This window comes from Ovis canadensis, chromosome 16 (assembly GCF_042477335.2).
Source record: "Ovis canadensis isolate MfBH-ARS-UI-01 breed Bighorn chromosome 16, ARS-UI_OviCan_v2, whole genome shotgun sequence".
NCBI lineage: Eukaryota > Metazoa > Chordata > Mammalia > Artiodactyla > Bovidae > Ovis > Ovis canadensis.
Genome location: NC_091260.1, coordinates 84,510,842 through 84,646,440, shown reverse-complemented (window position 1 = coordinate 84,646,440; position 135,599 = coordinate 84,510,842). Strand labels below are relative to the sequence as shown.

Here is a 135,599-nt window from a genome sequence, read left to right as displayed (position 1 = left end):
TCTGCATATCTGAGGTGATTGATATTTCTCCCGGCAATCTTGATTCCAGCTTGTGCTTCTTCCAGTCCAGCGTTTCTCATGATGTACTCTGCATATAAGTTAAATAAGCAGGGGGACAATATACAGCCTTGACGCACTCCTTTTCCTATTTGGAACCAGTCTGTTGTTCCATGTCCAGTTCTAACTGTTGCTTCCTGACCTGCATACAGATTTCTCAAGAGGCAGGTCAGGTGGTCTGGTATTCCCATCTCTTTCAGAATTTTCCACAGTTTATTGTGATCCACACAGTTAAAGGCTTTGGCATAGTCAATAAAGCAGAAATAGATGTGTTTCTGGAACTCTCTTGCTTTTTCCATGATCCAGCAGATGTTGGCAATTTGATCCCTGGTTCCTCTGCCTTTTCTAAAACCAGCTTGAACATCAGGGAGTTCACGGTTCATGTATTGCTGAAGCCTGGCTTGGAGAATTTTGAGCATTACTTGACTAGCGTGTGAGATGAGTGCAATTATGCAGTAGTTTCAGCATTCTTTGGCAGTGCCTTTCTTTGGGATTGGAATGAAAACTGACCTTTTCTAGTCCTGTGGCCGCTGCTGAGTTTTCCAAATTTGCTGGCATATTGAGTGCAGCACTTTCACAGCATCATCTTTCAGGATTTGAAATAGCTCAACTGGAATTCCATCACCTCCACTAGCTTTGTTCGTAGTGATGCTTTCTAAGGCCCACTTGACTTCACATTCCAGGATGTCTGGCTCTAGGTGAGTGATCACACCATCGTGATTATCTGGGTTGTGAATATCTTTTTTGTACAGTTCTTCTGTGTATTCTTGCCACCTCTTCTTAATATCTTCTGCTTCTGTTAGGTCCATACCATTTCTTTCCTTTATTGAGCCCATCTTTGCATGAAATGTTCCCTTGGTATCTAATTTTTCTGAAGAGATCTCTAGTCTTTCCCATTCTGTTGTTTTCCTCGATTTCTTTCCATTGATCGCTGAAGAAGGCTTTCTTATCTCTTCTTGCTGTTCTTTGGAACTCTGCATTCAGATGCTTATACCTTTCCTTTTCTCCTTTGCTTTTCGCCTCTCTCCTTTTCACAGCTATTTGTAAGGCCTCCTCAGACAGCCATTTTGCTTTTTTGCATTTCTTTTTCATGGGGATGGTCTTGATCCCTGTCTCCTGTACAATGTCATGAACCTCATTCCATAGTTCATCAGGCACTCTATCTATCAGATCTAGGCCCTTAAATCTATTTCTCACTTCCACTGTATAAGGGATTTGGTTTAGGTCATACCTGAATGGTCTAGCGGTTTTCCCTGCTTTCTTCAATTTGAGTCTGAATTCGGTAACAAGGAGTTCATGATCTGAGCCACAGTGAGCTCCTGGTCTTGTTTTTGTTGACTGTATAGAGCTTCTCCATCTTTGGCTGCAAAGACATAACCACTCTGATTTCGGTGTTGACCATCTGGTGATGTCCATGTGTGGAGTCTTCTCTTGTGTTGTTGGAAGAGGGTGTTTGCTATGACCAGTGCATTTTCTTGGCAAAATGCTGTTAGTCTTTCCCCTGCTTCATTCTGCATTCCAAGGCCAAATTTGCCTGTTACTCCAGGTGTTTCTTGACTTCCTACTTTTGCATTCCAGTCCCCTATAATGAAAAGGATATCTTTTTTGGGTGTTAGTTCTAAAAGGTCTTATAGGTCTTCATAAAACCGTTCAACTTCAGCTTCTTCAGCGCTACTGGTTGGGGCGTAGACTTGGATAACTGTGATATTGAATGGTTTGCCTTGGAGACAAACAGAGATCATTCTGTCGTTTTTGAGATTGCATCCAAGTACTGCATTTCAGACTCTTTTGTTGACCATGATGGCTACTCCGTGTCTTCTGAGGGATTCCTGCCCTCAGTAGTAGATATAATGGTCATCTGAGTTAAATTCACCCATTCCAGTCCATTTTAGCTCGCTGATTCCTAGAATGTCAACATTCACTCTTGCCATCTCCTGTTTGACCACTTCCAATTTGCCTTGATTCATGGACCTGACATTCCAGGTTCCTATGCAATATTGCTCTTTACAGCATCGGATCTTGCTTCTATCACCAGTCACATCTACAGCTGGGTGTTGTTTTTGCTTTGGCTCCATCCCTTCATTCTTTCTGGAGTTATTTTTCCACTGATCTCCAGTAGCATATTGGGCACCTACTGACCTGGGAAGTTCTTCTTTCAGCATCCTATCATTTTGCCTTTTCATGCTGTTCATGGGGTTCTCAAGGCAAGGATACTGAAGTGGCTTGCCGTTCCCTTCTCTAGTGGACCACGCTCTGTCAGGCCTCTCCACCATGACCCGCCCGTCTTGGGTGGTCCCGGGGCATGGCTTGGTTTCATTTGTGGTTAGGAAACGTATTTTTCATGACCTGGATTATCATTTGCAAGTGGACACTTTTCTTTGCCCAAGGTCTGCATCATAATTTATAGCAGGAAACCTTTTCCATCACGAGATTTTTCGTTCATCATTGAGTAGCCTTTCCATCCGTCCCCTGCCTTCGCATTTATGACGGAAACCTACTTTCTCTAGCGCTTGGGTTATCACTGTGAGTGGACTCGTATCCGCCACCGGAGCTGTTGTTACTGAAAAACTTTTGGTCTCAATTACATTACCATTTACACTCGGAGGCCTTCGGTCTCTATCACCTGAGGTAACACTTTTGACAGGAAATCTTTGTCATCTGAGTTCATCTGTTCACAACCGGCAAACTTTCCCTCCACCAGCCATGCTGCCCTTTTGACTGGACATTGGTTTTCTCCATTACCGGGGTATGTTTTGGCAGGAGACCACTATCACCTTACTTCTGATCGGCGACTAGAACCCTTTTCCTAACACCTGGTTTACCGTTTATGGCTGGAAACCTTTCTGAATTATTTATGACTGGAACTTTAGCCTCAAGCACATGGACGATCATTTTTGAAGTTGTTTTTTCTTTCTCTGTCACCTCGGTTATAATTTATGACTTTAAACCTTACTCCTCTGTTCACTGAGTGCTCATTTTTGTAGGCACTGGGCAAAGAAGGGTGTTCAGTTGCACGAGAATTTCAGAAAAACGTCTACTTCTGCTTCATTTACGACACTCAAACCTTTGACTGTGTGGATCACAACAAACTAAAATTATTAGAGAGATGGGAATACCAGACCATCACACCAGCCCCCTGAGAAATCCTTATGCAGGTCAGGAAGCAACAGTTAGAACTGGACATGGAACAACAGACTGGTTTCAAACTGGGAAAGGAGTAATTCAAGGCTGTATACTGTCACCCTGCTTATTTAACTTATATGCAGAGGACATCATGAGAAACGCTGGGCTGGATGAAACACAAGCTGGAATCGAGATTGCTGGGAGAATTTCAATAACTTCAGATATGCAGATGACACCACCCTTATGGCAGAAAGTGAAGAAGAACTAAAGAGCCTCTTGATGAAAGTGAAAGAGGAGAGTGGAAAAGCTGGCTTAAAACTCAATATTCAGAAAGCAAAGATCAGGGCATCCAGTCCAATCACTTCATGGCAAATAGATGGGGAAACTGTGTCAGACTTTATTTTTTGGGGCTCCAAAATCACTGCAGATGGTGACTGCAGCCATGAAATTAAAAGACTCTTACTCCTTGGAAGGAAAGTTATGACCAAGCTAGACAGCATATTCAAAAGCAGAGACATTACTTTGCCAACAAAGGTCCGTCTAGTCAAGGCTATGGTTTTTCCTGTCCTCCATCTCTGCCCGGTTCTGGGTCCACTTCTGGGTCTCCTCTGAGAGTCCTCCTGCTCTGCCCGGTTCTGAGTCCATACTTGGATACTTGGTTTATCTCAGGGTCCTCCCAGGTGTGTGCCTGTCTCTCAGCCAAGATGGGCTCCAGTGAAGGGGCTCGTGGGTGGGTCACCTCGTACTCTGAGGTGACGCCCTCCGTTTGACCTCCAGAGGGCGGCTCTGTGCCTCTGCGGTCAGGAAAGTCTCCTTGGCTTCAGAACCAGGGCCATGTGGGCCTTGACTCTTCTCTGGGCAGAGTCCAGCCTACTCTGTCGACTGTCCTGCTATTGAAATTTGGAGCGTCTGTCCACAGGGGCTGAGCTGCTCCGCCTGGGGCCCACCTGCCCCCACCTCAGTGCTGGCTTCCAGGCCCACAGGGAGGCGGGGGCAGGACCCCCAGAACCCCCAGGCCAGGGTGGCCCCTGTGTCTATCCTTTCCCCGACTCCAGGCAAACCTATTGTGGTGGGCATGAGGGAGCTGGGGGTGGAGGTCTGGGTAACGTATTGAACACACACACAGAGGAAGACATGGCTTTTGAGATGGAATAACCACCTGAGGCTGCCAGACAGGAAGAGCCAGAGCTGGATTTGGGCCCCAGGGAGGTGTGTCCCAGGGGGTGGGGGTGGGGGGGCAGAGCTTGGACCCCAGGGAGGTGTGCCCCAGGGGGCGGAGGGCAGAGCTTGGACCCCAGGGAGGTGTGCCCTCAGGGGGAGGGGGCCACACCGGTTGACAGGCTCGGCTCCTCTGGGCCCCCCCGTGTTTGTCTTGAGAAAGCGGCTCCTTCCCTTCCTCTTGTGGCTGCTGACCCCTCCGGCCGGCGTCCTGGGCCGGACGTGTGCCCGTCATGCGGCTGCTCGCTTCTGTGCAGCCACCACAGTGCGGCCACACTCACTGCAGGCTCCCTGTGCACGCAGGCCCTGGTTGGGGGGGGGGTGTCCCGCAGTGCCGGTCGGGGGGGTGGCCCATGTCCAGGATGACAGGAAGGCGTCCGGGCTAAACGGGGTCCTGAGCAGGTGGCCAGTGCCCCCACCCCCATCTCCACAATCTTACAGAGCCCGGCCAGGGCCCCCGGTGGTGACCTGGGGGCCAGATCAGAGCGGATGTGTGACCTATTGCCCGACAGAGGCTCACTACAGCCCCGGGGGTGGCTGTTCCACTCAGAGAGCCTGGGGAGAGGGGCTGCGCCCGCCACTCCAGCGAACCCACACAGCGACCCCCACAGGGGACCCCACTCCAGCAGACCCTCAACAGTGAGGACCTTAGGGTCAGGAGCCAGATTTCCTCTGGGCCCAGAACACGGCCACTCGTATTCATCCAGCACGTCTCAGACTTTAGAAACTCCAGGAAGTTTCCCTCAAGAGCTGTCTCTGCTGAAAGCCCCGTCTGTGGAAGCAGTGAGAACAAGCTTCCCTGGCTGAGGGTGGGACGCCAGGCCCCGCACTGGTTCTGCGCCACCCCCACTCCCTGCAGCCTTCCCGGGGCTCCCTGCCGCTGTGTCTGCGGGAGCGCAGGCCCATTGTGAGGTCCCCTCAGGAAGGACGAATTCCTTCTCTGGCTCGGGGTGAGTCCAGAAAGCAGGGACCACGGGAGGCAGGGCTGAGAGGGGAACTGCTTCCAGGAAAACAATTTGGTCGGCTTCCCGGAGAGGGGGGCGGAGGGTTCTCAGGAGCTTGCCATCCTCCCACATTGAGGGGCAACAGAAGGCCGTTTGGGGTCCCCTGAGCAGGCAGGAGAGTTTTTAGGGCTCAGCCTGGAGACCCCAGGCCTCGCGTTCCCCTGGCAGAGGCTCTCCCAGAGTTGAAGCCTCTCGGAGGCCACCTGAGCATCACAGGGACCCAGGGGCCTCCAACCCAGCCAGGCAAGGGTGGGGCAAAGGGGCAAAGGGGCAAAGTCAGAGGGCAGCAGCGCCCAACACGGAGGCCTCTACGCCAGCGCTGACAACCAGGTGGGCCCACGGGGACCCGGAGTGATCGTGACCTGCCCCCGGGGGGCGGGAGTCACGGCCCACAGCCGTGCTGGGCTCAAGGGGGCAGCTCCAGTCAGCACACAGGTGTCAAAGCTTCCAGGGGTGGACACGCCAGGCGTGACCTGTGTTTTGTTTGACCCAGGGTTTTCTTTTCATAACAACGCTGATCCATGTTGGGACTCCCGGCCATCCCACGATGGCTGGCCTGTGTCCAGGATGACAGGAAGGTGTCTGGGCTAAACGGGGCCCCTGACAGATGGCCGGTGCCCCCGCCCCACCTCCACGGTCTTAGCCCGGCCAGGGCCCCCGGCGGTGACCTGGAGGCCAGCATAGAGAGGAAGGAGGCTGCGGTCTTGACCAAAATTTAGAGCGTCTTTCTTTCGAAAGTTTCGCAAAGTGACTGTGTGAACACAGGTCAAAGGGTTGCGTGCCAGGACCAGAATGTGAGCTCGGGTTGTCGGGAAAGTGCGAGCTCTAAGCCAGGAATCGGGGCACAGACCTGGGGGTCCGGGGGGCAGGTCTCTGCTGAAGCTGAGACGGAGGCATCCAGGGACACTCCCACTGACCCCCAGCCACTAGTCCCTCGTCAGCCTCCACAAGCGGGGAGTCCACCCTCTCCTCAATTCGCCACACAGAGCACTGCTGGCGTGGCCGGTCAGCCTGTTATCAGGACGCTCCTCGGAGACTGGAGGCCAGGGAGGGGTGTGAGTGGACATGGCGGCTGGCGGCCGAGCCCAGCATGACCAGGGCGCGTGGGCCTCGGGCGGCATGGAGGCGCTGGCCTCGTGGGCTCTGCTCTGGCCCTGGGCGGGGGCACGGCGGCCCCACCCTCCGAGCCTGTCTCCCCTTCTTTTCTACACAGGCGGGAGGGTGGGCCTGGCCTCACTTGCCCACATTGTCCATCTCCTGCCAGACATCAGATGAAAAATGCTGCATGGGAATCCTGCCCCCAGCACTGGCGCCCTGCCCACCCTGCACCACAGCTGGCACGGGGCGTGGTTTGCACACCACGTCGCCCCCCCCCCCCCACTGTCAGTGGGGCATGTGGTTGTGTCCAGCATCTGGCCCGCTCACAGCTGGCCTGCGTGAAGCAGGATGTGTGGATGGGCCTCAGATCGCCCGGGCCTCAGGGCCGCCTCAGTCAGCCCAGGCCCTGCATCCACACAGGCCAATCCAGGGGATTGGGCCACCCTGCTCCTCCTGGGGAGACGGCCGCTCAGAGACGCGAACGTGGGCACACACGACCAGACGGGGGCTGGGCTGTGCGAGGGCCCCTACTCTGCGCCCCGCGCCCCGCGCCCTTGCCCCGCGCCCCGCCAGCCCTCCAGCCACCTGGCACCCCAAGCGGCCGCGGCTCAGGGAAACGCACCAGGAAAGCAGCCTCCCGTTTCTAATTGCACGGTTCGCAGCCTCTTCCCCCGAACACATCCAGGAGGGCCCCTTGTTGTTGTTGTTGTTGTTGTGGCTGCGCCAGGTCTCTGCGAGCTCCAGCTGTGAGGAGCCGGGGCTCCCCTCTAGAGGCAGTGCCCGGCTTTCGGTGTGGAGCCCAGGCTCCACGGCCCCGGCGTCAGCGGTTGCCAGGCTCCGGAGCACCGGCTCAGGGGCCGTGGTGTGTGCACTTCAGTGCTTCGAGGCACATGGGGTCTTCCCAGTCCAGGATCGAATTCTTGTGCCCTGCACTGGCAGGGGGCGCTCAACCGCTGGACCACCTTGGAAGCCCCCTCAAGGCCGTTTCTAACTGAATGGGCCCCTCCATCTGGGAAGGCTCAGCCTCTGAGCTCGGTCTGTGTCGACCCGGCGGGGTCCCCCTTCCTCCTGAGTCCCGGGGAGGCTGGCGTCTGGGTTGTGCCTCTCTCTGCTGGCTTTGCCGGCTGCCCTGAAGCCGTCAGCTCCTCAGGCTCTGCATGCCAGCCTCCGTTCACGTGTCCTTTCTGCCTCGTTCAGACTCAGATTCGCCAGGGCCTCTGTCCTCAGGGTGCCCTCACCGTGGGCAGGTGCGGAGGCCAGCAGGGGAGGTGAAGGGCAGGGCCTGGGCCGGGGTGCGGCCCCCACAGTGACCAGCCTTTCGAGCTTTGGCCACCCCGAGCCGTCCCAGGGTCCAGCTGCCTGCTCCTGAAGGCAGGTGTCGGGCTCACAGAGTCCAGACCAGCACGGGGGCACTGACCCCCGCCTGAGCTTTCGAGGGCAGGCCTCCCACAACCAAGGCACGACCAGCGGGGACCCGGCCCGAAGCCCTGGGCTCCGAGTTCCGTGACCTCGAAGGTGCTGTCTGTAGCAGTGCTGCCTCGTGGGGACCCAGGCCCTCTCCAGCCCTCCTCTTCATGACCCTGAGGTCACCACAGGCCTTTTCAGTTCAAACACTCCGGTTTGCTGGTAACAGTGGGGTCCAGAGACGCTGAGTGACTTTTCTGGGGTCACACAGTCAAGAGCCTGGCCTGGGCAGGGCTGGTCTTGAAGCATCTGTGCCACCCAAGGGCGATGACTTACCACAAGCTGCAGGGTGGGGAATGCGGGTGGGAGGTTTCTGCCCCCTGACTGAGGCTCTCCTGCACCCGGAACCAGGGGTCTCTGCTTGCCCCTGACGCTCGGGAGGTGGGGACGGCACGGTCACCAGGGGCTCGCATCTGGGCTGTGGAAGCCGCCCCCACGAGCTCACACCCCACCCTAGCTGGCCAGTCCAGGAGCCGTGCCATCTGGGCACCCCGCCTCAGTCCTGTCTGGAACAGGCACCTCGGGCTCTGGGCGGCTGAGGACGGGAGGCTGGGGCTGGGGAAGCCTGCGAGGTCATCAGGGCATGGGCCTCTGCCCAAGACGTGGCCGGGCCAGCTGGCCCTGCGGAACCTCCACGAGGGATGCCCGTGTCCTGGGCTGAGGGGCGAAGCAGCTGCTTCCCCAGAGTTGACCTGGGAACCACGGGAACCCTGACTGAAGGGGGCAGGTGACGTCTGGGGCAGGGAGCTCTCTGGTCCCTGTGGGCCAGCGGGTCTGGGGGCCGCCCAGAAAATGTGGGGCCTGCCCAGAAAATGTGGGGCCCAGCTGGATGCCAGCCGAGGGAGAGCTAACCTGATTATTTCCAGATGGGGGCGCCTCACACGGCTGGACCAGGGCCCTAGCACCTGCCCCCCAACCCAGTGCCCCCTCCAGCCCCCTCACACTCTCAGATTGCCTTCAGGGGGGAGCGTCTCCTTAAACACGCTTTCACCTCTTGCTTGTTCACTGTGCTTTCCACCTGTAGAATTTCCGTGTGTGTCTTTTTGCGCACACTCATCTCTCTGTCAATATCTTCCACCGTTTTCTCACTCACTCTCTATTTCTTTAAAAGAAACTTAATTTCAGAATAGTTCTGAAGTTACAGGGAAGCTGCTGAGGTGGCACCGAGAATCCCTGGGCCAGGCACCGTTTCCCTGAGCTAGTGCCTCACGTGGGCTAGTGCGGGTGTTTGCCTGCCGGCCACACTGGGTGTTATTATTCTCCAAAGTCCACGGTGTTTTCAGACTCCCTCAGTGTTTACCGAACGTCCCAGGACCTTGTCCGGGATGACCCAGCACTGGGTCTCTCCGCCGTGACAGCTTCTCAGACGTGGCCTGCTTCGAGGGAGATGGGCCAGGTGTTTCGTAGCCGTCCCTACAGTATGACTGGTCTGAGTGTTTTGGCATCAGATTTGGGCTCCCTGTTTTGGAGGAAGACCACCAGGTACGGCTCCCTTCCCCTCCTGTTTCACTGTCTTGGAGAGAAGGCTGCGCCCCTGCAGAGGCAAGCACCCCCCGCCTCCGTTCACCACGAGCCCCTGTCCCTTCTGTCTCCCCCCGTTCACGTGGGATGTGTCTGCGTGTGGATGTGGGGGATTTACTCTCTCTGCTGCGCCCTCAGGAGCTTCCTGCCCCTGTGGTTTGGTGCCTGTCATTACTTCTGGAAAGTTTCCAGCGGTTGTTGCATCAAATTCTCCTCCCTGCCCGCTCTCCCGTGTCTTCCCGGGGCCCCAGGGGCACACTTGCTGCGCTGCTGGACTGTCCTGTGGGTGACCTGTGGGTGGACTGTCCTGTGGCCCCCTGGGTGTCCTGTCCTCCTTTCTCTGTGATGTCAGCCGCCTTAGCTCAGGCGACTTAGCAACTTTAGCTTAGCGACTTTTCCTTCGCCGTGGTGACTACTGCTGAGCCTGTCTTTGTTCCTGTAGCGGCTGACTCCTAGCATTTCCTAGGGACCTTTCTGAGAGTTTTGTCTCTGCTGACCCTACCCGTGTGCTGTGATCTTGTCCGTTTTCTCACTGGCGCCTTCATGGGTCATCACGGGTGTTCTGAATCCTCTTCTCAAGGTCCTCAAGTCTCTGCTCTATCTTCTTGGGTCTGGCTCTGATGGCTCAGTTGCTCTCCTGACTGTGTTTCCCTCGGACCTTTCCCGCCTTGCACTGAGTTGCTGGCAGACAGACCAGCATGGGGCCATGGGAACGGCGGTGAATGGGCCTTTCCTGCGAGACTCACGGCCCTCTGGCTGCAGCCCCTCCCAGGCCCTGACGTCCATCTCCCCTGCTCACTGGGGTCCCCAGAGCCCTTCCTTGTGTGGAGTCTGCATCTTGCGGCTTCCTCAGCTATGACCCCTGGGTCACAGTGGGCCCCCGATGGTGTGGTGGCCAGTGGCAGGCACCCATAACCCTGTGATCACACTTCATCCTCCGTGGAGACTGGCTCTCTGGGCTGTCTCGCTACCGTTCTTCAGCACCCAGAGGGGATGGTTTTGGATCTTCAGCATGAGAACCTGGTGGGGTTCCTGAAGGTAAGGCCACGAAGGTTTGGGGAAGTCTGTCTGCCACTGGAGGAGCCCCCTGGTCTGCGACCCCCATCTCTCTAGATCCAGGGAGGTGGCCTATTGTGTGACTTCAGTCCTCTGGGGGTCACGCTGTGGCCGAGAGGACAGGGTGAGGACAATCCTCCCCAGTGATCAGGACGGGGCCCCTGCCCCCTGCCTGGGGCCCTGGTCACTCAGACCCACCGTCTCACCGCCCAACCTCCTGGGGAGAAGCTGGAGGGCAGCGTTTCCTGTTACCTGGGGGCCGAGTCCACCCCCCACCCCACCCTCCAGGCCTGCTCTGTCCTTGCCATCATCCCTCACCTCCTCCCCCTCACACTGCAGCAGGTCAAAGAGGGCAGTGCGGGTCGCTCAGCCCCCTCGAGACTTCCCAGGGAGCTCCTGGAGAGCAATCCTTCTTTTCAATGAACAAGCACGAGGCCAGAGGGAAAGTGTCCTGAGGGTGGACAAGGTGCGTGGGGGTCCCCGGGAGGCTGGCCTGTGGCCTGGGCATGACGGGTGTTCCCCAGGGGCAGGGAAAGTGGTCTCCCCAGGCCCAGGACAGCATCTGCCCTCAGAGCTGGGTATCTACCACCCACATGGGACTCTGGGTCCCAGGGCAGAAAGTCTGGGTCCTCGCCAGTCCTGACCACATGGCCCCTGTCCCGCGCTGGGCCCCGAATGTCCCCCCGACCCTGATCCCACAAGGGACTGCTCTGACACAGTCTCCCCACTGGCCATGTAGGCCAAGTGCAGCATCGAAGCTGACTCAGGGGACCCGGGGTGAGAGTGCAGCGGCTGACCTGGAGGCCTGCGGGCACCCGGAGCCAGCCCTGCGGAAACAGGCGCTGCAGGTGTGAAGGCGCCAGGCCCGGACGCAGGGCAGCTCAGCAACAACGTTCGCTGTTGTAGGCGGAGGGTGCCTGGGATTAAATAACACGTACTGTTAGCATTAGTATCATCCACTTCTTTCTGATTTCTTTAATACAGCTGCTTGAAGGTCTGTATTTATCCCGGTGGCCTGGCTGACGCTGATCTGGGTGGAGAGAGCCATCCGGGTGATGAGTCTGCAGCCTCTAGTGTGAGGAGAAAGGGCTTCAGAGGAGGGCAGCTGGACACCTGGTTAAGGCTCGTGGTCCGGCTGGGAAGGGTTCGCTGCAGCCTGACCCTTCGTGGTCTCTCGTGAGAAGGCGCACATGCTGGGGGAGGGGCCCCGAGTCCTCCGTGGTTTCATGGGTTATATTTTAATTTTGGCTCTGCTGGGTCTTGGGAGCAGCCTCTCGGGCCCCAGATCGTCGGGAGAGGCTCTGGGGTGGGAGGGAGGACCCAGGGAGGACGAGAGGCTCTGCAGGGTGCAGGCAGCGATGGCTGGGGGGGGTCCTCTTCCTTCTTCGGGGTGCCGCCCAGGAGCCCCCGCCCTTCTCTCTCTCCTGTTTACATCTTACTTCCCTCCTCTCTGGGCTTCCCTGGCTCAGCTGGTAAAGAATCCGCCTGCAATGCGGGAGACCTGGGTTCGATCCCCGGGTTGGAAAGATCCCCTGGAGAAGGGAAAGGCCACCCACTCCAGTATCCTGCCCTGGAGAATTCCATGGGCTCTATAGTCTGTGGGGTCGCAAAGAGTCAGACATGACTGAATGACTTCCATGTCACTTTCCCTCCCCTCTAGGCTTCCAGAACTTCACAACAGGAGCTGCCTCCCCAAGGCCCCCACAGCAGCCGAGTGCCCTGCACACAGCAGGGACCCGGCAGATACTTCAGGGGAGCAGTGAGCCGTCAGGGCTAGGCCTGCGGGAGGCCCCAGCCTCACCCAAGCTCCGGGCCCCGGTGGACTGATGGCAGGGAGCAGGCTCGGGTCTGCCAACCTCTCTGCAGGAGAACAGGGCACAGAGGGCTGGCCTGCCTCACCTGGGCAGGCGGCATCGCCCAGCACAGACCAGGCGAGGGAGCAGGTGACAGGCAGTGTGGCCATCTCCTCCTCGCCTAGGGGACACGGGGAGGCCGCCCTGCAGCTCTAGAGGTGGAGGAGACTCCTGCAGCCAACCCGTCGCCTCCTGAGCTGAGAACTGGCAGAAAAACATGGGCCCAAATGACCTCAAAGGTACACAGGTCGGAATGGACCGTCCAGGGCCACAGTCACGTCCTACAGCCCATCAGCTCAGTCCACAGAGAAGCCCCATGTGGGCTGGCGACTCTATTTTTCCCTTAATTGACTCAACATGGTGGTGTTGTGGAGACGTTGACAAAGAATGAGTTCCTGGCCGGAGCTTAAACTTAAGAACAGATTCCCAAGAAAGCCTTTGTTTTCCCCTGGCCCCTAGCCCCCAGGACTCTGCAGGGTGTTTGGGTCAGAGGCCCAGGACTCGGGGCGGAGGAAAATAGGGAAGCAGCTGAGAGCTTTAACAAGGATTGCTTCCAGCCTTCTGGACCCCAGAGAGCTGAAGTGAGAGCCAGCATCGGCGGGTACATTTTGAAGGATCGTGCATGCTTTCAGGAGTAGTGGGGGCCTTATGAAGCCGAGGACTAGCTCGCACACAGTAAGGCTTGTGATGGACACTCACAGTCAGCCTCTGTGCATCTTATTTTATTTGCTTTTAGAGGCTGTACCAATTGTTAAAGCTTTTCAAGAGACGTGCTCATGTATTTACGTTTCAGCTTTGGCTCTGCTGGGCCTTGGGTGCTGCTGTGAGCTGTCTCCGGCTGCGGTGAGCAGGGTGCTCTTTGCTGCAGTCTGAGGGCTCCTCACCACACTGGCGTCTCTTGTTGGGCACAGGCTCTATAGCTGTGGAGCACGGGGTTAGTGCTCCACGCATGCGGCATCTCCTTGGACCAGGAGTCAAACCCGTGTTCCCTGTTTTGGCAGGCAGATTCTTTAATCACTAGACCATCAGGGAAGCCACCTCTGCACATTTTAACACGGAGCTCATCTTTTTGACAGACTAACTTTTAGTGAGTACAGTAAGTCCCCTACATATGAGCCTTCAGGTTGTGAGATTTAGAAGATGCAAATGTGTGTCGGCGCGTGCAATCACGCAAGTCAGCTCACTTGTCTGGATTCACGGTCACGTGCCCGTGTCACCCACAAGTGGCTGCATTTTGTGTCTTTACAGTCCTGTGTACAGAAGCTGCGCAGTTAGGGTGGACTATAGAAAAGGCTGAACTCCAAAGAACTGATGCTTTCGAACAATGGTGCCGGAGAAGATTCTGGAGGGTCCTTTGGACCGCAAGATCAAACCAGTCAAACCTAAAGGAATTCAATCCTGAATATTCACTGGAAGGACTGATGCTGAAGCTGAAACTCCAATACTTTGGCCACCTGATGCGAAGAACTGACTCACTGGAAAAAACCCTGATGCTGGGAAAGATTGAAGGCAGGAGGAGAAGGGGATGACAGAGGATGAGATGGTTGGATGGCAGCACCGACTCGATGGAAGTGAGTTTGATCAAAGTCCAGGAGATGGTGGAGGACCGAGGAAGCTGGCGTGCTGCGGTCCATGGGGCCGCAGAGTCGGACACGACTGGGCGAGCAAACAACGGCAGTGGCGTGGGGTGGTTCAGGACCCTTATTTCAAGCGCAGGATGTCCAGAAGCAGCTGGTTCAGTTCTTCAGAAGTAACTGAAGAACCAAAGAGGTTCAGGACACAGGAAATGGCAAGGAATCTGAGGAGGCACTGCTGGTTTTTAAGGCATAGAACCTGAATAGGAGAATGGTACAGAAGACTGTAGCAGCCGTTCAGAACACAGCCCAGCGCTAGGTAGGGTGTCATTTATGGCGAGAAAAAAAGCGCTGCTACCCAGACATCACTGGATTACTTTTTCAAGACAGTAGATAGGGTTGAACACAGCAAGGGACTGAAACCTATGCCTTCGACTTCGGCGTGAGTGCCGCTGCGGCTGGCCCTCCGTGCCCACTGCTGACGACCCTTCAGATCTGCTGCTCTGTCCCCCGCCCCCTCCTCTAGTCCGTGACCCTTCTTGCCTGTTCACGGGTGCCAGCCCCTGGGTGCCCGCTGTTGTCCTGGACTACTCTACTTCTCAAAGCGCTGTGCTGTAAGATTAAAAATGTTTTTGTTATTTCTTCGTGCTTTTTTTTTTCATGTATTATTTGTGTGGAAAGTCTTCCAAATCCACTACAGTATAGTACCACATAGCCAATTGTGTCCGTTGGGCCCCTGGGCTAACTTTGCTGGACTTACGAACACATTGGACGTACTAATGTGCTCTTGGAAGGGAACTCACTCGTTTGTAGCAGATTTACTATACTCATCTGCTTTTCATTTCCAAGGCATCACAGGGAGGCCCGAGGTCAGCAGGGACGCCCTGAGGTCACGCTGCTGGAAAGGGCTGGACCTGGAGAAGGGAGTGACATTACCTAAAGTGGCCATTTGGGCAGCGTCTTGCTGGGTGCTGGGCAGCCTCCGCTCTGAGCAGTGGGAATTTCTCTTCTTGGAACATAGTAGACAGCCATCCTTCTCGTCCTTCTGGGCATGGAGCCGTGTCCTGACTGTGGAGGCGGGGAGGGCAGGGGTGGCTTCCTTCCAAAGTGTTTCGCAAGCCTCCCCTCAAGATTAGACCCTGGGCTGCTGGTCGGGTTTCAGATCCCAATTGGAAACAGATTTGTCTTCCCTGCTTTGATGAAGCTTTGCTGTTTTGCGGGGCTTTGAAGTTTATTTATTGTTTCAAGTCGCATTAATTATTGTTGAGGCTCACGCTTTTGTTCACGACTTGAAGGCTCTAAAGGGCACAATGTGCACAGAGACTCAAATAATTTGAAGGGATGCATCAATAGTTTCTTTTAATTGGCGGCAGAAGATGGCATCCAATTTATTACAAACTTACATGCTGTGATTTAGGACTAATTTAACTTCCTCTTGAAGCTGGAATTCAAAACCTCACTCATGGCCCGCCATGGTATTACCCAGAGAGAAGGCATTTCATAAGCTGAAGCAAGAACTAGGGTCTTGTACGGGGCCCAGCATTACTTCCATATGAGGGGGCTGGACGGAAGGCCAGAGCTGGACACCTGACCAGGGTGCACGGGCTTGGAGACCAGGGACCACTCCCCACGGTACCTGCCTTCTTGAGCTGAGATCCAGCCGGGGCGCGTCCTGGGGCCACAGGACGGCGGCGATGGAAGCACCCCCTCCAAGCTCTCCCCACCCCCGGGGCTGGGGGCCGGCCAGGCCCCTCCCCCACGCCCACCCCAGCAGGCACCTCCTCTGCTGGCACGGGGCAGCTGCCCTTGCTGGCTCAGTCCATAGTCTTTCTTTCTTTCTCTTTTCTCTTTCTCAACAATTTTTGGGGCACCTGCTTGGGAAGCCCTCTTCCCGGCTCTGGGTACCCAGCAGTGAGATAATGTCCCCACCCTCAAGAAGGTTAGCCCTCCAGGGGCTGCGGCAGGCACAGGTCGCCTCTCGTGTGCTGGCGGGGGCCCATGTGGGTCAGAGAAGGGGAGCAGGTGTGGTGCCCCCCACAGACCCCAAAGCAGAGCGTCAGACACAAGCGCGCGTCTGGGAGGGGCCCAAACCGAAACGGCCCGACCGCCCCAGTGGTGGACTGCAGGGAGTGCCCTCCATCACCACCGCCCTGGGGTGCTGGGCCCTGCGCGTGGGGTTGCCCAGCTCCGGGCCCGGGGTGCAGCCACCTGGGGAGGCTGGGGAGGCATGAGCACGTCTGTGCGGTGTCTACACGGCGGCTCTGACCAGGGCCCAGGGGACGTGGTGCCCACAGCGCAGGCTCCTAGCAGAAACCCAAGGCCTGTGGGATCTGGTCTCTGCGCTGCTCGGGCAGAGAAGCCCTGTCCTGGGGCAGCACCAGGGGGTTTGGCTGGAGGAAGCTGAGGTAGGCAGGCAGTGGCCTGTGCTGTGGGCGCTTCGGGGACTCTAGTCCTACTGGGAGGCTGAAGTGTGGGCACACGGGAGCTGCTTAGGGGTGGCTGGGCCTGGTTCTAGGGGTCGTTTGGCTCCCCATGATGGATACACTATGGGGAGCATAAGAGCAAGACCCACCAGGAGGGTGGTCAGTGCCCAGGGCAGCTTCTGGGGCTGGACAGGGCAGCCGTGGGAGTGCCTGGGTCCTGGGTGGGCTACAGGGGAGCTGAGGGCGTCTGCCGATGGGCGGAGCGTGAGGGTGTGTCCCCACCAGCTGCGGGCGTCTGCCGATGGGCGGAGCGTGAGGGTGTGTCCCCACCAGCTGAGGGCGTCTGCCGATGGGCGGAGCGTGAGGGGGGCGGCCAGGACCATCCTCGGGTCTCATCCAGAGGCCCAGAAGGAGGCGGGGGCTGGTTCCCGGGAGCGGGACGGGCTGTGGACGTGCGTGAGGGGCACCCACAGAGGATGCCAGAGAAATTCACGTCTGCGGCCCCAGGGAGAGGAGCCAAGGTCATCACATGGAGGACCTTGGAGAGGCTGAGCCCCGGGAGAAGCGGTCAGCAAGGTGATGGGAGCCGAGAGCCGGGGCAGCCAGCAAGCCTGGAGGCTGGGCACAGCCCTGTCAGCCCACCCAGGCCTTCCGAGGTCACTGGCTGTTTGGCATCTCCTGCCACCTCTTAAATTTCCATTCTTGCTTCTCACTCGTTTTCTTATTTCTGCCTTTATTCGGGCTCACCTGATCAGAGGAGGGTCTCGTGGCCTCTCAGAGCCCCTGGTCTCCGCGTCCTGGCCCCTCACCTGCCAACACTTTGGACACTTCTAGTTCTGGGCTCGAGCTTGTTTCTCTTCTTTGGCCTTAATTTTCCTAAGACAACAATAAGCTTCATATGAAGGTGTGGTTCTAGCCTTTCTCTTCTTCTTGTCTTACAGCTTTTCTGGGTTCGTTTCTTTTTATTTTGAGGTTCCCTCCAAAAATATTTTCACTGCGGGTTTCCTTGGCAAGTCTTTTGAAATCTTATGAGAATAGCTTTATTGTGCCCTCAAAACAGTTTGTCCTTTCAAGTACTGTGTGCCTACTATTTCTACTTCCTTCCTTTTTCCAGATATTTTTCTTTTTCCTATTGCTAATGTCTCCCCTTACTTTTTGAGGATATTTGTCATGCTAATTTCAAATAATTTGTCTGTCCTAACACTTCTGTTTCAGATGTTATAAGCTCGCTGGTTTGCGGCTTTCCCTTTGTGATTTTTAAACTTCTCAAGTGTTTAGATTCCTTGATTCAGGGCTATGTCCCCCGAGAAGTAAACCAAATGGTCTTTGGAGGAAAGTACATCATCCAAGACCTCTGTTTCCGTGCACTGCACCCAAAATACACCCAACGTTTCCAGCCATACCAAGGACCAAGTGGCCAAACACAGCAAGACAGGAAGACAGAGTAAGCAGAATCAGCCGTGGGCAGACGCTGGACTTACCAGTTGTGGATTTCAGTTAACTGTTTTCGCTCCTCCTGGACCAGTTTTTAGCAATTAACAGTTTACTAACATATACACAGAGATAAGACAAGATGGACAATTTAACAGGAGAACTGGAATCATATTTTTAATTAGTAGAAATTCTAGAACTAAAGTCTACATTGATTGAAATTAAATACTTGAAAGGCTGAGACCCTGATGCTGGGAAAGATGGAAGGCAAAAGGAGAAGGCGGCGACAGGGTGAGATGGTTAGATAGCAGCAGTGACTCAATAGATGTGAGTCTGAGCAAACCCAGGAAGGCAGTGGAGGACAGGGAGGCCTGGTGAGCTGCAGTCCATGGGGTTGAGAGTCAGACACGACTTAGAAAAACAGCGACACTTGAAATGTGGGTTCAGTGATGCCTCAGAGCACAGAACAGAGGCCAGCAAACGGGCAAACAGGTTGGCAGGAAAAAATCAGTAACAGCGCAAAAACGCCTGAGATTTAGTGAGAGCCATAACATGCAAAGGAGAGCCGAGAGAACAAGAGAAAGACTTGCTGGTGAAGAGATTCTCAAGCCACTGGAAGATATCAAGCCGCACATTTGTGAAAATGCACAAGAACAAAGCAAAGTGAACGCTAAGGAAAGCACGCGTGGGCGCTGCAGCCCAGCTTCCAAAGCGCGAGCGAGGGGGCCTTGCACACGGCGACAGGCGGCTGGCTTTCCACAAGACGGTGTAAAGGGGGCGTTGCACACGGCGACAGGCAGCTGGCTTTCCACGAGACGGTGTAAAGGGGCCTTGCACACGGCGACAGGCAGCTGGCTTTCCACGAGACGGTGTAAAGGGGGCCTTGCACACGGCGACAGGCAGCTGGCTTTCCACGAGACGGTGTAAAGGGGGCGTTGCACATGGAGACAGGCAGCTGGCTTTCCACGAGACGGTGTAAAGGGATATTGTACACAGGGCGACAGACAGCTGACTTTTCACAAGATGATGGAAGGTGGGAGACAATTGAAGGGTGTATTTACAATCCCGGGGAAATAACAGCTCACCCAGAACTCTCTATCCAGTTAAAATGTTTTTTTCTTTTTTAAAAATAAACATAAAATGAAGATGTATTAAAATAAATATTGAGAAAATTTGTCACTAGTGATTTTCATTAAAGATAATGTTAAAGGAAAACTTTTAGGTAGAAGGGAAATATTGATTTTTTTTAAGTGAGAAATTTATGGAAAACTATAGAAAGAATAAATGTGGAGGGAAACTAGATGGCTACTGACTGACTGTAACAATAACAATATCATGTAGAATTTAAATCTATGTAAAATTAGGATACGGAAAAAGAAAAAAGAAGCTAGGATCAGTGAATGGGATTCAAGAGTTGAGGTGTGTTTGCTTTGTCCAGGAAGCTGGGAGTACTAACTCTAACATATCAAGGGTACATGCGGGAAATCACTGAAAGAGAAATAGAAAACGTATCTGGGGAAAATAATAAACTAATTGATTAGCAAAAATCTGACAGAGGAAGATCCCTACAAAGCAAACTGTAACTCAGTAAGTTTGACACAAATGTATCATTTATTTCACCAAAATAACATGCCCATTCTTTTGTTAAATAATTAAAGTACACTAATATTCTAACTGAAGACAAAGATGGTCAGGCTGGATTACAAAAATGAAAGAAAATGAACAATTGTTTCTCCAATAACACATGTAAACGTGAGCACGTATATAAGGAAGAGTGGGGCAAGGGACCGCGCAGGCCGACAGAAACTGGTAGAAATAGTGAAGAGTTGAAGATCACGATAAATGACTCTGACCTGGTCAGCACGCACACAGCCCTGCGTCTAACGGACGGCCGCAGTACGCACTTTTCCAAGTGAACAAGGAACATTTGCCAAAGCTGATGACCTTTGGTGTCATTAAAATCCCTCAGCGAATTCTTAAGTGTTGAGAACAATGATCTATGATCACATTGAAATTAATCTAGAAATCAATAACTGAAAGATACTTGGGGAAAATCTGAGATGTTTGAAAATAACATGCCAAAGTTCTAAATGATCCATTAGCCTAAGAGAAGTCTCAATGAAAATTGGGAAACATTTTGAATTGGATGATACAAAAACTTGTGTGATTGTACTAAAGCTGTGCTGAAAAGAAAGTGTTTCAACTTTTACTTGTGCATATTAGACAAAATGCTGAATATCAAGGAACTAATTACTTTATTCAAGAACTTGAGAAAAGGACAGGAAAGTAAAAATCACACTCAATAAATCAGAAAGAATACAGCAATGATAAAATCAGTAATTAATGAAATATAGAACATATAAGAAAAAAATCAGTAGCCAAATGTTACTTGCTTGAAACAGAATGAGAAAAACAAAATTATAAGCTCCTGGGACCTTTAATCCAGGGAGGACACAGAGACACAATTAGCAGCGTCAACGATGAGAAAGGAGCCGCCAGCGAGGACCTCGCGGATGCTCAGTCAGGAGAGGGCCTGCTGAGTGATTCATGCCAGTAATCCTGACAGCTTAGACAAGTGGAGTGAATTCTGGAAGACGCAACATGCCAGAACTGATACAGGAAAAAGATTAAGTCCATACAGTCCTACTAAGTTGGAGCAGGAAGTGGCAGCCCGCTCCAGTGTCCTTGCCTGGAGAATCCCAGGGATGCAGGAGCCTGGTGGGCTGCCGTCTATGGGGTCGCACAGAGTCGGACACGACTGAAGCGGCGTAGCAGCAGCAGCAGCAGCAGTCCTACTAAAAATATTCCCACAAAAAGTCCAGATCCAGTTGGCTTTAGGAGTAAACTCTTCCAGATGCCGTGGAAGAAATCACAGCACTCTTATACACACTGTTCTAGGGAAGAGGGAAGAAAAATGTGATACTTCACAACTTGATTTACAAGGCCAGAATAACTTCATAAATATCTGACCACAAGATAGGAACATTGTGGCAATCTCCGACATGGGCATGAACATGATAGGGCTTTAAGATCAGCAAATCAAACGGAATACAGACGGCCGTGCGGCGTGTTCTATACGGAAATACACCACAGCCAGCTGAAATATAATCCAGAGACACAAGAATGGAAAAACAGTGAAAAGGAAATCAATTCGTCATCACATGCAACCGAGCAAGACTGCTGCAGCACAGGGGAGGCCTGAGGACGTAACACTGAGGGAAATGCCCCGTCACAGGAGGACAAACGTGAGCAGCGCCGCCCGCCCCAGGCGCTTAGAGCTGCCGGCGCCAGCAGATAGGAGCAGGTGGAGGGGCCAGGAACGGAGGGGGCAGAGGGGGCTACCGCGTAAGGGTAAAGGGTTCAGACGTGCAAGGTGAACAGCGGTGGGGACGGGTGGACGTGAAGGTCGCACAGCCTTCTGAGCAGACAACACTCAGGGTCAGTCGACGGGCTGTCTGGACTGACCCAGGAGAGTCAGCTCTGCCAGGAACGAGGGGCAGGAGCAGGCTCTCTGGGGCAGCGGGGCCAGAGAAGGAGGCGTTCTTGCTGATACCAACCGGGAGACGAGGCGTGGCATGAGGCCCGGGGCTGGCCTGCAGCAGGGGCAGCCAGGCCCAGCCCCTCATGGGGCCTGCTCTGTCCCAGCACATGGCAGACATCCACGGGGGAGGCTGCCCCGGCCAGGCAGCAGTGCGAACACCAGCTGTCCCCGTAGGACCCCCGCCTCACACCCTGTGTGGGATGGGGAGTGCAGAAGAGCCCCAAAGGGGAAGGCACAACCCCCGCAGCTAACAGGAGAAGACGTCAGCCTGTCTTCAGCGCCTGGAAGCCGCTGACAGCAACGTGGAAACCTACTACGTTTGCCTGCATTAAGGTTAGGTACGTGTGTTCCATGGAGGAATGAATGAGCTGTTTCCAGCCTCAGAACCCTGCGGGGCTCTGCCCCCCAGACCTCTCCGGAGCTCCTGACACTGCCGGGCAAGGAGGCGCTGGGACATGGGCAGAGGATGTGGGTGGGCAGGTCACAGGCAGGCTTTCAGGAGGGTGAGCAGCCTCACCGGTGAGTGGGGGGTGGTGGTCACTTCATGCCCACTGGCTAGGGTGGGGAGGGGAGGAGGTGGGGGCTGGGAAGCCCAGTGGGGACGGGCATCACAGCTGCTGGAAGGCAGCTGAGCAGACCTGGGCAGGGGGCTCACCCTGCCAGGGGCACTGTCCAGGGTGCAGGCGTGGGGTTGGCTGGTATCACTGCCGCCTTCTCTGTGAGGGGAGGAGGGTGGGGTCCCCAGCTGAAGGGACAGGTGAGGCGGTGCCTAACCCACCCGCATAGGCAATGAAGAGGGGGTGCCCCAGCCTGTGTGAGGGGCAGCCCCAGGCCCTGCCAGCCACCGTCTGCAGGCTCGGACCAGACGGGTTTGCTCTGAAAACCCCAGGCTGACCCAGACGCAGTGGTTTGAGAAATCAGTGAACCAGCTGAGTGGACGGCAGCACGATCCTGGACGCGGCTTTAAAATAGTGTCGACTTTAGAAAATTAGCCACTAAGAGTTAGATAAATCACAGACAGCAGTCATGGCACTAGAATCAAGTCAGGAAACATCCGGTGTATCTGCATGGTTCGTACACAAGCAAGGGCTTGCCCGGTCTCAGGGTCGGGGCTGAGTGGGACTCGCTCCAGGATGGATGTCGGGGGGCAAATCAGCGTCACTGAGCCAGAGGTGACCCTCGAGGGGGACGGCGCACAGGCCAGACCCGAGCCGTTCAGTGAACTCTGCGTCCAAGCTTGGGAAGTAAGCAGAAGGCAGAAGCGAAACCATTGGGATTAGAGCAAAATACAGATGTCATCGTCAACTTACTGGTTGTGGCAGAAGACTCGAAGAGGTCAGGGTTGCCTTCCCCCAAAACGGCACTAAAAAGCCCCGTCTCTTCACGCCCAACCTGAAATGCCGCCTTTACCAACAGTGACTCTGGAAACCCTGGGGTCCACTGCTGACTTCACAGTCCTGCCCCACAGAGTTTCTTGTGTTCTAACCCTTTTAGGGAGCCACTCTTCTGACTATTTAGGATTCCTTGGCTGTTATTGGATTCTTTCCTTTTTTCTTTTTTAACATAAACTTAAGAATTATTTTCTTACAAGTTTCCACAGTGCCCCTTGGGGTTCGCTTTACTGGTTCTCTGAAGGGTGTTCAGCTGGACTCCCCTCCTTCCCATGACATCAAGGCCTCTGAAGGGTGGGCTTGCCGTGGCCCAGCCTCTGTGGTGGACCCCGTGGCTGCACCTGTGGTCTCATCTCCGGCAAACAGCAGCTCTTCACAGTGGGGGGCCATCGGGGCCCCTTGTCAGCTCGCGACCCCGTCCTTGTCCACACAGCCCCGGTGGAAGGCAGAAGGGGACACCACGGTCTTGAGTTGGGCGTGCGGGTGCCTGGGGGTGGGTGAGAGAGCACTCGGCTCAGAAGGGAGGAGCCTGCTTCCTGCTGGCGGGAGGCTGGGTCTCCTCCCCAGTTGGGCCAGGAGCAGGAAATGGCAACCCACTCCAGTATTCTTGCCTAGAGAATTCTGTGGACAGAGGAGCCTGGTGGGCTGCCGTCTATGGGGTCGCACAGAGTCGGGCACGACTGAAGCGACTTAGCATGCGTGCACGCATTGGAGAAGGCAATGGCAGCCCACTCCAGTGTCCTTGCCTGGAGAGTCCCAGGGACGGGGGAGCCTGGTGGGCTGCCGTCCATAGGGTCACGCAGAGTCGGGCACGACTGCAGCGACTCAGCAGCAGCAGCAGCAGCAGCAGCAGGGCCAGGTGTGGCTGCTGGAGGGGAGGGACCAGCCGGGGGAGGACCCGCCCTGCCGGTCCACCGCAGGGACCCTGGGGGCCTTGGGGACCCGCGTTCTTGTGGCACAGCTGCTTTGGTTTCTGTTTTTTCATGCATTTGTCGACGCGTTGGGCATTCCTTCCCCTCAGCAGGGACGACAAGGGCAGTTCTCAGGCCACCGTCCACTCTCCCCTGAACGGCCGTCAGCGGGGAAGCCGCGAGCCCTGTGGCCGGCCGGGTCACCTGCTTGTTTTGTGGGCACGACCTGCTTGTGCTGCCTTTGAGAACAGGAATAAGTCAGGAGCGTCCTCCTCCTGACTCTGGTGGGAGTCGTTTCCTCTCACCATCAACCAGCTGTAACAGACGTGCCGTCGGGGAGAACCGCCGGCCACTCCCCGGGGAAGCCATGGCCACAGGTCTGTAAAAACTGCCGAGCGGGATGTTTTCAAACAAAGGGCCTGATTGTGCTCATCTACTTCCGCGCCGTCTTGGCTGGAGGGCCTCGTTACACACTTTTCCTGGAAAACAATGCGTTCTCTCTTCTCCCGGGAGCCCTACGGCCTCCCGGCGTGACTTACAAAGGGCCCTCTGTGGGGCCGGACCGGCAGGTGGTGGGAGGCAGGTTGGGGGGGCACACCCATCTCCACCCCCCGCCCCCAGCTTCCGCAGGCAGCCCCGGGCGCGCAGGGCCCTGACTCCCGCAGCAGACCCCGGGTGGGGGGTGCAGGGCAGTGGGCTGCCCAGGCCCCTCGGAGCAGGAGGAGCAGGAGTGGCAAAGGCCCCGAGGGATCTCAGCCCCAGGGGCCACGGTGTGGAGGCGGAGCCTAGTCTTTCCCGCCCAGCGGACTGGATGTGGGCCCCAGAGGGGACCGCGAACCTTGACCTGTACTTCACGTCAAAACAAAAATAAATTTAAAAGAGATCTGACTCGCGAAAAGGCCCTCCAGGCCCAGAGGCACATCTCTCAAACCAGAGAAAGCACGACTCAGGAAAGAAAAGAGGGATGAACTGGGCTTTATGGGAACTGAGAGCTCCTGTCTGTCTGAGACCTCAGGGAGGAAGCCCAGCCCAGGCTGGAGGGACGTGTGACACGCGGTCTGAGGAGCAGCCGGAGCCCGTGGGCACGCTCGTGGCTCACCCTGGGGTCTTTCCAGCCCACAGCGAGGGCCCCGTGTCCTAGTGACCCGAGGATGTGGCCTGGACCTCAGCGGTCCTCTCTGTAGAGGCTGCCGGCTGATGGAGCCCCAGGGGCAGGAATGGGGGGTTCCCGGATGGGACAGCTGGCATGCCTCCCCCGGGGGATGCACCCGAAGATAGGGGCTGCACCCCTACATGGGGGCTGCAGCGTGACCCCAGGTGGAAACCAGAGTGGAGGCCAGCCGGCCGGCCAGGGTGGAGGGAACGGACAGAGCAGTGCCAGGTCCGCGTCCCGGGGGCTGGCCCACAGTGACCCCCGACAGCGGGGCCCGGGAGCCCGCACCACTCGCGAGTCCAGTTACCGAGACACCCGGGGGGCCGCAGGCATGGACGTGCACGGTCTGCTGGTCCTCCCGGGGAGCGTCACTGCGTCCCAGCGGCACGGCCCCCTCCCACTCTGTGTGCGGGGCTGCTTCCGGCTCTGAGCTGCTCCTGCAGGTGAAATGACTGGGAAACAAAAACGCAAGGCATAGGTGTTCTCAAGGGCAGACCCCCACCTGCCGTGTTCAGATCGGGGCCCCCAGGGCCTCAGGGGCTGACCCACGCTGCCCGCTGCGCCAGGCTTCTGCACCCTGAGCCTTGGCCTCGGGGTCCCCTAAACAGAAGCTGGCAGCGTCTCTCCCCGGAAATGGCTCAGCCCCCGGGACGCTCACTACATGTGCCCCTCTGTCTCTTTGCTCATCTCTGTCTCTCTCTCTGTCTCTCTCTCTCTCTGTCTCTCTCTATCTCTGTCTGTCTCTGTGTCTCTGTCTATCTCTCTGTCTCTCTATCTCTTTCTTTCTCTGTCTGTCTCTCTCCGTGTCTCTCTCTGTCTCTGTCTCTCTCTGTCTCTATCTCTGTCTCTCTGTGTCTCTGTGTCTCTCTGTCTCTCTGTCTCTCTTCTCTCTCTGTCTCTATTTCTGTCTCTCTGTGTCTCTGTCTCTGTCTGTGTCTCTGTCTCTGTCTCTCTGTCTCTGTCTCTCTCTGTCTCTCTGTGTCTCTGTGTCTCTGTGTCTCTGTCTCTGTGTCTGTCTGTCTCTCTCTCTCTCTGTCTCTCTCTGTCTCTCTATCTGTCTGTCTCTCTATCTCTGCCTCTCTCTCTCTGCGGGGAGGTGACCCTGGGTCATCTCAGTGGTCTGGTGCAGTCACAGGGGTCCGTGCGGGCAGTAGGGGGACAGGAGGCAGAGTCTAGGAGGCACTGGGCCGTGAGCCCTGGGCTGGGAGGGTGTCCAGAAGCTGCGGGGGAAGCCTCGGGGTCCAGCCAGCACACCCGGAACGGAGCCTGTGAGCCCTGTTTCCTGCAGCCTCCAGAGCTGCGGGGTAGAAGACGTGGCGTCTCACAGCGGCCCCGGGTGCTCACCGCTGGTCGCCAGGAGCTGGCCCGACAGCCCATACGGATGGGGCCAGGCGGGCGGGGAGGCCCGGGACAGCCCTGCGTGCCCTCGCCCCTCGGGAGCCGCCCCAGTCCGGCCTCGGTGCCCCTCCTGCCAGGCCAGCCCGGGGCTCACTGGGCTCCAGGGGACCAGGGTCTCCATCTCCGGGGTCCGCCTGGCCCCACACCCGACTGACCCCTGGGGTCTGTCTGCCCACAGCAGTCCTCACACGGCCCTGACGTGTCGCACACGCATCCACTCTGGGTCTAAAGCGCTCTGCAGGCGCCACTGGTGGGCAGGGAGTTGCTCTGCGGGGCTGCCCTCCAGGGGCCAGAGGCCCACGCCACCTGGCCTGGCCAACCCCCGACCCCGGCTTGCCCCTTCTCGCGGGACTCGGAGGAGCCCACAGCTGCTGGGGGGCGTCCCACAGGGCTGTGGGGAGGGCAGAGCCACACGGCGACCCACTCCAGGCCCCCTGTCCACCCTGTGCCTCAGGCTCCAGCTGGCGCAGGGGTGGGGGTGGCCCCAGGAGGAGCAGAGAGCAACAGATTCACTCAGCCAACCCGGCCGACAGCCCAGCGTCCGCCAGCTGATGCTTGGATAAGCACGGAGCGTTTAGCTGCAGAGAGGAGCAGGCTCTGGAGCGACCCCGCCAGGGACGAGCCTGAAGCCATCATGACACAAGCTGGGCACACACTCCCCGCCTGTGAAGTGCCCGGAATAGCAGTCGCTGGGGGTGGGGCGGTGCAAGGGGCTGGGAGCCGCCCAGCTTCTCCCGGCTCAGACAGCACTCTAGACTTGCCCAGTCCGCTCTCCCAGCCTCTGGGCCGGGAGTCCCCATCCTCGGCATCTGCCTCTGGTCCTGGGGCCTCTGTCCACTGCCCAGGCCCCTGGTTCCCCCGCGCCCACTGTGTACGAGGTGCCGTCTCAGCACATCTGCAGCTGAGAAGGAAATGACAGCTTTTCTTTCCCTCCCGCTTCTCTAGACCACTCGTGTCTTTAGAGCCAGAGAGAGGCTCTGCTTCTTTCCCTCTACTGAGAGAGGAAAACCCACCCTTCCCAGGCTGGCCTGCGTGGCTGGTTTACGGAACCTCCGCTGAAGACAGAGGTCGGCCCTGGGCCGTCCCTGCGGACAGTCCCCAACCCAACTCCAGGGTTGTCCGGGGGCAGACCTCGGGCTGGGGGCCGAGTTCCAGCCCCCGAAGCTCAGGTGTGGTCGCCAGGCAGGGTGGGGGCTGGAGCCTGCTGCTGGGGAGAACGTCGGCCTGGCAGCCGGCGTCAGGACCTCTGTGTCAGCACTCACCTCGCGCATCAGCGGGGAATCTCGGTGCTTCTTCTCTTTGGGACTTGAAACCAGGTGAATGATAACGCTGTCCCACCACAGCCATCGCCTTCGGCCACGCGTTAGTCTGGAGAAAGCGAAGCCCGAAGCGCTTCCCTGGGGTGTCTCTTTCAGGAACACCCCTCCCCTCGGGCCCCTGCCCTGCCCGGAGCTGCAGAGCCAGTCGGTTCCCTTAGAACCAAAGTGGGCCGCTGAGTGTGAGTTAGCCAGCTCCCCTGCCCTCTGAGCAAGGCGCCCCCGCAGAGGGTCCTGCCCCCAGCCCCGTAGCCTCACGGCTTGCTCCCTGGAGAGAGGGGCCCCTACTCTGCACAGGCCTCTCCTCAAACTTGCGATTTTTAAAGTTTTTCTCCATCTATTAAAAAGACATGTGTTTATTGTAGAGGAATAGAAAGCCCAGAACTGAAACAAAAGTCTCCCCCCAACTCCACAATAGGAGTAACTTCTGCTAACAACTTGTGTGTCTTTCCAGACATTCCCCACGCAAACGCAGATAGAATTTTTTCCGCACAAGTGGGATCATGACCTCTCGGTGCCCAAGGGTGAATGTGACGCCTGGAGCCGAACTCCGCCAGCCTCCCTCCAAGCGACGTCCCCATCAGGACGGCCACCGTGACCCCGGGGCAGGCCCACCAGGTCTGAGGGACAAGCCCCGGCCACCCGGGGGTCAGGAGGCCCCTCAGTGGGACCCACGTGGCCGCGGCCTGGGAACTCCTCCGAGGGGCTGGCCCCAGGGCTTGGCCGTCGAGAGGCAGGTGGCCTGACGGTGACGGAGCTGGGCAGTGTGTCCCCGCCGGGGGTCACCCCGCTCCCTGTCCCGTGCAGGGAGGAGGGACGCTTCCCTGGGCCTCCTCGTCTCCGTGGTCATCCCCCTCTGCTTTCTGCCTCTTTCAGGAGATTCTTCTGGGCGGTGCTTGCTGAATAGTTCCCAGAAACCGGCCTCCAGGCGGTGAGAGCCCAGAGCAAGGCTTACCCCAGAGCCCCGGGGAGCGAGACTGCAGAGGAAGTCTGAGGGGCTCCCAGTGAGGCTGGCCTCCACCTGAGAAGGTCCTGCTTTCTCCAGGAGGACTCACCACAGAACACAGCCCCTCGGCCACGGGCGCCCAGAGGGAGCCTGAGGACCTTAGCGAGCAGAAGGCGGCACAAAGGAGCCTCCCCTCCCCGCTGACCTCAGGGCCAGGCCAGAGAAGACCAGCCTTTCCCTGGACGTACAGAGCCGTGGGCCTTCGCAACCCCTCCAGCCCTGGCGCCCTGGTGTGTGGGGAAGGAGACACGTAAGGAAGGCACTCCTCTTGAGAGCCCCATTCGTCACGCAAGGCGGGAACCGGTACAGTGGGGCAGAGCACCCTCTCGGCCCCTGAGAGGATGCTTCAGGTCCAGAGACCATCAGCTGTGGTCTCACGCTGCCTAGCCCCTTATGAAGGCTGATGTCCACTTGGAAACTGCCCAGGACAGCTCCCTGCCCCGACCAGGATCTGCCTAGTGAGTCCAGGTGTCTCCCATGGAATCACATGGGGACCCTCCTCCAGGCTGGACTTGAAATACCCTCGGTGTCTCCCCTAGACCCCCACCTCTGGTATTTAACTGCTTGAATTATAACATTTCCATGACCACGTGCCAGGGACTGGGTGCTGTGCCCGCCCCCCCGCCCGGTTTCATCCAGTCACTCATCCACCCATCCAGCAAGCAATTTCTGAGAACATGTCCTGTCCAGGCCGAGGTCCAGACATTCAGATTCCAGGCTCCATGGATCTCAGAGTGGCCGGAGTGAGTGGTCAGGCAGCGAAGAAACACGCAGGGACAAGGGGGCTTCCCGGGACCAGGGGTGCACCTCCTGAGGGGAAGAAGCTAGAGGGGCCGTGGAGCAAGGAGCTTCCAGGCGCGGCCTGTGCAGACGCCCCGAGGCAGGACCACGCTCGGCACACACCCTGCCAGTGACGCAGCTGCTGTTGCTGGAGTAAGGGACCAAGGACGTGGCACGGGAGGGCCTGGGGGTGGGGGTGCTGGGACAGAGGAGGCTCTGGGAGCCTCGGGGGGCCCAGAGCGGCCAGCCGGGCACTGGGGGGCCCTGAGCGGGACAGGGCTGCCAGCTGGGCGCTGGGGGGCCTGGGGGGGACGAGGCTGCCAGCCGGACACTGGGGAGCCCGGGGGGGGGGCACAGAGCAGCCAGCCAGGCACTGGGGGACCCTGAGGGGCACGGAGCTGCCAGCCAGGCACTGGGGGGCCCTGGGGGGTGTGGGGCTGCCAGCCGGGCACTGGGGGTCCTAGGGGGCAGCAGTGCTGGGAAGGTGGAGGCGCTGGGGGGCCCTGGGGTGACGGGGCTGCCATCTGGGCGCTAGGGGGCCTGAGGGGCAGCAGAGGTGCTGGGGGCCTTGGGGGGGTTTGGGGCTGCCAGCTGGGCGCTGAGGCTCCCCGGCCATACACTTCCATGGACACACCCCGCTGGAGTGAGGGAGACCCTCTGGGCCCCGCCTCCCCCACAGCGAGGGGCCCTGCCTGCTGACGGCTGCCCCTGTGTCCTCACGCCCGTCTCTGGCTGGAGGAGCCGTGGTGATGGCTGCCCCTGTACCCTCACGCCCGCCTCTGGCTGGAGGAGCCGTGGTGACGGCTGTCCCTGGGGGGCAAGGTCTGCCCAGCTGCCAGAGCCATGGGGCGTCCTGTCCGGGATGCCCCTCCTCACGCTTGGCCGCGCACAGCCCGGCACCCCAGGGCTGTGAGAAACGCAGTGTGTGGCCCCACACTGTGACCCACCGACTCCGAGTCCTGGGACTCTGGGGGCTCCCCTCCCCCTGGGGGACCCAGACACGGTGGCCTCGGGAGGGGGTCCCAGCAGCATGAGGGAGCCGCCACCTGGTGCCACCCTGGGGCGGCCTGCCCTTAACTCCACACGTCTGTGCGCTGTTCAGGCCGATGCTCTGGAAGACGCTGCAGCATGCTGCAGCAGGCTGACCGGCCTCAGGACCCCGTGCTCCTGACCTCGGGGCGAGGAGGCTTCGCCCCATGCAGCTCACGCCCAGGACCCGCCCTGTCCTGCAGGGCCCACCCCCCACGGCCATCCACCCCCACCCCCCCTCCCCAGGTCCCGGCCAGCGATCCCCTCTGCTGCAGAGGCTTCTCACACCCTCTGGGCCCTGGGTGCTCTCTAAGTCCCCAGGGCGGCCTCAGTGTCCACTCAGCCAGCTCGCCCCCCTTCTGCAGAGGCAGGGGAGGTGGGAGAGAGGGGGCCCCCGGCTGCAGCTCTTGCTGCATCAGCCCCTCTGATCACAAGCGGAAAGCTGCTCGCGCCCCTCCTGCACCCCTTCAGGGGCGGCCCCCGCCCCAGGCCGTGCCCCCAGACTTCCGGCCGCCTCCAGCCCGGGCCTGCCTGTCCTGCTGACCCCGGCACGCTGGCCTGAATGGCCCCCGCTCTGTCTCCAGCCCTGGTCTGACCTCGTACCTGAGACGTGCACCCAGCCTCCTGAGAGTAGGGGCCCCACGGGGGGCTCGGCCCGGGGCTGACCCGCAGACCAGGGGTGGGTCCAACTGCCCCCCGGTTTACAGCGGGCTGGGGGGACAGTGGTCCGAAGTGTGTCTTCCACCTTCCCGCCCCTGGCTGCTCTCGGCGGTGAGTGGGGCTCAGTCAGCATCCCATTTCCCGGGCCTGATGGGCAGGGAGGGCAGCACCCAGCCCCAGCAGTCAGGCTGTGGCAGGTAAGGGCTGAAACCCCCTTCCTGGGGGCGCAGAGGGAGAAGCCCACCCACCCGGGGGTCCTTGTGCGGAGCCCTCAATGGAGGTCCTGTCAGCAAGACCTGGGGGGCACAACGGCGACAGCTTGGCCAGGCCAGGACCTGGGAAGCCCGGGGGAGGCCAGGTCAGCCCCCAGGCCCCTGCTGTTGCCCTGAGTGACACCAGGCCCCGCCCTCGGGGGTGACAGTCACCAGGTGCCAGGGGTGGGCCCACAGAGGGGGCTGAGTGGCACCCCTGCCCAGGTCCCCACTGCCCCCTCCACCACCACCTGCCCCGCCACAGGCCACATGTCCCGTGGACTCCAGGCCTAGCGGCTGAGGACACTGCCCCCGCCCCTGCGAGAGATGCCTGGGTCTGCGGTCGAGGTCCGTGCTGCACCCGTGGAGGAACAGATTCTGGAGGCCCAGCCTGGCTGCACAGCTGTTAGCAGCGGGCTGAACACAGGGCCGCCTCCGCGCCCGAGTCCAGGCCATTCCGGCAGGAAATCATTGACATAGCTCTGAGGGGACAGAGGGAAGTCAGAGTTCACCACCGCCCGCCCCCAGAGGCGGGACGGCGGAATTTGTGGTCATTTCCTAACAACCTTGCGCAAGCGAAAAGCAGCTGGACAGCGGTGCTGATGGCTTCAACCCTGCTTCGGTTTCTCGGTCGATTCCACGTTTCAGAGCCCTCTGGGCACATCGGCAAGCCCCGTGGGCCCTGCGGGCAGGTGGCTGAAGATCCCGCCACGGACTGGAGACAGCGGCTGCAGAGCCCCGAACAAGCGGGGGCCAGGGCACCGGGGCACGTGCAGAGGGCAGGGGACCCTGGAGACGCCGGGGTGCCTGTCTCCACTTGTGCGCAAGCGTGTCTGTGAGCACCCGTGTGCGCCAGTGTACAGGCGTGTGAAAGCGTGTGTGCGTGTTTGGGTGTGTGCTCTCATATATGCATGTGTGCGTCTTGGGGGGGGTGGAAGGAGGAGGCCCTCCTCCAGCTCCCTTCTGCTCCTGGACCTTGAAGAGAACACGGTGAGCCCACCGTGTGGGCCCCCCCGGCAGTTGCCCGAGAGAAGGCGATGTGGGCCGCTGAGAGGCTTACTGAGGTTGCGCAGGCGCTGCCGTGGTTGGGGGGGACACCAGGGAACCTCTGGGGATCACGTGAGCAGGTGGCGTCCTGACCACCTGGCCATGAAGAGGCCCCGGAGCAGACACTCGAGAGGCCCGTGTGGGCCCTCTCGGCTGGGCAGCGGGCCTGGTCCCGTCCAGAGGGCCTGAGCCCAGGCCGCCCACCTCTTCCCAGCAGCTCCAAGGGCATGAGCTGACCGGACCTCCTTCCCGGAGCCAGGAAGGGCGACTCGGGCCAGTAGGGCTGTGACCGCTCCCCACTGCCCTGGGGGAGGGAGCACGGGTCCCCACCCGTCACCCAGCCCTGGGAGCTTCTCCCCTGGAGTCGGGGGGCCGGGCCCCTGGCAGCACAGGAGTTGGGAGGGGCTTCTAAGGGCATCTGGCATCTGGGTGGGTGGCAGGGTCTCCTTCCTTCAGGGACACCGTGGCTGGGCTGGCTCTCTGGATGGGAGAGGGTCCCTGCCAGGCAGTGCAGGGAAGGCCCCCGCTTCCCCGTCTCCTCTGTGGACACCGTGGCTGGGCTGGCTCTGCGGATGGGAGAGGGTCCCTGCCAGGCAGCGCAGGGAAGGCCCCCGCTTCCCCGGCTCCTCTGCCAGGGCCTTTGCGGGAGGTGGGATCTGGGGGCTCCACCCACAAAGGTCCCCCTCCGGCTGGACATCCTGAGCCCCGGCTGCGGGTCCACTCTGAGCCAGCTCTGCCTCTGGGACCTCGGGAGATGCCCTCAGGACTTCTGCTGGCCGGGGCTGGGCAAGCACATGCAGAAAGACGGGAGACCCCTCAACCAGGTGCCCCGCCCCAGGGACACGCTCCGGCCAGGCCCCTGGCCCTCCTGGCCAGATTTGAGCAGCAGGTGGCCACCCTCACCCGTCCTGCCGAGGCTGCCAGTCCAGGGAAGCAGAGGACCTGAGCGCCTGCTCAGTACTGCCGCACCTCCGGCCGCTCCAGGGGTGGACGGGGGCTTGGGGATCCGGGCAGCTGCCGTTTACAGCAGAGTAGAGCAGCTGCTCCAATGCGCGGAGACTCTCCAAGGATAGAACACCATCCAATCACATAAGAAGAGAAGGTGCAGGTATTCTTTTTCCTACATAGAAATATTAAACTTCCGTAAATCAGAGACAGAAAGCAAGTCTGAGAGCAGACTGAGTGACCGTTTGCAGCAGGATGACGGGGCGAACAGGCCCTTCACACACAAGGAGCTCGTTTAGTCGCTGAATCATGCCCGGTTCTTTGCAACCCAGGGACTGTAGCCCGCCAGGCTCCTCTGTCCTTGGGATTTCCCAGCAAGAACAGTGGAGTGGGTTTCCCTTTCCTCCTCCAGAGGATCTTCCTGACCCAGGGATCAAACCCACCTGCACTGTCTTCTGCCCTGACAGGCGGATTCTTTCCCACAGGGCCGCCAGGGAAGCCCAGCAGCAGCCCAGCAGCAAAGACTATTCCGTAACAGCTACAGAAATGCAATCAGCGTGAACAGCAATACCAGTCAATCTTGATCATAGCCAAAGAAATAAATACTAGACAAAATAAAACCATGCAAAAATGAGACTTTTCCAGTTTTCATTGGTTTTGGAATGCCAGGGGCTTGCCTGTAGGCTGCTAAGGGAAGTGTAAACTGGCGAGGGCTTTCTGAGAAGCAGTGTCGCTCTGGACATCACCAGCGTGAGAGTGATTCCACACCTCGGCCGGGCAGCTCAGGGGACAGTTGGAACAGGGTCAGTGGCTGTGACAAAGGCCGGCGTGACTCAGCACCTGCAGTCGCAGGGTGGGAACGCTGTGGCCGAGGCAGGAGGGAGCCAGAGGCTGTCCCGTGGTCCTGCCAAGCAGCCGCAGGCAGGAACACAGATCTTGCTGTTAAGGAACCTTTGGTTGTTCAGAGAGTGATCATGAGAAGTTTTCAGTAAAACGAGCAGACACAAAACTCTGGCTATGAAGTGGTTATTTTGGGAGGCGGCACTGGGGAAATTTTCATTTCCTTCTTCTTATTTAATTTCTACATTTTCTAAATTTTCCGTAGTGGTCAGAACTTTTATAAGGAGAAAAGGCAATGAACTTTTCTTTTCACAAAAATACAACCTGGAAAAATAATTCTGATGAATGTGTACAATGTGTTGTGAATATTAAGAAACTTATTGATCCATATGGGCAGATCTCAAACACCCCAGGCATTGCTGCCAACACACTGGCCCTTGGGCAGGGCTCGGGCCCTGGGTGGCTCTGGGTCCACTGCCCTTGCCCGGCCCCCGGTGACCAGGGCAGGAGGCGGGAACGTACCTGGGTGGGGGCAGCTGGCTGTTCTGTGCTGGAAAAACACGTACCCTCCACTCCTCACCATCCTGCTTGCGTGAAAACACCCAGCTCCGCTCAGCTCTGCTGATTCCAATGCACTCGGCACCTGTGGTGGGAATCCCGCCTCCAGGTCCCCAGTCCTCTCCCGTGTCGTCCTTTCTGGACGAAAACATCCATGAGGCTGCGTTTGCGATAACTTGAGTCAGCTCTGTGGTGGTGACCACAGAGAAAAAGGGGGTCAGCCCCACGCAGAGGCGACACGGGGGGAGGTCAGCCCCACACGGAGGCGACACGGGGGGGTGCCTGAGAACTTCAGCCTCGCCCCCTGCTCTCAAGGACACTGACCTCGACTCTGACCTCTGTGCTGACCTCTATACTGACCTCGGCTCTGACCTCCATGCTGACCTCCGATCTGACCTTCGTGCTGACCCCCGCTCTGACCTCGGCTCTGACCTCCACGCCGACCTCCGCTCTGACCTTCGTGCTGACCTCTGCTCTGACCTCTGCTGACCCCCACTTTGACCTCCACTCTGACCTCCACTCTGACCTCAGCTCTGACCTCCGTGCTGACCTCTGTGCTGACCTCTGCTCTGACCTCTATACTAAGCTCAGCTCTGACCTTGGCTCTGACCTCCGTGCTGACCTCCGTGCTGACCTCGGCTCTGGCCCAAGGTGCTTTCAGGGCCCAGGAGGTGACCGTGCTTCTCGGCGGAGGAACCTACTGATTCAAGCCCGGCCTCGTGGGCGTCTGGAAGCTGCACAGGAGAAGGAGGAGGGGAAAGAGGCAGCTCCCGGCCACGTCCTGGGAAGGTCCAGGTGGCTCCCCAGGCCGCAGCCCAACCAAGCACTTCGTCTAGGACACCACCCCTCCAGGCGGCGGTGCGGGCCTCTGTCCTCGGGTGCGGGTCCCGCGGGGGGTCAGTGGGGGATCCCGGGGTTGCACTCGCGCCCACCCTGTCGCCGGGCCCCCACGGCAGCCATGGGCGGGCAGCCTGGGAATGCTGCCCATCCCCGGGACTGTGACCGTTTCTGAGAGCAGGAGCACCCTGCCCTGGAAGGGTCCGGGTCTGGCCTCCTCCGTGCTTCCTCCAGGACACTCTCCCAGTTAGCTAGCCGCCCACAGACCTGCTGGGTGGGGGGCAGTGGGGAGGACGGGACAGGGACCAAGCGTCCCCCCTCAGGCTCAGCCCCCCTGCAGACGCGTCTCCTCACCTTGGAGACGAGCCTGGGACCTGATGCGATCTCAGGAGACGCTTTCAGAGGCTGCAGGGTGGCAGACTAATCACGGAGGACGCCGCTAAGCCCAGCCCTGCTCTTTGAAAGCTCTGAGAACCAATTTTATCAATGGTGCAACTGTCCCAAAGGCTCCAGGGCCTGGAAGGGAAGACACGGGCCGGGGCGAGGACCCCACCTGCCCACCTCCTCTTGCACGGCCGTCCTGGAGCCCGGACAGTCAGGGCGGTCAGTGGCGCTGTGCCAGGCTCAGGCCTCTGAGTGAGCCTGAGCTGATCTCAGCTGCTGGGCGGCCCTGCACTCTCCTCCTGCAGAGGACGAGCAGGGCACAGCAAGCGGCCCCGCCTGACCCACCGCCCCAGGGGCCAGGACACGTGGGGAGCTTGAGTCCAGCCGCGGAAGGCCTGCAGCAGGAGCGGGGAGCCCAGGGCAAAGTGTGAGCCCAGGGCAGAGTGTGCACCCAGGCAGGAGGCTAACAGGGTCCCACAGGCAGGCCATGGTAAGGACAGGCCCTGGGCAAACAGCCCCGGGCTGACCTCGTGGGAAGGCCTGACGCAGGCTGGTAGGGGTCATACCGTAGCAGCAGCACCATCACGGGCACACAGCATGCCCACCAAATGGTGGACGACAAGGAGGGGCCCCAGGGAGCATCCCCCGGGGATGGTGACGGACAGCCCCACGGCCAGAATGGCGGGGAGGGGCTGAGCTGAGGACATCACGGCGGACGTCGAGAGCAGGCACGGTGGCCAACACAGCCCCACAGAGGGTGGGGGCCGCGCTGCCGGCACCACAGCTGGCGCCACAGCGGCTCCAGCCTGAGCGCCAGGGAGATGGAAGCACCGGCTCGGTGGGCGCCAAGGGCTGGTGACATGGCCTTGGGGGTCCCTGCCAGGCCCAGGGGCTGGGGGCTGCTGCATCCCAGGGTCCCCTCTGAGCTGGGATTGCTGTGGGGGGTCGGGGTGGGGCCCCTCCAGGACCAGGGTGGGCTGGGGTGTGGGCAGCGGTCTGGGTTCAACCCAGGGTGTCCCCCGGGGATTGGGCCCCCTCTCTGGGTCAGCACCCGGCCCCTTGCTCACTGTCACAGCTTCTCGTCTAAGCCCTCCTGCCAGCGGGGGCCTCACTGGGCGGCGGTGCCTGCAGGTGGCAGCACTTAGTTGACAGGCCAGGGACACCGGCCAGACCCCTGGCATTGCCGCCCAGCTGCGGCTTCGGGCTTTGTGATGCTCACCTGCAGAGTCTTAACTCAAGGTGCCTCCTGCAGCCACACCCGCGCTGCTCAGCTGGGGGCGGGGGACGACTTGCTTACCCTGCCTCGTGCCCTCTGGTGGCAGGCAGGTGGCCTCTCCCAGGAGCCCAGGCTTGGCTGGGGGCCCACTCTCCGCCCCGGCGGCAGCCAGCAGGACTGGGAGCCCGGTGGGGTGGGGTGATGGCCTCAGGTGGGGGCTTCGGCCTGCAGCCCAAAGACAGGGGGACCCAGCCTGAACCACTTCCCCAGAAAGGCCCAGCAGCTGGAGTCCAGACAGGGGGGTGCAGCCTCACCTCCCGGGCTGGGCGGGCTCGGTCAGCGACTGGCCGGGACAGCCCCTCTGGGGGCTGAGGCTGCAGAAGCCGGAACGGAGGAGTCTGGTGGGCTGCCGTCCGCGGGGTTGCGAGGAGCTGGACTGAGGCAAGGGAGCACACGCGTGCTGAGGAGGCGGCACCCGGCCGGCAGGAGAGAAGGCAGCTCCAGTGCCTTCTCCAGAGGAAAAGGCCTGCGGTGGCCAGACTGACTTCTGGCTGGAGAGCCCAAGCACCAGGTGGATGCCCCTGTTTCCCGAGCCGGCCTTCCGGCCCCTCCTGGCTGGGCTCCAGCGGCGAGGGCACGCTGAAATCCGGGAGCGGATCTCTCCTCACCTCCCAGCCTCCTCGGGCCTGTTGCTCAGGCCCCTGGGGCTCGCTGGACCCTCGGGACACCCTCGACCCTGTGGGGACAAAGAGGGGCGCACGCTGGCTTCATGAGGGCTGCGTGTCACAGGGACCTGACTGCCCCGGGCGGGGGCTTGCCAGCGGTGCAGACAGCCAGGCCCGGAGGCTGAGCTGAGCAGGACGGGGTCCCTCCGGCTCCTTGAGGTGCCCTGAGCCGGGAGCCAGGCAGACGAGCGGGCGTCCCTGCTGGGGCTGGCGGACGGCGCTGTGGGCTGCAGGGTCCTGGGCTGGACGGCCTTCAGGCACCTCTGAGGTCACACCCCCCGGGTGAGGGAGTCTGCGCTCGTCCCACTCCAGACGCAGGAGGGGCCTCGTGGGGCCGGCAGAGCAGCTGTCACTGGGGGAACAGGAGCCCCAGGGGCCTTTCCGAGGAGCAGGCGGAGGTCCCCCAGCTGAGCTGACGACGGCAGCAGACAGCGGCCAGGAGGCAGGAGCAGTGAACCAAGGGCAGCCCGAGTCAGGCCTCAGGGAAAGGGTCCCCAGTCTGCCGCCCTCTCCTGTGAGCTGTCTGTCTGGCTGAGGGCAGCCAGGCAGCCAGGCAGGTGTAGCGGCCACTCTCTGGAGACTTCAGTTCAGCTCAGTTCAGTCGCTCAGTCGTGTCCGACTCTTTGTGACCCCATGGACTGTAGCACGCCAGGCCTCCCTGTCCATCACCAATTCCCAGAGCTTATTCAAACTCATGTCCATTGAGTCGGTGATGTCATCCAACCATCTCATCCTCTGTCATCCCCTTCTCCTCCTGCCCCCAATCCCTCCCAGCATCAGGGTCTTTTCCAATGAGTCAACTCTTCGCATGAGGTGGCCAAAGCACTGGAGCTTCAGCTTTAGCATCATTCCTTCCAAAGAAATCCCAGGGCTGATCTCCTTTAGGATGTTCTGGTTGGATCTCCTTGCAGTCCAAGGGACTCTCAAGAGTCTTCTCCAACACCACAGTTCAAAAGCATCGATTCTTCAGTGCTCAGCTTTCTTCACAGTCCAACTCTCACATCCATACATGACGACTGGGAAAACCACGGCCTTGACTAGACAGACCTTTGTTGGCAAAGTAATGCCTCTGCTTTTTAATATGCTGTCTAGGTTGGTCACAGCTTTCCTTCCAAGGAGGAAACTTCAATATACGCCCTGTTTATGCGCCCACTGTGGACCACCTGGAGGCCTTGCTCGGTGAGGCTGGGGAACGATGGCCACTTTCCACCCAGAACAGGGCCAAGTGGAGGACGCAGACACGGCAAAAAGAAGGCCCTTCCACTGGCCGACGCAGGGAGGGTGTGGGGATGCGGTCTGTTCTCCCGGGCCCCAGAGGCAGGCGGGGCGGGACCTCAGTCCTGGCGGGGCCCTCCCTTGACGGGACCCTGTGAGGTGACGGCCACTGTCCACATCAGCCCCGCCCTCTCCTGCCATCACCGACCCCCCTCCCCGAGCACGGGGGTGCAGGCGGGGCAGGCCTCGGCCACTGCACCGGCCCTTCCTCGGGACCCTGGCAGCCACAGCGGGTGGGACGTCCTGGCTCCTCCCGTCTCCGGGTGTGGGTGCTAATGCTGCCCCAGCCGCGTCCATGCCCACCGAGGAAGCCCAAGTGTCCCGGTGGGTGAGCCCCCGTCGAGTCGCCCCAGGGAGGCCCCACCTCCGCTCACCTGTGTCTCTGCCACGTGACCTTCCTGGGGTTCATCGAAGCCGAGTCGAGAGTTCCCAGCACCAGTGACCCCGAGGGGCTTCCCAGGATATCTGGCTGTGCCCGCGGACACGTGGGCAGAGGACCAAGCAGACAGACCGGGAGAGTGCAGAGGCGACCACCAAACCACGGGAAGCAAGAGACAAGACGGGCAAGCCGGAAATACCGGAGTCAAAAGAGCGCCATGAGAGCGGGGAAAAGACAGCCCAAAGATGGGAAAAGCAGATTTGCAAGTCGCATATCTGATAAGGAGCTTTAATCCATGATACATAAAGACCATGCACAACTCCATGGTCAGAAGGACGAAGGTTTAACAGACAGCTCTCCAAGGAAGATGTGCAAACAGAGAAGCACAGAAAAGGCTGCTGGGCATCGTCACCCACCGGGAAACGCAAACCAAGCCACAGAGACCCCAGCCACGTGTGCCAGGACGGCTGGAGCCAGACGCACAGGGACAGGCACCCGCAAGGGCGTGGGCCTCCCCCACTGCCGGCGGGCCGGGAGCGGGCAGCCTGTGGAGAATGCTGGACCTCAGTGCGTCCGCTCCCCGCAATGTGGAACAGAGGGCCCTAGGGACCCTGAGAGCCCACCCCAGGTGCCAACAGAGAGAACCGGAAACCCACCCACAGGCTGGTGCGTGAGCGTCCAGAGCCCCCTGAAAGCAGACCGACCCAAGCGTACGTGGTTCGACAGGACGGGGTCCACCGCAGCACAGCACCCACTCAGGCACCAAGGGCAACGGAGCCCCGACATGCTACCACACAGACGAAGCCTGGACGCGCTATGCCGCGTGGAGGAAGCCGGGCTCATAGGGCACACGCCACGGATTGCCCCTCACGTGAAATGTCCCGAATAGGGCGATCCAAGGAGGGTGGGCACGCCCCTGGCAGCTGGGCACAGAAAGATGGGCGTGTCAGGGTTTCTCTCTGAGGCGCAAAGATGTGCTGAAACTGTCAGGGATGGTCGTGCACATCCATGGAAACATGGATGGGATGTCGTGGGCCGTACAGAGCACAGGGGCACACTGGGGCGTGTGCACTGAGCTCGAGGAAGCCAAAGAGTGAGCACAAAGGATGACGTTTAAAGTCGCCAGCGAGTCCAGGTCCACGTGGACAGGGGTGAGGCTTCTGCTTTACGGTCCCGCTGCCCAGCGCTCTGCGACAAGGTGCCCGCGAGGCCGACGCCAGGCAGCCCCAGGAGGCCAGCCTCCCTCCCACCCTCCCAGGACTAGCTGGCCCTGCACGTGGCAAAGACCAGAGCCTCTGTCGGGAAGGACGAGGCTCGCCGGTTTCTGCCGGCACACCTGGCGGGCAGCCTCGCCAGCACCCCAGCACTGCGGGCACGCCAGGGTGGGTCCGCACTCTTGGCCACAGCCGACCCCCGAGCCGCTGCCCAGTGTGGACGTAAACACGGTGCATTTGGAGGGCTGCCGCCCCCACGCCAACTGCACAACACACCATGCTACTGTTACCGTCACAAAGACACGAACAGGGCGCGCAAAACCACAAGATGAGGAGCCGCCGCACTCTCCTCCCCACCTCTAGTCACTCAGCCGTGTCCGCCTCTCGTGACCCCAGGGACTGTGTCCCGCCAGGCTCCTCCGGCCGTGGGATTCTCCAGGCGAGAACACTGCAGTGGGTTGCCATTTCCTTCTCCAGCTGCACTCTTGGTTGCAGGTTAAAGGCCGTGGTGGAGACGGAGGAGGGCGGGGAGAGCCAGGGAGCATTGCTGGGAGAGAGGGGCCTGGGCCCCCACCTGCAGCTGGGAGCCACTTGGAAGGCGGCCACCGCTGAGGCAGGGCCCCGGAGACCCTGCCTCCCAGCGCCAGGATGGGAGGCAGGTCCTGCCTGCAGGTTGGGGCCCCCTCTGGGGCTGGCCTCCAGCTGGGGTCTTTCAGAAGGGATGGTGGGAATGGCTCATGGGCCAGGCTGCCCGCGTGACACGTGTTCACACCTCCACGGGCAACTTGCTTCCCAGCTGAGGGTCGGCCTGGGTCAGCAGCAGGACTCCAGGTCAGCCTCCCATCCAGTCTTGGACCAGCTGTGCGATCGTGGGAACTGTGGGGCACCTGTGGTGGAGGGTTGTCAGTCACTCAGTCACGTCCAAATCTTTAGGACCCCATGGACTGTAGCCCGCCAGGCTCCTCCGGCCGTGGGGTTCTCCAGGCGAGAACACTGAAGTGAGTAGCCGTTCCCTTCTCCAGGGGGTCTTCCCCACCCAGGGACTGAACCCAGGCCTCCTGCGTTGATGGCTCAGCTGGTAAAGAATCCACCTGCAAGGCGGGAGACGTGAGACTGACCCCTGTGTCGGGAAGATCCCCTGGAGGAGGGCGTGGCAACCCACCCCCGTATTCTGGTCTGGAGAATCCCGCGGGCTGAACAGTCCACGGGGTCGCAGAGAGCTGGACACCACTGAGCGACTCTCACTTTCTCACTTACTTTACCATCTGAGCCCCCAGGGGAGCCCCGGGGCACCTGGACCCTCTAAAACGAGGCAACAGCAGCACCCACAGCCAGACAGCCCGGAGCCTGGACCACAGGGTACGCGTGGAGTGTCCCTGCGCTCGGCGGGGTGGCGGCTGGTCAAGGCCTGTTGCCCCAGCAGTGAGAGGTGTGGGGGGGCCTGGCAGGTGTGGGGGCTGCAGCCGGGGAGGCCCAGCCCCTTGAGGGGGGTGGGCCAGGCTCGGGCAGAGGAGGGACCTCACCCACGTCCAGGGCACCAGCCAGCCTGGGGCCATGTGGGTCACCCCTGGAGATGGAGGTGTGGCCGAGCCTCCGGACGACGGTCGCCTGCCGGGTTGCAGCTGCTGCAGGAGACAGGAGCGATTGGCCGGTGAGGGGGCTCAGCCAGATCGGGGGGAGAAGCTGAGTGGCAGTGGCCCGCGGGGGCTCAAGGAGGTAAGAAGGGGCAGTTTCTGGGAAGGCAGACTGAGAAGCTTTCCTGTAGGGCGGGCAGCGGCGAGCGGGGCAGGGGGGAGGGGAAGAGCTGGAAGGGAGCTGGTGGTGGTGGTGGACCCCAGGTCGCCGACACCCCTCACTGCCCAGAAGGCCAGCCCTGGCCACCCGGGTCCTTGCCTTCCTTGAATACCACGAGGTAGAAAGAGTCCGGCGGGTCCCCAGCAGTTGGGCCGGGACCGCAGTTGGCTTTTCCCAGAGGCCCGGTCCCCACCTCCTGTCCTTCCAAAGGACGCCCCCACCCACGGGCCTCTTGACGTCCCCGCCCCCACCCTCTCCCCGAGACCAGCTCCACCGGCAGCCGGGCGCGTGCCCTCTAAGGTCCCCTCCCGCAAGGGGCAGGGGCGCTGGGGTGCCTCTCGGATTGGGGGTGCCAGGACACGCCGTGAGAGGGTGGGGCTGGGAGCTGTCCACACAGCGCCCGCCGCAGCCCCCGACTCCCGCGGAGACCTCCCGTGCGGGGTCCTGTCGCGGGGCCCCGCGCGCAGGGCTTGGCTCGCACCCCCGCAGGAGGCGGGCTGGAGGCCGGGCCCGTGCGCTGCGGGCGGCGGCCGCGGGGGGCGCTGCGGGGGCCGCGGTTAAAGCCGGGGGCGCGGGCGCGCGCGCTCAGAGGGAGCCGGGCCGCCGCCGCCGCCGCGCCCGCCCGCCCGCCCGCCCGCCCGCGCCCCGCGGCCGCCCCGGCCCCGCGCGTCGGGTCTCCGCGGCCCCCGCGGACGCCTGGCCCCGCAGCGGATCCCGGCCCGGCGCCCGGGCGCGGCGCGGGGAGCGCGGGCGGGCGGGCGGGGGGCGACATGGGGAAAACCCAGTCCAGGCACGGTGAGGCGCGGGCCGGCGGGCGGGCGGGCGGGCGCGGGCGGGCGCCGGCCACTCACTGCCCCTTCCCTCCCCGCGCGCCCTCCGGCCGCGCCGCAGCCGCCGCAGCCTTCAAGCGGAGAGAGAGCCCGGAAGGTGAGCGCGCGGGGCCGCGGCCGGGGCGCGGCGTGCGGGCTGCCCCCCGAGGCCTCGGGCGGCGGCAGGGGCCGCGGCGCGGCGCCCCCGGGAGCGCGCGGGCCCCCCGCCCGCGCCCCGGCCCCCGGTGCCGGCCCTGGGCCTGAGCCCCGCGCCCCTGGCCGCGCCGAGAGGGGCGGGCGCGCAGCGCGGCGGGCACCGCCAGGCGCAGCGCCCGCGGGCTCACGCGCGTCTCCTTCTCTCCTCGGTGCCGCGTTCCCCCGCGTCCGCCCGCGGGCCCGCAGGGGACAGTGTCGTGGTGTCTGCGTACACGGGCGGCCGCAGAGGCGCAGAGGAGGTGGGGCGGCGGGGCTGCGCGGAGCACGGCGCCAGGGACAAGCAGGTAGGCGTGGTGGGCCTGGCGGGCTCGGCGGGCTCCTTAGGCCGCGAGCACCGGAGCTGAGCCCCTGACCGGGACCCGGGGTCCGGGGACAAAGAAGGCGGCGGCGCAGATGGCCGGCACACGGACTGCGGCGGGGCCTAGGGAGCCCCTCCCGCTCCTGGGCGGGGACCTGTGGCCGCAGGGCCTGCGTATCCCAGGCGGGAGCTGGGTGCGGGGCTGGGGCTCGACTTTCTCTAGGATCCATGCGCTGCACAGCCATGGTGGCGAGTTAAAAACCACCACGCTGCCCCTCTGCTGTGTCGGGGGTCGCTGGGCTCACGGGAAAGCCAGGCTTCGGAGGCATAGCGGGGCCCCCCAGACTGAAGTTGCTGTCAGCATCAAGACCCCCACTTGGGACCGGCGCCCCTGTGAGTGGGCGTGGAGGGTGTCCATCCAGGCCTGGGGCGCCAGAGGGGCCTTGGGTGAACCAGACCCTGCCCGTCTGCCAGGGTGGGTGGCTCCGGGCACCAGTGTGCACTGGGTTTGGGTAGATGGCCGGGCCAGACGGCTGAGACCCCTCCTCGCCCACCGCTCGCTCCCCAGCGGCCCCAGGAGTCCACTGCGACAGAGCACGCCCGCTCAGAGGCACGGCAGCTCCCGTTTGGAAGGACACTCTCTGGCCAGCTGGCAAATGAAATGCTCGGAAGGTGTTTGTAAATGCTTGTGAGGGGCAAGACATGTCCTCAGATCAGGTCCACTTGAGTCAGGACTGCTTTTTGGGAGTCAGGTTTGAATCCCACACCTGTAAAGGCAGGAATCCCGTTAGAGGATCTGCTGGGCATGTCACAGTGCGGCTGGAGGCTGTGTGCTCCTCGGGGCCAGGGGCCAGGGCGGGGCCGCCCCTCCTGTGGGCCGATCGTGTCTGCCTGGGGAGGTGAGTGTTGGTGACGGGGTGCTGTCTCCTGCCTGCTTGGTCCTCCTGGGCGTGAGGAGTCAGATGCTGGCAGGGGACGCAGAGTGGTCCCGGGCTTACCCCTCCTCTTCCTGGTGGCCGTCCACCTGGGGGCTTTTTCCCAGGCATGGGCACCTCAGGCCTTGAAACAGGTGGACGAGCCTCCGTCAGCTCAGGGTGTTGACCACACAGCAGGTCCTGACACGTAGCCCGTGCGTGTTATTTACGGAGATCGGAAACGGTGCTCCTGCTGCGTGGCCGTGAGGTGGTAGAGCCCACTGTGCTGGCCTCTGAGGCCCACGGATCCCACGCTCCTGGGACGTGTTTGAAGGAGCGGCGTGGCGTGTGACTCGGGTAGTCCCCTTGTTGTTTTGTTCTTTGCTGTGGTCTGAATGTTGGCGTCACCCCGAAATTCAGCCTCGCCTCCCTCCATGTGATACCTTTGGGAGGTGGTTAGGGCCTAGGGGCTGAGCCCTCACGATGGATCAGTGCCCATGTGAGCCCCAGGGCGCTCGGTGCCCCGTCTACCACGCGGGGTCACAGGCAGCGGGCACCGTCTACGCACCAGGAAGGGGCCCTCACCAGATGCCGAGGTGGCTGGGGCTTTGGTCTCGGACGTCCAGGCGCCTCGGTCTCGGTCCGGCCTCCAGGACTGTGTGGTGAGTTCCTCCTGCTCACCGGGTCCTGGCTTGCGGTGCGCTGCGGCAGCCGGCCGGGCTGAATCTGCGGTGCAGGAGAGTGGAACCTCAGAGCAACGGACGCCCCTTGTGTCTAGCACAGGTCACTGTTCCCTGTCTCCTTCCGTCCTTTCCTTGTTTGGCCGTGGGCTGAGAGCCTCTGCCCTGGAGGGTGGACCCCGGCCCGGGAGCTCAGGCGTCTTGCTGCCATGCTGCTGCCCCCTCTGAGCACCCCGCCCTGGCTCTCCCCAGAGCCTGTCGGTCGGGGGACCCTGGGGTGTCGGCTCTCCCTCTGTCCCGTCTCCAGCCCCAGCTTCGTCCCTGCCTCCCAGGGGAGGCTCCGAGGATGGCCTGCCTGACCGTGCTGTGCCCCCAGGACCTCCGACTGGGGCCGGCGTGGGGACACGTCCCCGTTCTCAAGGCCAGTGTGTGCTTCCTTGTGGGTTAGTGCCGGTCGCCGTGTGGCCACAAGAACCGTGGCCAGTGACCTTGTGCAAATTGGGTGCACATCCCCCCACCTAACCCAGCCGCTCCCACCACACACGAGAAAAAGGGAGCGAGGCTGACTCTGCCCGCGAGTTAGTGAGCCCGGCTGGCTCCTGGTGCTCCCCTTGCGCACGCCCAGAATGTCTGGTGAACATTAGTTTCCCGGCAGGTGGACACTTGCTTCACGAGCTAGAAGGGTCCTCCCTGCGAGTCTGAGAAGCGCTCTGCGTTGCTTCAGGGCCGCGTGTCCCAGAGGGCCGGGGCGGCCGTGGGGTGCTGGCAGGGGTGGCACCGAGGGTCCCGGGAGGGGCGGCCGAGTCTGCAGGTGCCTCACGAGGTCACGATGCAGCATTTGGTGATGCTGTTACCACAGGCGGGGCGGCGGGGGCTGAGGTCACGGGGGGCTGGCGGGGTCGGAGGGCTCTGTGGGAACCTTGCTGCCCCCCCAGCACACACATGACCTGTGGGTTCCCAGCAGGCGTGTGTGGGCGTCTGGGCACCACACCAGCCCCAGCGGGCATGTTCGGTTTCCTCTTGGGCCCCCTGGGCACCCAGGGCCTGGTGTCTGCTTTCAGACGTGGCCTGGCCCTGTGCAAGGCCAGCACAGGTGCACGCAGCCCTGGGGACTCCTCAGGGTTTGAAGGCACCAATCCTAGCCCTGGGGGCCCAGACCCTGCAGATTAGGGAATCGGGAACCCCCCGAGGTCGGGCAGCGTCCGTGTTCCTCTCCCCACCTAGGCTTCCAGAGTTGCAGATGGCCCCCTGGGACCCCACTCAACCTAAGGATGAGCTGGTGGTCCCAACTAACCCTCATCTGACGAACCACCCCTCTGGGGCCCCGGAACCGTGAGGCCGCTTTGTCGGAAATGCCTGGAGGGGCTGGGGGCAGGGAGGTGGCCCGAGCACCCTGGGCGGGGGCTGCTGTGGATGGGCGTGTCCGGAGCGAGTGCCTAGTGTTTGCCTGGTTCTCACCTGGAAACCGTGAAGGGGCTGCCTGCAGGTGGGCGTCCTGGTGACACGCCCACCGGGATCCCCTCGGGACCGGAGGGGCGGTGCAGGACTGGGGGTCACCTACGGGCCTGTGGCCAATGGCGCTGGACACCCAGGAGGGCCTGAGGGCGCCCGGAAAGGCCAGATACCAACATGCAGTACCCGCCGCACCCAGGCTTCCGTAGATGGCGCCAGGGCAGCGTGTGTGCCCGTCTCTTTTGTGCTGAGGAACCCTCTTGTGGTGCGGCCAGGACTCTGGGGCGTGGACACAGCCAGGCTGTAGCCGGGGCCCCCGCCTTGGCTGCAGGGCCGCTCCAGGGGACCACGTTGGCTGTGGGGTGGCCAGAGGCTGACGGGGCCCTCCTGAGGGCGGGCAGGGGGTGTCACAGGGCGGCGGGCGTCACAGGGAAGGTGGGCGGTCACGGGGCAGGTGGGTGTCACGGGGTGGCAGGCGTCATGGGGAAGGTGGGTTGCCACGGGAAAGGCGGGCTGTCACGGGGAAGGTGGGCTGTCACTGGGCGGTGGGTGTCACGGGGTGGCGGGTGTCATAGAGGGAGACAGCTCCGCAGGGGGACCACAGTGCATGCAGCTGAGGCCTCCCAGCCTGTGTCTTCCCAGCTTTGGAGGACGGAGCTGGGGCCCTTCCTTTCCTTCCCTTGGTTTGTCTGAAGTGATTTACGCTGTTTTAAAACCGAGCGTGGCACCCACGGTTATCTCCTGGCATGTTCCCCAGCCCGAGGCCTAGTTCCGGTTCCTTCGGGAGCTCTGTGGGTGGTTGCAGCCTTGCGTCGGTGGCTTCTGGGACCCTGCGGCCCCCTTACCCCCGGGGTGGGCAGGTCGGTGCCCTCAGCCTCAGGCCCAGTGCCGCCCAGAGGGAGGCCCCGGCTGGGACCCGGTGCAGGGCCTGCAGTCAACTCCACCCTCCTGCCAGGGGTCCTCCCCCAGGAGGGCACCGAGGTGCTACGTTCCTGCTGGCTGCCATGAGGGGTCCCCAGGCCCTCTTCCTGCGGCTCGTCCCGGGGAAGGACCGTGCGCGCTGTCTGGGTGCTGGAACGGAGGGACCCCCGGAGCTGCGCTGAGGGTCCAAGGGGAAACCTGGAGGAGGGTGGGAGGCGAGAGCAGGCCTCCTGCACGGGGGGTTCGTCTGCTGCTCCCAGACCATGCGGCTGCCCCGGGCCAAGGGCCGCTTCTGAGATGAGGTCATCATGTAACAGACGTTTTCCGAAGAATAAACGCGCGAGGTCAGCAGGTCTGTGGAAAGGTGCTGGGCATCCTAGTCATCAGGACTGCAGCGAGGCGTCACCTCCCCCATCGGGACTGCTGCCACCAGAAGAACACGAGCGACAAACGCTGGGGAGGGTGTGGCGAGAAGGGAGCCCCCTCCACTGCTGGTGGGGATGCAAGACGGTGCAGCCGCCGTGCAGAACACTGTGCAGACGCCTCAGAAGTTGCAGCAGAAGTGCCAGGTGACCCAGCAGGCTCCCTCCTGGGCACGTATCTGGAGAAAGCAAAACCAGCTCCAGGAGGTGACGTGTGGCCCCGCACTCCCTGCAGCGCCGTTCACAGTGGCCTCGGCAGAGGCTGAGGCTGAAGCTCCAAGACTTTGGCCACCCGATGCGAAGAGCTGACTCCTTGGGAAAGACCCTGATGCTGGGAAAGAGTGCGGGCAGGAGGAGAAGGGGACGACAGAGGATGAGACGGTTGGATGGCTTCACTGACTCGATGGACATGAGTTTCAGCAAGCTCCGGGAGATGGTGAAGGACAGGGAAGCCTGGCGTGCTGCAGTCCTTGGGGTCGCAAAGAGTCAGACACGACTGAGCAACTGAGCAACAACGAGACACAGAAGCGACTCAAATGTCCTTTGATGGTGGATGAATGGATGAAGAAGATGCCGTGTGTACGTGCAATGGAATGTTTCTCAGCCACAAAGAAAAAATCTTGCCCCAAACACGGATGGACCTTGAGGTCATGGTGCTAAGTGAAGTAAGTCAGGCAGAGAAAAACAAATGCTATGTGACCTCTCACCTATGAGGACTAGAAATACGTAAATATGTTTATAAAACAAGCTCCCCGTTGCAGAGAATGAGTTGGTTGTGGGAGGTGGGGGCGAGTGGGAGGAGCGGGGAAAGGAGGCTGGAAGGTTTCAGCGAGGCAAGCGCAAGTCTGCTCAGGGCTCTCTTTATCTTCCACAGTGGCCTCGCAGATGAATTGCTCTTGAGTCAATTTTGGTTCCTGTTTGTGAAACCAGGGAGGGGGCGCCGGTCTCCGCTCTGGCCCTAGGGGTCTGGACGCAGCCACAGAGCCGGCGGGTGTTGCCTCCCTGCAGGTGTTTCCACCTGAGGGTGTGCTGGTGCGTCCAGAGGTAGGGAAGCCCACATCGCTTCTCAGAGCAGCTCAGCCCTCAAGGTCTTGGGCTGCGATCAAGTGTAAGCCTTTAGCATCTCCAGCATGCTTGCCTCTGCTGGGGACACTGGCGTCACGTGTGAACATGTGGGGCCTTCTCAGTTAAAAACACAAAGCTGAAAAGGTGCGGGGTTCTTCTCTACTTTGGAACTCACCTTCTTTTGAAATGGGAAACACGAGGCTTTAGTACGGATGGAAGGGAATGAAAGTCCAGTGGTTTTTCCAAAGGAGGAGCCCAGGTGGAGGAAGGTGAACCTGGGTCTGCATTTCAGACCCAGCAGCAGGAAACCTCTTCTGCCCAAGTGCGCTGGCGGGCATGATGGCTCCCACACGGGCACGGGCGTCTTGTCAACACTCTGTATGCGCTGTGACCTCAGTGGCCGGGGGGCTCAGAGGGGAAGGAGGGGGCAGGCACCGGGAGGCGGATCCCGGGGATCTTCCTTCCTCTGTGAAGCTCCTCCTTGTTGGTTCTGAAGACTGAGCCAGTAGTGGACACGACGGAGAGAAAACGAAGTCTGCAGATTTGTTGCAGAATGATTTTGTGTTAAATGAAAAACTGCCAGGAGCAGGGGGTTTCCTGAGGCTCGATCCCACCTTTGCGTATGCCAAAGCCTCCTTCCTCATGACCTCTGCCATGGGCGGAGTTCCTCACGCTGGCTCCCGGCATCTCCCCCTTTTTTTTTTTACAAAGTTCCAGGATGCTGAGAATTGAAACCACTGAAGGTTTTGGCGTATGTTACGGGCACGTCTTGATTCTCTGTGGTAGAGACCGTGTGCATCCATGTATATGTGGGTGTGCATGAGCTCACACACGTGTGTGCATGCATATGTGCGTGCATGCGTTTGATGGTGCATATAGGTATGTGTGCTCACGTGTGTGTGCATGTGTGTTCGTGCACGGGTGTGTGCACGTGTGCGGGTGTGCGCGCGTGTGTAAATGTATGTGCATCTGTTGTGTTCATGCATGTGTGTGCGTGTTCTGGCACACGTATGTGTGCATATGCGTGCATTTTTGTGCATATGCGTGTGAGTGTACACGAGTGTGTGTGTGTGTGCGCATCACTGTTCAGCTGCTCAGTCGCGCCTGACTCTTTGTGGCCCCATGGACTGTATCCTGCCAGGCTCCCCTGTCCTTCACGATCTCCTGGCGTCTGCTCAAGCTCGTGTTCCTGTGTGCACATGCAGAAGATTATAGGTCCACACGCGTGCATATGCATCTGTGCACACATGTGCGTGCATGCGTATGTTGCGAATACATTGTATGTTCACACACATGTATGTACCTGTGTGCATTCGTGCGCGCGCGTGTACATACATGCGTGAACATGCGTGTGTGTGTGCGCACATGTCTGTGTGCGTGTGTGTGCTTGTATATAGGGCATATAGGGCTTCCCCTGTGGCTCAGACGGTAAAGAATCCGCCTGCTGTGCAGGAGACCTGACTTTGGTCCCTGGGTCGGGAAGATCCCCTGGAGGAGGGCCTGGCTACCCCCTCCACTATTCCTGCCTGGAGAATCCCATGGACAGAGGAGCCTGGCGGGCTGCAGTCCACGGGGTTGCAATGAGTTGGACACGACTGAGCGACCGACTCTTCTGTTCACACTGCAGTTTCTCACTGGCTCTGCGCACATCTTAGGGTGCAGTTATTTCCCCGCGGGTGACCTTGGTAACCCCACCACATAACTTGTCAACAGCCACGGGCTGTGGGCTGAGCTCCCGTGGTGTGTGTTTTCAGGCCCCCCTGCCGCACATGTGGAGCCCTTCTCCAACAAGCTTCACGAGTGGGTCCTTGGGGACCTCTCTGGGGTCAGGGTCTTTTTTGTGTGTGGTTGCCAAGAAGGAAATCCCCATAGACCAGGGCAAATGGGCGTGTGATACTGCTGCTAAGTCGCTCAGTTGTGTCCAACTCTGAGAGCCTGTGGACCGCAGCCTGTCAGGCTCCTCTGTCCCTGGATTCTCCAGGCAGGAATTCTGGAGGGGGTTGCCGTGCCCTCCTCCAGGGAATCTTCCTGACCCAGGGACCAAATTCGCACCTCTTGCGTTTCCTGCATTGGCAGGTAGCTTCTTTACCGGATACATTCTGCCCCTCCTGTCCCCCAGCCCCCTCTGCCCGTCTTCCCTCTCTCCCCTCTGCCTGGACTGCCAGCCACACTGGGCCCCTCCTGCCCCCCTGTAGACAGCTCACCTCGGGACTCAGGAATCTGCCCCGCCCAGGCCTGGAAGCACCCTTGACCTTAGGTTCCTCGGGGCCAGTATCTCCAGGACCCAGAGCTCCTGAGCCATAAGGGGACTGCAGACTCTGGACCGCCTGTATTTGTGACGGAACGGGGCCCTTCTGAGGGCAGCGGAGGGGCTTGGGCAGTTCCTGGGGGTTGCGGGCAGCCGGGCTCTCCGCTAGGGACCCTCGGGGCTCTGGTCCTGGCTGCCCGTCCTCGGATCCGTCACAGGAGGCTGAGCCTGTCCTCCGGGGGCCCCGAGTCTGGAAGGCTTGCCCTGGGGGCAGGTTTGTCCTTGCGTCCCCGCCGTGACTGTGCCGCGGTCTCTCCTTGCTCAGGCCAGAGGAGGGGCCTGGCTTCCGCTGGGTTTCTGGCCGGTGTACTTCCTGTCTGTCCCCATCTGAGGGGGACGGCGCCCCGTGAGCGTGTGCACGGGTGGTGACCACACCCCGTCCTCGTGGGGGTTTGCAGCACCCCGTCCTCCGGGGTTCACCGCACCCCGTCTTGGGGGATCACTGCACCCTGTCCTCCTGGGGGGTGGCCGCACCATGTCCGCGTGCTGTTGGAAAAGGGTGGAGGCAGTGGTCAGCGGCCGGTCCAGACTCTCGACTGGCTGGTGGCTCCCGGACGTGTGGGGCGGCTCCCCGTCCCCGAGCCCGCAAGTGTGATCTTGCTGGGAAGGGGTCTCTGCAGATGCAGCTGAGTGAAGGGCCTCAAGGCAAGGGGTGGTCCTGAGGCCCTGACTGCCGCCTCCCGTCTTTGTAAGAAGGGCGGGCACGGGTCCGACCTCGGACAGGAGATGCATACGCAGAGGCCGAGCAGCCACACAGCGGAGGCTGGGGACGCAGACATGAGCCCAGGGCCCCCAGAGCTGGAGAGGCAGGAAGGGTCCCTGCCCCTGGAGCCTGGGGGCTCCCCTCCATGCCGTGAGTCCTGACTCTGGCCTCAGAACTGGGAGGCGGCACGTCTTCAGGTTGTGAGCTGCCTGGCTGGGGACCACTTGTTACGGCCCTGGGACTCAGACGCACTGTCCCTCAGGCCCTGGGGTCCTGGGGGAGCTCCTGTCTGTTGAAGCCCAGATCCCCATATCCACGCGCTGAGACCCCAGGGACGGAGCGGGAACCAGCCTGGGTCTGTGAACAGCGTTGGGAGGGGCCTTGAGTCCCGGCAGCATTGTGGGGGGGGTGGTCGAAATATGAGGGCTCCCCCCAGGCTTGCCACAGACGCGCTGCACACCGGGGCCCTGGGTGGTTTTTCTGGGCAGGCTCTTTATCGGGGCGACGGTGAAGCGGGTTTGTAAAGGCCGTCTTCCCACGTGCTCCGCCACCTCATGGATGCACTCTCCCTCGGGGATCTTTCAGGGGCTCTAGAGCCGGAGGGCCTCTACCCCAGCAAGAGTGGGGCTTCCTAGGGACCTGGCCGCCCTCGAAGCCCAGGAGCGTTTCCTGAGGTCGCAGAGGCACCGGGTCCTGAAGGAACCTGTGAGCCTGGGCACTAGAAAAGTGGATGAGCTCAGGGGGTGGTCGGCGGCGCCACTGGCGCGCCCTCCTTCCCACGCAGCTGGCCACCCCACGCCCCGTGGCCTCCGACGGGCGCGTGTCCTGCCCCTCGACCAGGCTGTGTGTACCCCCTGGCCCGCCTGCGGGGTGGACGGCCCAGCGTCCCCAGCTCCGGTGGGCGGAAGGGGACCCTGGCTGAGGGAAAGTGTGGCTGGGCCTCCTGGCTTCTCAGGGGAGGCGGGGGTCTGAGCTTTTCCGTGAACTCCCCTGACACCTCCGTGCCCATCGCCCCCACCTGGGCAGGTGGGCCGCCCCCGGCCTTGCAGCGGGACCTGGGAGGGACCGAGAGCTCGGGGCTGCACCTTGCCTCATGGGGCGGACGTCCTCTGGTGTCTGGGGTTCAGGGCATTCGTGCCCGGGGAGGCGATGCTGGGCTCCCCGAGAGTCCCCTCAGCCTAAGAGGCTGGGACGGGGCAGCAGGACCCTGCAGCGAAGGCAGAGGCCGCTTGACAGTGACGGAGAGGGACGACCTGGAGGAGAAAGCGTCCAGCACGAGGGCCTCGGCCCGTCTCTGGCAGCCCAGAGCACCAGGCTGAAGGCGGGCCCCTTGGACGCCGGAGGAGGGGGCGCACTATCTCCCCCCGCTGCGGGCCCCCAGGGTTGTCAGAAGGCCAGGCCCGGGTCTGAGCAGGCTGGGTGGCAGACTGGGTCACCCACAGCCCCTGCTGGTGGGCAGAGGAGCCCCGGGTGCCATGGGGACGGAGCCGTGTCCCTCAGCAGAGTCGGAGGTGGTTGGTGCCAAGGACCGTCCAGGATAGGGGGGCGGGAAGGCGGGGCTGAAGGGTTTGTAGGCGGAGATGCTCTCCCTTGAGCATCGGGGGAGGGCATGAGGTGGGAGTTTGCTGCTGGGGAGCGTCTGTAGCTGGGGGCTCGGCCTGGGGACAGAGGCCAGCACAGGTGGGCCTCCCAGGAGGGGTGGGGCCCGGGCAGTGCCCGTGCGTGCGTGGGGACGTCATCTGTTCGCCCCCAGTCTTTCTGGAAGGCCTGGGTCTTCCAGCCACGGAGGAGGTCGCCAGCGGGGCGGCCGCGCGTCTGGCCAGCAGCCTGGCGCTGCGTGTCCTGCGTTGCCGTCCGAGTTCTTGGCCCTGTTGCAGCAGCAGCAGCAGCAGCACAGGTGAAAGGGCATCTGTGCGACCAGGATGGGTGGGACGGAAGTCACCAGACACAGGGCCGAGCGTGGCAGCGCTTCCCGCAAGCCTCCTCGCCCCCTTGTCTGATGGCTCCGCGTCACAGAGACTGCTAGTGACCCCTTGGATCTTAAACCGGCCTGTCCTTCCGTCGGGGTGTGCGTGGAGGAACGTTCCGAGTGTCCTGAGCCCCCAGCCCCGTTAGGGAAGGCGGGCACCGTCTGGGGAGACAGGCATGTCCCTTGCTGATCAGAGGCTGCTTGGTTTTGTCCTTGGTGTATTTGCGATTGTAGCGTTGGGAGCATCTCAGGGTCCCACCAAGGCTCACGCAGACACTGTCCTGACCCCTCCCCAGCCCTAAGCACGTCTGTATCTCGTCTGTAACCAGCACTGCCTACCAAAAGTAAGTGCTCAGATTATTTTAAAGCAAAAAGATGGAATTATTGAACTTTCGACCTTTTTAAGCTCATGTGTAGAGGCCACGGGTGGGCTTTGCTCTTCCTTTGCATGCTCGGCCGAGCCAGGCGAACAGTGAGGAGATTCTCAGGTCCCCCACCCCGTGGCTCTGGGGGCCGAGTCCTCAGGGCCAGCCTCCCTGCCAGCCCTGGGGCTCCAGCAGGTCCCCAGAGGCGGGTTTCGGGGCCTCGGACGTTTCCCCACCGAGACTGGCTCTTTTAAAGAAAGGCTGTGCGCAGTCTGGTCTCAGATCCTTAGACCCCAGGGAGGTGCCTCCTGCAGCTCGTCTTGCCTCTGTAATTTAAGGAGGTGAATACAGGGGGCTGTGCTCCGGGTGGGGTCGTCAGGAACCACACAGGATCTGAGCCTCTGACCACCAGCCCAATGGGGAGGCTGGCCAGGCCCCTGGCGGGGGGATGTGGTGAAAGTGGGCCATCCAAGCTGTGCGGCAGAGTCCTCACCAGGCACGTCCTGCCGGTGCCTGAGCCCCTGGGCCCGTTCGTCCGTGTTCTGGCCCCGCAGCGCGTGGCAGGGACCGCAGGGCCCACAGCCCCACTGGACGCCGGCTGGCTCCGGCTGCCCCCTGTGACGCAGTCCCTGGGGCCAGCTGATCTGCCTCTGGCCAGGCACTGCGCCTGCTCCCTGCAGACACCCGGAACCTCTGCTTCGCAGCTCGCTTTGTTCTTATGGAAAAAATTCAACTGAAAGCCAGGGTCTTATGATTGGAATTTATCTCGGTGTCCACGGGGCAGAGTGCGCAGGCTGGACTCCGCTTGGCTGGAGGGCCCTTGTGCTGGAGTGCGGGGAGACCTCGGGGCCCTCCGAGCTGGGCCGGCAGGTGTGTCCCTTGGTGGCGGGCTGCATGGCAGAGGCAGTGGTGTCTCCGTAACCTGGTGTTTTGTTTCCTATTAAAGCGAGCTCGGACACACCACCCGCCTGGCCTCTCGAGGAAACTGTGAAAGTCATCTGCTTCGAAGTGGCGTGACGGGGCTGGGCGGTTAGGGCCAGGGCCTCTGAGAGGAGGATGCTGGGGATGCCTGGGGGCCCAGGAGACAGATGGGCAGGGCCCCCTCCACCCTGGGCCCAGCCCCGCTCGCCCCGCGTCTGTTCTGACCCTGGGGTTGGCTCTGCTGGCCCCAGGGACTCAGTTCTGTGGTTTCCCAGCTCTGCGGAAGGTTGGTCCTGTTTTCTCGTAACTGGCCTCGGGATCGGCCGTGGGGGCCAGGGCTGGGTGTAGGGGGCGTCTTCTGTCTGCGCCCTCGGCCCAGCACCCTGAAGAAGGCGGCCCCTGCAGCCCCGGCCCCCGGTTCCTGGGCCACGCGGGGGCGCTCCCTGGCTCTTGTCCAGCTGGGGCGGGAGGTGCCGTGTGCCGGCCAGTGAGCTCGCCCGTTCACGGCCCGGCTTCTGGTCTGTGCCAGCTTTGCTCAGCAGAAGCCGGGGTTCCTGCTGCCTCGTGCCCTCCGGTGAAGGCCGTGTCCTCGGTGGGGGATGCAAGCTCCACTGAGAAGCAATGGCCCGACCTGGGCCCTGCGTCTCGCCCTGGAGGCGGTTCTGATGGAGCCAGCCAGCCCAGGGTGGGCGCCTGTCATGTTCAGAACCTGAGGCTGAGTGCGCGTGGAGAGGCTGGTGCTCCTGCACCAGGAGCGTGGCGCCCAGGAGGCTGGTCCGGTGCCCGCCAACGAGCCCGGGTGGACGTCCACAGTCTGCGCTGTCCCTTCTCCCTGCAGGAGCTGCTGGGCGAGGACCCCAGGGAAGGGCCTTTCCACGACGACCAGTGTCCCCTCGAGGGTGAGTCCCACTCCCCAGCCCTCACTAGCGCCCCCTGCCCTGGACACCCGGAACCACTCTCACCCCGCACCCCTCCACTTACCCCGCAGACCCCGGCCAGCCCGGGCTTGAAGCTGCCGCACCAGGCAGGCAGGACAGGGGGCCGCCCCAGGCTGGGGTCATCCCGAGGGCCGCCCTGGCCTCCCTCCCAGGCCGCCTGATGCCCTGTGCCCGGACTCTGCTCAGACTCCCCTGGGGGGGGGTTCCCACCGGGGGGGGGGTCCTACCCACCCCCCCCCGCCCCTGGGGACACTGGGCCTGCCCCCACCACCTGCCCCTGGAGACGCTGGGCCCACCCACCCCTGCCCCGGGCCGGGACACTGGGCCCACCCACCCCTGCCCCGGGCCGGGACGCTGGGCCCACCCCCAACCCCCTGCAGTGGTACTGCCTCCTGAGAAGGCCGAGGCCCGCGAGGGGCCAGGACAGCTCTTCTGCTTGGACGATGGGGAGAGAGCGGCGAGCCGCGAGGGCGCCCGAGGGCTGGGCAAGCGGCGCCTGAACGTGGACGTAGGTCTTTGTCCCGAGCCCCCTCCTGTGGGTGCCCTAATGCGGGGTCCCTGTGGCTCCTGGGGCGGCAGGCCCTGCTGGGCGGAGGGATCCCCTGGTGCCTGGCCAGAGGTGCAGCTGTGACCCTACGAAACCCACGGGACTTTCCCGAGCTTCAGTGCCAGAGCCGCAGGAATGACCCAGAAGCTGGGCCATGCACGGACCGTCCCGTCTGCCTGCCCAGCCAGGAGGGGCAGGAACCGGTCCCCGGAGGACGGGGCAGGGCTGGGGGCCTGGCGCGTGGGCGGGGATGACCCTGTGCCCGTCCCCCGCACCCCACAGGCGGTCCAGTGCGACGTCTCGGTGGAGGAGGACAGCCACCAGGAGTGGACCTTCACGCTCTACGGCTTTGACAACAGCGGCAAGGCCACCAGAGAGGTGGCAGATAAGGAGGGCTGGGCCCCGCAGGCGGGAGGAGAGGCAGGGAGTTTTCCGGGCTCAGGCTGCGGGGAGGGAGCCACCACAAGGCAGGACCCAGGTCACCCGGCAGGGCCGGCTGGAGCCTCGTCTGCCCCCCTGTGCCCAGCCGCTGTCTGTGCCGTCCCTGGTGGAGCCCGGCACGCCCGTCTCTGCCCTGGCCAGCAGCCCCTCATCAGGGCACTGCGGGTCCCAGGGGTGCCCCGGCATGCTGCTCTGCTGCCTTCTGTGACCAGGAAGGCAAGGGGCCCGCAGAAGGGAGCAGACGTGGAGGATGACCGAGGCAGCGTGTCTGAGTTAAAAGCGACTCTGATCATTCGTCTGCTCACTAAGCCCTTTGAACTCAGACTCAGTTTAAACTTGAAAAGCTCAGAGAGGCATGGCGGCTCCGTCAGGGCTGCAGGCTCAGGCCTCTCGGTGCCTCCGAGGTGCAGAGGAAAGGGGTGGGGAGGCAGGCGGCAGGCGGTGTGGGTGGTGTGGGCGGTGTGGGCTGGCCCCCAGTCCTCCTGTGCCCTGACGTCCGCCCGCCATCCCCCCAGGACATGTCCAGCCTGATGCAGACCATCTGTGAGGCCGTTGACGCCTCGGTCCACCACTGCTCGCGCAGCAGCAAGACCCTCCGTGTGAAGCTGACCGTCAGCCCCGAGCCCTCCAGCAAGAGGAAGGACGGGCCCCCTGCCGCCCAGGGTGAGGGCCTGGGCTCCCGGGCTGGCAGCTCCCTGCGCAGGTGCCCCAGAGGCCTTGCCCTGCGTGTGGTCCCCACACCCCCGCCCCACGCTGCCACCCCCCCGAGGGCCCACTCACTGTGCGGGATCGGGGGGTGTTAACTATGACCTCCGCTCAGCGACCCCTCACGGCGGAGGGCTCCGTGGCATCCTGAACACGGAGAGCGAGCCGAGGGCTGGAGACGGTTCCACGAAGGAGAACAAACGCGTGCAAGAGGGGAGGGGCACGAGTGCGCGAGGCGTGGCCGCGAGTGCGCGAGGCGTGGCCGCGAGTGCGCGAGGCGTGGCCGCGAGTGCGCGAGGCGTGGCCGCGAGTGCGCGAGGCGTGGCCGCGAGTGCGCGAGGCGTGGCCGCGAGTGCGCGAGGCGTGGCCGCGAGTGCGCGAGGCGTGGCCGCGAGTGCGCGAGGCGTGGCCGCGAGTGCGCGAGGCGTGGCCGCGAGTGCGCGAGGCGTGGCCGCGAGTGCGCGAGGCGAGTGCGCAGTGGCGGACGAGTAAGGGAGTGACTGGACGTGCGGGTGGACGAGGAGCGAGCAGCTGGACTGAGGCTCGAGTGAGTGGAGGCGTGAGTGAGTGAGTGAGCACGCAGGGGCTGGTGAGCACCTGAGCAGAGAGTGAGGAACGGGGAGCACCTGAGCAGAGAGAGTGAGGAACGGGGAGCACCTGAGCAGAGAGAGTGAGGAACGGGGAGCACCTGAGCAGAGAGAGTGAGGAACGGGGAGCACCTGAGCAGAGAGAGTGGAACGGGGAGCACCTGAGCAGAGAGTGAGGAACGGGGAGCACCTGAACAGAGAGAGTGAGGAACGGGGAGCACCTGAGCAGAGAGAGTGAGGAACGGGGAGCACCTGAGCAGAGAGAGCGAGGAACGGGGAGCACCTGAGCAGAGAGAGTGGAACGGGGAGCACCTGAGCAGAGAGAGTGGAACGGGGAGCACCTGAGCAGAGAGAGTGGAACGGGGAGCACCTGAGCAGAGAGAGTGAGGAACGGGGAGCCGGGTGAGTCAAGGCTGCCTGCCCGCGTCCCCCCCTTTTAGACCGCGAGCCCAGTCGCTGCAGGGCGGAGGCGGAGCTCAGCGAGGACCCCAGGGTGGCCGACAGGAGGCTGTCTGCACGTGTCCGGTGAGGGCCTGGGCCCCGGCTCTGCTCCCCTCGGACGGGAGCACCCTGGCCACACCGCTGCTCCCCACAGGCCTCAAGGGCTGTCCCCTCGGGGTGGCCTCGGGCACTCCCTGCCATCGGGTGGGTGGCCGGCCCCCGGGCGGGAGCTGGGCAGGCCCAGTGGCGTCTGAGAGGCCGCAGGGCTTCACGGGCCCGCTCGCTTCCGGGCCCCGTGGTGCCACCCCTCGAGGGCAGCGGCCACAGAGCCCTCACCAGCTCCCGGGGACAACGGCGGCACCAGGTCCTGGGGCCCTGTGGGCCCTGCTTGTCCCTGACCTCGCAGGTCAGAGCACCGGAGATCAGAGCTATGTCCCTCTCCTGCTCCTTGCAGGAGGCCCAACGCCGACCCCCAGCCCTGCTTGGAGCGGGGGCCCTACTGCGTGGACGAAAACACGGAGCGGAGGAACCACTACCTGGACCTGGCCGGAGTCGAGAGCTACGCGTCCAGGTTCGGGCCAGGTGAGTCCCAGGGGCCCGGGCCCTGGGCGGCAGGCCTGGGCGTCGCGGGTCCTGGCAGCAGCGGGCCCAGCGGGACAGAGCCGGCCCCGTGGAGGTCCTCACAGCTGCCGTGTCTGCAGGGTCCCCCCCGACGCAGGCCCGGCCGGAGCCCCCCGCCAGGGCCTCGCACCCACAGGGCTGGTCCCGCTCACAGGAGTCAGACGTGCACGCCGCCCACCATCGCCGCTGCCCGGGGCTGGCCGAGTGCGCCCTGCCGGCCGCTGAGCCGCTGCCCCGGGCCCTGGACCTGCCGCCCCGGGCCCTGGACCTGCCGCCCCGGCCGAAGGGCCCCGAGCGGCCGTTCCTGAGGTCCCCCCAGGGCTCGGGCCGGCCCCCTGGCGTACCCAGCGGGCCCAGGCCTGGGCGGTCCTTCAGCTTCCACCCACCCGCCCCCCTGCCACAGGCACCCCTGGAGGCCCACCCCCTCCCGCAGCCGCCGCCCCCGCCCTACGGCCACCGGCGGTGCCGGCAGAGGGCGCGGGAGGGCCACTCGCCGCTGAAGGCCGTGCCGGGCCCGCCCGCGGCGCTGGAGCAGGAGCTGCCGCCCGCGCTGCTGGGCGAGGGCTTCGCGGGGCCGGCCGTCCAGCGGCATGAACACCATCACCACCACGAACACCATCACCACCACCATCACCACCACCACGCGGCCTAGCGCCCCCGGCCCGGCTGCCCTGCTCCGCCACGCGGCCCAGCGCCCCCGGCCCGGCTGCCCTGCTCCACCACGCGGCCCAGCGCCCCCGGCCCGGCTGCCCTCCTCGCCAGCAGCCCGAGGCCACGCTGTCCCCCAGCCGAGCTTTCTGTGTCGTCCCTAAACATGCGTTCGCTTCGAGATGCCTGCACCCGCTTCTGTCGTGATTCCAGCGTGAGGCTCAAGGGCAGGAGGGACCTGCCGGCCGCTCCCGGCCTGTTGTTTTCCCCACAGAGCAAGCGCTGGGGGGGGCTTCACTGGGAGGGGGCGCGCGGGGGTGCGAGCCTCCTGGTCGCCCGGGACTGGGTGGACGGGGCCCTTGCAGCTCCTACAGCTCGTCCGTCATGAAGCCGGGAGGGCGGTCAGGGAGCCCCCGCTGCCCGCAGCTCCAGGGTGTGCGTGGCCTGCAGACGGGGGAGGCGGCTCCCCTTCAGTCGTCCGGGACCGAGAGGAGGTAGGCTGTGGAGGTGCCCCCAGCACCCTGAGAGGACGCAGAGGCCGCGGCGGGGCTGGGGAGGTGTGGGTTCCCTGAGAATACATGTGGACAGCTGGGCGGAGGCGGCCTCCCATCCTCCATGGACCCGAACGTACCCCATCGAGCGCCGCGCGCAGCTTCAGCTTCAGCTTCGGGAAAGCGCCCTTCCCGCTGGCAGGCCCGGAGAGGGCTGCAGGGAGCAGGGCGCCCAGCACCCTGGAGCCTCGGCCTGTGACCCCCCCGAGGCCCGACGCAGCCGCCGCTCAGCCCCAGGCGAGCTGCTTGTGACTCCGTGCCGCTGGTTTTGTGTCTGCTGCCTTGGCACTGTCTTTACGGATGAAGCCGCTTGGTGGTCGACCTGTGATTGCGTTTTCCCGTCATAATAAAAATGCGTGCATTTGGTAACGTCACACCTCATTTTCACGTGAGTTTCAGTAGAGTCAATCGGTCCGCCTCTGCCAGCGCATGTGGCCACAGGTGCGGACAGCTGGCCGCTCGGCCGGGACAGGCGTGCTCTTCAGGGACACAGCGTGTCTGTGTCTGTGACCTGCAGGCAGGCCACAGTTCCATGTGTACGGCCCACTCTTGCCTTGCGTCACTGCTCCCCAGACGAGAAAAAAAACTAAGCCTGGAACTGGGTTTGTGCCACGCGCGCGCGCTTGCCCCGCTGCTTCATCGTGTCTGACTCTGCACCTCTGTTGACTGTAGCTACCAGTGGGTTGCTGTTTGCTCCTCAGGGGATCTTCCTGATCAAACCTTCATCTTGGGAAGACCCCCTAAGCCTGAGATTGCGTTCATGCTAAGGGGCCTCTTCGGCTGCCGTCTGGGGGGCTATGTGAACCGAGGTTAGGCAGCAGCTTTGGCTCTCAGTGGATGAGAGTGTCTGGAGAAGGCGGCGCCCTGCGCCTCTGGGCCTCCCCCTCCAGACCCTGTGTTTGCTGCTGCTTGAAAGACCCCTTGGGGTTCCCCAGGAGCTGGTCGTCCGTGAGCTGTGGCCTGCACACTCGGGGAGGAGCTGGGGTTTCATTTCAGGGTCTCGGGAGGAGCGGGCCGGGCCGGGTTGGCCCAGAGGCCCGCAGCTGAGCGGGCGGGGTGCGGCCTCCTCGTGACCGCATCTCGTGCAGTCGTCGTGAGCCCTGCTCCATGTGGCCTGCCCCTCAGCCTCGGGGACCCACAGGACTGTCCTCCCCAGCCCCAGCCTTCCTCCGTGCACAGACCCGCTCAGCCCTGCCGCTGCCTGCACCACCCTTGGGCACAAGCTCGCCAACCCGGCGGCAGCATGGGGAGGTCTGCGCTTGAGCTGGAGCCCAGACCCTGGCTTTAAGGACGAAAGGTAAGGGGAGGCCACCCTCAGATGGAGCCGAAGCAGAGCGTGTCTGCGGCTTGTGGCTCTCCGAGGACGGACGCCCACCCCCACCGACCCCAGCACGGGTCCAGGTGGCGGAAGGGACAGAAGCCACGGGACAGCCACCACGCATGGGGTCCTGTGTCACACGGATGCGGTGACCAAACGTCCACGTGCGGATGGCGCCTGTCTCCCGGACGCGGTGGCCTGCCCTGGGGCTGGGGGCTGGGGGCTGGGCCCTGGGACCACCCAGGTCGGGAAGTGGACGCCCTCCTGGAAGAGGCTGTGACGGCCAGAGAGAGGTGGGGAGTCAGGAGGCCACATACGGCCTGCTTCAGGGGCAGCCCCTGCCCGCTGACCGGAGGCCCCAGGGCCAAGTCACTCTCTTGCTCTGCACCAGGAAGGCCTCGTGGTGACCAGTCAAGGGAGGAGAGATGCCTTTTGTAACAGAAACAAAAAAATGAACTTACTTGTTTAGACCTGGCTCCTGGATGACCTCAGAGCTGGGCCAACCTGTCTCACGTTCTCGAAGCCCCTCTGGAGGGTGGCTGCCAGACGGGCCTAGTGCTGAGAGGGCGAAGGTCCCCGAGACTGCAGTGCGGCCTCAGTGCCGCCCGATCCCCAGGCTGGCAGTCGGCTCGGCCACTAAGCCCTGGTCCCGGGCAAGGAGCTCTGGTGCCCCCGCCCCCTCCCATCCCCCCTGCCCCTTTCTGGACGGCGAGGCTCAGGTGCACTCCGTCGGCAGCTCCAGGCGGGCCTGCCAGGCTGGCACCCCCCGTCTGGACCCTGCGGCCTGAGCTCGGGCCTGTGCTGCTGCCTTCCCAGCTGACACGGCCTGCTTCCCAGGTGTGGCCGTGCAGACCAGGGCCCGGCTGGCGCCCAGCCCGGGGGTCTCCTGCCTCCAACTGCCTCTGAGCACAGATGAGACGAGTCCTTCACGGCCACAGCCAAGGCCCCTGGTGTGGGACGTGGAAGGTGGGCCTGCCCAGGGACCCCCCCAAGCCAGGATCCCACAAGATCCCGGCCCACCCCACCCCAGGCCCCACACGACCCCCAGACCCCACACGACCCCACACGACCCTGTCCCACCCCACCCCAGACCCCGCATGACCCCCACATGCCCCACACGACCCCAGCCCAGCCCATCACCACCCTCCCTCACCACCCTCACCCCTCAGGCCTCTCTACACCTGAGATGACCCCGAGCCGCAGCCCACATGCCCCCGCCCCGTGCCAGCCTTGCCTGCTGCCTGGCCCCTGGCTTGTCCTGGACCAGGCCCCTCTCAGGAGCCAGTGTGGGGAGTGAGCGGGCAAGCATGTGGGGAGTGGAGGACACGGCCCCCCACAGCCTCCACACCCGAAAGTCGCCGGGTCTGGGCCTGAAGGGTGGGAAGGGCAGGCCCCCCCGCCGGCATCAGCCAAGCCCTCCCTTGGGCTCCAGAGCTTCCGCTCCCACCCAACACCCCCGGCGCCTCGGGTAGGGTTGGGGGTGGGGCTGGGGGGGGGTCACTGCCCTGGGAAGAACAAACACAGACAAGGCCGGGGCCCCAGCCGCCTCTCCGCCCCCTGAGGAGCCTGATGCTGCAGCGGGTGGGCCACGTCCCCCACGGGACAGGCGATGGGAGGACCGTGGTCCACACGCACCACGGGAGGGGGTGGGAACACGGTACCTCCCCAGAGACTCAGCAAACAGCCGGGCAGGGACACAGAAGGGATGGACAGTCTGCCAAGGTCTCAGCCGGTGCTGCATCCCCTGGGGGCGGTGGGGGGCTGTACTGGTGAGAGCCCGGGGCTGGGGGACGAGAGGGGGTCTGGGGGGAGAGTACTGGTGAGAGCGTGGAGCCCAGTGGGGTTGAGAGGGGGTCTGGGGGGAGAGTACTGATGAGAGCACAGGGGAGGGGGACAAGAAGGGGTCTGGAGTACGGGAGTCAGACGTCGCTGGGGAAACCGGGGAGGTACGGACCCCAGTGCAGAGGTGGGGAACTGGCCTGGAGGCCAAGGGCTCATGTCCTCCTCGGAGCATTTTTTGTGACCTGAACAGGCTGCACGCCCGCCCGGCCTCTCGCTCCGTTACCCCTTGTCTGCCCCTCGCCCATGCCTGTCTCTGGCTCCACTTCCGTGGCCCGAGGGGCAGCTGACCGTGGCACCCATCTCTCTCAGCGGGATGCTCTGGGCTCCCTGCGGGCAGTTCAGCCCGGCGCCGTCTCAGGGCTGACCAGCACCATCGGGAACGCGTGTGTCCTGCCCGCCTGTGCTCCCACATGGGGACAGCTGAGTCAGGAGGGACATGCTCAGCCACGCCTTCGTGGAGTCCGTGTCCACCGGCTATCGTGTCCACCAGCAAAACTGCTGGGTCACTCGGCTTAACCCCGAGAAGTGGCAAGAGCGGCTGCATTGGTCTCTCCGAGTTCGGGCGCACCTGCTGGTCTCCCTCCCCCCTCCCTCGGGTCCCTGTCTCAGGCGGGAGGGCCGTCGCAGCCCCAGCCTGCGTGTCCATACAGAGGGCCCCTCATCACGGTTCTCTCCCAATGATCACAGGCGGTCACCCCAGCTGACAGCAGGGCCTCACGGCCGGACTGCCCACCGGGGTCTGGGGACAGCACGGCCCCCCATCACCCGCTGTGTTTACTCTGGTCTGTTTTTACTTCTTTCAGCCAGTTCACACGGTCACTCTTTCAGCATCTGGGTTTGCCTTGCTGATCAGACCTGAGATCAGCTCCAAGAGCAGCAGCAGACAGCTCTGAGTGTTTCCTTTCTAGGCTGTAAGAGTCATATGAGATCCAACACATTCGGATTCTACACAGTTTTATTCTGCTAACAAAATGATTACAACCAACCTAAAAAAAGGAAACAAGAAATCAACTCTAAATGGCTTGCAGTTCCATGGCTGATGGTGGAAAGGCCGCCGGTGAAGACACAGACAGGGCAGGGGGCCGCGTGCCCCTGCCCCACGCCAGCCGGGGCCACGGGACTCGGGAGCGGGGCCCGCGGGCCCTCCCCAGATGCAAGAGGGGGCTGGAAGCCACTGGGCTGGGTTTCCCTGCTAACTCAGCCCTGAACCAGACCCCCGCCCACCCGTGGTGTTTGGCACTAGCTGTGGCCGCTGCCCGCTGCCCAAGCACCCCTCGGGCGCGTCCGGAAGCTCAGCCCCGCCTGACCTGAGGTCCGTGGACCAGGCCGATTCCTTGGGAGCCCACAGAAGCCAGTGGCAGCAAGGCTGGGCCATTTGGGGCCCCTTCCATCGAAGCGATCTCCGTACAGACAACTTTTACCAGTGGACCCCCGCCCCTCAGTGTTTAAATAAATAAATAAGCCGTAAGGAGAGGGAGGCACACAAGTTGCTCCAAGTTGCTCCAAGTTGCGTGTGACGGCGCGCGCAAAGTGCAGACACAGCCAGCCACTGGAAGGCGGCGCGTCAGCGGCCTGGAGCCGCCCGTCAGTACTCTGAACGGGGCTGGGTGCCTTGGCCGCAGCCGGACCCCTCCAGCGTGAGGAGTGGGAACCGGGGTCGCCGGGGCAAGTGTGCTTCAGACGCTCACGCTGCGGGGCTCTAGGTCCCAAAGGCGTCCCCGCCGTCTCCTGCCGTTTCCCAGAGCCTAAACCCAGGCGGGGCTGCAGCTGGGGAGACCCAGTGTCCAGGGCCACCCAGGGTCTGTGCGCCTCCTTGGGGGCGCCTGGGGCGGGGCTCAGAGTAACCCTAAGTGCGCATCAGCCCAAAGGCCCAGCTGCGGAATCAGCTCTGAGTCTCCAGGGGCTTCCCGCCTCGGGGAGTCAGCTCTGAGTGTCCATCCAGGTGCTTCCCGCCTCGGGGAGTCAGCTCTGAGTGTCCATCCGGCTGCTTCCTGCCTCGCTGGGCCACATGAGGTGGCTGCTGCGTTCCAGTCTCTGCCAGCCTCCTGGAGGGAGGGAGGGAGGGAGGAAGGGAGGGAGAGAGGGGCCCGGAGGATGGACACAGGGAAAGCTTGAGTGCGTGCCGACGCTCGTCCTGGACAGGAGCGCCTGGGGGCATTCTAGCGACTTCCACGGGATGCCAGCGCCAGCCAGCGCGCTCTGCGGCTCCATCAGCACGCCCGCCTGGCCAGCCAGCAGGATCAGGGCCCTAGGAATAGATGGTGACCACCTCCCGGCCACTGCCCCTGACCAGCAGCACCCTGTTCAGCCCCTCGGTCAGGACCTCAAGGAACTCCATGTCTGCGGCAGGGCTGAGTTAAGGACGCGCCGGCCCCAAGCAAATGCGAAGGGAGCCCCTGACTCCCCAAGAGCCGCGTCATCTGGACCCGGCCAGAGGTGGAGGAAGCTGGGACCCAGGTCCTTCAGGGTGGGAGACCGGGGGGGGGGAGGGGCCCTGTCTGCCCACCAGGACCCCCCGTCCTGGGCTGCCCGCAGCAAGCGCTCCTCCGCTCTGACCCCCGCCCTGGGTGCCTCCTCTGAGCAGGGGGGCAGTGTGGCATGGTGCACCCTGCGGGGACGGTGTCGGTGAAGGATACAGTTCTCGTCCCCCTGCCGGTTCTTGGGGGGCCCCGGCATGTTCAGCAGGACCAGCTGGGCGTCCTGGGACTTGTCGAGGACGACACCGTTGAGCCGCACGGCCGTGTGCATCCTCCTTACGTTGGACTGGTTCCTGGGGAGGGAGGCGCACACTCGGTACCTCCACCACGTCCTGGGCCCCGGCCCACTCAGCTCCCCTCAGGAAGGACAGGTGGGCACAGGTCCGACCCGCCGCTCAGAGCGCCCCAGGGGCAGCGAGTCCACAGGGGGCTGTGAGGACGCCCGGGGAGAGCTGGTTTCCATGCTCTGAGCACAGCATGAGGCCCGCGGAGGAATCGTGGACCACAGCCTTTGATCAGCACAGCCCTTTGGCCAAATGGAGCCAATTACAGCCACCAATTACCAGGAGGGAAACAGGGAAACGGAGCTCTTGGCTTCCTCTCTCCAATTTTGTCTGATAAAATTACAGGCTGGGCCTCTGTCCACGGCAGTCGGGGGTCTTTTGTTATAAGAACCATGATTTAGTTGCCGGGATGGACCACAATTACTAGTGTGTTTGGGGGCAGTGACCCCAGGAATGGGCATGTGATATTAGAGGGTCTCTCTGGGTTAATGGTCTGAAAATACATATAATCTAAAAATCAGGAGTCTGGGACCGGACAGACCCACACCTCCCAGACGACAGGCCCCGTGGAGGGCAGAGGCTGGGCAGCCCCTGAGTGTCCAGGGCACGAACAGAGACCAGCTGTGAGGCCACCGACAGGGACGGGCGGCCGGGAGCTGAGCCTGGCAGGGAGGGGCACTCAGGCCAGGGCTGCGGCGCGGGTGGGGGCGGCTGGACACACGGAGGAGGACTCGTGGCCAGCCTGGGCGCGGAGCTGGAAACCAGATCCCCGCTCCGGATGGTGGCCCGGAGGACACCGGTGACCACACCCCCGGTTCACGGGGCACAGGGAGGCCCCCTCGGGGCGGGCATGTGTCGTCAGCGGGCTGACCGCCACCTTCCGGGAGTCCCTCCTGCCGACTCCAAGGAGGCGCCTAGGGGAGGCCGTCCCCGAGCCCGCCTCCCACGCATCCTGCTGGCCCCCGGGGCACACGGGGCGCAGGCCCAGGGCTCATGGCGCCTTTTGCAGGGATGGCCGCTCCTGTGTCCACAGACGGGTGTTTGTTTTTCGGCCAGGAGGCTTTGCGTGGAGAGCGCGCTAAAGCCACGAGAGAACAGCAGGCAACGGTGTTCAGCCCTGCGTTCCCGGCTCGTCTGTGGGTCTTGTCCCCCTCTGTGCAGCCCACTTGGGTTTAGGGGCTGGAAGTGCAGTCCCGAACCCCACGGCTCTGCAGGGCGAGTAGCCAGGGCTTCCGAGGGAGGGAAGACAGCCCGGAAGTCACAGGGCACCAAGGCAGACAGGCACGGACAGACAACACCCCCGGCCTGGAGGCGCGGCTCCAGAGGTTCACCCACATCCCTGCCCCCGAGACTGAAGGCGCCACCTCCTGGGGGCAAGGCGTGCCCGGCGCCGGGCAGACGGAGGACACGCTGTCCAGCTGAGTCAGAATGTGGAGCCCGAGCCCCTGGCCCCGAGGGACGTGGGTGAACAATCACTGCAGTTTCGGGCACAGCCAGCCTCCGCTCCACTGCAGAGCCGCTCAGGGCCCCTGGCCTGGTCCTCACGCACTGCCCAGAGAAGGGATTCCGGGCATGCGCCCTGAGCGGCTCTGGACAGAGGGAGCAAACTAAACAGGATATTACTGAAAGCGGGGGGGGGGGGGTAGCAGCACACGTACACGGACACGCAAACACAGGTCAGGCGCATGTACGCGGACACACAGACACAGATCAGGCGCATGTACACGGACATGCACACATATTTCAGGCGCATGTACACGGACACGCACACACAAGTCAGGCGCATGTACACGGACACATAGACAGGTCAGGCACATGTACACGGACACGCACACACAGGTCAGGCGCGTGTACACAGACACATAGACACAGGTCAGGCACATGTACACGGACACAGACACAGGTCAGGCGCATGTACACGGACACGCACACACAAGTCAGGCGCATGTACACGGACACATAGACACAGGTCAGGCGCATGTACACAGACACATAGACACAGGTCAGGCGCATGTACACGGACACATAGACACAGGTCAGGCGCATGTACACGGACACATAGACACAGGTCAGGCGCATGTACACGGACACATAGACACAGGTCAGGCGCATGTACACGGACACGCACACACAAGTCAGGCGCATGTACACGGACACGCACACACAGGTCAGGCACATGTACTCGGACACGCACACACAGGTCAGGTGCGTGTACACAGACACAGGTCAGGTGCATGTACACGGACACGCACACACAGGTCAGGCGCATGTACACAGACACAGACACAGGTCAGGCGCGTGTACACGGACACGGACACATAGACACAGGTCAGGCGCATGTACACGGACACGCACATACAAGTCAGGCACATGTACACGGACACATAGACACAGGTCAGGCACATGTACACGGACATACACACACAGATCAGGCGCGTGTACGCAGACAGACACAGGTCAGGCGCATGTACACAGACACGCAGACACAGGTCAGGCGCATGTACACGGACACACAGACACAGGTCAGGCGCATGTACACAGACACGCAGACACAGGTCAGGCGCATGTACACGGATATGCACACACACAGATGTGCACACAGGCCAGGCACACGGACACGGACATGCACACACACACACACACACGAGCACGCACACAGGCCTGGCAAAAGTACACAATGGACACATGCATGCACGCACACAGGCCAGACACACGGACACGCAGGCACACAGGCCAGGTGTGTATGCATATCATGGACACGCAAGTACACACACACGGACATGCACACACACAGGCACACACACAGACACACACACAGATGCACACACAGGCCAGGCACGTGTACACAGACATGCACACACATAGGACCGAGCACACCCACACATGGGGTTGCATGTGTACGCACTGACCCACACGTGAGGCCAAGTAAATATGCATAGACACACGCATGCACAGACCAGGCACACACACATACTCACGGAAGCACCCACACACTGGGCCCTGCACACACACAGGGCTGTGTACACACTCGGACACGCACACGCAGTTCACGGGGGCTGTGCGTGCAGCGCATGCCAGGCAACCACGTCTACGAGGTCCGGGGTAAGGGGGCGACTTACAGGTTTCCCCATTCTCTACACGGGAGAGAAAACGGAGAGTGTGTTACTTCAGGAGCACACACAGCGCGCGTCGCACAGCTTCTAGCTCCGCCAGGCCACCCTTCTCAGCCGACAGCGTCCTTCTCGAGGGGCGGGCCCCTCGGATCCCCCAGACCCTGTGGCCAGCAGGGCTCCGTGGCTCAGCTCCACCGCCCGAGACTCTGCAGATGCTGTCCTGGCCTCCCACCCAGGACCCCTCCATCTCCCAGGCCCAGCCACACCGCACACTGGGACGGGGCCTGCCCCAGGGCTCAGCTCAACGCTGCAGCCGTGAGCCAAGCAGGGCTTGGGCCCCGGGCGGAAGGGCAGCCCAGAGGGTCCCCACTGGGGCTTGGCCCTGACCTCTGGATGCTGGGACCCCCACCAGGAACACCAACCGCAGCCTCACTGGCCTCCTCACCCACATCCCTGCTAACTGTGCCCTAGGCTGGCCCCCCCACCACCACCGTTCACAGGCCGTGTGGGCTGCGGCTCCTGACGGACAGCGGGGGACCCCTCAGCTGCGGTCGGGGCAGCCTGACACTCACGGCTTCAAGCTGAAGAGGTCCTTGAACCCGGACACAGTGGCGTCCTTGTTCCGATGCTTCTCAGCGACCAGCTTCTCCTTCGTCCAGGTCATCTGCACCCTGTCGGGCGTGGGCGGGGCCTGGGCCCTGGCAGCCATGGCCAAATGGGAGGCCGTGTTCCTGTCGTGGATCAGCTGAGCCTGGCGGGCGTGGGGAGCGCGGCCTCACTCACCGGCCCGCATGATCGCGGGCACACAGGGCTCCCGAGCGCGCAGAGCTGGCCCGGGGCTGCAACGCTCTCCAGGACGGGAACCAACCCCCATGGGGAGAGCAGCCAGCCGGCCCCACGGACCCAAGACGGACACAGCAACACGGCCCCCGAGCCAAGGCCCCCCTGAGGGCGTGACCTCGACCACAGCAGAGGGGAGGAGGAGGGCCAGGCGTGGAGGCGAGATGCCCGGAGACCAGGACCCCGCGCACCTCGCGCTCCCGCTCCGTCTTGGACAGCTGCATCTGCTTCAGCATTTGCGAGCGCTGCTCCATCATCAGCGTCCGCTCGTACGTGAAGGCCGAGATGTCGCTCTCCACCTGCAGGCCCGAAGCACGAGGCTGACCCCTGCCCCCCAACGGAGCGCCACGGCCCCTGTGGGCGCAGAGCCTGGCCCCGGCATGCCCGCCCCAGGACGTCATGACTGAACGCCCTTGCCCTTCCTGGAGCCCTGGTCACGGACGCACGAGCACGAGAGGCCCTCCGCCCCGGCTCTGGGCACAGGCCCGCCCGCCGGCACAGGACCGACGGGAGCCTCTCACTGGCCACGGGGCTCGGATCCCGACGAGCGGCTGGTCCCGCAGTCACGTTCAGTGCAGCTGAGCCTTCCTGCGGCGAACTCACAGCCCAGCCACCCACAGGGAAAGCCTCAGGCAAAGCTACACTGAGGGACTCGCTGCAAGACGCCCAGCCCTCCTCGAAGCCAAGCTCACACAGACAGACAGAGCCCGAGACGCAGCCGTCCGGGAGCCCAGGACGGGCTCCGGGGATGACTCGGCCCGGGCTGCGGGGATCGGGGGCCCCGCCCAGCGCGCGCCGGCCCTCACCATCTCCACCACCTCCACCTCGGCGCTGATCCGCAGGTGGTACAGGAAGGTCTGCAGGTCTTTCTTCATCTGGATGCTGTTGTCATCTACCTGGGCCACCGTGAAGATGCGCATCTGACACTTCCTCCACACCTGGGGGCGGGGCCGTCACTCCTGCCTGCTGCGGGGGACCGCGCGGGCGACCCCGCCCCCAGGAGCCCGCCACCCCCAGTGAGCCCAGCCTCAGGCGACCCCGCCCCCAGAGACCCCGCCCCCAGCGACCCCACCCCCACGAGCCCACCCCGGGCGACCTCCCCCCCCCCACCGCACCCTCAGGCAACCCCACCTCCGAAGAGCCCCGCCCCCGGCACCCCGCCCCCGGCGCCCCGCCCGCCCCGCCCCGCCCCGCGCCGCCCCCACCTTGTGCTGCCGCAGGAGGAAGGGCAGCAGCATGAGCAGGCCCCCGTCGTGGACGATCCACCAGACGTCGATGTGCCCGCCGCTCAGGCGCTGCTGGTTGTGCGGGAACAGGTCCACGTTCTTAGCCACCAGCAGGGCCTGCTGCGCGGCCGTGGCATCACGCACGGTGTCTGCAGGGAGGGGCGGTCACAGGTCACGCCCGGGGCCGCTGGGCGCAGCCGGGTGGGGTGGGCTGGGGTCCCCGGGCAGCCCCTCGGGGGCAGGGGCCTCAGGCCCACCACCCTGCGGCTGAGGCGGCCAGCCTGGATCCGCCCCCACCCCCCACCCCCACCTCCCCGAGAACCGCGAGCCCCTCTCCGAGCAGGGCGGGGGCGTGGACCCACCAACGAAGTTCCTCCAGGAGGAGGGGTTGTCCTCCTGCTTCCAGGCCCCGGGCCAGCCCACAAGCACCGCGTTGTGCTTCATGGCCCCCAGGCCGGCCGACTGGATGAGGTGCGACGTGCCGTCCCGCAGGCTGGACGACACCACCAGCTGGCAGAAACCCTTGGTCTTCTCGGCGCTCATCAGGGCCCGGATGTTCTGCAACGCGGGTGGGCGGGTGGCAGTCAGCAGGGGGCTGGGGGTACCCTGTCACCCCCACCCCGGGCGCCGGGCAGCTTCCACATAGACGCCACAGCCTCACAGGCGGAGGCTGGAGGCCGAGCAGCTACAGCCCAGGCCAGAGCTCAGCACGCTTGGGGCTGGCTGTGTACACGTGAGCACGTACCCATGGGAGCACGAGGGCAAAGGTCATCACTGGGACCGTGCGGTCACATCCCACCCACCCCGGCACAACACCCTGCCCCAGCTCCTGCTTCCTGGGGGCCAGGCCAGGATGCGTGGGGCCCAACGGCTCCTCCTGGAAGCCTGTGGAGCCGGCGCTTCAGGAGGGAGAGGCCAGCCCCCTGGACAACACACCAGTGCCCGACAGGCAGCTCGATGCCCAGGGAGGCCACACACGCAGGGACCAAGGGAGGTCCTCTGTCCAGACGGCCCAACCTGCGCTTGCCGGCCACCTCCTGGCCCTGCTGACTGGCCCTCGGGGGCCTGGCGTGGGCCCCGCCTGAGCAGGAGCACGGCCCCGCGAGGGAGGCCTGGACACTGGGCCTCTGGCCTCAGAGCCAAGATAGCCAACCTCACTTGTCCTGAGCCCCTGCTGTGGGCACTTGTGATGGACACCCAGGAAACTTCCACCAACACATCTCCCCTTGGCAGCACACCCCCCCTCAACTGCCGACATAAGCGACCACCTGCAAGGGTCCCAGCAGCTGGGACGTGGCCCAGGGCCGCCTCGGTGCAGCCGCACCGCTGCTTAGGACCCCTGGACACGCGCTCCCAGAGACCAGTCCAGGGGCTTGGCCTCCCTGCTCAAGCGGCTCAAAGGCCACACGTTCCAGCTCTGAGACCGATGGTTTTCCAGATCACGGGCGGGAGTGCAGACCTGTGCTGGGGCTTCGAGGAGCCCCCGTGGGGTTCCGAGCAGCAGCGCTCTGGGGCCTCAGACCGCAGCCCCACGCTGAACCCGAGTGTCCACAGTGAGCCCTCCTGCCCCAGGAGACCAGCCTCACCCACACTCCCCCTACACCCGGCCGGCCCTCTGCTCACCGGATCATCTGACGTGGGCCCCTCCGTCCCCCCAGAACCAGCAGGGGCCCCCACCCAACAAGGCCGCCACTTCCACGAATGAGCCGACACACAACGTGTCAAGTCAGGCCCACAAACACGGCCCAGGCTTCCGCCTGCAAAGCCGCGTGGGTGCACCCAGCAGACGCATCCAGCACAGCAAACCTGGGCACCCGACCATGGGCTGCCCGTGGGCCTCACCCTGAGGCCCCTGCGAGCGCCTCCACCAGCCCCTCCCCTGGGGAACCCACACAGGTCTGAGCTCCACCCTTGCTGGACACCCGGGGTGACCCCCAGCAGAGCCTCCCCTTACCCCCAGCAGCGCCAGAATCCAACCACCGGCTTGGGATGGGACGGGGCCCTCAAGATAGAGATGACGGAGCACCCGAGTGGGGCGTCCCGCCTCCCCATAAAGCATCACGGAGACCCGAACCGCACCCGAGACCCGCCTCCCCATAAACCATCAAGGAGACCAGAACCGAACCTGAGGCCTGCCTGCCCGTAAGCCACCACAGAGACCAGGACCCCGCAACACTGCCCGGCCTCGGGCGTCAGGAACCACCCCCACGCCAAGGACAGCGGGTCCCACAGAACAGGACTCAGCTCATCCGGGAAGGGAACCCCGCGCAGCCTCTGTTGAGACGCCACAAGCGCTTGACCAACTGGGAGAGCAGTGGCCAAAAGCAAAACGAGCGCGCGGAACAGTACTTCCAGAGTCGCTTGCTTAGAAACAGCAGCCGGGGAAGGGCCAGAGGGACACGCGGGCGACACCCCTCAGGGCTGGAAGGGGGGCCGTGACTCGAGCTGTGCTGGTGCCGTCTCAGGCGGCGCTGAGCTCCGACCCCTCGCCCTTCAGTGCTGGGCCAGACGCCCACCTCCCCACCCGCCCCCAGAGACGCCGGGGGCCGAAGGGGCCACGGTCACAGAGAGGGAAGATGCTCTCCGAGCTCAGGAGTGCAGCCGGAGGCCAGCCCGGCACTATGAGCACAGAGCCGGCCCCCGCCTGGGCGCGGGCATCGGGGCTGGGGCGTCTTCACACCAGATGCAGGGGCTCCAGAAGACAGCGCCGGCACACGGAGCCGCTCTGCGGGCGAGGACGCCACACGGCGTCCGTACCAGGATCGCGCCACGACCCGGAGTCAAGCCCACGGCCACAGACGACTGGGGTCCACGCCCAGGATCACAGCCACAAACCCACTATCTACACCCAGAGCCACAGATGACCCCGGGGTCCACACCCACGGCCTCGACCCCAGTGTCCGCACCCACGGCCCAGGCTCGAGGCCGTGATTTCGGTGTCCACACCCACAGCCCCTGGCCTCGACCCCGGTGTCCGCACCCACGGCCCAGGCTCGCCACCGTGATTTCTGTGTCGCGCCCAGAGTCATGGCCATGCCCACGGCATCTACACGCACAGCTCACACCAACAGCTGCCACGTCAAACCTCTGGGTCATGATGACCCCAAAGAGGACGGCTGGAGCCCTGCAGATGAGGAAGAGGCCGCGACCCATCCCCCACAGGCTGCGACAGAGGCACCAGCCCCCAGGTGGGTCCCCGGGGCTGCCTGTCCCACCGCTGAGGAAGGGGGCAGATGCCTCAGGATACACGGGCTTAGACCCTCCGAGAGGCCGGGGCCGCTCTAGGCACTCTGGGGGACCTCCGGGCGCAGCCTGGTTTATAAACAGATGGACGCCAGGCAGCCCACACGCGGGGACAGCAGGCGAGGGCGCCCACGGTGGCCCACACCCCGCAGCGGGGCAGGGGTGAGCAGGGAGGCCGGACGGGGCTTGGGGACTGCTGTCACAGACCCCTCCTGTCTCAGGGACAGAAGCGTAGCTGGGGAGGAAAGACAGCCGGTGGCGGACCGCCTGGAAATGCCGCTGGCGGGCGGAGGTGACGGGACAGGCCACGCGGGCGCAGTCACTGTCTGTGAGCCTGAACTGTCCCCAAGACGGGGTTTGAGGGTTAGGGAGACCAGGCCAGCAGGGCTGCCCCAGACCCAGGGCCGAGGCCACGGCCGCTTCAGTGGAGCGTCCCAGTCGGAGGACGGAGTGCTGGCTGGCCCCCGGGGCCCCCTCTGGACGGGCCCTGCAGCGGAGCAGAGGGAACTTGAGCCAGTCCCGCCCACTGGGAGTCCTGCCTCGGGGCAGCGCCCAGCCAAGCCCACTGCCTGCCCGAGGCCTCAGGGTGTGCACTCCAAGTCTCAGTTCCCCTCCCTGCTTGTTCAAACTCAGAAACCACACCCGCTCGGAAACCAGAACAGAACCAGCACAACCCGAGGGACGGTGGCGGGCGTGCAGCGGAACGCTAACAGGGCCGCCCGCTTCCTGGACGCTGGGCCGCCCACCTCCTCGGCCTGCTGGGCCTCCGCGTGCTTGTCCAGGAAGGTGCCCTCCAGCACGGAGCCCACGATCGTCAGGCCCTTGCCGGCCTTGAGCTGCGAGGTGAAGGAGAGCAGGCGGGGGTGCTTCACGCGCTGCTCCTCGTCCAGGTTCAGCAGGACCAGCACCTGGGGCCTGGGGGGCGGGGCGGGCGTTAGCGCGGCATCGCAGTGCCAGCCTGGGAGAGCCCAGGTTCCAGGGGGCAGCCCCTCCCAGGAGTGCGGAGGTGGGCAGGCCCCCCCCATCCATGGCGGGGCCCCACTAGCTCGGCTCACCCCTGCACCCGACGCCCCAACCAGAGAGCAGACCCGAGCTGGGCGGCCGGCTGGGTGGTCCCGGCTCCCAGTCCCACTGCCCTAAAGAGTGGGCACCGCTTCCCTCCGTGAGGCCTGACCTCAGGACAGGGCAGGGGGCCAGCTGAGCGGCGGGCGTGGGCCGGCTCACCTCCAGTTCTTGGTGTGCAGCGGGCCGTGCTCCACGTGGAGCAGGGCGTAGCGGGCGGCGTTCAGCGACAGCCCACGGATGCCGTCTCCCCACTCCTTCTCTGCCCTGCAGGGGAGGCGCACGGGGATGAGGCCCGGCCCCCAGCCCACCCGGGTGGACCTGCAGGCAGCCGGCCGGGGGCCGTGGGGGCCTCTCGGTGCCTCTGTGACAAACGGGGGGGCTTCCCGGGCTGGGCAGGACTGGGGCAGCAGGACGAGGGGCGACCTGTGCAGAATGGGGGTGGGGCGCAGGAGGGGCAAGGGCCCCAGACCCTCCCTCCACGCTTGGAAGAGCTGGGCGGGGCCTTCAGGCTGCGCCCCTGGGGGCCTCCCATTGCCTCAAGCCCAAGAAGCCCCCAGGTCCCACCTCCCCAAGGCCTCTGCTCCCGAACGGGGCCAGGGTACCCAGGGAAAATGCCCCCGTGATGGACCCAGGGCTCTGAGATGCAAGTGACCCGCCCATCGCTTAGAGTTCTATGGGGACCCCTTTAGAGACGCTGTAACCCGCCACCCGCCACTGCTGTCATCAGACGGATCTCACGGCTTAGAGACACGCTGCTGAAACAGCGTGGCTTCTACCCTAGGACACAGACAAGCCCAACGGCAGGGCGAGACAAGCACACGGCAGGCTTGGGAGGGCGCGCGGCCGCCGGCTCACCCGCGGTACTCGATGTACTTGTAAATGCAGCCGGCGACGAGCATGGCGCACAGCGCGTAGTACCAGGAGCAGATGAACATCAGGGCAAAGCACAGGCTCATGCCCAGGAAAGACAGCGTCCTGCGGGCGGCGGCAGCGCGGCACTCACCACCCGGCCCCTCGCCAGCGCCCGAGCGGCCACCCGGAGGCCTCCCCCGCCCCAGCAGGAGGACCCGAGCCTTGGTGCCGGCCGAGGCGCGCCCACCCGGCCGTCCCGAGGGCTGAAGCAGCCCCGGGGCTGGGGGACGCCCGGTCCAGGAAGGGCGGCCGGGGCCCGGGGGCTGCCCCCCACGCCCTCGGGAAGGCAGGAGCAGCCCCGCGCTCACCAGTGGTAGTACTTGAAGCGCGGGCGCCAGCTGGGCGTGCGGAGCAGGGTCTGCAGGGCGCAGGCCAGGTTCACGAACATGTAGCACATGAGAAAGAACCTGGGCGCGGGCGGCAGCGTGAGGCCCGGGCCCCGGGGGTCCTCCCAGCCGCGCCCGCACCCCTGCGGGCAGGCGCCCCCGGCGGCCACTCACATGGACAGGATGGGGGCCACGCTGTCCAGGGAGGCGATGAGGATGCCGGTCTCGCAGATGAGGGCTGTGAGCAGCAGGGCCCATGTGGGCTCCCCGTTGGCCTTCCCGTGGCCGAACACCTGCCGGGAGCAGGGGGTAGGCGCCGGAAGAACGCTCACGTGCGGGCCGGAGGCAGAGACACTGCGTTCAGCTCAAAGGAGGCCTCAGGGCTGCAACGCCAGGACGGACCCCACACAGCCACAGCCAGGAGAGGCCAGAGCGCGGAGCCCGGGGCTCCCGTCGAGTGCTGGCTGGGGGCACAGCCTGGGAGGGCCCCATGGGGACCGTGGCTCCTGGGAGGAAGCTTTACCCCCCACCTCCTTCCCGCACGCGGTCCGGGATGGGAAACCCAGAGCCTGGGGCAGACACAGAGCAAGACGAGAACACAGGCTCGGGGTAGGGCGGCCAGGCTGGAGGCGGGGACCTAGTCCCCCCGGCTTTGCGCTCAGGGGCAGACCCCAGGCCCTCAGAGGCAGGCTTCCTGGCGGGGGGGGGAGTCTCACACATGATGGGGGGCGCTCACCTGCAGGAAGGGGACGATGGAGTCCCGGGCGATGGCCTGCAGCAGCCGCGGGGCCCCGGTCAGGCTCTGCAGGCCGGCCCCACAGGTGGAGAAGAAGGAGCCGATGACGATGACCCAGGGCGACGGCCAGGCCAGCATGCCAATGACGAGGTTCCCCTGCAGGGCCTCCCCGAACCTGAGGGGGCAAGAGTTTCCAAAGTGCAGCTGAGGACAGAGACCGCCTCCCAGCCCCCGAGAGGGCGTGACAGCCCCCCGGAGCCCCTGCACCCAGCTCTCCTGGAGGCCAGGGTCGCGGTGTAGGCTCTAGGCTCCAGTACAGGAGGGATGCACAGGCCTGACCCCAGCACGCTGGCCGCTGGGACACCCTGACACGCGAGGCTGGACACCCTGCCCTCCCCAGTCTCAACGCTAGTCATCAAAGAAACCAGCTGGCCCAGGAGCTCCCGCAAGCCATGAGCGAAACGTACTTATCTCGCAAGATCACGCCTTCGATGCAGGCGCCGAAAAGCACGATGCAGGACAGGTCTGCAGCTGGGGTCAAGGACGCGGCAGGCAGCACACGCTGGCCACAGGCGGGCCCGCACCAGCCCCCGCCTGCCCACCCCACTCGGGTCGCGGCCCCCCTGGACAGAACACCTCGGGTCAGTCGGGACGGGCCTGGCCCTCGTCGCGACCACTGCTGGGACCAAGTGGGAAACCCTCCCCAGCTGGGGAGGCGAGAGCTCGGGAGAAACGGCCCCACCGGCACGGCGACACCAGGGACCCCCGCTCGGCAAAAGTGTGGCGCCGAGCGCACACGTAGCTGCACGTGGTCACGCACCACAGAGCCCTGTGCTCACGTGCGGCCCCCAGGCAGAGCCACGCTCTTCACCAACCCAGGCTGGAGTCCAGGGGTCAGGGCAAGGCCAGCCCAGCCCCTCCGAGGGCGGGGGTGCGGTCAGGGCAGCCCGACACTGCCTGGAGGCAGGGGTGGGGGCACCTGGAGGAGGCCCCAAGGGCGCGGCCACAAGCGGAGGGCGGTACAGGCGCCCGGCCCCCACGCCCGGCTCGGCCCCCACACTGGGTCCCCACGCCTGGCCCCACGCCCGGCCCCCACACTGACCCCCGAGGATACAAATGAACGACGTGGTCACGATGGCCAGGATGGTCCCCGTGGGGATGGACTTCTGTGCATCCCTGAGGTCCCCGGAGCGGTTTGAGCCCGCCATGATGCCTGTGGAAACAGAGAGTGGTGATGGTTCCCGGGCCCACCTGGGAGAGGCCACCCGCCCAGCCCCGTCGGGCAGAGTCCAAGCACGGTGGGGGGCAGGGGGGCTTCCTCACAAAGTATGGGAGAGACCCCAGGCTGCACGGGGCAGCTGTCGGCACGCTGGGCCTCACAGACCGGCCTGGACCTCACCGTACGCCGCGAGACTGCAGGACACGTGGGTGGGCACCCTAAGGTCCCCGACAGTGTCCGCAGGATCAGCCGCCCGGCCGTGAACCAAGTCACGGCACAGAGCAGAGCACGGCTCAGCCCCGGGCACCAATGCCAGAGCCAGCCTCTGTGAGCATCCAGCTCGGACCTCGTCCCCTGAACGCCGTTAATCCCCGCAGCTGGGAGTGAGAAAGTCCCTGGAGGCTGCTGCCAAACGCTGACTCACCCCCAGGCCAGGCCTAGGTCAGTGCATGGCCCAGCCTCAGCCTCACACCCCCTGCAGGGAGCAGCCTCCACCTCCACCCGCATCGCTCTGTCCAGCACATAAACTCTAGAGTCCACCTGAGCTCAGAGCACGTCCTCACGGAGGCACGTCTGTCAGCGCCTGTGATCCCGGGCGAGGCCTGAGCAGAGCCTGTGGGTCCGGTGCCACGGGGCGTGGAAACACCCGCACCCACGGGGGAGGCTCCTATGCCCTCATCACCGACAGGCGGGGAGAAGGACCCCCGAGGGGCTGGACCCCAGCCCAACTACCGCCTAAGTGAGGCGTGACCCACTTCCACGGGGAGGCTAGACACATGCCCGCCCACCCCCGGCTCTGAGCCGCGGGCAGGAGGGGAGCGGTCCCCAGCAGGCCAGCCTCCCCAGTGTGTGTGGGCCGGCTCTGGGGAGCCTGGAGCAGGAGGGACCAACACACCACCACAGGCTGCTCAGTTGGCTGGGGGGCCAGGGGACCACGGCCAGGCTGAGGGCTTCCCAGGAGCAGGTGTGTGTGCGTGTACTCACACGCGTGAACCTACGGACAAGTGTGTGTGTGCGTACGCGTGGGGGTGGGGGTGGGGGTGGCCTGCACCCCAGTCCCTGCAGGAAGACTCAGCGGACTCTCTCGCGAGCACGAGGACGGCGGCCTCCGACAGCGGTCGCGTCCGCTGCCAGCACCAAGGTCACGGGGCTTCTCTGCATAGCCTGGCCTCTCAGGAGAGCGTGGACGAACCTGCCTGATGCCACAAAGCTTCCCAGGCCCCCGACTCGGGACAGATGGGGAGTGGAGACCCTTCGGCTCATTTCTTGAGCCAAAAGGAACCGGGGGGGGGGGGCCCTGACCCGCGGGGGCAGACGGGGGTGGGGGGCAGGGGGGAACCTGACCCACGGGGGCAGGGACAGGGACGGGGGCAGGGGGGGCCCTGACCTGCGGGGGCAGGGATGGGGACGGGGGCAGGGGGGGCCCTGACCCGCGGGGGCAGGGATGGGGACGGGGGCAGGGGGGGCCCTGACCCGCGGGGGCAGAGAGGGGGGCGTGTGTGGGAGCCGGGGGGCCCTGACCGGCGGGAGGAGAAACAGCGGCAGAGGAGGGGAAGGGGGGGCGGCGTGTGCTGGACCCCCGGACTCGGGCCTCACCAGTCACGGATGGGAAGTAGATGCCGACCAGCATGGTGAAGTACGTCATGATGTCGGTTAGCACGTAGGGCAGCCCGTGGGCTCGGGCCTCCTCCGGCACGGCCACCGAGGGCACCCCCTTCTTCTCCACGAACGCCCCCTTGTCTGCATACGCGCTCCACAGGTTGTCTGCGGGGGCAAGGGCGGCTCACAAGACCCCAGTACTGGCCCAGGGCTCAGCTCCCCAACGCTGACCCTGCCTGGACAGGGACGCGGACTCAGAGCAACTGAGCCCAGAGAAAATAACGTCTCCTGACAGCCGAAGCAAAGGCTTCAGTGCCGGAGTCTGAAGAAGACACCCATCACGGACAGCAGCTGCGCACCAACACGCTGCCCGACCGCCGCCCTCCACCTCTTCATTAACCCCCGACTGCTGCTCCGCAAGCCAAAAGCTGGGGGCGTGACGCCGGGGCCTGACCTGCCCCCTCCACGGCGTCTAAGCTTGGGGAGCACTAGCCCGGGGGGCCCAGAGGGTCAGCAATGGGGGACGCAGTCACACGGCCACCAGGAGGACAGAAGGACAGGGCCCCAAGGAGCGGGCGTGGATGCCCACCAGCAGGGACCTGCTGGACACTCACCCAGAGGACAGACACTCACTGGGGGGGATGTTCACCTAGAAGGGGCCACTCACCAGCGGGGGACACTCAGCAGGGGAGACACTCAGCAGGGGGAACACTCACCCAGAAGGGGATACTCACCAGGGGGGACACTCAGTGGGGGGGACACTCAGCAGGGGGACACTTAACGGGGGCGACACTCACCCAGAAGGGGACACTCAGCAGGGGAGACACTCAGGGGGGGACACTCACCCAGGAAGAGACACTCACCAGGGAGGGACACTCAGCAGGGGGGACACTCACCCAGAGGGGGACATTCAGCAGGGGGGATACTCACCCAGAGGGGGACATTCAGCAGGGGGGACACTCACCGGGGGGGACACTCAGCAGGGGGGATACTCACCCAGAGGGGGACATTCAGCAGGGGGGACACTTACCCAGAGGGGGACACTCACCGGGGGGGGACACTCACTGGGGGGGACACTCAGCAGGGGGGATACTCACCCAGAGGGGGACACTCACCAGGGGGGACACTCACCGGGGGGGACACTCAGCAGGGGGGACACTCACCAGGGGGACACTCACCCAGAGGGGGACACTCACCGGGGGGGACACTCAGCGGGGGGGACACTCAGCGGGGGGGACACTCAGCGGGGGGGACACTCAGCGGGGGGACACTCAGCGGGGGGGACACTCACCGGGGGGACACTCACCGGGGGGACACTCACTCAGAGGGGGACATTCAGCAGGGGGGGACACTCACCGGGGGGGACACTCACCGGGGGGGACACTCAGCGGGGGGGACACTCACCGGGGGGACACTCACCCAGAGGGGGACACTCACCGGGGGGGGACACTCACCGGGGGGGGACACTCACCCAGAGGGGGACACTCACCGGGGGGACACTCACCGGGGGGACACTCAGCAGGGGGACACTCACCGGGGGGACACTCAGCAGGGGGACACTCACCGGGGGGGACACTCACCCAGGAGGACTCCGCTGGCCACACCCGGGATGCCCTGGATCTCGGTGACGTTGTTGTGGAGAAAGTACTGGTCACAGGAAGTGCTGTCCGCGGAGCCATTGCAGAAAACGCCCCAGAGTGCGGTGGTCGCCGAGATGTTGTTGGCGGTGTGGACTTTGGCACAGACGTCGAAGCCACGTCGGGACAGCGTGCGGTTCCCCAGCAGACAGACCCTGGTGGGGGCGGGCAGTGAAAAGCCTCTGCTCACTGTCCCCCTCTGTAACCAGCGCAGCTCAGGGGTCTCTGGGGAGGAGCTGCTGATACTCTCCACTCAGCCACAGAGGTGTCCACGAGCGGCATGCCCGGGTCTGTCCCACCACCGCCCTCTGCCCTGGGGTGTCTGACATGGTGCAAACAGCTCGCCCACAGGTGCACAGCGGCACACAGGAGCTGGGGGTGGGGGACTCAGGGCCAGCACCTCCCCCACCAGGCGCCCCCGGACCAGCCCCATGTGGGCAGCATCGGGGCTCGCTCGGTGACCGGGGCTGCCGCCGTCAATCCCGAAGGGGACAAGGAAGGAGCCTGCTCAGGGGCTACAGTGAGGACAGGCCTCGGCCGGGAGCAGTGCGGTGCTGCCAGACGGGCCCCAGGCCTGCCAGCCCGTCTTCAACCCAGCCGGAGCGCCGATGGCTGTGGACACGGCCCAGCCCCCGGCCTGGCCGACACGCTCAGCGGGTACAGCCCCAAGATCCGGCGGAGGACTCACGGGATGTCGGGAGGGTCGAAGGCGGTCTTGATGACGCCGGCGTAGATGGCAAGGATGGAGAGCACCACACAGGCCAGGAACACCAGAGCCAGCTTGTTGACGTACTTGACGCCCACGAAGACCACCGTGGCCATGAGGGCCAGCGTGCAGGTCCCGTACACGCGCATGTTGTGCAGCAGGGCTGTGGCCTCGCCCCCCGCGCCCTCGGGGTGCACGATGGCTGCACCGGGCGAGATGTAGGTCTGCAGGGCGCAGGGCGCAGGACCAGGTCAGGAAGGCCGCCCGCCCTGCCAGTGGGACCCCCGGGAGCAGGGAGAGGCACCCGCCCTGCCAGTGGGACCCCCGGGAGCAGGGAGGGGCACCCGCCCTGCCAGTGGGACCCCCGGGAGCAGGGAGGGGCACCCGCCCTGCCAGTGGGACCCCCGGGAGCAGGGAGGGGCACCCGCCCTGCCAGTGGGACCCCCGGGAGCAGGGAGGGGCACCCGCCCTGCCAGTGGGACCCCCGGGAGCAGGGAGGGGCACCCGCCCTGCCAGTGGGACCCCCGGGAGCAGGGAGGGGCACCTGCCCTGCCAGTGGGACCCCCAGGAGCAGGGAGGGGCCGGGGCGCTAGCGCCTCCCAGAGGGCCATCTCAGGGGCTCTGTGCTGGGTGTTCCCCCGAACCCATGAGCCCCCATACCCGCAGATGCCACTGGGACAGACCTTGAGTCACCCGACAGGGACGTCGGATGCCCACCAATGTGCTGGACAAAGGAACCTGGGCCCAAACAAAGCACTTACCAAGAAAATCTCAATGGTTCCCAGAATGTACATGGCCCCTGCAAACGTGGTGCCCAAGTAGAAGCAGAGGCCCACGGCCCCCCCGAACTCCGGCCCCAGAGACCTCGATATCATGTAGTAAGAGCCGCCCGCTGCAAGACATGCCAGACGGGACCCGGCAGGTTACACACGCGCCAACGGGCTCATTCCGGAACAGGGCGCGAGGTGGCGGGCAGGGGACCCGCGTGGCATCCACGGGTACCTCCTCCCAGCGGGTGGCCGACTTTGGCCGCCGTGACTGAGGAGGTGCAGCTCCAAGCGGGAGGCCAGGGCCCAGGGCCCAGGGCCGAGAGCACGGCGGCCGGCCCCTGCGTTCTCTTAACTTCACCCGAGAACACTTAGGAAGCTGAGTCACCTGCTCCATGTCTCACCTCTGGGCATGGTGGCACCCAGCTTGCCAGCCCACCCCTGTTCCTCCTGCTGGCGGGCTGAGATCCCACTCGGACACCGACCAGGGGCCGTGCGTGGCAAGGGGCACCTGGAGGACACCTGAGGGCGCACACCCTCCTGAAGAGCGGCGGGTCCCTCCGGAGGCTGACCACAAGGCCCTCCTGGGACCCCCTGGCCACCTCCCCCAGCCCCATGGCGCTTTGGCAATGACTTGCCTCGGGAAGAGAACCACAATCTGCAGGAAACCAGAATCCAGAACCAAAGAGACACCACAGCTTGTGGGGCGCCAGCGTGAACAGGACAGGAAACGCCACGGAGGCGTCTCGGAGGAGAAACCCAGTCTCACAGGGACCCTGGGTGTTCGGGCTCCAGGGGACGAGCCGCAAGTACACACCCCACCTGGCCTCACAGAAGCCCCGACGCGCCTGGGGCTAGGGACATGGTGGGCAGGGGGGTTCCCTGTTCAACCTCCCTGTTCAAGCCCTGTCTCCGCCCACGGGGCCCCTGGAGGGCGAGCCCCCCTGTCGTCTGCCCCTCGGGACGCAGGCTCCCTCCCGCCACGGGACTGCTCTCTGCTATCCTGAGGCCACCTGGTGGTGGGGGTGCTTCAGTCACTCGGTCGTGTCCGATGCTTTGCAACCCCGTGGACCGCGACTCCTCTGTCTATGGGATTCTCCAGGCAGGAACTCTGGAGGAGGCTGCCATTCCCTTCTCCAGGGATCTTCCCGACCCAGGGATCCAACCCGGGTCTCCCGCACTGCAGGCGGGTTCTTCTCCACTGAGCCGCCTCGGAAGCCCGAGGCCACCCAGGGTGCAAAGGTCATAGGAAGTGGCCACGCAGCCCCTCCCCGCCTGGCCCGGCTGCCCACAGCTCCCCTACCTGGGACCACGCCGTTGGTCGCGATGGCACTCATAGAGATGGCGGTCAGCATCGTCTGCGGATAAACAAGGAGCCCCTCAGAAGATGGACGGTTTCCAAGACACCTCAGCACGAAGATGGCGCCAGGCCTGGGCAGGGACACCTACAGGCCAGCTCCCAGCTTCTGACCACAGAGGGACCAGGCAGGCGCGTGGCTGGGGCACTCAGGACCTCGGCTACTTGACCCCCAACGTCGAGCTCCTGGGATCACCCAGGGGTTCCCCAGCTCAAGGCCCTCCTGCCCTGAAGGGCTGGCTTCTAGTGGGTGCCCACTCCCCGTGGGAAGCAAGGGGCCCCATTGAGATGCCTGTTTCCTGGGAGGATGCAGGGGAATTCCGTGGAGGCACACCTCCTGTGACGTGCCCAAGACCCCATCTGTGCACCCCCACCCTGGGGCGGAGGACCACGGGACCCTGTCCAGGGTGGGCCGCCTCCCCCCACCATCTGCACAGGGGGCCACACCTGCGGGCTGCGGGGCAATCGCTTCACAACCTGGAAACCGGATGGAGCAGCCCCGGGAAGCTCGAGGCCTCGGCAGCCCGCCGGCCGGGTCCTGCTGCGAGCGATTCCAGCTCACGAGGCCCTGCTCTGTCTCCCGCTTTCATAGGTTTTGGGGGAGATTCTTCCAAAAGTGCTCCCAGGGGCACTAGGTGCAGAACAGTGTGGCGCGACCCCACCGTGACCCCTCTTCTGCTCACTGGGTCCTCTCGGGCTGGTGGCACTCGCGATCAGGGCGGCTGACTGGCCCTCCTCGCCACAGGAATGGAGGCGGGGGCAGGGCAGGGGCCAGGGGCCACCTGAGGGGGCCTGGTGCACCCAGGTCTGAACGCGTCACCAGTAGGCGTCCCCTCCTGCCAATAGGAGCCCCGGGAATCACCCAGAGGCTCCCAGTGGGCAGGGGCGCTGCTGCAAGCGCAGGGCGGCCAGCTGGGAGTGGAGACCGTCCAGGGGCGCTCACTCACCCTGCTTCTGTGGAGACCTCAGCAGCCCCCAGCCCCACCCACCCGTCAGCAGCCAAGGGCCAACCTGCCCACGGGCCGGCCCCCCACACACAGCCGAAAGTGGGGGCACCCTCACAGGGGCCCAACGCCCCCCCCACTCACGCAGGTGCAGCACATGGATACGATCAGGAAGGACTCCAGCACGCCAGCCGCCCCCACGATCCACGTGAGGCGCAGGAAGAGGATCACTCCCAGGATGTTCTGCAGGCAGGGCAGGTAGACGCCGATGAAGGTGCCCATGCCAGGGCTCTGCAAGGGGGAGGGCGCCGTCAGGGCGGGCGGGGGCCACGTGCACGCCGGGGGATGGGGGACGGGGAGACACGCAGAGGCCGCCAGGGCCGGGCCGGGCCGGCCCCCTCTGCCCAGGAGCCACATGCACGCCCCGGGCTGGGCCAGCTCCCCTCAGCCCAGGAGCCGCGTGCACGCCGGGCCCCGGGAAGACACGGAGAGGCCGCCAGGGCCGGGCCGGCCCCCTCCGCCCAGGAGCCGCGTGCACGCCCCGGGCCCTGGGACTGTAAGCCCCAAGGATGCGGAGGATGCCTAGGGCTCGGACAGAACCCGGAGCAGGATCCCCCACCTGGGGCAGGGGCAGGCTCCACCCTCCTCTCCTGGTAGCGCACGAGAAAGTGGGGAGATAGAGCGACCTGCCCAGCACACCTGCACCCCATTTCTCAGGAGACCCCAACTTGGAGGAAGAGAGGCCAGAGGAAGGACCGGGCACTAGCTGCCAGGCCCCAAACCACAACAGGCACCCGCTGGGTCCTGACCACAAGGTGGATGTCCAGCGAGGGGAGACCCGTGAGGGTGCAAGGGGCACGTGCCGCCTGCAGGCCACCGCTTCCCAAGGGTCCCACCCGCACGGGGCCCAGACGCAGTCTGGTAGAGGGGTTGCCCCACTGCGGGGTAACTGTGGGAGGGCGTGTGATGAAAACGGCCGGGACCCTGCACAGACCATGGCCCAGGAAGCCCCCCAGGGGAGAACAGGGCCGGGGGCCAGCCCATCCTGCCGACGGCCGGCGAGACCCCAGCGTCAGGGCCGGGGGCCAGCCCATCCTGCCGACGGCCGGCGAGACCCCAGCATCAGGTGGCCCGCTCGGGATCTGGGGTCACCTGGCCAAGAAGAGAATGTTTAACTGGGGGAGCAGCTTAAATTCTGGTGAGCAAGAGGAAAAAAACCGGAGGACCAGGTTGCAAAAACACTTCCCTTAAAAGTGGCCAGGCTGCCTGAAACGCGGCATCCTGTGGAGGCTGGGGAGACACAGTCCAGCCCCCAGACACCCCCTCCAAGGAAGCCAGGGGGGCTTCTGAGGAAGACTGGGCGGGTGACACAGGAACGCCTGCAGAGCAGATGCCCCGGGAGCTGACTCTGGGGCGCGCCGATGCCGGGCAGGCTCAGCCTGAGGCCAGGACAGCCCCACAGCCTAGACCCCGAGTGTTGGCGACTGACGATCAAAGCAGTTACGGGGGGAATCTGGGGGGGACTGGGGGCTCAGGGCCTGGCGGCAAACAAGAGGGTGATGTGAGGCCAGCCCCCAGCCCAGCCAGGGCCAGCAGCTGAGATGAGCCCCGTCCTGAAAGGCCACTCAGGGCCCCCAACACTGCAGAAGAGGCCACTTTGAAGGGTCAACCCGAGTGGTCCCCAGGCCCAGGACATGAAGAGGCGCCTGGACCCTGGAAAAGGTACCTTCGGGGGATGGACACCCCACCTCGGTGCCCCTCATTTGGAGGGACCCACGCTCAGTCCTCGGTGGGGCGGTGGGGGCATCCGGCAAACCCGGCCACACAGACGGTTATACAGAGAGTCCTGGGTGGCCTGCGGCACCTGCTCCCAGCCCCCGGAGGACGGAGGCCGGGCCATCTGCCCGGGACACAAGTTCACAATCTCCCCTGTGCACACAGGGCCTCCGCGGGGATCCGCAGGCAGCTCAGCTCATCTTGGGAGAGTCCCAGAGACAACACTCAGAAATAAGGCCCCTGGGAAGGCAGGGGCAGGATAGGGTTCTTGACAACCCAGGGAGTCGGGGGCCCGGGGTGGGGGCCACCGTGGGCTGGGGGCCCAAGGGCTGGGGGCGGCTGCAGGGTGGGGGGCACCTTGGCCTGGGGTCCTGGGGGCTGGGGGGCGGCTGCAGGGTGGGGGGCACCGTGGCCTGGGAGCCAGGGCAGGGGGCAGTCACAGGCCTGAGACCCGGGGTGGGGGGCACCGTGGCCTGGGGGCTGGAGTCTGGGGAGGGGGGCACCGTGGCCTGGGGGCCGGGGCACGGGGGGGCAGTTGCAGGCCAGGGGCCGGGGCGGGGCTCACCTTGGCCTGGCGCCGCCGGCTGTCCTCTGCTTCCTCATGCTCCACCACACCCTGACTCAGGTTAGTGTAATTGGCCAGCTTGTTGAGCAGCGAGGACACCATGGGGTTACTGTCCATCTCCTCCTGTTTTGGGGCCAAGCCGTGGAGTCAGTTACCCATCCCCACCCCGGAGATATCGCCCAACTGACCAAATCAACCACCCGGGGGGTGCCCCCGCTCCGTTTGCCCTGAGGCCCACATATCCAAAGTGGGCAGGGGGCTCAGGACACAGCCCAGGGGTCAGGGGTTCGAGGTCAGAGCTCCAGGGCTCCCAAATGGCCCAGGTCCAGCCCCTCCGAGGGGCTCCCTGAGGCCTCGGCGGGGACCCTCCGTTCACCGTGAGCCCGGGGTTGGGCCTCTCGTGTGGAGAACGGCTTCTCCCGCCACCTCCCGCTCAGAGGGGGAAGTGAGGTTCACCTCGAACAGCGCCATGTTCTTCCCTTCGTAGACGCTCTCTGTGTCCGCCTCCCCATGGCTGATGAACGGGCTGCTCTCCCTGGGGTGTCCGTCTCCTGCGGGGCAGGGCGCGGTCAGACGGGGCGGGGCCCGGTCAGACGGGGCGGGGCTCAGTGAGACGGGGCGGGGCCCGGTCAGACGGGGCGGGGCCCGGTCAGACGGGGCGGGGCTCAGTGAGATGGGGCGGGGCCCGGTCAGATGGGGCGGGGCTCAGCGAGCCGTGGCAGGGGCGTGGTCAGACGGGGCGGGAGTCCCGGGGAGGGGTGAGGGGGGCGGTGACAAGGGAACCGGCCCCTCTCGACCTGGCTCTCACGCCCTCGGTGATCTGCCCAGTCGAGGGCGCCAGGCAGAGACGAGGCTGAGGGCAGAGCTGGGTCCAAGAGCTTGGGGTCCGGCTCCAGCATCACAAGTTCCCCCAGGACAAACATCTCCTGACCAGCGGCTCCCGCCAGCCTGGCCTCGAGTGTCCGCGGGGACCGGCCTTTGTAAGGAGGCTCTGCCCTGACAGCGCCTCCGTCCCCGGGGCCTAGGGACCCCGCCCGCTGGGAGCCCCGCCCCGTGAGGGGCCTGGAGCCCACACGCAGCACCCACAGGCAGGTGGCCCACCGCGGCCCTGCCGTCTCCGCAGCTGTTCCTGTCGGGAAGGCCTGGGCCGTGAACCCCACTGCGAGTGTATGGAGGCCACTGGCATCAGCCATCCACAGAGCAATGATGGGTCAGCCCAGACCCTCAGACACGGACCTAACGGTGTGCTCCAGCGCAACATAAGCAGAAAAACCAGGTGGGCACCGCTCTCAGCATCGCCCTGGCTCAGGACCAGCGCCACTCTGGGGGCCGCCCGGGACACAGGCGAGCTGGAGGAGTGGCGGGGGCCTCCTGCACGTCAGCACCACCCATGGGCCCTCCACGGCCGACCGGCCCTGCTGAAAGGACTGAGCGGGGACTCGGGGAAGAGGCACCCAAAGCCGGCTTCTCTCAGGCCCCCGGGCCAGCCCCAAGCCCGGCCACGGCAGAGAATCACCCACTCACTAGGCCCTGTCGGGGGTCGGGGTGGCGGGTGGGGGGTGACTCACGGGTGACCCCCAAGTCCCCAGAAAAAGCCCAGCCCAGACACACAGGGTGAGCATGTTCCGTCCGTCCACGTCCCCACGCCTCGCCACGAGACAAATAGGAGCTGCTGAGGCCCAGAGGTCGCCCCCTGCCGAGCCCCCCAAAATCCAGAGGCTCCACTCAGCTCCATGCCCCACCTCCCAGGCCTCCTAGCCCCTCCCTAGAAGCTGCCCAGGGCCCAGCCCGTGGAAGCACTCAGCAGGCAGAGCCCTGGCCCCTGCTGGATGGACCCGCACTGCCCGCTGCCAGCCCCGGGGACCACCGTGGGGGCACAGGTCCGTGGGGCCCAGAGATGGGGTCAGTGCTTGCGGGGGGTGGGGGCATTGCCAACAGACACTAGGAGCATGGGTGAGAGCTGGAGGCAGGGACAGGGCTGCCCATGGCCCCTCCAGCTGCCCACATGGCAGGGTGGTGCCCAGATGAGCCGACCACCCAGCAAACCAAGGTCAGGTGAACGTGAGGGTCATGGGCTGACGATACCCAGGAGAGGACGTGCCTGCTGGGGCTCCTGAGCCCCAACATGAGCTGAAAGCCAAGTGGGGACCACCCTCCTCAGGAGAGAGGCCACGGGGACAGAGGCCGGCTCCATAAGGCTCAGGAAGGTTCCAGAAGGGGGTGAAAGAAGACGGAGGTGGGGCGTCAGGGTGCAGAGCACGGCCCGGCACTTTTCACGAAAGATGTTGTTGGGCTGATGGCGAAACCCAGGACCTGCACTCACTCACTGCAGGTCCTGGTGCCTGTGACTGGACCGCAGGGCTCGCGAGAGGAAACGCGCCTGTTCTGGGAGCCGCAGACAGCACAGCGCCGGCGCCTGCTCTCGGCAGATGGGACGGAGCGAGAGGAGGGGCACCAGGGAGCGCGGGGCGGGAGGGCCAGCACCAGGGGGACGCGCAATCCTGCGCTCGAGTGTGTTCTCTGAAGCCGAGGTTCTGGTGTCAGGGTGAAACAAAGCCCACAGCACACACCTACGGACCCCGTTTCCTCCCCAGGACGTCTTCCCGACTCAGGGGTCGGGCCTGCGCCTCTGATGTTTCCTGCACTGGCACGCTCTCTGCCACTCGCGTCACCCGGGAAGCCCTTTAAGAAGCACAGCGGCCTTCAGCTGCCCTCAACCGGGCGAGCACTCGCGCCTGAGCGCCCCCTCCCTGCTCGGCGGGCGTCTCGGGCAGCGCGGCCCCTCCTCTCCTTCCCGCCGGTCGCTCAGCGTCCTGTCCCGTCCCCAGGACCACGCTTTTCTGGTAATCACGATCCTTTTTCTGGTAACGAGATGCCAGCGTTTCCGACTGAGTCTCTGGCGTAAACGGAAGCTGCAGAGAGCTGTCTGCGGACGGGACGCTGGAGGACATGCAGGCAGGCCCAGCCCCAGGCGCCGGCCGCCCCCGGAGGGGTGTCGGGTTCCCTGTCTGCCCGACCTTGCACAAAGTCACGGCCCCCGCCTGGGTCTTGTATTTCTCAGCCGGGAGAGGCGGCTGGTGCCGGCAGGGCCTCCGCTCTGCTCAGCACAAAAGCCCTGGGGCGCCCACCCCAGCCCCCACCTTGGAAGCACAGCCTGTGGTTGGGGGTTCTCTGGCAGGTTGGCCTGAAAGCCCTTGGGCACAGGGCGGCCAGGCACCTGCAGAGGGTCTAACTCCCAGGCACGGCTGGGAAAGCAAGCGGCGACCTCAATCGGGAGCTGGGACAGCCCGCCCGTCCCCCCCGACCGAGGGGGCTCTGAGACCAGAGGCTGGACGGGAACAGAAGGGGCCGGGGCACGGGACAGGCCACCACCAGGTGCGCGGACCCGGGCCAGGTGGATGTGGTAGCCACACAGGACGACGTGGAGACTGGGAGACGACGCCTCGAACACCCCCCAAGCCACGACGGGCCACACGCTGCAGGTGGGGCGAGTGCGGCAAGGGCGTGCACACAGGAAGCCCGGCGCCTGGGGGGCCTCTGCTGTCCCACCTGCGGCTTCTGACCACGGCGTAGACGCCACGTGCAACGCGCACAGAGGACGCGGGACACACACAAAACGCACCACAGGCACAGCAGCACACGCCTCGAGCATCTCCGAAACCCCCGGCCTGGAGGCCTCCCCCAGCACACCGCGAGCCTCGGTTCCCACGGGGGACCACCGTCTGCTCCGCTCAGCCTTCAACCAGGACTCGCCTGCCTCCCCTCCTGGAGACGGGGGCGGGGAGTCAGCCCTCGAGGCGTCCCCAGGGCTCGGGCCCAGCACCACGGAGACAAGCGTGTTCCAAGCAAGCAGCGGCCACGGGTGGGGGGCTTGGACCGGGCCAGGGGCAGCCTTCTCCTCAACCCGCTCCAGCCGAGACCCGACTAAAGGTCAAAGAGCAAGTGCCTCCTGGGCCCCCCGGCGGCCCCGGGGTGAGGAGCCGCCTGCCAAGCAGGAGACGTGTTCCAGCCCTGGGCTGGGAAGACCCCACGTGCCCTGGAGCCTGTGGTCCACAGCAAGAGGGGCCGCCACAATGAGAAGCCACTGCTCACTGCAGCAGAGAAGGCCTGGGCAGCAACAGAGACCCAGCAAGGCCAAGATAAAAAACGCAAAACACCCACGCACAGAGATCAGGGTTGTAATTAAAGGAAAAATCCAACGTTTCCACCTGAGGGGCTCACCTGTGCTTCCACAAGATGGAAACACCTGTCACCCTGAATCACTATCGCTTCTGGACAGCGCCCACTTTTACCTCAAGGGAGCAGCAGGCCACAACTCCTGCGTGCACAGAAGAGTCCCTGGCGCGGAGACCCCCAGGGCCTGAGCCCTCCGTTCACGTGGGGGCTCTGAAGGGCGGGGGTCCTCCTGGGGCCCAGACCCCGCTCCAGGCCTGCAGCCCGTGTTCACGCTCCTTGTTCGTGACGACGGGGCCCCAGGACCAGCCCAAGCAGAGGGAATCCCGGGGGCCCCGAAGCATCCATCCTCCGGGGGCAGGTCCCCCGGTGCCCCCAAGGGCCCAGCGGCCTTCAGGCCATGTGACGAGGGCGCCCCGGATGCAGACCAGGTGTCCGGGGCCAGGCCGGGCCGGAGGGCAGGCCCCACCCTGCTGTCCCCAGGCATGGCGCTCAGGACAGGCAGCCCCACAGGTTAAGGTGCGGCAGGTTAACCCCCACGGTTAACCCCACGGGCAGGCCAGGCTCGCGTCAGACGTCTAATCACAGAATGGCCTGGAAACCGTGGGGCGGACCCCCACTGCCCCCAGCAGAGCTGGCCCGTCTGTCTGTTCCCCCTCACATGCACAGCCCACCTCGGTTCACAGGCGGGGGCCCCTCAGAAGCCCCCAGCGTGCCGCAGCTGGGGCTCACCCCACACGCTGACCCACCCCGTGGCCTCCACGCTTGTCATCTGCCCTGCAGCTGGCTTCCCCTCACCAGTTTCGATGCCCGACTGATGGCTCCACGAGATGGAAACTGAACCCCGGATCAGTACGTGCAAGTGGGGACCAGGGATGGGCGGGACGCAGGGCCCCAGATTCGGCCGGGAGGTCTGCACGGCGCTCCGGCTCCTGCTCCCCAGAGGAGACTGGGCGTCCCTGTCATGATCACGGCAGGGCCTTCCGCAGAGCGTGGGGGGCGACCGGGACCAGGCGGGGGCAGAGCCTCGGTCAGAGCCCTGCCCGCCGAGGCCCCGAGGACAGCAGCTCCTCCGCCTCCGTGTTTGGGGTTCAGCACGAGTCTCGGGAAAGGCCCCCAGGCTCAGGGCCAGGGGCGCTCCCGAGGGTCAGCTGGCCCACGATGGCCCCCGCCCGCCACCAAGCATGGGCGGCCTGCACAGGGGTGCGGCCGACGGGGGCACCCAGCCCTCCCGGGGGTGCAGGGCACCGCCAGGACAGCGGCCTCGCCTGCCAACCTCGTGGTGAGCCCGGCTGGCCACTCCCTGAGCTCCCCATGTGGCCACAGCCCCCGCGGCGGGCTTTCCTCCGCGTCACCTGGGGCTCGGACTAGGAGTTTTAGGTCCCACGACACTCAGAGTTAACGAGCGGCCCCTGCCCTCCGTGCTCTGTGGCCAGGATTGACGCTGGATCTGAAATCCAGGGCCTGGACACCAGTGCACGCCCCGAGGGGCACGGGCCAAGAAGGAGCGCCCTGCGATCAGGCTGGAGAGTCAGGACCGCTCGAGCCCGGGGGCCACGCTGCTCCCACAGCAAGCCAGGGGCTGCGATCAGGCTGGAGAGTCAGGACCGCTCGAGCCCGGGGGCCACGCTGCTCCCACAGCAAGCCGGGGGCTGCGATCAGGCTGGAGAGTCAGAACCGCTCGAGCCCGGGGCCACGCTGCTCCCACAGCAAGCCCGGGGCTGCGATCAGGCTGGAGAGTCAGGACCGCTCGAGCCCGGGGGCCACGCTGCTCCCACAGCAAGCCCGGGGCTGCGATCAGGCTGGAGAGTCAAGACCGCTCAAGCCCAGGGGCCACGCTGCTCCCACAGCAAGCCGGGGGCTGCGATCAGGCTGGAGAGTCAGGACCGCTCGAGCCCGGGGCCACGCTGCTCCCACAGCAAGCCCGGGGCTGCGATCAGGCTGGAGAGTCAGGACCGCTCGAGCCCGGGGGCCACGCTCCTCCCACAGCAAGCCCGGGGCTGCGATCAGGCTGGAGAGTCAGGACCGCTCGAGCCCGGGGGCCACGCTGCTCCCACAGCAAGCCCGGGGCTGAAGCAGTGACTCGCTCTGCGGCAAAGACAGAGGCAACCCTGAGAGGGGAGCAGCAACCAGGCGCCCCCACGGCCCCTCCAGCCGACACCGCCCCCGGCACGGCATCTCCCCCAGCGTCTGTCCTGGAGGGCTGACCGGCCTTCCCACCCGGGGCTCCGGCGGGAGACGGACGCTCCAGCCCACAGCTGGGAGCCGCAAGGGGGGCGGCAGGTGGGTGGGCTCCAAGCGCCCCAGAGCCTCCGCAGTGGGGCCGAGACCCCTGGACCCTTCGCAGGGGGGACGAGCCCCCCAGAGCCTCCGCAGGGGGGACGAGACCCCTGGACCCTTCGCAGGGGGGACGAGCCCCCCAGAGCCTCAGCAGGTGGGGACGAGCTCCCCCGGAGCCTCCGCAGGGGGTTCGGGCCCTGAGTCCCCCAGAGCCTCCGCGGGGGGAACGAGCCCCCCAGAACCTCCACAGGTGGGGACGAGCCCCCCGGAGCCTCTGCGGGGCGGATAGGCCCCGAGCACCAGAGCCTCTGCGGGTCTCCCTGACGCTTGCTCTTGGCCTGCGAGGCCCCCTTGCCATCTCAGGGAGGACCAGACGCTGAGTCGCCATGTGCTAGGGGCCTGGCCGGGGGACCCCGGGTTGGCAAATTTAGCCTCTCTCCTGTGCACCAGCCCTTCTGCCCCGCCCCAAGCTGACCCCACCACCAACACAGCCCCCTGCCAAAGCTACAGGCAGCGTCCCACGCCCGGACCACGGTGCCAGGCAGGAGGCGGGCCCGGCACCCTGCCCCCACCTGGGAGTGCCCTCCACACGTGTGCGCCTGGCATCTGGCTGGCCGCCCGGAGCCAGCGCCTGGCGGGCGGGGGAGCTCAGTGTGGAGAGGCGGGCAGGGCCTGCTCACGGCACCTCCGAAGGGCCCTTGTGAAAGGACACTCACTCCCGGGGGGGCATCCCACCACCAGCACTCTGGCGTGACCAGGAATGAGCCGAAACCCGCAGCGGGCGGCAGGGCCACTGGCCCAGCTGTGTCCCGCTCACCGGCTACTAACCCGCCACCGCCGCCTCTCATGCTGTCCCACAGAGCCCAGGGACAAAGGTGCTCCTGCAAGACACCTAGGACGGGGGGGACTCAGAGAAGGACTCAGGAAGGCTCCGGGGCGGGAGGAACACGGCTGCCCTTCAACCAGGCCCAAGGCCACGGCCACCCCAACAGTTGGGCCGCAGACACAACCTGCTGAGACGCAGCTCCGGGCATCTCGGCTGCCAAGAGGCGCCAACACCGAGGAGCAGCCGGACACCTGGGGTGCACACAGCCGCACGGCCAACACACGCGTGTGGGACGGGGCACAGCTGGGCCCTCCAGAACAGAGTGTGTTCCAGGGACTTTCCCCCCGTCTGGACATGACCCCGCGCTGGGTGGTGAGGGCCGCCGGTGGACTCAGGGAGCCTGGCTCCCTGCCACCCCTCCGTCACGTGGGGGCCACGGCCGCTCTGGCCACTCCTTTCTCGAGGATCCGCGGCTGTGATCCCAGCCTAGGTGGGGCACAGAGCTGGCCCAGCCAGGGCCGAAGGCGGGAGGCGGGCACCCCAGCAGCCTCTGGGGACGGCTCCCATTACCGGCGCAGGCTCCATCTGGCTGTGGTCAAGACCCTCTCAGAGAAAGGAGGAAACCCAAGAACCACCTGGGGCTCCTCTCCTCTGATGCTGGCTCCACACGATCCCTCCCCAGGGACCGTCCCATCCCGCGAGCCTCCTGAGAACTGGGCCTGACCCAAGGGCCACCTCTGGGACAGGCCAGCTCCAGGGCAGGAGAGCAGGCAGGGTGAGACGCCTCAGCAAGGTGTGGAGTCTCTGAGGGGCCTCCCGACTCCCTGGGGGACAGCCCACTTCAGAGGACACATGAGAGATGGTACCCTGGGGGACAGCCTTACACGAACCGCGTGCAGACCCCAGACAGGCTTGGCTGCAGAGCAGCTGCAGGCCCGCAGGCCCGTCCAGCTCCCCTCCCAGCACACAGCCTGAGGACAGGTCATGGGTCCCACCCTGGCCACACGGAGCTCAGAGACGGAACTTACACCTCCCCCGGCTCTGTTCTCAAACAGAAAGCACCCCGAAGAGAGGAAACTAAGGCAGCGGGGGCCCGCCTCTGGGCTCGCGCAGAGACGCGGGCAGCTGGCCTGTACAGACGCCCAAGGCCCCAGGCAAGACCCAGCACCAACGGCTCCCACCCACCCTCCAGGGGCACGGCTGCGGACCCCCGCCCCCCCAGCCACAAGGGCACCTGGACGGGGCACTCACTGGGGCTCCTGGCAGCGGGCTCCGGACCCAGCACAGCGCGGGTTGCCGTGGACGGGGCAGCAGCCATGGATGGGGGAGCCAGGGCGTCTCATTCCTGGGCTGGTCCCACTGCAGCACAGCTTATCTGCGCAGACCAGGCCTGGCTCTCGGGGAGCGCCCGCTTTCTCATGGAAGAAACGTGTTAACCCTTCGTGCTCTGCTCTCTGCAGACAGCGCTGCTCCAGGCCGCCCGCCGCAGCCCGCAAGGCCCCAGGGCCCAGCTGCCAGGCCCAGGTGCCGTCCACTCCCGCCAGGCCCCAGACCTGGCCTGGCCTCCGTCTCACGGGCCCCAGGGTGGGGGGTCTGCCCCCTTGAGCAGAAGGCAGTGGCTGCAGAGACAACAGCCCACACACCGCCGGACGGCAGCCTCTGCCCTGAAGCCGCCCACGTGTGCGGCTGGGGACGGAGACCCCGGGCGGCCGGCCAGCGGCACACGTCCACCCACAGCCTGTGCCTCTGATTCCCACCCTGAGCCCAACCACGGGCCCGGGAAAGGTACCCCCGCCTGAGGCCGCAATCCCCCCGCACAGCAGTGCAGGCCAACCCAGGGGTCACCCGGCCAGGCACCAGGGCCTGCCGGGGTCGGCTCGAGACTATGGCCGCCGGGCAGAGCCCCGTCCCCACGGACAGGTTCTCCAGGAGTCAGGAAGCAGAGGGCAGCCCCCTCGCCCACGGTGTTAGGCCTGGCAGACACCACTGGCCACCCCTGTGACGCCCTGAGCCGCAGCAGACCCAGGCCCTGGGGGACCACGGCCCTGATAGGCCCACGAGCTCGTCTCCGCCCCTGGCCGGCCCCCAGCGGCCCAGCGAGTCTCCCCCATCCCCCTCCTCCAGGCAGAGCTTGCCAGTCCACCGCCCGCCTCCACGCAGGGGCCGTGGTGTGCTCAGTGACACAGTCGTGTCCGACTCTCTGTGACCCTGTGGAGCATAGCCCGCCAGGCCCCTCTGTCCGTGGGCTTCTCCAGGCAGGAATACTGGCGTGGGCTGCCATTTCCTCCTCCAGGGGATCTTCCCGACTCAGGAATCGAACCCGAGACTCTTGTGTCTCCTGCATTGCAGGCTGGTCCTTTACCACTGAACTTCCCTGGTGGCTCAGACAGTAAAGAATCTGCCTCCAATGCAGGAGACCTGGGTTCAGTCCCTGTGTTGGGAAGATCCCCTGGAGGAGGGCATGGCAACCAGCTCCAGGATTCTTGCCTGGAGAATCCTGTGGACAGAGGAGCCTGGCAGGTTGCAGTCCCTGGGATCACAGAGTTGGACGCAACGTAGCAACTTCACTTTCTTTCCTATCTTTCTTTTAGCACTAGCGCCACCCAGGAAGCCGGGAACAGCAGACATTTAGAGTCAAGCACTTGAGTCCCCTCCAGTCCCAGGGCGAGAAGGGGACCCCACTCTCCAGCAGGACTCGGGGCGCCATCAAGCAGCAGGCCCCGGGCCTGGAGCAGCAGCGGGTCCCTCCAGCCCAGCCGGCCGCCCCACCCAGGTGCCCGGCCTGGCACACTGGGCAGAGTGGCCCCTCCACACACACACCCTGCTGGCCTTCGGGGCCCCTTCTTCCCTGATGGAGCCCGTGGAGCACATAGGCGCCCCTCTGCCTGGGGCTGCCAGGGACCCACACACCAGGCAGTGCTCCAGCCAGCGCCCCAGACACACACAGACACACACAGACATGCACAGACACGCACAGACATGCACAGACAGAGATACCAGAGAGACACGCAAAGACACACACACAGAGACACACAAAGACACAGACACGCAAAGACACACACACAGAGACACACAAAGACACAAACACGCACAGACATGCATACAGAGACACACACACCAGACACACAAAGACACACACAGACACGCACAGACAGGGACACGCAAAGACACACACACGCATACACACAGACACACACACAGACACGCACACACACAGAGACTTGCAAAGACAGAGACACGCAAAGACACATACAGACACGCATACACAACCGACATGCAGACACACACAGACACAGACACACACAGACACAGAACAGACACACAAAGACACATACACACACACACACACACACAGACAGAGACACAGAGACATGCAAAGACACACACAAAGACACAGACATGCACAGACATGCATACACAGAGACACACACACCAGACACACAAAGACACACACAGACACGCACAGACACAGACATGCACAGACAGGGACACGCAAAGACACACACACGCATAAACACAGAGACACACAGACATGCACAGACACACAGAGACATGCAAAGACACAGAGACACACAGACACACACACAGACATGCACACACACACACAACAGACACGCAAAGACACAGACGCACACAGACACGCACACACACAGAGACATGCAAAGACACACACAGAGACACACAGACACAACAGACACGCAAAGACACAGACACACGCAGACACGCACAGACATAGACACACACACACAGAACAGACACAGACAGACAGGCACACACTCACACGGCATCAACCCCGACAGGACCCGGCGCCCTGCTGGCTCCAGGCCGCCTTCCCAGGGAATCCCCCTGGGTAGGCTCACTGTCCCGTGGCTTCAGGCCCTGAGTCACTGCCGTGAGGTGGCGGCCTCAGGCCAGGCTCCCCTGCCCCCCACTTGGGGCTGCATCCCAGGGAGCTGAGTTTCTGGAGGGCAGACTGCAGGTCTGTGTGACTGTGGCCAGCCTGCCTCCCTTCGCTCTACTCAGGCAGCCAGGCCCAGCAGAGGACACACGTGCCCCCAACACCGGAGGGGGCCACACTCGCAGAGGGTGTGTCTGCAGGGCCAGCCGCTCCCGGCTCGAGGCCACAGCCCGGCTACGCGCGGAGGCAGGTGGGTGCTGTCTTCCCCCGGATGGAGCAGCTCCCAGGGCAGGGGGCCTGCAGCTCAGAGGCCCCCGGGGGGGACTGTCACAAGGCCGGGGCACAAGCACCCACCAGATCGGCCCGCAGCCCCTGCTCTCTACGTGGGCAGCGCCGTGGCTCCCTGCCAGGGCACAAGCGGCCCCTTGAGAGGCCACCCTGCCGCCCAGCGGCTCGTGAAGCTCCAGTCTCCCCTTGCACCCTAAACCACGAGCTGGTTCCTACAGCCACCCTCGCCCAGGGTGACACAGAGACGCCGAGCTCACTGATGCCCTGGACCGCGACGGACCAGGCTAGACGCTCCACAACCGCCACTGAGCAAACTGCCGCTGCTGGGAACTAGGGCCCAGCGGCCCCAGGCCAGCCCGGGCCCTGGGGGGCTGCTGTCAGAGGCAGGCCCTCGGGAGAATCTCTCACACCCACTCAGGCGGCCAGCACCGCTGCGGTCCACAGCCCAGACGCCCACCCAGCATAGTGTTGAGATCAGGGGTCCGGGGGCGTTCCAGAGGAAAAGACCCCAGGGCGGGGTCTAAAGCTCCTCACAGAACTTGGGGGCAGGTGAGCGGAGACCGGCCTCGGAACCAGGCACAGGCGTCTGAGTGGGGCCAGCACAGCCCACAGGGGACGGGCGTCCCAGGGAGGCAGCACCTCCAGCCCTCCGACCAGACGCAGGCACCCCAGCACACATGAGCCGGCCCCGGGGACTTCCACGGCGAGGCCCGCACACGCCTGCAAACACGCACACATGCAGGTCTGCAGGGCTTGGCAGGGAGATTCAGAATGCTTCTCCCAGTTTCCAAGAAAAGGACCCGTGGCCTGGAGGTGGCCCCTGAGCCTCAACGGGCACGGGGAGGCCAGGACGCAGGCCACCTGGCCCGTGAACATCCAGGCCTGGGCTGTCCTGCGCCTTTAAAGATGGAATCTGGCCCTCCCACCCCCTCCATCCAGCATCACAGACTCCCTGAGCGAGGTCCAGAGCCCAGACCGCCCACAGATTCCCATGGTGGGGGTGCCGGACACGGGCCGGGGTCAGCCCTTCCTGCTTAGCGTCCGCAGCCCTTCCTTCCTGGAGCCCGGCGACGGGGCAAGGCCGCACGCCTGACCCGCGGGACGAGACCCACAGGCTCGTCTCGGGCTCCTGCGGCTGCGCTCACGTCCTGCGCCTGGCCGGCCCACGGGACCAGCCCTTGGAGGGCCGCGGCCACACCAGGCAACGGGCAGCACAGAGCCTGCTCCCCGGAGCCCTCAGTCCCAGCAGGACCCAAGATGATGCCCCCAGGGCTTCTGGGGTAGGAGGCTCGGCTGCCTTCACAGAGGTCAAGGAAGCCCCCAGGTGACCCTCAGGGCTTGAGCCACAGAGCAGGAAATCACAGGAAAGGCATCCAAAGAGGAACAGCCAGGAAGGAAAGGGAAGTGAGAGCAGAGCCGGGGGAGGGGAGAGTCGGAGGGGAGAGTCTGTGGGGAGACGGGCGGGACCGAATACCCGGGGGGCACACAACACCTCCCAAGTACTGGACGCCCCCCCCCCCACTGCCTGCAGGCCTCCCCCCAGCTCTAAAGCCCAGGCCTGCCAACTCGACTCAGCCAAGGTCAAAACAACAGCAGCAGCGCAAGGTTAAGACTTGGGTGTCGGCCGCCGCACCCCAATGGAGGCCCGGGCCTCGGACAGCCAGGAAGCGGGCCCTGGCTTCACACGCTGACCACAGGGCCCCACGCAGGCCTGGCCCAGAGCACAGGGGAGCAAGCAGAGTGCAGGAAGCAAAGGCAGCCTGGGCCGGCCTCCACGCGTCACGGGCTCACGTGCCAGGCCCGTGGGCTCGGGTGGGCTGACTTGGGCTGGTCCTGCGGCCGTGTCAGCCAAGTAGGCTGCAGAAGTGAGCCCAGCCCCTCCCTGGGAGCAGCCCTCCCCCAGCCCTCAATCTCCAGCCTGCTCCAGGTCAGGGAGGGCCTCCCTGAGCTTGTCTCATCAGCACCATCAGGAGGCCCACCCAGAAAGCCAGGTGCCTCCCCAGGGGTTCAAGGGCCAGCCACAGAGTTGGGAAGGATCTTCAGTGACCCTGTGATGAGTAGGCACGGCCCCGGGCTGGGCCAAGGAGGCAAGGACCCCGCACACGGGTCTGCGAGGGGCTCCACCAGCAGTTCCGTGCTGCAGGGTGGGCCCCTCAACAAGCAGAATGTGAGCTGCTTCCCGGCCGCCCCATCACACTGGCAATGCCTCGGCCATCACAAGGCCTCTCTGGGCACCACTGTGGGCTGACGGCTTCAGGCACACTCAAAACGCAGCAGCCCACCTGCCTGCAGGGCCACAGGGGCTCAGCGCAGCGAACCAAGACCTCCGCGGCCACTCCTCTAAGGCAGCTCGAGTGAAGGACAGAAGTCCCAGGTTCAGTTCTGCGCCGGCTCGTTCAAGTGCCAGGCTCAGCTTAGACCCCGGAGGGCTCGTCAACAGGCACGCGAGACGCCCACATGTGGCGTTCGCCGGGGTCCCTGCCTCTGAACACGCAAGCAAACGCGATTCTAGACAAGCCCACGGCAGGGGCTGAAGTGGGCTTGGTGGAGAAAGCAGGAGCCTCAGACGGAGGGCGAGCAGGGTGCTCATGGCCCCCCTGCAGCCACGTCCAGGTCTGCAGACAGCCACTGAGGCCCGCCTGAGAAGGGGCCAGCGTGTGGGGGAGCGCCCTCCTGGGGGGCGACAAAGGGTCCCCTGAGGACCCGATGGCTCCCGGGGACCAGGGAGGTGTGGCTCACCTGGGAAGGCCACTGGCCCGCTAGCTGGAGCCGCAATGGGGGGGGGGGGGCGGGGAGCTGGGCTCAGGGACTCTACCTGCAAGTCCCGCCTGCTTTCCACCAGGCAGGCGGCTGGAGCCCTGCCCAGTCCCATACCTCTGTGCAGGGGAAAGCAGGCAGACCCCAAGGGAGGGGGCAGGACCCTGCGGAGCCGCCCTCACCGGCCGGGACGGTGCACAGCCCCAGGAGGGATCCGGCCTCTCGTCCTGGAGGCGGCTCGAAGGACCTGTCGCCTGCCCTGGCGTCACCGTCTTTCCTGCCTGGTCACCTGCTCCCTGATGCTGCACTCAGCCCGGAGATGAGGGGAGCCCTTGGGCGATCCACCCATCCCCTGTAGGGAAGTCAGGGCCTGGAGCCCGGTGATGGAGAAGCAGGCCAGGGATCCCCACCCCACCAAGAGAAAGTGAAAGTGCCAGGGACCTCCAGGCTCCAGAAGCACAGAGGCAGGAGGACCCGCGTCTGAGCACAGCTCTGTGGGGGCGATGGAGGCCTTTTCCCGCCCAGCAGGGACCTGCTGTCCTTCCAGCTCAGGACCCCACAGGGCAGCGGGCTGGTCCTCCCGGCAGCTTATCTGCCTGGCGGCCCTTTGCCCCAGAGCGAGCGGAGCGCAGTGGAGCAGAGGCGGCCGGGAAGGAAACAGGCAGGCACTCCGCCCCCCTCGGCCTCTCCGGGGGTGGAGGTCACACCAGGTCACCTGGGGGGCCTGGGGACGCTCTCGGAGAGACCCCCCCCCTCCGTCTCCACAGCTACCTAGGGCGTCTCGCACCTCCTCATGAAACCTCCCCGAATTGGGGAAAGGTGCCTTCTGCGTCCCGGGCCGGGGCGGCGTGGGGGAGGGACACGGGGGCGAGCACACGCGGGCCCACGGCCCCTGAAGCCCTCGCCCTGCGCCCCGCTCCACGCAGCTCGGGGCGGGCGCCGCGGCAGGCAGCCGACGGGGCGGCCAGAGGGGAGCCGCAGGGGCAGGCAAAGTGGTGGGAACTAGCGAGCAGTGAGAGGAACCGGCGGGGCCCGGGAGGGGGGCGAGAGCAGCCCCGGAGCCCTCCCCGGCGCGCCGTCCGCCTCCCCGCCCCGCGGCCGCCCCTCCTCGCGAGCCGCCCTCGCCTCCGGCCCCGGCCTCCCCCACCCGCCCGCCGCCCCGCGCGGCCGGGCCTCCGCCTTTGTCCCGCGGGCAGGTGCGGCCGCGCTCACCCGGGCTCGGGCAGTCGGGCTCGCCGCCCTCGGGCGGGCCTGGCGCCTCGCTCGGCTCCGCCGCCTCCTCCTGGCCGCCGTCCGCCCGCGCCTCCACGGGCACCACGGTGAAGTTGGTGGGCATGGCGAGCCCGGAGCCCCGGCCCCTCTGCGCTCCCCGCTCGGCTCCGCCCGCTCCCGCCGACGCGGCCGGACCAGGGCGCAGGGGCGGGGTCCGCGCGGCCCGCCCCCGGCCCGCCCGCCCCACGTGACCGCACCTGCCGGCCCGCCGGCCCCGGGCAAGTTCGTGCGCCCGCAGCCGGGCGCCCTCCGCCGAGAGCCCCCCCCCGGCCCGCGCGCGGGGGCCGCCGCCGCCTCCGGGCCCCCGGCCCGCCCCGCGCCAGCGGCTGACTTTCGGTTCCGGAGCTGCCCGCTCTGCCAGTGTCCGGCGCAGGCCTCTGCCCGCTCAGCGCCCTCGCTGCCAGCCCGCTGCCCGGAGCTGGACCCCTTCCGGCCTCACTGCCCCCTCACCCGAGAGGGCGTCTCCCCTCCCCCGTGTCTGACTCACCCAGAGCTCGATTTAGGGAAGCGCTTCCCGGCGAGCAGGGGGCTCCGTCCACAGGGGACACAGGCGGGACACAGGTCGCCAGGCCTATCCCTGCAGGCTCCGGGAACCCGCCCTGCCGGACCCTGGCGATGTGGTCTGGGGAGGCCCCTGGGAAAGGGAAGCCAGGGCATGAAGGGCACAGGTGAGCCGCCAGACCGAGGGTGCCACCTGCCAGGTGCCTCCAAGCACCCTGTAAGTCTCTTAAAGACAAGAAATCTGGCAACGGCTGAAAGTCCATCGAAGAGAAATGAGTTCAAAGAGTTGCAGCAGCGGGGTGCCGTGGGTCACCCCAGGAACGTTTTTACAAAAATGGGGTGAAGCGTATTTGGTGTGGGCAGCGAGGTCAGGGCACTGCAGTGGGTCAAGCAGGCCCAGATCCTGTTTGGAAAGGCCTGGGGCTGCTCCCGGCCCCAGGCAGGAAAGTGAAAGTGTTAGTTGATCAGTCTCGCTGACTCTGCTACAGACCGTATGGGATTCTCCAGGCAAGAATACCGGAGTGGGTTGCCATGCCCTCGTCCAGGGGACCTTCTGACCCAGGGGCTGAACCCGGGTCTCCTGTGCGGCAGGCGGGTTGTTTACTGAGGCCTGGGGGTTGCTACAGACCTTAGGCAGGAGGCTTTATCTTGATCACTGTTCAGGGATCTGGCTGTGCATTCCCCTGCCTTGGGTTCTTGTCAACAACCAAACCGCAGAGAGCCAGGCCCAGAAAAGCCGATCCCCATGGAAGACGAAAGAAGCAGTGAGGCAGTCCAGACTCCCAGCCCGGCCCGGGATGGCTGGGCCCTCTGGGAAGGCTCCCCTGTCTCCCGCCCCTAGCCGGCACCAGCCTTCTGAGGAGGGGTGCAGCTGACCCGGGCCACCCCCGCAGCCCAGCCTGTGCAGAGGGGGCTCTGCAGGCCTGTGGAAGGGGCCGGCATGTCAGATGGCAGAGGTCGGCCTTTTTCAGTGTCAGCTGGCTTCCAAATGAACTTCCTCGTTCCGGAGCAGAGTCCCTGCTGGGACAATACTGTCAGCCAGTCTGCCCCTGAAACTAGGCAAACAGTTACAATGAGGCCCCCAAACACAAAGGCCGTAACTCCTGGAGGTGACCTTCAAAGTATCTAGTGATTGAGAAGGAAAGGACTCACAGGAAAAAGCCGAGCCGAGGCTCAAGCTCCGGGCTGCGGGTGGTGCTGGGCGGCTGTCCACCCCCTGCAGGTCGGGGAGGGTCCCCAGACGTTCTCTGGGAAGGGCCAGCTCCCTGGGGAAGATGACACCACGGATGTGGGGCTGAGGGGTGGGGGCAACAGACCCTCTCCTGCCACCCACGAGGGCCCTGCATACCGTGGCTCAGAAAGGGGTCGCCCCTGCCCCAGGCCTGGGACCCCCCCCCCCCCACACACACACACCAAGCCAGCCTGGGGCCTCCAGACAGCAAGCTCCCCGCCCGGAGAGAGCGGCAAACCCAAGGGCCGACCCCAGCCCCTGCCGGCGGCCTCTGGCCTCAGTTTCCTCATCTGGAAGGCCGAGGGGTGGACCTCCTGGCAAGCTCCCGGGGCCACCACGAGCTGAGACCCGCCCGGGCTGTGAGGAGGCTGGCAGGCCTCCTGCCCTCTGGGCCCTGCCAGTAAAACCTCCCCGCCAACCCGCGCCCACAGGCGGCAGTAACTCGGGGTGGCAGTCGGTGCTGAGTCTGCAGAAGCCTTTGTTGGTGACCCTGCATCCAACCCCGCCACACACGGTGACCCCAAGTCCAGGCCCCCCACCGGGGGCTCCCCCTTGGGGACCCGAGTCCCGCACACTCAGGAGCCCTGCATTTCGAAGCTGCCAGCCTGGCCCCAGCTCGCTCTGGGTCCCGTGCAACAACGCCTGGCTCCTGAATCACGTCGTTGCTACCTGAGAAGCAAACAAAGCCCAGCCCTCTTTCCAGGTGAAAGGGCTGAAGTGGGGGTGGGGTGGGGGGTGCGGCGGGTAGCGACCGCACGGGGCACGTGTGAATCCTTGCACGTTCCTGTCGGTTTGGGATTTTTTCAAACTAAGATAGTTTCATAGCTCTCGGTAAATAGGTTTCCTTTTTTCACTGTGTGTAAGAGACAAACCTCAAGGACCTACTTACGTAGCACGGGAGCCCCTGCTCGGCGTCTCGTGATACACTGTGAGGGAGACGGCCTGAGAAAGAGCGTGTGTGTGACTGCACCGCTTTGCTGGACACCTGAAGCCACCACAGCTTTGTAAATCAGCTGGACGTCAAGTGAAACAGCCGAACGGACAACAGAAGCGCCTCGTTTCCAAGGGGCCTCGCGGTATCTTGGATGCTATCTCCACGCCCTGCTGTGCCCCGGGGAGGCCCGCCCTGCCTGTCCCCGCCTGTCCCAGCCCAGGACGTCAGCTGCCTCCTGGCTGAGTGGCCGGCTCATCCTGGTGCCTGGATGTCCCAGGCCCGCCCACCCTGCCCCTCGGCCTCCTCCGGGGAGCTCAGCACACACAGCAGTGGGCGGCACCTCCCTGCAAAGTCCCTGTCGGGCAGCGCTGAAGACCAGCAGACCCCCGAGACCTGGCGGGGCAGAGGAAGGGAAAGAACACATGGCTCAGCAAGCCCAGGGCCTGAGTGCTGGAGGGCTGGGAGCCAGTCGCCCGGCAGACCATCCGGGAGACCCCCACGGGGCCGGTGGGGCTTCTCACCTCCCGCCACCCAAGGCTGGGGGCCCTCACACTGGCGGGCAGTACCCTCCTCGCCATTATTGTGACCTCACCCCCAGGACTCCCGAGTTCGAACAACCGAGGGCTTCCCACTTCCTTTAAAGTCCGAGACGCATCCTGTCCTCTAACTCCACAAGTAGCCTCTTTTCAAGGAATCTCGAACAAACGTTCGCCGTCAGCTCTGGGAACAGTCCTCACAGGCCCTGGCCGGGGTGGGACGCGGGCGGGGTGGGGGGAGCACAGCCTCGGGTTCCCGGTTCCTGCCCACGTTCCACCAGGAGGACCCAGAGCCCCTGATGAGAGAGCGGCATCCCCACCCTGAGAAACTCGGCCCTGTAATTTGAGGACTTTGCAAAGAGCTTTCCAAACTGCAGAGAAGGGATGGGGCTGGCAAAGGGAAGCACCGGGCCTGGCCGGGCCCCACGGGATTCTTGGCCCTCCGCCCGCAGGGCATTCGGACGACTGGACAAGCTCAGCCAGGGCTGAGGAAGGCCGCTCTGGGTGTGGCGGACCCTGCGACGGGGACGCCCCCGCCAGGAGAGAGGGTGGGCCTGGGCAGAGGTGGGACGGGGTGGGACACGGCCAGAACAGGCCGGGGCGAGGCTGAACTGAGTTGAAACCCCCGAAGGCGCCGGCCGTTTCTGGGGGTCATTTCAGCAGGTTTATTGGGAAGAGGGTCAGGGCCCAGATCTGCCGGGGGGCAGAGAGCGAGGGAGCCCAGCTGCCTGGAGCCCCAGCGCCTTCAAAGAGGACGCCCACTGCCCACCTCGGGGAGGGTCCTGGGAGGGCGGGGCCGCACAGGACACCTGGTCCAGCAGGCCGGCCCTGCTGCTCTTTTCTGAAACCAGATCTGGCCTATGAGGCCCTCCCTAGGAAAGCACATGTGCTTGTCTGGACCTCAGACTGCAGACAGGAGCTGAGAGGTCCCAGGCAAGCTCGAGGAAGTCCTCCCCAGTCCACAGGGTGCTCGAAGTCTCGCCGTATCACTGAGGGCTGCACCTCTGACAACACAGCGCTTTTCAAGCAGCAGGACCCGGGGGTACAAAGGCCAGTCCTGTGGTCACTGCGGGCCCCACCTAAGCCTGTGCTGGGGCCCCAGAGGGGCTGGAAGCCTGGAGCCCTCATCACCCCGGACCCCGACTCCCGGAGGGCGGTCTGCCTCGCAGGGATCCTGGGAGCAGCCCCCGCCCTCGGCCATGCCTGTGTGTGGCGCCACCTCCCATCCACCCGGGTCCACAGCTCCCGTCTTTTCTCACCCTCAGCCTGGCTGCCAGGAGCAGAGGCGACCCTCAGGGCCTCGGGGCTCTGAGCCCAGTCTCTCGCCCCCCTGCCCCCCTCTGCCATCTTCGGGCAGCCCCCAGCCCCGTGCACAACCACCCACCCCCAGCCCAGGCCTGGGACGGCTCGGGGCGACATCAGGGCACAGCCGCCCTCGCCGGACTCCCCAGGGAGTTCCCGGGTGGGCCGGCACCAGCCTCCTGTGCCAGGACGAGGTGAGAGGCTGGGGGGCTTGACAGGAGTGTCAGCTTCAAACTCTGGAGCCCCTGAGCTCCCTTCAGGCCCAACAGCTCCCCTTCGCTGCTTGGTCCTCCACCCCAGCCCCGCGTGCAGGTGGTTCCCAACAGCAGTCCTGTTCCACGCGCGTCAGGTTCCACGCGCGGGACTGGGGTCCCCTCGGACCTTCCTGTTGACGCGGTGACCAGGCTCCCATCTCACCCCTCAGAGTGCCGTGGGTGCCCTCAGGGCTGCGGGCAGGACACCCGTGGGGTGGCTCCGGGCTCACCATCAGGGAGGCGGCAGGCCTGCAGCCTGAGCTTAGGGCTGCAGAACACCGCCGTGCTTAGCCGTATTGGACTCTTTGTGACCCCAAGGGCTGTCCAGGCCAGAATGCTGGAGTGGGCTGCCACGCCCTCCTCCGGGGCCTCCTCGACTCGGGGACCAAACCCACAGCTCCTGTGCCTCCTGCACTGGCCGGCGGGCCTTTCACCGCCGAGCCTCCTAGGAAGCCCACTCAGGAGTGGAGTGGAGGCTGGGGACTCTGTCGTGACCTGGGACACTTTTCACGAGAGGACCCTAAGTGGTCACTGGGGACAGCGACCACCTCTGTGCTTCACAGACACGGCTGGGGCGGGAAAGTGGGTGCAGAGCCCACGGCAGCCGCGGGCTGGGCAGCCAACCCAGGCCTGTGCGGACCCGGGAAGGACCTCAGCAGAAGGGCAGGCACCGGGCGGGGGAGGGCAGGGCACGGGGCTCCCCAACTGGCAGATGTGCAAACCAGGCTCTGTCACCACCCAGAGATCCCACGGTACCGTGTGGGCCCAGAGACACCCCAGCTGTTCCCAGCAGCAGGCCGGGTCGGTCCACTGCAAGCAACGCACAAGCCCTGCCCACAGCCACCGGCGAGCGGGGAGTGGGCCCTTGTGGTGGGCTGTGCGAGGCGGGGAGGCCAGGGGGGCCGCACTGTCCTGCCCGCGTGGCGGCCGGGAAGGAGGACCAGCAGCCGGCACAGACCGCTGCCGGGATAGCGAGCTGGACGGGGCTGGGTGGGGCTCCAGTGTGGACTGGGGTGAGCAGCCCTCACCGGAGGAGAAAGACCATCGGACTCTTTACCATCTGAGCTCCCAGGGAAGCCGCCTGCTGGGCAGGGCCCCACAAATACTCCGCCGTGTTCATTCACATAAGCGCGTGGTTAAGCAGCCACTACCACCATCTCCATTTCTGGGACTTTCTCATACTGCAAAACTGAACTTTTCTCCCTTAAACATCAGCTCCCCACCCCTGCCCCACCCCAGGAACCCACCGCCCTATGCTCCGCCTCTGTGGCTCTGACTATCCAGGTCCTTAGCCGGGACCCGCTCAGTGCCTGTCCTTCCCTGACAGCAGAGCCTCGAGAACCTTCCATGCTGGGGCCTGTATCAGAAGGTCTTTTTTAAAATAATATTTATCTATTTATTTCGCTGCTCTGGGTCTCAGCCTCAGCATGTGGGATCTGATTCCCTAACCAGGGATCAAACCCAGGCCCCCTGCTTCGGGAGCTCGGAGTCTCGGTCACCAGATCACCAGGGAAGTCTCAGACGTCCTTCCTTGGAAGGTGGAATCCCATTCCAGAGTCTGAATGGGCCGCGCTGTGTTTATCCATCAGCCACTGGCAGACACCTGGGTTCCTTCCACCTCTGATCACTCACTTCACTTCGTGCTCCCTGTTGGGGTCGTGGGGGGCGCTTCCCAGGGTCTGTGTCAAGTAAACATGAGCATTTAAACTATGCTCCCTGTGGGGACGGGGTCACAAAGGTGCGCACACGTGCACACAGCCCCCAGAAGGAGACAGGAGGCCTCTCAGTGGCCGACTCTGACCGACAGACGGGGGTGCCGACTCTCGTGGGACACTCCTCTGGACCTGCTGCGTCTGGTGACATGCAATGGAGACAAAAATACCTCACAACCTTTTAAATGAAACAGCTGCTGAAGCCCGCAGATAAGTGGGCCACCCTCAAGTGCCCAGGGCAGTGATTTCTGCCCTATTATTACCCACAGCGCAGATAGCGAGGCCAGGACCTGCCCCAAGGTCATGCCACCCGTCCTGGGCCCAGAGAGAGGACTGCAGCCGGGCTGGGGGCCGCACGTGGCTCTGGCTGACTCCCGGGCACGAACCTCTGAGGGACGCTTGAGCGTGTCGCAGGGCGTGGGGACACACGCAGGCCTGGCTGTGGCCAATTCTGCTAACCGTTCCCCACGCGGGCTGAGCCGTCACCCTGAGTTTCAAACTTCGGATCTGCTCTGGCAAATTGAACCAAACCCAGCTCTCCTCTCGGCTTTCCTTGATTCCCTGAGGAGAGAGAGACGGGAAGTGCGTTTGATGGGCAGTCTCTGGGCTGGACAGCTCTCTCTCGGCCTAATGACCTCATTCAAACCTTAAACGCTGGGCTCAAGCCACGTGAGCATGGAGAAGGCTGTGCTAGCTCGTAAGTCCCGCCTCTGTCTACAGAGAACAGCTTTTTGTATAAAAGCTACAAGCCATTAATTTCTATTTTCTCACGGCAATGAGTTAAAAATACATTTAAAAAATAAGCTCTGATTGCCACTGAGGTTTGCCAAGGTCACACAGGCCTCAGACTCAGAATCCACCAGCTCAGGCTGTGCCCAGCACAAGATCCGGGTCCTTTGAGAGACAAGCTCGGCGGGTCAGACCCTGTGATGTGAGGGAACGCTGAGCCCAGAGGAAAACAAAACCCAGGGCTAGACCGTCTAATTGCTACACTCCCAAGGAGAACAGGGATGCAGGACAGGAAAGCGGAACCAGAAAAGCCCTGTGACTGCAGCTTGGGAGGGGTCACGGGAGGGGCCGGGCCAGAGGGGAGGGGGTCATGGGAGGGGCCGGGCCAGAGGGGAGGGGGTCATGGGAGGGGCCAGGCCAGAGGGGAGGGGGTCACAGCAGGGGCCCGGCCGGAGGGGACAGGAAGAGAGTTTCAGGCACCCTGGGACAGCAGCTCCTCCGGGCTCCCACGCCAGCAAGGATGGGCATTGAAAAGGAAAGACACACACGCCCCAGCGTTCACTGCAGCGCTGCTCACAGCAGCCAGACACGGAGACAGCCCAAGTGTCTGGACAGAGGAATGGAGAGAGACGTGGCCCGTAAGACGACAGAATATTGCTCAGCCGTAAAAGCAGGTGAAACGCCGTTTGCAGCAACGTGGACGGACCTAGAGATGACTACACTAAGTGTAGTGAGTCAGAGAAAATGTGTCGCTTACACGTGAGTCTAAAAAAGAGACACAAATGACCTTATTTACGAAACAGACACTGCCCCCTGGCCCAGACAAAGCAAACTGAGGGCTCCCAAAGGGGAAAGCGGGGGGTAGACTAGGGGCTGAGGGTGAAGCGACACCCGCTGCTGACACCACGGCGCCCAGCAGCCTCCGTCTCGGGGAAAGTCGCAGCCTGACAGGTGGCGCGGAACTGGCGTGATGGAGCTGCAAGAAAATACAGGACCTCGGCGGCATTACACTCACAGAAGCCAGGGACACCTGCTTCCAGTTCAGTTCAGTTCAGGCGCTCAGCCGTGTCCGATTCTTTGCGACCCCATGAATCGCAGCACGCCAGGCCTCCCTGTCCATCACCAACTCCCGGAGTTCACTCAGACTCATGTCCATCAAGTCAGTGATGCCATCCAGCATCTCATCCTCTGTCGTCCCCTTCTCCTGCCCCCAATCCCTCCCAGCATCAGAGTCTTTTCCAGTGAGTCAACTCTTCCCATGAGGTGGCCAAAGTACTGGAGCTTCAGCTTCAGCATCATTCCTTCCAAAGAAATCCCAGGGCTGATCTCCTTCAGAATGGACTGGTTGGATCTCCTTGCAGTCCAAGGGACTCTCAAGAGTCTTCTCCAACACCACAGTTCAAAAGCATCAATTCTTTGGTGCTCAGCCTTCTTCACAGTCCAACTCTCACATCCATACATGACCACAGGAGAAACCATAGCCTTGACTAGACGGACCTTAGTCGGCAAAGTAATGTCTCTGCTTTTGAATATGCTATCTAGGTTGCCCATAACTTTCCTTCCAAGGAGTAAGCATCTTTTAATTTCATGGCTGTAGTCACCATCTGCAGTGATTTTGGAGCCCAAACAAATAAAGTCTGACGCTGTTTCCACTGTTTCCCCATCTATTTCCCATGAAGTGATGGGACCGGATGCCATGATCTTCCAAGGCCTGCATTATTCCCCTGCCCCGAAACCAGGTGATTCAGAGGCAAAGATGCTGGCTGTCGTCAGAGGTCGGGAACCTGGGCTGTGCCCTGTCACCTGACCCCTGGGCCTAGGGCCTGCGGGTGGGGCTCAGCCCACCAGGGGCGGGAGGGGGGGACGTGCTCGCTGGGGCAGCCCAGGGCACAGGACTCTGCTCTCCCCTGAAAACCCAAGAAGCCTCTGGTGTTGCCTGAGGACTTCCTTTCTGGATGTGATTCAGAAAACAGGGTGAAAGTCGCTCAAAAGTGCGCCCGTTCGGGTTGCAGGAGTCTCGTCTCGTGACTCTCTGCTGCCCCACCGAGGTGGCCGATGTGGCAGCTCTGGAACCTGCAGAGACGCCGGCGCTGGCTCCAGCCAGGCGGCCAGCAGGGCCCCCGGGCGAGGCTGACTGCGGGGAGGTGCCTCCTCGCCGAGCACCAGGGTGGGCGCTGGGGGAGCTTCACGGGGCAGGACAGCAGGCAGGGGGCGAGGGAGGTTGGGAGGGTTCAGCCCAGGCCTCCCACGCCCAGGAGCGGACACGCCGGGCCCAAACCTGCCCAGCCTTGTGCCTGGTGCCCCCGAGTCAGGTGGGAGGACGCGGAGAACTTCTCCCTGCCCTGAAGCTGCAGCCTGGGACACACGTGGGCCTCAGCCAGGAGAGGTCCCCGGGGAGGAGGCGGGGAGGCGGAGGCCTAGGGCTACCAGGGTGCCTGGGGGGGGGGGGCGGGAGGGGGCGCACGGCCCAGCCTCGGGGGGGCAGAGCTTAGGAGGACCCCGAACCAAGGGGGACCCCCAGGCCGGTCTGATGGGGGCAGCCGAGGGGGCCTGAGGGCGGGCACCACAGAGCCGGCAGGAATCTGTCCGGTGAGGGTGGTCTGGGCAGGCACTGAGGTGCAAGTGGGGAGACACCGAGCTGAGCTGGGACTGGCCGGATGGGAGAGGGTCTGGGCGTGAGGGTGTGCGGCGGGCTTGGAACCTGCTGGAACGCCTCTGCCTCCTGGCCTCCTGGCAGGATCTGAGAGGAGCCAGGCTGAGCAGCAGAGGCCCAGGAGGCCCACGGACAAGGCAGCTCCCCCCGGGGATGTGGGCCGGAGGCAGAGCTGGGCAGCAGGCCCGGGTACAGGCTGGGGCCCCCTCGGTGCCCTCCCCGCCCCTGCTGGCCGTCTGTTACTCGCCCGACAGTCACCAGGAGGCCCAGGGGCCTGGGCGCTGCCCTCCGGTGCTGTGGGCCCTCTGGAGGGCTGAAGAGGAGGCCAGCACTGGCTCCACTCGGGGAAGGTTCTGGAAACTCTCCTCCCCTCTCGCCAGGCTCCAGCACGGGTGAGCTCTGAGGGCCCCGTGCTCGGTGACATGCATGGGTCCCAGGAGGACAGACCCTGCGACCCGCTCACACAGGGGCCCAGAGGAGTCGGGCTCCTGGAGGACAGGGGGTGGCGGGTGGGGGCAGGGAGTCAGCGTTCACGGGGACGGCGCTCCAGCCTCACAGGACGAGGAGGGGCCACACGGAGGGTGGTGTGATGGGGCTGTGCGCTGAGAACGTTTCGGGTGGTAAACACCGGGTCACATGCACCTCAGCACAAACAGGAAGCAAGGCTCGAGTACACGGCGGCGGGAAGGGGTCGGTTCTGCTGGGTGAGGAGCCCACGTGTGGCCACAGGGGCCGCGGGAACCACGGACGAAGGCGTGTGCACACGCGTGTTACCAGCAGGCCCCGTGAGTGCAAACCTCAGTCCCCCGGCGGGGGGGTAGCCAGAATCCAGGTTCCAGCTTGAGCGGCCAGAAACCGACCCCCTCCTGCACACACACCTGACCTGCCCCGAGGCGGGGCGGCAGGCTGAGCAGGGCCCGTCAGCTCAGCCTAGGGGCTGCGAGAATCTCAGCTCCCGGCGTAGGGACAGGGCAGAGCGCGCACGTGGTCAAGAGCAGGGGCCAGCGGGGCCCGGGGGACCCTGGTCAAGCCAGGCAGGGCGCGAGCCACGTCTGGAACGGCCACGGGGCCACCACATGGGGGGTCAGGTGCGCCTGGCAGGCAGGCAGAGAAGAGAGGCCGCAGCTCCCGTAGCTGGTGGGGGGCTCTGTAGCCCCCAACTCAGGGCCAGGCCACAGGTGAGCCCCCAGGCCCAGCTGGCTCAGCCCAGGGCCAGCAGGCCGCCCCAGCCCTCAGCCTACTCCCAGCGGCCTCCCCAGAAGGTCCCTGCCCCCGGGCGGGCTGCGCAGTGGCACGAGGAGCTGTACCCGGGCTCCTGAACCCCAACTGGCCGCCCCCAGGGTGCCCGGTCTCCCCCAGACGGTCCTCTCGCTGCTGACGCGGCCCGTCCTGTGGGAGGCCAGCCTCCTCCACTCAGGACATCCCCATCCAATGCCTCCTGAGGCCCTGCCTGTCAGACCAGGGCCAGCGCAGCCCCTACAGACGCACGGACACACAGATGTGCGGGTACAGACACACGAACACACATATGAACACAGAAGTGCAGATACAGACACACAGACACACACTGATCACACCGATCTCCCACATGGACCCACAAGTGCACGCACAGACCCAGGACACCCCCACAGACACAGACACACCACCGTGATCCGGGCCTCGCTCTTGTATCCCCACGGGGGTGCCCGGTGCCAGCCTGGTCTCCACTCACCACAGACACCCTCCCGAGGCCTCTGCCGCCCAGGGCAGGGAAACTGTGGGCCAGGGCGGGCTGGGCAGGCCAAGCATCAGGGGACACCAGGGCAGGGCTGTGCCCCTGGGGCAGGTGGGGGCCTGGGGGAGTCAGGAAGGAGCCTGGGGGGAGCAGCCACAGGTGCAGACGACGGGAGGCCCAGCAGCAGAGACCCCACCCCACCCTGGCGCAGGGGCCGGCGGGAGGGCGAAGGCAAAAGGCACTTGCATCTGGGGGGTGTTTCCTCCACTTTGTGAACCTACAGGAAGGAAGAATCCCTCCCCAGGCCCACAGGCCTCCCCTGGGACCGTGGGGGCCGTGGCCGTGACTGTGACCCCGACTGGCTTGGGAAGGCAGCCTCTCACGCCCCTCTGGGGCCTGTCTGGGGGCCGAGGTGATGGCGGCGGGGGCTCCTGACTACATCTGCAGCGGTTTCCCAGGAACAGAACTGCAACCCCAGTCACGAGGAGGCCCGGGACCCAGGCGACACTGGCTCAGAGTGAGAGAGAGAGAGAGAGGCTGGCGTGGGCCGTCCAGGAAGCCCACGGGCAGGGGCGTCCTCCAGGCTGGTGGCCAGCCTGACTCCCCTGCTCTCTGTTAGGCGGGTCTCCCACAGGGGCTGATGCCCCAGGCCCAGGCGTCACCCCGCAGGTTGTGCCCTGGCGCCTGCAGCCGCAGGGACTTTGCTCTGGACTGAGTGCCACTCAGCAGGGCCAGCCTCTGTGCCTGCGTTTCCACCCTCCTGGGCCCCCTGGGGCTGACTCTGCCTCCACCGAGGGGCTGTCCACCCCACAGCCATGGCGGCCACACGCTCCTCTCCGGAAACCTAAAAACAAGCCCCCGGCTGAAGCACTCTGGTCCCGCCCCGCGTGGAGCCCCATCAGCAGTGTGGAGACTCCGAGGGCAGGCGGCCAGCTCACAGGAGACCACGGATGCTCGGCCCACAGCCTCTGCCTCCGCCAGCCCAGGAGCCAAACCACAGCCTCAGCGGCGACGGGCCCCCGCGGCCACTGATGCGCCTTCCAGCTCAGGACCAACCACCGGGGGTCCGGGGCTCCTCTCACCAACCTGGGGGGACGCCGCCTCCCCGCCCCGTCAGTTTCCCTGGTTGTAGCCTGGTCAGGACACCTGAGCCCCACCCCCAGCTGGGATGCCCTCCCCCCACGCCCCCCCCCCCCCCGCTCCCAAATGAGCGCCACGGCGGGGCCGACCCTTGCCCCTGGGGGAGCGCCATGGCGGGGCCGAGCCCTCGCCCCGGGAGTCCCCACTCCTGTGCACAGCAAGGCCTCTGCGCTGCCGCGCTTGGTGGACAGTGGCCGCCGAGGCCCCTCCTCCTGCCAGCGGCCCTTGCAGCCAAGCCCTGCCTCCCACCCCCTTCCGTTCGAGAGCATCCTCAGGACCCCCGGCCAGGGGCAGGGAGCTGTGCCCCCCGCGCCTTAACCAGGACCCCGCACGCAGCAGGCAGCCCACCCCCGGCCGCATTTCTGAGACCAGCAGCATTTCCCACCCCGCAGCATCACCCGCCCTGCCTTTAGGTTGGGATGATCCCCAGGTTGGGGCTTGTGAAGTCCAGGCAGACACTGCTCTGGGGAGAGGCCGGGGCACCATTCTCCACGTGGTGGCCTCATGGTGCTGGGCACCTCGCTACCTCGGGCGGTCCGAGGCCCTCCTGCCACCCTCTCCCACCTTGCTCGTGTCCCCTGGCCCTGCCTGACCCGTTTGGACCTTCGGTGACCACTCCCAGCCTCTGGGGCCAGTGAAGTTGCCCCCAGGGTAACTCAACCAGTTCAGTTCAGTTCAGTCCGTGAGTCGTGTCTGTCTCTTTGTGACCCCACGGACTGCAGCATGCCGGGCCTCCCTGTCCATCACCAGCTCCTGAACGTGTGGGGCCCCTCAAGGACTGCAGGCTGCAGTGGGGCCACTCCCTCGCGGGGGCTTCTCTTCATTCGAGGGCCTTCAAGGGGGGCACCAGCCCCGGCCCCATGGGAGCAGGGTTGGGGGGGGAGCCCAGCCGCTTGCGGGCCGCACACTGTGGTCAGGTCTGCTCCGGGCAGCGGGTCCCAACAGGCCCTGTTTCCGAGGGCTCCTCGGTCACCCCTCGGCCCACAACAGGACACAGCCACCCCCTCCGCGGGGGCCCAGGGTCACTTGGCGGGGGTCTCCTCCTCCTCCTCCTCCTGGGGTAAGCGGATGGGGTGGGGGGGTCCCTGGAGACAGAACCAGGCTCTGGTGACGGAAGAGGAGCCATCCGGGGCCTGAGCTACTTTGTCACTGAAGCCTGAAGACAGGCTTGCCCTGGGGGGTCTCAGCGATCAGTGACCTTCAGGGAAGGGAGACAACAGGAGCTAAGGGTTCAGTGTAGAGCAGTCTGAGCCCCTCCCGAGGGCCCGCCCCGGCCGGGGAGGGCGGTGTTGACCGGGGCGGCTTCCGTCAGCTCAGGCCTGGGGTCTGTGGACTCTGGCCCAGTCCTAGGCTGAGTCCTCTGCTCAGGCCCCTCCGCGAGCGTGCCTGCGCCCTTAGTCTAAGGCACCCCAGTCTCGTCGTCTGGGGGAGACCCCAGGGCCCTCCTCACTTGCTGTGACACCGCATCCTTCCTCTCCCGCCCGGTGACTTTTGGCTCACGCCCACCAAGAGGTTCCAGATGTTCCAGCTGGTTTTAGAAAGGGCAGAGGAACCGGAGATCAAATTGCCAACATCCATTGGATCATAGAAAAAGCAAGAGAGTTCCAGAAAAAACATCTACTTCTGCTTTACTGACTATGCCAAAGCCTTTGACTGTGTGGATCACACCAAACTGTGGAAAATTCTGAGAGAGATGGGAATACCAGACCACCTGACCTGCCTCTTGAGAAATTTATATGCAGATCAATCATCAACAGTTAGAACTGGACATGGAACAGCAGACTGGTTCCAAATAGGAAAAGGAGTGCGTCAAGGCTGTATATTGTCACCCTGCTTATTTAACTTATATGCAGAGTACATCATGAGAAACTCTGGGCTGGAAGAAGCACAAGCTGGAATCAAGATTGCTGAGAGAAATATCAATAACCTCAGATATGCAGATGACATCACTCTTATGGCAGAAAGCGAAAAGGAACTAAAGAGCCTCTTGATGAAAGTGAAAGAGGAGAGTGAAAAAGTTGGCTTAAAGCTCAACATTCAGAAAACAAAGATCATGGCATTTGGTCCCATCACTTCATGGGAAATAGATGGGGAAACAGTGGAAACAGTGTCAGACTTTATTTTTGGGCTCCAAAATCACTGCAGATGGTGATTGCAGCCATGAAATTAAAAGACGTTTACTCCTTGGAAGGAAAGTTATGACCAACCTAGATAGCATATTCAAAAGCAGAGACATTACTTTGCCGACTAAGGTCCGTCTAGTCAAGGCTATGGTTTTTCCTGTGGTCATGTATGGATGTGAGAGTTGGACTGTGAAGAAGGCTGAGCGCCGAAGAATTGATGCTTTTGAACTGTGGTGTTGGAGAAGACTCTTGAGAGTCCCTTGGACTGCAAGGAGATCCAACCAGTCCATTCTGAAGATCAGCCCTGGGATTTCTTTGGAAGGACTGATGCTGAAGCTGAAACTCCAATAGTTGGGCCACCTGATGTGAAGAACTGACTCATTGGAAAAGACCCCGATGCTGGGAAAGATTGAAGGCAGGAGGAGAAGGGGACGACAGAGGATGAGATGGTTGGATCATCACTGACTTGATAGACATGAGTCTGAGCCAGCTCTGGAAGTTGGTGGTGGACAGGGAGGCCTGGCGTGCCGTGATTCATGGGGTCACAAAGAGTCGGACACGACTGAGTGACTGAACTGAACACCAAGAGGCGCCACCGGTTTTGGGGCGACACCGGGACCACCCCATGAAGCCCTCGGGAAGGCGGGTCCAGGGAGGCCGTGCCAGCTCCTGGGCAGCAGGGAGGGTGCTCGGGAGGGGGTAGGGCCTGGGCTGGGCCTGCTGCCCCCAGACCCCTCCGGCCCTGTACTTGCAGTCGGTGGTGCCCCCGTCCCCAACCACACCTCCCAAGCAGTGCACACATGAGGCCTCCTGGAGCACGGCCGTGACGATGCTGCCCAGGGGTAGGCCCTGGCGGGTCCAGCGAGGTGGCGTCGGGCACCCAGGCTCCTCTGCACCGCCCCGCAGGGCCAGGGTGCACCTCAGACAAACCCGCCCAGCCCTGCAGGCACCCCTCGAGAGCGGGGTCCTGTGGGTGCTGAGACCTGTAACCACAGGCGGGTGGCCTGACTCAGAAACGTCCGCTCGGCTCTGGGGCTGGAGGCTCGCGTGGGCCCGGGGCTCAGGGGAGCGTGCGTCCTGCCTTGACCAGCTGCAGGACAGCCGAGGCTCTGAGGCCACAGGCGGGCCCTCTGCCCTCGTCTTCCGCGTGCCTGTCCCACCCCCATGTCTCCCCAGGATCCTCGTCTTACAGCCAGGACCCTCAGTGAACCCAGGACGCCCTCGTCATCTCCAGACCCTGAGCCACGTCTGCAGAGAGCCTTTTTCCAGGAAGGCCCCAGGGGTCAGGGCAAGGATGTGTCTTTAGGGGTCACCATTCAGCCCACGAGTGGCATCAACCCTGGGCCCCGCACCCCACCACGTGCCTGTAGCAGGGGCTGCGGGCCACACACACAGGGCGGGCAGGGCAGGACGCGGCATCCAGAGCCCCCAGCTCCCACCAAGGGCGCACAGGTCAAGGAGACTCTGCACACCGAGGCCTGGCCCGCCCAGCAGACGAGGCTGCTCTGCAAGGTGATCTGCCTCCCAGACGGGCCATGTGACGGTGCCGGACACCTGGGCAGCCAGGCTCCACATTTGCGACCCGACTTCAGGCCTGCATATCTCACGAACGTCCATGAGCCCCCCACCCTGCCGTCCTAGCCCCCCACGTTCTGACGCCTTCACAGCCTGCCCTAAAACAGCATTTCCAAGGGCACCTGGGTACACACTCCAGGCCTCCAGACGCTGCACCGTGGCCGGGAATGTCCTCACCTCGGTGCATCGAGGTCGGTGGGCACAGACCCCCGTCCCCGGCCAGGCTGGTCCAGGCTGAGGGCCTCACGGCTCCCCTGCAGTGTTCAGCAGCCCCCCGAGACCCAAGGGGCCCCCACACCTGTCAGACTGGGAAACCCTGCAGGGCCACGAGGCCCAGGCTGTGTTCACAGGTCAGGACTCCGAGGAGGGTGTGCGGTGGAGCAGGATCCGGGGGCCTGGGGACCCCTCCCTGCGGGCCAACGGAGGGCCCTTGTCCACGGGAGGGCGGGGTCTCTCCTCGCACAGGTGCGGGGCAGGACCCAGGCCCCTAGGACCCTGCTGTCCCCGACCTGCATGGGCTCAGATGGCGCTGGCTGGCTCCACCCAGCGCTGGAGTCCTCCCGACCACCGTCTGGATAGCGGCCACATCTGTGGGTGGTCGCCTTCAGCTTACTAACAGCCCTGGGCGGGTGGGCACAGGCGTTCGGGCTGGAGGCGGGTGGCTGGCATTACCTGCAGGCTCCACACCCCACCCCGCACCCCGGGGAGGCGTCCTGTAAACAGGGGACGCGGGGCCCGTGCGCCCGGCACAGTCTTGCTCAGCGTCGCAGTGCTGCCTGCTCTGCTCGTGAATCCAGGGGGACGGGAGTGCTCGCGTCTCCAGGCAACGAGGACAGGAGCCGGCTCTGGGGAGGGTTCAGGTGGCAGGGAAGAGGGGGCAGGAGCCTTGGTGCAGGTGAGGCAGTTCCCGGACACCCGGCCGCAGGGCCCCCGCGCCCTGTGGCCGCCAGAGTGCCCCGTGGGGAAGAGGGGGAGCGACCTGGGGGCTGAGGGCAGCACAGAGCCGGAGCACGGGGCAGGGTGCACGGGGAGGTCGCCCCTCTGTGTGCCTGTGTCCCGAGCTCCCCGTCTCATAAGGACAGTAGGGATGAAGGCCGCCCTAGTGACCGCATCCACCTTAACCGCCTGTTTAAGGCCCGTCTCCAAACGCAGTCATGTTCTAAGGTCCTGGGGGTCAGGACCCAGGCGGAGGAACGCGGGGGACACCAGCCAGGCCGGCCCACTCGTCGGTCACCGCAGAGCCCTGGGGCATCCGCCCCACCGCCGGTCGTCCCGCAGGCCCTGCCTGGCCCCTCCCCCGCGGCATCCCGGGCGCCCGGACCATCCGGCTCAGCAGCCGCGGAGCACGCGGTTAAGTGTCTCGTTTAACTAATTAAACATTTAAAGACTAAATCCTGTTCCTGGGTTGGCTGGCCACGTTTCAAGGGGTCAGCGGGCACCCTCCCCGCCCCCTTCTCTGTGTGCACCTTCCTGTCTCTTCATCTTCCTGTTTCTCCGTCTCTCTCTGTCCCCCAACCCCGGGCTGAAGTTACCGCCCAGGGTGCCAGGCAGTGAGCTGCCCACTGACCCACCCCCACGAGCCCCGTCCCTCCACAGCCCACACTCTGCCCTTTGGATGCGTGTGGAACTCAGTGCAGACAAACCGGCTGAATGTCGAGAGAGGAGAGTGGACTTTACTCGCCCGTTCCCCCCGCAGGGTGGCCGCCGAGTCCTGGGCGCTTGCTTGCAAGGTCAACAGTGGCCGAGGAGCCTGCGGCCCTGTGCCAGCTCCCCTGAGGCCTGGGGGTGCGACCCGCCTGTGCAGGGGCAGGGCTGGGGAGCCTCCAGTTCCCAGGAAGTCCCCCTGGAAGGGGGCGGCCCGCACAGCCCAGGAGGTGAGCCCACGGGACGCCGGAACGTCCCAAGCACCCCCTCAAACAAAGCGAGAGAAGCCCCGAGCTGTGCTGTGGGTGAACCTCCCCGACTCGTGGCCTCTTCTACCCCAGGGCCCCCTGCTCCCTGAGCTCAGGGCAGGGAGTCAGGGAGGCTGGCACCACACCCTGCCTCCACTGAGGCTGCCAGAAAGCACCTGCCAGCCCCACAGACAGCAGGAAAGAGGGCGGCTGGACAGCGGGCAGGGAAGGCTGCCCGGCTCTAAGCCCATCACAGGGCCCTTGGTGCCACACACGTGCACACACAGACACGTGCACAGAGACACACACGCACACACACGCACACACGTGCCCACAGACACACGTGCACACACAGGCATATACCACACACATGCCCACAGACACATGCAGAGACTGTCCGCACAGACACACGCGCACACACACGTGCCCACAGCACACATGCACACACAGGCATATACCACACACGTGCCCACAGCACACATGCCCACAGACACACACAGAGACTGTTCACACAGACACACGTGCACACACAGACACGTGCACAGAGACACACACACACACGCACACACGTGCCCATAGACACACGTGCACACAGACACACATGCACACACAGGCATATACCACACACGTGCCCACAGACACACACAGAGACTGTTCACACAGACACACGTGCACACACGTAGGCACACTCCCTGCCCATGGCCAAGACACAGCACAGAAGTCAGCGCCGGGCCCTGCCTGCCTGCGGGGCCCCGCCTCGAGCGCCTGCACCCAGGCCCCTCTAGGGCACGAGGCTCAGCCCACCCCGGGAGGTTTGCTGCTTCCCAGGCGGAAGTGCAGGCGGCTCCCACCCCACTCTGAGCAGAGGACAGATGACAGCAGAGGCTGCGAGGAAGGGCGAAGAAGCCGAGAGGCCACGAGCACCCAGAGCCCGCCCGCCCTTCCCTCTGACAGACCCGACCTCCCGGGTCTGTGTTGGGGACCGCCAGCGGGGGTGGGGGTGTGGGAGGGGGAGTCCGGTCTGTGCCCCCAGCTGAGGGCAGCCTTGAGAACCCCACACATCCAGAGAGGAGGGCCCTGGGTGGGTAGGGAGGCTCAGGGGGATGCCGCCCCTTCCCGCCGGGGGCTCGGGCCCATGGGCAGCGCCAGGGGCAGCAGCATGGCTGGGCCGTCCTGACCTGCGCCCGCCCCTCCAGGACGGGAAGGGCCTCACGGGGAGTCCTTTGCGACAGGAAGGCCCGTGGACAAACACACTCTTGTGAGAGGCCTGAACGCACACCTGCAGAGAGCAATTTAGATTAAAAAGGACCACTCCTGGGAGGGCCTTGTGGTGTGAGTTGAGTTAATCAATCTGGCCTCTCCCGGAAGACGGGAGACCAGGGTTCTCTGGGTGGAACAGAGCCTGGGGAAGGACTGACTTTTCCTGTCTACCCAGCCCTTCTCCTGTGTTTCCATTTTGGGGGTGTTTTGTTGTATTGTAAACTCTATATGGCATGAAATAGCATTTTCAGCCATTTAAAAATGCACAGCTCACTGGCGTTAAGGACACCCACACTATTGTGTGAACACCACCCCCACCCCCAGAACTCTCTGGTCTCCCCGAGGGAAACTCTGTCCTCAGCGTCGCTGACCCCCCTCTGCCGCCCCAGCCCCCAGCCCCACCTCCCAGCTTTCTGTCCCCGAGACCAGGCTGCTCGGGGGCCTCACAGGGGCAGAGTCCGGCAGGCTGTCCCTTCAGTGTCTGGCTCAGCTCACTGAGCACAGAGCCCTCATGGCTCGCGCGCGCTGTCGCAGAGGCCAGAGCGTCCTCCCATCCCAGCTGGAGCCACATTCTCTCCTGCGTGCACACCACGGCTGTGGGGCTGCCCGTCCGGCGACGGCACCGGGCTGTTTGCACGCCGCCGCTGTGGACGCAGGCGCACGGAGTCCGTCCAGGCTCCTGCTTTCCGTTCCGCTGGGTCCACAGCCAGGAGTGCAACCTCTGAGTCAGGCAGTAGCTCTGTTTAGTTTTTTGAGGAATCGCCTGGCCGTTTTCCGCGAGGGCTGCGCGTTTTCCGCTTCCATCAGCCGTGCACAAGCGCTGCTATTTCCGCATCCTCGCCAACACTTGTGATTGTCTGAGTTTTTTTTAACAGCCATTTGGATGGGTAAGAAGCGGCATCTCTGTGGTTTTGATTTGTGTCTCCCTGATAACCAGCACAGCTGAGCATCTTTCCACATGCTTACTGGCCGTTCATGTCTTCTTTGGAGAGATGACTATTAAACCTTTGCCCATTTTTTAGTGCTTGGATGTTGTTGCTATTGAGTTGTGGGCGTTCTCTGTATATTGTGGGCACTAACCCTCATCAGACGTACGAGTCGCAGGCACCTCCTCCCGTACGTTGGCTGTCTTTCGACAGTGTCCCTTCATGCCCCGTGTTCCCAGCCACCCCTTTAATCACTATACTGGGCCAAGAGTCAACCCCGTGGACACACCTCTGGAGTGCCAGCCCAGGCCTGTTTGGGGCCACAGCCCTGCTCATGGGGACAGGGGCCAGGTAGGAGGGGGAGGGCAGGGGAGCCAGAGGCCAGGCGGGCACTGCCCACAGGGCACAGGAGGGCAGCCTGGGGTGGGAGGCCACAGGGGCCCCGGGGCAGAGCCTGCCTGTGTGCGCAGCCGCCAGTGGGCGAAGGGCGTCGCGTGGCCACCGACAGGGACCCCCTTGAGCCCGTTTACGGCGTGAGCTGGCACGTGCGGGGTGGGCAGAGAGGGCCCACCCAGGGTGTCGGGGGCCGGAGCCCCACCGTGCCGCCTGACACAGGCTCTGGCTCTTGGGAGCTGAAGCTTCTATTTAAAGACAAGCTTGATGGGTAAAGGGAGCTGGTGCCCCAGAACCCATGACGCCCCTGCCAGGCCCCAGCCCCGGAAAAGAGGCCGAGATGAATGTCCCGTAGCAAAGGGAACCCAGGGGTGCGCTGGGGGTGGTTTAAGCCACAGGAGGAATCCTCCCCCAGCTCCCACAGGGGCCCGTACACGACACACACACACAGAGAACACACACACACAGAGAACACACACACAGCTGCACGCCAGTGAGCCTGGTGCTGGGCACTTACACACTGACACACACACACACGCACACACACGCACAGACACACACAGACACACACGCAGACACACAGACACACACAGACAACGTAGACAACATGCACACAGACACACACACACAGCTGCACGCTCGCGAGCCTGGCGCTGGGCACTTACACACTGACACACACAGACACACAGACACACACAGACACAAACACACACACAGACATACACGACACACACACAGAGAACACACACACAGCTGCACACCAGTGAGCCTGGTCCTGGGCACTTACACACTGACACACACAGACACACACACGCACAGACAACACGCACACAGACACACACATACAGCTGCATGCCCATGAACCTGGCGCTGGGCACTTACACACTGTCACACACAGACACACACACACGCACAGACACACACGCATGCATAGACACACACAAAGACACACACAAAGACACACACGCAGACACACGCAGACACACAGACACACACAGACACATAGACAACATGCACACAGACACACAGACACACACACACACAGCTGCACGCTCGCGAGCCTGGTGCTGGGCACTTACACACTGACACACACAGATACACAGACACACAAACACACACACAGACATACAGACACATACAGACACACACAGACACACAGACACACAGACAACACACAGACACACAGACACACACACTAGACAGACACACACAGACACACAGACACACAGACAACACACAGACACACAGACACACACATACTAGACAGACACACACAGACACACAGACACACACACACAGACACACAGACACACACATACTAGACACAGACAGACACACACAGACTAGACACACAGACAACACACACAGGCGCACACACAGACACAGACACACATACTAGACATGTAGACAACACAGAGACACACAGACAAAACACACACACAGACACATACACAGGCACACACACAGACACACAGACACACACATACTAAACACATAGATAACACACAGAGAAACACACAGACACACAGACAACACACAGACACACACATACTAGACACACAGACAACACACACACAGACACACACACAGAAACAGCACAAAACACACTCCCTCGAGTGTTCAGAGCGAGAGGCCCGCGCTTCACTCCTCCAGGCGTAACCCAGGGAGCCTGCAGGACTCGCATCCCACCAGCATAGCCACCCTGCCTCCCGAAGGACCTGGAGGGCCAAGCCCTGATCAGGCGGGGCGATGCCGGGGGCATGGTCCCCCAACAGGGGAAGCCAGTCTCCCCGCCCCTCCCCGGCCTCTCCAAGGGCACAGGCCAGGGCTGCCCACGAGGCAGGCAGACAAGGGGGCTGACCTCCCCGGAGCCCCTCAGCCTCAGGCCCCTGGGCACCTCCCACCCCCAAGCCTGCACACCCACCCAGGCCAGCAGCAGGAGGGCCGGGAGCCCAGAGCAGACAGGCAGAGGCCAAGCCCACGCTGTGGGCATCACTGAGACCCTGGCAGAGGCCCTGCCGCGCCCTCACCTGCCTCCTCCCGGGGCAGCCGTGCAGCTGACGCTGTGGTGCCCGCCTCCCCAGGCCCAAGGCAGGCCCAACCAGGCCGCGTCCCTGAGCTCCCGCTGCCCAGATGGACAGGCTGGCGGGTGGTCCTCACAGTCCCTTGGCCAGGCAGGCCCCACCAGCCCAGCGGGAGGCCCCTCCTGGAAGTGACGGAAGTGACAGGCCGCTGTCCACTGACCCTGAGAGGCAGGGCCTGGCCCCCGCTTCTAGAACCTTCTGCTCAGGGCCTGTTTCAAGGGCAGCCTGCCCCGGGCCACAGAGATACGGAGGTGGCCGAAAGAAGTCTGGCCTCTGAGAGGCGTGACCCTCAGGGTGGGGACACACGGAGGAGGGTAGGGGGAAGCGGAGGGTCTGGAAAGCCTACCGATCCCACCAGAGGGCCTGCCCCGGGGTCTCTCTGCAGCACCCCTCTCCCGGGAAGCCCCCATGCTTGCTGCCAGCCGGGTCCTCCCCAACCACCCATGACCCTGCCCACCCCCCGCGCCGGGCCCCTCCTGGGCGAGCTGTGTGGCCACCTACCCGCCCTGCGCGCGGGACCAAGTCAGTGACCAGCCCAGCCAGCAGCTCCTCCAGTCAGTCGTCAGCGGCCGGGAGGCCAGGGAGGGCTCCCGACACAGCCTCGGCCTGGACCCTGCCGTGAGGAGGCGCCCCTGGGTCACCCCACCACCTGTGGGCGAAGGGCAGCTCAGGACAGGAGCCCTCCGAGCGCTCCCTGGCTCGGCCCCGGCGCCGGTGAGACCCGCACTTGCTGCTTTCAACCTGGTCTGCGCTGTCCTCTTAACGGCAGCGTCAAATAACAGGGCCTTTGTTCTCATCCAGTGGGAACGGCAGAAAACCGCAGGACTGGCCCCCGGCCGGTGCTGTGCCCGTGAGCTCCGGCACCGCTGGGGCCTGGCTGTCTGTTGGCCGGGCCTCCAGGCAGCGGCCCCGGACTCAGCGCGGCTTCCACCCTGAGGGCTGGACGCTGAACGGGCCGGGGGGGCGGAGAGCCTGAGCCCGGACAGCTGCCCCACAGGAAGAGGTGGGTGCGGGCGTCCTGGGGTCAGGGGCCCCCTTTCTCACACCTGCAACATCGAGGACGCTGGGCGGTGCCCTTCCTGCACGCCAGTGTGAGCACGGAGACAGCAGCAGGCCAGCGGAGGGTGTCCCCAGCGGCACAAGCCAGCACAGCAGGCACCGAAGGTGGGCATCACAGTGGGCGCCAAGGGTGGGCACCACAGTGGGCGCCGCGCGTGGGTATCACAGAGGGCGCAAAGGGCATCACAGCGGGCACCAAGGGTGGGCATCACAGAGGGCGCAACGGGCATCACAGAGGGCGCAAAGGGCAACAAGGAGCGAGGAGGGTTGGAAGGTCAGCCTGACCCAGGCCGCGTCCCCCTGCTGGGCCCTGCCGGGTAGGAGAGCAGCCCCACGCGGGACGGCACCCATCGGGGTCCAGCCAACAGGCCAGGCTGAGGCCCCTCGGCCCAGGCCAAGGCTGTGTCGGGAGCCCTCCCTGGGCGGGGGTCCGCGGGGAGCCTGGTGCCGAGCCTCTCGCTGCCGCAGCCCCGGAAGCATGCACCCCTCTGCCCTGGCCCCCCAGAAGGGACGCAGGCTGGCACGGCACCCCAGAATACGGAGTGGCTCTGACACGCACCGCTCAGCGCCTGCAGAATCCCCACTCAGGAGCAGGGAGGCCCCTCGGAGGTGGGGAGGACCCCCTCTGGTTCTGGGGTTGAGACTGCAGGCAGGTCAGTCATCAGGTGAGCACCCCACCCCCCACCCTGGAGCCCAGGAAATGGCTCCGGGCCGAGAGCAGGGCTGAGACCCAGTGGCCTGACCAGTGTCCCGTGAACCAGCCCTCCGAGCAGACGGGGCGGCCACCGGTGCCTGGGCCGTCTCCCTGGTCCGGGGTCTGGAGGCTGAAGGTGAGGCGCAGACAGGGGTTCGGGGGTGAAAGGCAGGGGTGGGGGCGCTGGGGAGGACACAGCGGGGGCGGGCGGGGGCAGGCTGCTGGAGGGGCCCGCGCTTCCTCGGTGGTCCCCGAGTCCCCGCCCCTGCACGCCACAGCTGACTTGGCCTGGACCCCGCACTCCCAGAGCGGTGATGTCACTGGGAGCCTGGGGGTGTCACCAGCCAGTCCCCAGGGACAGCGGCCCAGGACGGGTTCCTGTCGAGCCCCGCGACAGGCAGGGGGGCCGCGACGAGGGGCGCTAAGCCAAGGCCCTCCCCGCCCTCCCCCCGGGAGCAAGGCGCACGGGCGCACCAGGTGAACCCCAGTTCCACACCGCGCAGCCACCCGCGGCGGCCCCGAGGTCAGCGCCCCTGCCGCCGCCTGAGCCGCACGGCGCCGGCCCGGCCCCGCGCCCCGGACGCGGGGGAAGCGGCGCCCCGGGGGGCGCACCTACCGTAGTAGCGGCTCGGCTCGCGGCAGTAGCGCAGGATGGGCAGCGCGTCCACCGCCGGCGGCTCCGGGGAGGCTGCGGGGTCGGCGTCGGGGCCCCGGCCGGAGCTGCAGCTCTGCCCGCCGCCGCCCCCGGGCCTGGGCCCCGCGTCCCCCGCCCCGCCCGCCGCGGGGGTCACCACAAAGCGCTGGGACATGGTGGCCCCAGCGGCAGCCCCGGCCTCCGGTGCGGGCGCTGCGAAGGCGGCGAGGACGCGGGCGCGGCCCGGGGTGCGGAGCGCGGGGCGGGGCCGGGAGGGGCGGGGCCGGACGGGCTGCACCCGAGCGGCCAATGGACCCTGAGCCCCTGGGACCCAGGCCGGCGCCCCGGGGCCGGCCGGGCGGGGCAGCCCGGAGCGCAGAGAGGGGCGCGGGCACCGCGGAAAGCCGTCGGGCGGTGGGCAGAGGCTGTGCCCACCTTCGCAGCGCGCCCCTGCGCGCCCCAAGACGCTGAAACCTTGTTCTGGAAGCCAGTACTGTCTCTTTAGAAGAGCGCAGCCGCGGAGTCTCCTTGCAAAACCTCGGAGACCCCGCCCCAAGCGCCAGGGCTGGTCTGGGGAGGGACAGGCCGGGGACGCTGGAGGTCTGCTTTGGTATGGGGAGTGCGGCCACCCCTAGAGGCAGCCGGTGGCCTGGGGACCTTAATGCCCACTGAGGGCCAGGACCAAGACTCCCCAGTGCCCGAGGGTGGAGGTCTCCCACGCGGAGACTCTGGGGGCTGAGGACCCTGGCCTGGCATTTGCTAGCCCCACTCCGGCCTCTTGGCCACCAGGGTCTAGCCATTCAGCCCGCGAGGTCAGGCAGGTCGCCTCCCTCAGAATTCTACCTGGCAGAAGCCCCAGGAGGGCGGGAGGGCTGAGGTGGGGCTGGGGAGGCAAGGGGGCCCTGGGCAAGAACCAGCCCCTCTGTCCTCGGGTGTCCACGGCAGGGCCCCCGGGGTGCTCGTCTGCGCTCCCTCCAGCCTCAGGCTCATCCCCCGGCGCTTCGCCCATGTGCAGCGCCTCACTCACTCACTCATTCACGGCATGTGTGTTGGTGCCTAGCAGAGCCCAGCCCTGGGGTGACGCAAGGAGGCAGGAGTCCCTGGAGCTTGAAGCCTGAGATCCATGCGAGAGGCAGTGACAGAGCTCTGAGGAAGAGACACAGAGAGAAGGGGTCTGGGGGTGAGACTTTAAGTGGGGTGCCGGGGCAGGGCCAGCAGGCGGTGATGTTCAAGCAGCGGCCTGAAGGAGGCGGGTGGTCAGCAGTGCAGGGGCTTCCTTTCACTCACCTCTTTTTCCATCATGGCTGCTCCTGGTCCAGCCCTCACATCTGTATTCCAGTGGAGGAGGGAGGGGACGATCCACACCCTTCCCCAGAGCGTGGCCCAGAAGCCAGACACTGCACCATTAGCCAGAAGGTGATCATGCGGCCATGCCTGCCTGTTGAGAAGGCTGGGACACGGACCCACCAAGGTTTGGAGCTCTGCTAACGAGGGAAGATGAGAAGTTAGGGCTAGAGGCCCCCAGGGCACAGGGGGAGGGGTGGAGAGCTGTGGGTGAAGACTCCCCTCTTGCACTCACCCTCTCATTATCTCCCCTACCACCAACCACATAGCAGCAGAGCGGGTGAGCAGAGCCCTGTACTCACACCTGCAGGCACACCCAGCCACTCCCATCTCACTCCTGCTCACACCTGCAGGCACATCTGGACACTCCCATCTCTCTCCCGCTCACACCAGCAGGCATACCCGGCCTCTCCCATCTCACTCCCGCTCACTCCTGCAGGCACACCCGGCCTCTCCCATCTCGCTCCTGTATGGCCTTCTTGGCTTTTTCTAGGTGCTCAGGAGGCCCTCCTGGCAGAAGTGGGGTCTCCACAGACCCTCTGTTCTCCATGATTCACTGGGACGTCTTTCCTGCCTCCGCCCCCCCCCACCCCTGGTCTTCAGTATTCTCTAGGCCATTTTTGCCCTTCATTTTTTCCCCTCAAGACGAGTGTTTGAATCATTGTGGAAAGTTTTCCCCCAAGTGCCTTCATGTTTTGATTCACTCTAAAAGCAAATCTGCGGGAAACTGTCTTTACCGCGTCTACTCTGTCCCCCCAGGTCCCGCCAGTCCTTCTCGTCATGCTAATTCATGCGCGTTCTCATTCTTTGTTGCTACTGCGATGGGTCTTGTAATTATGCTGAAACGTGAAAACCAAAACAAGACCAACACTACTGGCTGTTGTGTGTGTGTTTTGTAACCTGCCACCTCCCCGAACTCTAAATTCTGTTATCACTTGTTTTCCCAGCTCCCCCTGTGGTTTGCAGGGATTTTTTAACCTGTAAAGAACGAGCTTCTGTCTTTCTTTGTTGCTTTTATTTCTTCTGTTTTCTTCCCTCCTTTTGTTCTTATTTTGGAATTTTCTAGAAATTCTGGGGAAATACGAAATAACGCCTTTTCCAGAACTGAAAAGGGAACAGCCCTGGAGGCCGTCAGCAGTCATCAGAAGCACCCAGCTGGGAAAGGACCTCCGAGCCCTCCTCTGCCCTGACACTCCACCCTGAGGCCAGAGGCGGCTGTAGGCAGGCTTGACCCGGGAGGCCTTCTCTTCCCTCTGTCCGGGGCCCGTCAGGTGAGGGGGCCCTCCCGGCCTCTGCCTGAGGACAGCCTGCGCCCCCAGCCTTGCCTCTGTGATGCCCACAGCGGCCTGGCCCAGTCAGGCTCCCTGTCTGCGGTCCTGGAAGTCTGTGGACCTCGGGTGAACAGGCCCACTGTACCCCCAGGCCCTCAGCCCCATGTGGGCAGGGGCTGTGTTCTGAGGATAAGCATGGAAATGGAAACAGACAATTGCAAAGCAGACGTTAACGGTGGCATCCCGGCCATACAAGCGTCCTAGGGGAGCACGCGCGCACCCACAGCCTAACTTCCAGAAGCCAGGTCTCCAGGCGGCAGGTGTGGCGACGCTCGGGCTCTTCAGGGGACTCGAAAGGCAAGTCTCAGAGTGGTTTGTGGACAGAAGGTGATGCGCTGGGCCTGGGAGGGGGGCTCTGGGTGTCCGCAGCAGTCACTGCCGTCGGCCATCTGAATGGAGCCACGCTGCCCGCCTGACCGCCTGGCGGTCACTCAGGAGCTCAGGCGGCACTGGCCTGTCTGACGGGAGTGGCCCTCCTCGGCGTGTCCCGCTGGCCCTGCCAGGGCAGCCACAGGGTCAGACCAAGGAGGGCCCCTGCGGGCTGTGGTCCACGCCGGCCCAGGGCACCCACCGTCACCTGGAGCTGCCCAGAGGCCCCGCTGCACCAGGAGGGACAGGACTGCTGTCATCCGAGGAGAGGGGCTGAGAGCTTGGGCGGTGGCCTGTCTCCAGGCCCCCTCTGGACGGCCAGGGCCCTTTGGAGCCATCCTTCAAGACGACATGTCTGTGAAAACACACACGTGCACCCACACATACAAGGCATCTGGGGGCTTCATTCCGTTGCCAGGGAGGCCCGTGCGTGGTCAGAGGCCTGAGCAGTCACTGCAGGGGGCTGGGCTCTGCCTGGTGGGAGACCGCAGCGGGGCTTGTCACTGACCTGGAGGCCGCGCCCCTCCCCATCAACAGGTCCTGTGAGCACCTCAAGGAGGCCAGCATCTCCTTGGAACGTTCCCCCGCCCCCCCCGCCACTCCAGAGCAGGCTCCCAGGGAGAGAGGGCTGCAGTGTGCGCAGAGCCTGGTGGGGAGACAGACAGAGATCGAGACCGAGAGAGCGATACGGCGAGGCGGGGGGCAGGGCCGTTGGCCTTCTGCTGCGCCTGAGCTGGGAGGCCTGCGTGACCCCCTGAACGGCTGCGCTCGGGCCTCGGGACCCCTCTGGTCCTCGTGGGGCTGACCGGCCTTTGGAGACGCAGACAGGATGGCGGGGCAGGAGGTGAGGGGCGTGCAGAGCCGTGGGGGTCGGGGGGCTGCCCCAGCATTCGAGGCGAATCCCGAGCACCCACGAGCGCCCTTGGGGCTGAGCCTCCCCGGGGAGGTGCCCCTGGGGTGGAGGGCTGGTCCCGGGGGCTTCTGAGGTCTCAGGCTCAGATGGCCTCTGCCCGCCCTTCTCCAGTTTTCCTACCACTGACCGGAGCTTCCGGTTTTGCTCCGCCTGTGACTGTCTCTGTAAACGTCGGTGGGAAGAGCCTGCTGGCTGGGCCTGGGCAGTGGACTGAGCTGGGTCGATTCCCAGACGCCTGGAGGGGAACAGCGGACCCGACCCCCAGGGCCCAGGAGCAGCTGGTGAGCCTGGGGTGGCGGGAGGCCTTCAGGAGTGGACCTGACCCGGCCCCGCGGGCAGCCACGAGGTCACACGGGGCCTGTCTGCAAGGTGACTGCGCTGAGCCCCACGGTCATATCCCTAGGTGGGCCTGCTCCTGGGGGCAGTGAGGAGGAAGCCGTGCAGCTGGGCATCCCTGCTGGGGACCAGGACTCACTGCAGGAGCAGCGCCGTCACAGGCATCCCCTGCAGTGCTTTTCTGCAGGGGTCTGACCGTGCGAGGCAGACGGCCTGAGCTGACGCCCGTCCTGCCCAGGCTCAGCCGCGTCCACCCCACCCGTCTTCCTGAACGATTCCCAGCGTCCCAGGGTCTCACCTGTGAGCATCCAGATGGCCTTGCATTTAGTGAACCCCCTCCCTCGGTCCGTGGACTCAAGCCTGATGCTCTCTAGCTGCCCGAGACCACCCCCACCTCCCAGAGGAAGGCGTGGCTGCTGCGGGGGGGGGGGGCGGGGGGAGGGTCACCGGGTCCTCCCGCTCTGCAGGTGGGCCCTGAAGTGGGCGCTGCCTCTGCTCCTCAGCCTCTGCCTCCTAGGACCCCTCCTTCCTGTCTTCTGAGCCAGGGTCTGGGACCGCCTCTTCCAAGTTCACAAGGGAGTGACAGTGGGGAGGGCGGCTCCTCAGGTGCCCTGAACGACAAGCCTTTTGGAAAGTGTAGCGGGAGGCGGTCCGTCCTCTCCAACAGATTCGTCTGCCAGCCTAACGCTCCTCTGAAAATAAAGCCCACGAGTGACAACGTCAAGCGGAAGGGGGAGCGTGAGCGTCCTGCGTCCACGGGAAGGCCTCCTCCAGAAGGGGCAGGGTCCCCCTGAGCCGAGCCCCCTGCATGCGCGTGACAGACGGTGCCCACTGGGCCCGGCGGCCCGAGGCCCCCTTCCTGCAGCCCAGCCAGGGCCCGAGGGCAGGTGGCCTCTCTGGGCCGGACGCTGGAAGGGGACTGGGCCTGGGGTAGCTCCCACAGGGACGCCCGCCTCCCTCTCAGGCTGCAGGGGTGCCACGAGGGGGCTCCTTTGCCCGGAGCTGCAGGCTGGGGCCCAGGGCAGAGGCGGGCGGCCAGTCTGGACCGGCTCCGCTGTCTTGGCCCCGCCGCCCCCGGTGGCCGGGGTGCTGAGTCACAGACCGCCCTCAGGAGATGGTAACGAGGCTCCTTCGTCCCCCAGGGCAGGGGCGTCGTGCCCCCACTGTGCTGGACTGCCCAGGCAGCCTTGCTCCCAATGTTGCCGCGACAAGCACGTGCCTGGCCAGCCCGCAGGCCCCAGTGGAGCACAGCCTGGAGGGCGCTGGACGTGCCCGAGGCCTGGGGCCACAGCCAGCTGAGGGCGTATGAGCTGGGCAACTGGGGCCACCTTGCGTCCCAGGCAGGTGCCCCCAGGGCCCGGTCAGGAGGCGGGGGTGACACGGCGTGTCCCGCGGGGCCGCTCCAGGGCCAGGTGGGTCAGGTCCCAGGAACAAACTGCTCAGCGCAGCAGCAGCTTCCAGCCAACGGCCTGCACCCTCCTAGTCCTGCAGGGCCAGGTGAGACGCGGGCCGCCTGGGGG

General features: G+C 64.2%; 2 protein-coding genes and 1 long non-coding RNA gene across 10 annotated transcripts; 1 reads left to right on the top strand and 2 right to left on the bottom strand.

Moving 5' to 3' along the window:
• Positions 1-31,738: 31,738 nt before the first annotated feature.
• On the bottom strand, positions 31,739-38,060 carry LOC138929768 (uncharacterized). 2 transcript variants are annotated; one of them, XR_011445958.1, is made up of 5 exons: positions 37,400-38,060; positions 35,259-37,310; positions 34,613-34,808; positions 33,209-34,090; positions 31,739-32,871 (listed from the first exon to the last, which is right to left on the bottom strand). It is a non-coding gene; the product is annotated as an uncharacterized lncRNA (long non-coding RNA). The 2 variants fall into 2 exon arrangements; XR_011445957.1 differs by having other exon boundaries at positions 34,613-37,310.
• A 5,005-nt stretch (positions 38,061-43,065) lies between these two features.
• On the top strand, positions 43,066-61,368 carry NKD2 (NKD inhibitor of WNT signaling pathway 2). The gene is made up of 10 exons (XM_069555783.1): positions 43,066-43,267; positions 43,364-43,399; positions 43,684-43,781; positions 56,354-56,414; positions 56,834-56,961; positions 57,283-57,378; positions 57,957-58,104; positions 59,174-59,258; positions 59,629-59,756; positions 59,876-61,368. Exons 1-10 carry the CDS (start codon positions 43,243-43,245, stop codon positions 60,445-60,447), a joined length of 1,377 nt encoding a protein of 458 aa, XP_069411884.1. The 5' UTR covers positions 43,066-43,242; the 3' UTR covers positions 60,448-61,368.
• Positions 61,369-65,091: 3,723 nt separating this feature from the next.
• SLC12A7 (solute carrier family 12 member 7) lies at positions 65,092-130,101 on the bottom strand. Of its 7 annotated transcripts, none has more exons than XM_069555760.1 (25): positions 129,769-130,101; positions 89,403-89,497; positions 88,947-89,069; positions 86,750-86,896; positions 85,608-85,662; positions 84,299-84,429; positions 83,520-83,761; positions 82,775-82,986; positions 81,192-81,359; positions 79,491-79,589; positions 78,844-78,901; positions 78,377-78,551; positions 77,815-77,933; positions 77,623-77,721; positions 77,258-77,377; positions 76,562-76,666; positions 76,084-76,252; positions 72,457-72,652; positions 72,074-72,243; positions 71,675-71,806; positions 71,060-71,167; positions 70,601-70,779; positions 70,035-70,049; positions 66,791-66,924; positions 65,092-66,494 (listed from the first exon to the last, which is right to left on the bottom strand). In XM_069555760.1, exons 1-25 carry the CDS (start codon positions 129,959-129,961, stop codon positions 66,403-66,405), a joined length of 3,336 nt encoding a protein of 1,111 aa, XP_069411861.1. In that variant the 5' UTR covers positions 129,962-130,101; the 3' UTR covers positions 65,092-66,402. The 7 variants fall into 7 exon arrangements, with proteins under 7 accessions (XP_069411861.1, XP_069411856.1, XP_069411858.1 ...); XM_069555755.1 differs by lacking the exon at positions 129,769-130,101 and adding an exon at positions 104,381-104,565; XM_069555757.1 differs by lacking the exon at positions 129,769-130,101 and adding an exon at positions 97,477-97,558.
• Positions 130,102-135,599: the final 5,498 nt, after the last annotated feature.

What these genes read in the sequence shown, in the direction of transcription:
- NKD2 (XM_069555783.1), top strand. Translation starts at nt 43,243, where the DNA reads ATGGGGAAAACCCAGTCCAGGCACG. An exon ending in AGCGGCGCCTGAACGTGGAC is followed by an intron (nt 56,962 to 57,282) that starts GTAGGTCTTTGT and finishes CGCACCCCACAG; the next exon opens with GCGGTCCAGTGCGACGTCTC. An exon ending in CGCGTCCAGGTTCGGGCCAG is followed by an intron (nt 59,757 to 59,875) that starts GTGAGTCCCAGG and finishes CCGTGTCTGCAG; the next exon opens with GGTCCCCCCCGACGCAGGCC.
- SLC12A7 (XM_069555760.1), bottom strand. Translation starts at nt 129,961, where the DNA reads ATGTCCCAGCGCTTTGTGGTGACCCCCGCGGCGGGCGGGGCGGGGGAC. An exon ending in TATCCATGTGCTGCACCTGC is followed by an intron (nt 85,663 to 86,749) that starts GTGAGTGGGGGG and finishes GTTTATCCGCAG; the next exon opens with ACGATGCTGACCGCCATCTC. An exon ending in CGCTTCAAGTACTACCACTG is followed by an intron (nt 77,378 to 77,622) that starts GTGAGCGCGGGG and finishes CGCCGCCCGCAG; the next exon opens with GACGCTGTCTTTCCTGGGCA.